The 142,169-nt window shown below is 46.8% G+C and overlaps 4 protein-coding genes and 1 long non-coding RNA gene across 13 annotated transcripts; 2 read left to right on the top strand and 3 right to left on the bottom strand.

The window, feature by feature from the left end:
- Nucleotides 1-6,507: 6,507 nt before the first annotated feature.
- Nucleotides 6,508-15,479, bottom strand: LOC310887511. Of its 5 annotated transcripts, XR_014575737.1 has the most exons (5): nucleotides 8,701-8,731; nucleotides 8,542-8,617; nucleotides 8,184-8,455; nucleotides 7,933-8,056; nucleotides 6,508-7,566 (listed from the first exon to the last, which is right to left on the bottom strand). It is a non-coding gene; the product is annotated as an uncharacterized lncRNA (long non-coding RNA). The 5 variants fall into 5 exon arrangements; XR_014575735.1 differs by lacking the exon at nucleotides 8,184-8,455 and having other exon boundaries at nucleotides 8,701-8,749; XR_014575733.1 differs by lacking the exons at nucleotides 8,184-8,455; nucleotides 8,542-8,617; nucleotides 8,701-8,731 and adding an exon at nucleotides 14,534-15,479.
- A 1,750-nt stretch (nucleotides 15,480-17,229) lies between these two features.
- Nucleotides 17,230-45,970, top strand: CASQ2 (calsequestrin 2). Its single transcript, XM_083813434.1, has 11 exons — nucleotides 17,230-18,139; nucleotides 30,598-30,682; nucleotides 31,399-31,499; nucleotides 33,136-33,247; nucleotides 33,744-33,817; nucleotides 34,915-35,045; nucleotides 38,003-38,048; nucleotides 40,485-40,539; nucleotides 41,059-41,159; nucleotides 41,425-41,499; nucleotides 44,001-45,970. The coding sequence occupies exons 1-11, from the start codon at nucleotides 17,906-17,908 to the stop codon at nucleotides 44,199-44,201; spliced, it is 1,215 nt and encodes a 404-aa protein (XP_083669560.1). The 5' UTR covers nucleotides 17,230-17,905; the 3' UTR covers nucleotides 44,202-45,970.
- An 8,188-nt stretch (nucleotides 45,971-54,158) lies between these two features.
- Nucleotides 54,159-95,954, bottom strand: VANGL1 (VANGL planar cell polarity protein 1). The gene is made up of 8 exons (XM_083813377.1): nucleotides 95,807-95,954; nucleotides 87,853-88,145; nucleotides 86,186-86,312; nucleotides 82,811-83,418; nucleotides 65,968-66,101; nucleotides 62,475-62,607; nucleotides 60,201-60,435; nucleotides 54,159-59,413 (listed from the first exon to the last, which is right to left on the bottom strand). Exons 2-8 carry the CDS (start codon nucleotides 87,933-87,935, stop codon nucleotides 59,153-59,155), a joined length of 1,581 nt encoding a protein of 526 aa, XP_083669503.1. The 5' UTR covers nucleotides 87,936-88,145; nucleotides 95,807-95,954; the 3' UTR covers nucleotides 54,159-59,152.
- Nucleotides 95,955-102,300: 6,346 nt separating this feature from the next.
- CHD1L (chromodomain helicase DNA binding protein 1 like) lies at nucleotides 102,301-125,364 on the bottom strand. Of its 5 annotated transcripts, none has more exons than XM_083813254.1 (23): nucleotides 125,340-125,364; nucleotides 124,064-124,176; nucleotides 123,160-123,266; nucleotides 121,785-121,899; nucleotides 120,280-120,311; nucleotides 118,108-118,189; nucleotides 116,426-116,588; nucleotides 115,942-116,097; nucleotides 114,761-114,853; nucleotides 114,182-114,278; nucleotides 112,668-112,741; nucleotides 111,490-111,600; nucleotides 109,922-110,036; nucleotides 109,328-109,481; nucleotides 108,070-108,235; nucleotides 106,632-106,777; nucleotides 106,106-106,269; nucleotides 105,576-105,784; nucleotides 104,878-104,976; nucleotides 104,067-104,137; nucleotides 103,695-103,809; nucleotides 103,340-103,448; nucleotides 102,301-102,668 (listed from the first exon to the last, which is right to left on the bottom strand). In XM_083813254.1, the coding sequence occupies exons 2-23, from the start codon at nucleotides 124,085-124,087 to the stop codon at nucleotides 102,590-102,592; spliced, it is 2,481 nt and encodes an 826-aa protein (XP_083669380.1). In that variant the 5' UTR covers nucleotides 124,088-124,176; nucleotides 125,340-125,364; the 3' UTR covers nucleotides 102,301-102,589. The 5 variants fall into 5 exon arrangements, with proteins under 5 accessions (XP_083669380.1, XP_083669379.1, XP_083669382.1 ...); XM_083813253.1 differs by lacking the exon at nucleotides 125,340-125,364 and adding an exon at nucleotides 124,912-125,042; XM_083813256.1 differs by lacking the exon at nucleotides 123,160-123,266 and having other exon boundaries at nucleotides 125,340-125,362.
- On the top strand, nucleotides 125,007-141,899 carry LOC310887395 (uncharacterized protein; the record flags this gene model as incomplete). Its single annotated transcript, XM_083813306.1, has 20 exons — nucleotides 125,007-125,273; nucleotides 125,360-125,416; nucleotides 127,151-127,188; nucleotides 128,473-128,613; nucleotides 129,810-129,872; nucleotides 131,030-131,150; nucleotides 131,590-131,682; nucleotides 132,722-132,882; nucleotides 133,951-134,036; nucleotides 134,241-134,324; nucleotides 135,375-135,437; nucleotides 135,577-135,654; nucleotides 135,746-135,834; nucleotides 136,558-136,594; nucleotides 137,446-137,594; nucleotides 138,056-138,118; nucleotides 138,423-138,498; nucleotides 139,105-139,189; nucleotides 139,367-139,454; nucleotides 139,997-141,899. 20 exons carry the CDS (start codon nucleotides 125,007-125,009, stop codon nucleotides 140,105-140,107), a joined length of 1,950 nt encoding a protein of 649 aa, XP_083669432.1. The 3' UTR covers nucleotides 140,108-141,899.
- Nucleotides 141,900-142,169: the final 270 nt, after the last annotated feature.

Here is a 142,169-nt window from a genome sequence, read left to right as displayed (position 1 = left end):
TGCAGTAGGGGCCCTTTCCAGGCAAATTTCTAGTCACTGCTCCAAAGAAGTTTTAGATCATCTCAAAGAAAAGCACTGCAAGTCAATTTTAAACCACAGATACATCTGTTTCCTTTTCTCTAGCCTCGTTCTGAGAAACTCTTTCTGAGCTGCTTCAGATTAAATTCAGCTCACCCAGTCCAAACCACCGGAGACATCCACCACAGCGAGTCTCAGCCTCAAGGGTTACATTTGGCTTGGTTGTAAGGGACTGAGAACAGATCCTTATAACGCAACCGGCCTTGTCAGGGCCTTGTCAAAAACTGTGTTTTCTTGTTTTCTACAGATAGGTGTTGCAGAAAGCAAACAGAGGCGCTGAAAGCAACCCACCCATTGATCTATAGCTATCTGCATTGCTAAGGGCCCTATTTCTGTCACATTCATTTTTCTGTCTTTTCAGTAAACCAGCTACTGCCACGATTCCTTCTCCTTGCAACCTCTGCACACACCCGCCAGAACATTAATCCCTAGAAATCACCTCTTGTGGTTGCTTGATGGATGAATCCAGCAGAGGCACATCCTGCTCATATATCAATAGTGCGGGGTTAGGCCAGGCTCAAGGGGTCTGCTTTGGAGTGAGTGACAAGAGATCAGCCAAAGTGTTCCCTCTATGTATTAGATGGATTCCGTGTGAGAAGAAGAGATGTGTTGATCATGGAAATTTTCTACATCAGGTTAGCCCCCAGCATTGATGAACAGGACCAGGTTGCTTTCAGTTGTTAGGATTCAAGAAAGAAGGGACACAAAGGATCAGTGCTGTACAGTGTTATGATCCCCACACCTTCTTAAATCCCACTCCGGAGAAGAATAAATGATGACTGCTGGAAGGAAGCAACTCCTGTTTGTCTGGAGCATGTACCTGCTTAGCTTGGAGTGCAAGTTGCCAGCCACAGAAGAATTTTATCCAGAAGGAAACAGCTCCACCCGTGTGACTGAAATGAGATGTGAAATGCTTAGAAAGATTTCCAAAGCTTGCATAACTACTGCTTATACTTATCGCTTTATAAATGTATTTATTTGCATTTCAATTGGCACGAGCAGGTCGGATTCAGCTTGTTTGCTGTTTTTGACCACTTATTTTCATTGCCTTATGAATGTATTTATTTGCATTTTTATTGGCATGAGCAGGTCAGATTCAGCTTGTTTGCTGTTTTTGACCCTCTTTATTGTTTCTGTCTCCCTCCATTTGAGATGGTGAGAGTTAGGCACCCTGAGTTAGGCAACCACATACAGGTCAATAAACCCCCTGACTGCTAGGGATTGACAGACACATTTTGTGGGATCAACTGTGCATCACTTCTGAAAATGGTGCAGGGCTGCTAGCAGAGCATTAGAAAACTAGCTTGAAATTACTGGCCAGGACCAGGCCCCATGTTTTGCAAATTCCTCTCTCGCCTCCTCCCCAAGACTGATTCTGTGACTTTGCTGTGTTTATTGCAACCAGAGTGCAATCAGTGCCTGTGGTGAATACTGTCCAACAATGGCTACTCGTGTGCTCCCTGATCAATGGAAAAGAATCGGTGAATCTCATTTCTTTTCTCTCCAAAGATTCCCCTGCCTCCTTTTCAGTCATTACATTTCTGCAAGCTCTTCTCCTCCTTTTTATTTCAGTCCTGGGTGTCCCCTGAGCTCTGTGATTGCATTTAAAACAGACACAACGACATTATGAAGCATTAAACTAATGGCATTCGAGACCATTTTTCTCCCGTAAACCATTACGACGTCCCTGGAACGGCTGGCAGAGGGCTGAGCACCAGCGCTGCCATCGAGGGCTGCATCCCCCTCTGACGCTTGGTGCCCACTGTGGGACTCGAGGTGCCATCTCTCGTGCTGCTCCCGCTGTAACAGTCCCCAAGAAAGCTATTTTGATCTTCAGATGAGTTGTTTGGCATGCCCATAATGACAAATACGTGGATGGGGGGTTAACCATGAATTGCAAAGTACCCATCGATTCCCCAGGGTGGAGAGGAATATATCCTCCTTCACACCCTTTTGATGTATAGTTAATTACACGAATCTGGAACTGTTACCATGTGCAAACACAGTGAAAATTGACTTTCTAAGCCATCCCTGGCCCCTCTGCATATGTCTCTTGCTCTAGCCCAATACTGTGCTCTGTCTGTATGCACACAAATATAATCAGCACTGGTTTAGACTCTGTTTTGATAATCCAGCTTTATAAAATGATAGAGGAATAGAATGGAATGTAGCATCCTTCAGGCCTGATATAGCTTTTTCTTTTTTTTAGAAAAAAAAAAAAAAAGAAAAGAAGAAACTTATTTTATATTGGTTGTTCTTTCTCTTGCCTGAATAAAAGCTTTAGCACAGCTTGAAAGGGTTGCATGTGCTGAAATGTAGCCCAAGGATATGTGTTATTATCCATCCCCTCTTGACCAGCAGGGTCTCGGCTCTCTCTCCCTTTCAGCCTTTTGTTTGAACAGATGGGATTGGGGAACCAAGGGAAAGAAAGGCAGTCTGTTCTCATTAACTCTCCCAGTACACAAACACAAACCTGAGCACAGGGGACCTACGGAACAGGACTGCTTCCACTCCATGCACATCCACCGAGACCATATGTACCCGCACACAAAGGCAGGCAGAAGACCCACATTGAGCCAGCTACAAGGCACTTACCAAGGATGACTCCTCACCAACTAATTAAAAAATAATAATTTTCAAAAGCCCTCACAGGTCATTTCCTTTTCATTCAGCTGCACAATTTAAAAAATAACCTTCAACTGATGCGGTGTTGAGGCTGTTTTAAAAGAGAGTCTGTCATCAAATTAGACTAAAACCTGAGCTGGGAGTCTTTGCTGTGGCCTTGTCTAACGTGAGATCTGTGAAGAAGTTTCAGTCTGAAACTGCTAGATCAGGGATGAGGTTCCTCCAGCCCAGCCTCCCGGCAAGGGCCAAGGCAGCTTCTTCTGGAAAAGATGCTCAGAAACCTGTGGTTGGCCTCAATGGACTAACCTATTCTTTGAGAATGTCTCCTTGAATAATCTGCGGCCAGGTAAGGCTGTAACCCTCGAGGGCAGATTACTTCTGTTTCCATCATGGCCCTTGCATTTTACTCCATATTTACTTAGACAGAGTTTTTGGAGTGCCATTTGAACAATACCTGACTCTTTTGAATTGCGCATGGTTTTAGGCCTTGGGGATCTCATGGGCAGCTCCCGTCTGTGCACGGGTAAACATCTCCTTTCTAGCAAGGCTCAACTCCTCACTTTGGAGAAGACTGTGCAGCTCCAAAGTGAACGTGACCATGCACCAACCCCATGACAATCCCAAAGCCACTTGCTTTGGCCTGGCCTACAAAGATGGAGAGGCGAGGTGGGTTCTCCAGCACCTAATCACACATCATACAACCATCACGAGTCCAGGGCACACACAGATGGCTACCACTGGCACATGGCAACTCATCCAGCTGCCATCCTACAGAAACAGTTTGGGCTCAGACATTGCTCAGTCACCACAGCTCAGGTCCCCACCTGAGCACATGAGGCTCTTCCAGGTACAGAGCTCTTCCTGCTTTGCTTTCCAGGTGGCAACCCTCATCACAGTGTGGAAAGGGTTTTTGGACACCTCCAAGTCGCGTCTCGCCACCTCCTTCTTCCTCTCCAGGTCAGCTCCTGGTTCTCTTTGTGCTCTCCTGCCCTTCCCAGTGCTAACGGGGTCAGGCCTGAAGGGAAAACGTGCCAGGCCTCTGCAGCTGCCTCGCAATGAGTCCCCAGATCAGAAGGACGACAGGCACCTGGCTGCTCTGAAACGACACCGGCTGAAACGAGGAGCCTCAGAAGCCAATTTCCCAAATAGGCTCCTCAGTTACAGTTCCCATCTGATCTTTGTGTTTGATCATATTTCCCTAGGAGCCTTACTATACCCTAACGAACATCATGTCTTTATTTAGCTGTCAGGCAGAAAGGAGGGTGAAGCTGGAGGGTGGCTCTCCTCCAGACACTGCTGCGAGCTGGAGACATCACAGGCTCTTCCCTCAAGTCCACAGGGAAACACTTGTGTGTTATGTTCAGTACCAGGGGGCTGCACACGGAGCTAACAAGCCTTGCAGCAACCCGAGTGTGGTGCAGAAGCCCACAGGAGGGCTGCCAGAGGCAGGTCCACCTGGCTAGCCAAGGGTTGAGCTGGCTGAGCCCCGAGCTTTGCCCATCAGCATGGCACCAGGAAGAGAGAATAGACCTTGCTCTTAAAAACCCTGGTTGGCCAACCAACAAACACAGGCCTCCAGGCTTTCCAAAGCAAAACACTTGGAGTTTGGGCTAGGTAAAAATGATACGGCTCATCAGCTTTTGCTTGTTCCAGCAAGGAACAGCAATACTTTCAGCCAGACCTTTGGAACCAGTTTGCAAGGGAAAGAAATTTACAAACCCTAGCAGTCCATAAAATCAAAACTTAACAGGCAGAAGGTGACTAAGGGTTAGCCGAAGTCCAGGAGTATCGAGCTTCCTTAGCTTGTCTCTGTATTTTTGGCAGAGACTATTCTACCTTTCCCTTCTCTCCAAAGCAGCCTGGAATTTGAATTTTCACATATAATGAAAACACTTTGCAAAAGAAATTGAGTTTCAGCTCAATTAAAATGTTTTGTTTCACCTTAAAAACAAAAGCCTAAGCTGCTTGACAATGAAGTATTGAAATGGAGCATTTCAATAACTCGGAGATGTTCCTGTTTTAAATTACCTGTGTGTGGGGATATGCGGGCGTACAGTCAAAAGCAGCTCACATGCAGCTGCAAGGACAGCGAACAGCATGGCCTGTGAGCCATCCTGCTTTGGGTATGCTATGTCCTAGGAGGGCTGATCAAAATCCTCGTCATGGGTATTTCTGAGACATGCCAAAGCTATAAGATGTGCTTGACAAGTGCAAAGTGATCCTACTCCTGGTGCCCATACTTTTTCCTCAGGCAGCTGCTGCTAGCCACGCTTGGAAACAGCATGCTGAATAAACAGCACTTTGGTCTAATAAAGTTGTCACAAAATTGCATATAATGCTTTGCTCCGTCACGTACAAGAGTCTCTTCCAGACCATCTGTGCCTCAGTACAGGATAGCGCCGTGCTACCTGAGCTTGAGGTGCCACAGGAGGGTTGGGTCTGTGCCAGGCTGTGTCCTGCTGCCACCAGACCACCTCTGCTTGAGCTCCACTGCTTGACACTTGCTTGGGTGCCAGCAGCTGGATGTACCCTGCCAAACACCACTGCTCGTGCCATTTTAGATGCTTGGAACAGAAAATGGACAAATATTTGGGGGACCACCAGTTCCACGGGGCCAGGGAGTGCTCCCATCAGTGTAAATGCACATGTTTACACCAGGCTGAAAAGTTTACAGTGGAGTCCAAGCAGAATGCCCTCACTGCAAATAGTGCCATCCCCATATCACAGAATCACAGCGTCATTGAGGTGGGAGGGCACTTCTGGAGGCCATCTGGCCCAAACCTCCCTGCTCGAGCAGGGACACCCAGAGCAGGTTGCCCAGGGACATGTCCAGGTGGCTTCTGAAGATCTCCAAGGAGGGAGACTCCACTTATTGCAAAGTGAGCTCCAAAGACGATGGATCTGAAGTCCAATACATCTCTACTCACCCACAGGCTGGGGAGATGACATGGAGAGGCTGGAGGCAGAGCTCAATCTGACAGCCCCTAAAAACAGGTGGAGCCACTCAGGAGGCAGAGCTGCTGCAGGCAGAGCACGACTGCCCTCTCTCCTAGCACTCTCACAAGTTTTTCTGGGATCAATAGCCAGGGGTCTCAGTTCAAGTCAAGGGTCAAGTGTTTTCATTAGCTTCAGAAGTTGTGATAACTTCTTTGTGCAACAGAGGCTATTACAGAAACATCTCAGCTGGGCAGGGATGCCTTTAGAGCACTCCTGGCTCTAGTTCTGCATTATTTCCCTTCATCTCCCTGCATAAGTCCCCTCCAAATGAAATGTGGGACCACAACCTTTCTAATCCATCTGTGATGTTTAAACTTGCATCGCAGCTAATACAAACGAGATGGAGAACGCAAGTAACACAGCATATTTTAGTTACCTTTGAAAATTACGCAAGCCCAAAAGCCAAAAGTTCCCTCCATCTGAACTCTGGAGAGCTGGTGATATGGACGGAGACTTGAATCTTGCACCCGTCCGATCCAGGTGCTCCTAAGTGGCAATGCCCTGCTGATGGCAGAGGACGGGCTGGCTGCTGGACTTGAGCTGCTAGCTGCCTACAGGTCCCAGGGCATCAATTCTGCCCAACCTGCCACTCGCTCTGCTGTCACTGAGGTAGCTGATGCTATTTTCACCTTGAATTGATCTTCAGCTCTGCTGCTTGAACCATTTTCTACCCGACCACATGCTCTTGCCTGCAGTTTCATGGAAAACCAGGGCAGACAGCATAGCAATGGCATAGACTGGTGGCACATTGGGGCTTAGGTGCCAAGCCATGAAACACAGGGGAAACCTGGGCAGGTAGAGAGGGCCAGGTGCAGGTGGGCTCCATGTGGCTCCTTGCTCCGGGGCCAACTCTATTTCACCAGCAGCCACAAGAGCTCAGTTTCCCGGCAGCTGGCTCCGTGCATTTGCATTCAAGCCTTGTGTGCGATGTGATTTAGGGTCCTGAAGAAAACCTTGGTCCTTTGGTGTCAGTTGGTGGGTGCATGGGGGGGCTGGTGGGGAGATGGAGCAGCCCATCTTGCAGCCCACAGTGAAACAGGAGGGCTCGGTGGCGGCAGCACCATCGGGAGGAGCCACAGCCCCTCCGTGCTGTCTGGGCTGTTTCCCAGAGGGATCGCAAGGCCGTGCAATCAGGCTCAGCTGGTAATCAGGCAAAGTCAAAACTCGCATAAAGACTAAATTATCCCTTAGTCTTTCCAGCCTAGGGGAAAGGATATTGATAGGGAGGCGAGGATGGCTGTGGGACTGCAGCTGCCACCAGAAGCCCATCCACACAGAGAAGCATCTTTTCCTGCCCCTCACCCAGCTGTCATCCAAATAGCCAGGGCCTGGTCCCCCAAGGGCCCTGCAAACCCAGAGCACCCTGCTCAGCCCCACAGCGGCACCCTGGGGGGCAATAACACCATCCCTGCCTGCCAGCGCTGGAGGAGAGCTGCCTATGGGCCCCGCTGCTTGTTCACTCATATTTGTTTCCATCAGTGCTGGGAGAGCGCACAATAGCCTGTGGCGGGCAGAGGTAAGGGTTCATGTTCAGCCTTGGGAGAAGGGGTTTATCATACCTGTAAACCCACCTAACCTACCTGTTCAAAAACCAGGGTTCTTGGAGTCAGAGATCCCTCGGAGTTACGTAAGTTGCATGTAAGCCCCAAGATTTAAATTAAAAAAAAAATAAAAAATAAAAATAAAATAATTTAATAGTAAAAAATAATTTAATAATAAATCCGGAGGTTCGCGGAGCAGCGCGGAGCAGCGGCACCACCTGGCGGTGCTGGGGGGAGCCGCGGTGCCCTCCGAGCCCGGCAGGGGGATCCCGCGGCCAGCTCCGGGAGGGGGTTTGGTCCCGTCCCTTTGTTCAACGGAGATTTCCTAAGAAAAAAAAAAATAGAGAAAAAATAAAATAAAATAAAATGTGTATTTGTGGTGGCGTTTCTGTGTCAGCTCCCTCTGCCCGGGTAAGTTCTGAACAGGCTGTGTGATGGCATCTGAAATGGGTGAAATGCTGAGGATCTTGGAAAAAAACGTGAAAAAATGTCTGTGGGCTTCGTGAGGAAAGGTGGCAGATGCGGTGTGACTGTCCACAGGCTGCTCTGTGAGCTCAGCCTTTATCTCAGGGGATACAGCCCAACCAAAATACAAATCTCAATTTGTTAGCCCACAAGAAATCACAGTGTATGCACACACTGACCAGGACATCACTTCCTCATGCTCCCCAGAGTGTCCCTCACCACTTACTGTGACAACTGAGTAAGGCAGCAGCTCCCTCTGTCCTGTATTTGTGCAGCGCCTAACACCGTGGATGTCTGCTCTCCGACACGGGCCCATCAGTGCAAGCACAAGGTGCTTGTTTGCTGTCTTCCTATTCAAGGAACAGACCCCATGAGTGACCTTAGGTTATCATCAGGGGGGTCCCCACAGCAGTAACAGCCATCCCTCCCAATGTACAGCTCCAGCTATACAGGAAGCTTCGCTTCGATCTCACCCACCAGCCTCAACGACTCGGTTTGGGCTCATCCTTTCTGATCTCACGCATGCAGCTAAGGATAACCGAGGCAACACTGGCAGGCTGACCACCACGCAGGTGGTGTGGGGTGCTATATCCGACCTCCTAGGTGGCATGAGTGCCACCAGCTCAGTTTGGTGACCCTGTCACCCTCCAGCAGCTGCTCACAGTCTTCTGACTCCAGGCTGAAGCAGAGTCACCCTCGAGCTTTAGAGTTTTGGTCCTAATTTAGGTCGCTGTGAGTGGCCACTGGGTCTGTGAGAAGGTATAACCTTGGTCAGCTACAAAAAAGGCACCCCAAAAGAGACTTTGTTAATTAGAAACCACTGATGTGTGTGCACCTGATAGTTTGTGAGACGCTGTTGATGACTGGACGCATGCTTCTGACCAGCACAGCCTACTCACCACAAGTAGTCACTAACAGAAAAGAGAACACAATCCTGTTGTATTAACTGCACCGTATCATTTGACAAGCTCTGTCTAGGCAAATCTTCAAGGACCTTCAGGAGCTGGGCTCTGATCCAGCAAAACAATGACCCATATGTTTAACTTTTAGCACAAGGGCAGACCTGGCGGGATGCAAAATTAAGCACAGGTCTAAGTGGTTTCACCTGGGTTGAGAGCTGCACAGGCTCCTACTTCAGAGAAGGTCAACACCTTGCAGCAGGGCAGCACCAGCGGGGAGAAGGATGGAGCACTGCTTCCTAACTTTCACTTATGCTAATAAATTCCCCACCTGTGTCCAGTAATTTACAGGCAAAAAGAAAAGCCAACCTACTGTCAGTGGGTAGCTATAGATAGCAGCTGGTCATAGTTCACTGGAGTTCAATCAAGTGAAGTCTCTCTGGGCCTGAGGACCGTGGGCAAACTCACACGCTCCTGTCCCTGGTGTGCAGGCAGAGGTCTCCCTATGTTTATCTGAGACACTATTTAAGTACAGGATAGACATTTTGGATAAAAATTAAAATGTTTCAATTAATATCGGAAGAAATATTCTGACTGTTTTATCTGAAAATTCTGTCAAATCAAAATGAAAATGTAGAATCCTTTCATCACAGAACCTGTGCTTTCCACCTCTGAAGGGTTTTGGCTTGTAATATTTCAATTAGCACTTCAATTAATGTAATTGAGGGTCTGCCTGAGGTGATTCTTAGTTAGCGTCCCCCTTTTTGGCTTGTGCAGTTACCTGGGTTTTGTTGCTGTTGGTACGCTGTAGGGGTAAATGATGCCACTCAGCCACACGCTTCTGTGCATGTTCACAACACACCGAAGTCAAGAGGACTTAAGTCACAAGTATTGGGGGCCTTCAGAAGATTTGACACCTAACAGACACCATTGAATTGAGCCCCATCTTGATTAATTTAGCTGCCTAAATCACTGCTTTATGGGTCTAATCTGGACAAATATTAGTCAGAATGATTTCTGATATATGAGCAACAAAAAAAATTAAAAAGTTTTGTATCTTCATGAGGCCAGCCTTAAATATCTAATTGCCTGGTTAATGCCCCAAAATCTGCTCCCTGCAAATGAAATAGTGGTCCAGAAATGACTGCAACCTGAGACTGGTCTTTAAAAGGGCATAGTGAGTCTACGGGTTTCTCCATGGACAAAATAGTAATATAAGTAGTCCAGAAAACATCACTGTTTTCCTGGCAAGGCGGGCATTTGTATCTTTGTTGAAAGATCCCTGATAGCACGAGTAATAGAAAAGGTTCTAAATCCTCCTTGGAATATTTCCCCCTGTACTAGTTTGAAATGCAGGGAACAAAAAAAAAAAAAAAAAAGAGAGAGAGAGAGAGAAAGAAAAGGATCTTTACCAAGGAAGAAAGGGGACTGGTTATATTTATCGATTGTAATATTTATTGATTTTAAGCTACCTTTGTTTCCTCCTCCTGTCTGGTAAGAACTGCAAGCAAACTGCTGTGCTAGATCACCACAGATCCTCTTTTCACATCTGACATTTGCAGAGCTGCACTAACTATCAGCAGCTCCAGATCAAGTTACTTCGTCATGGCCCTGCATACCCACACCTGCTAATCTGGGCAGCTTTGTAGGAGCTTAGTTGCAGCCTTCAGCATGCAGAATCTGCACGCAGCCACGACGGGTGGACCCAGGGAGAAGTAGCAGAGCGGAGTCTGCAGTTCTTCTTGACATGGTGCATGTGTTATGAGACCAGAGAGGCTGAAGAACCACTGTCAGCGTATAACCTCACTTCTTACCTAAGACCTGTCATATCCTCCAAGGTGACTCGTCGATCAGAGGCTCAACATAAACCAGCAGTGTGCACTTGCAGCCCAGAAAGCCAACCCTATCCTGGGGCCTTGAACTGACATTGAGCTCTCCTTCAGTTTCTCCCTGCTGTTACAGCAGCAGGTGAAAGGAGAGGTGAGTGGAGTCCTGGAGCCATGGGCACCTTGATCTCCCTCCCTTCTGGTGGCTGGCTGGGGGCCTCAGAAATGTTTCTTCCAGATAATTTTCAGTAAGGTAGAGGTAACATCACTTTTCAGCAAGTAGTCCCTAAGGAGTGAGGCAAGGTCTCCAGCTTTTGGCTAACTTTTACCAGGTCATCACATAGTTTGTGATTTTCAGGTCTTTCCTTGGCTCTTGACTGCAGGATTCATGCTATTACTGAAGCACTTACAGCTTCCATTTTTAAACAGAGAAGCTTTACCGTGGAAGCTTTCACCTCTTTTGTGGCCATAAATAAAAGCTTGAACACAGGCACCCAGAAGCTGCTATGCCAGAGAAAAATATCACAAACAAGACACTTCTCAGATCTCCTGGTCTCTAAGCTGACTCAGTGATCTGAGGGATACCTGAGTCTTTATTTCTGAATGCACGGGAATGATGTCCATGGTGGGTTTGATTCAGGCTGCCCCCAACTGCACAAAGTGCATCTAGATAAGAGAGAAGTCACAGCGGAGCAGAAATCCAAGAGCAGCAAACCTTTTTCTGTCCCCTCAGGAAACTCAGGAGCGTGCTAAGCTTGTCCAGCTCATCACCCGAAAGGAATGATGTTCCTGGTGGCACAGTGAGGCCACGCCAGCACTTCCCCAGAGGACGTCATGCTCCTGGGCAGCGTGGGAGGACAGGAGAGAGGGGGAGCTGAGCTGCCACTCGGGCACAACAGGTGTGAATCTGCTGGGCACAGCTCTGTCTGCGGCCGCTAAATTAAACATCCTCGTCACCTCCCATCATCGGGGACATTATTAAACATGCCAGTGTGCTTGCATGGCTGGGAGAAACTCGAGCGGCTCCCCAGATCTGGCCACCCCAGCCCTGCGTGGTGTGGGATCCTCGGTTTAGACCCTAGCCCAGATGGTGGGTGGAACCACCATCAGAGGTGGAACCACCTCTGGTGGTTAATGCATGCACTGGTGTGTGCAGATGGACACGGACATGCAGACAGATGCATCGGGCATGGCCAAAGCAAGGAGGGATCCTACTGATCCCACCACCTCCAGGAAAAAGGCAGGGAACTGATGGAGGTGGCTAGATGGGGCTGTGTTTGCCCTAGGGACTTCCAGAAGGGTTCTTGTATTTTATCAGTAGTCATTAAATAATTACTGTATTAGTAGTAATTGCTTTCTTAGTAGTCATTTCTGGGGTCCCCAGGCCAGAGCTCAGCCAGCACCACTCACACCCCAGCCCTGGAAGACCATCTTAGGGCCACGCTTTCATACAAGGCTTGCTCCTGGAGCACTGGAGCTCAGTGACTCTCATGGGAACATGCCTGGCCATGCTCCTGAACCAGCTCTGCTGAAAACATGGCCAGCAGCAGCTGCAACCCTTTCTCCAGCACAACAAAAATCCTCAGGCGCCTGGAGCTCGCCCAGGCCCCCTGCCTGCTAGCCTCAGTCAGTCTGGTGTCTAAGCACCTCGCAACATCTTGCTTACTTTCCTCAGGCCCTGCTGGGCAGGGCAGCATGAGAAAAGAGAGGGGAGAAAAGAGGCATGGGGGGATTTCTCCAAAGCTCCATAGGAAGCTGTGGCAGTGGAAAACTTGGACATCCACCTCCAACCCACAGCCACCTCCTGAAGCACCTGCCTGTCCCAGGGGCAACTGCTTTAACTCATCACCTGTGACATTATAGCACAGGAAGGTGACATAAAATGGCAGTGACATGCCATGACATTTGTCCTAGGTGAGAGATTTTCATCCTGTGGCATTTGGTTTTTCTGAAGCAGGGTATGTTAGAAGTACCTGGGCAAAATACTGGCCTCTCATCAGTCAGCCTGAAGTTATCGTGCGGCTTTGTGCAGCGAGACCAGCAGGGCTGCAGGGGATGCCTGTCAGATCCCAGCTTGTTGTGACTACCAGCAAGGGGAGGGTTTTACTAACCAGGCTGTTGCAACGTCAAATCTCCTATTTTCAGGTGAAATCAAGCCAGACAGATGCTAGAAAATCTCTTCCAAAGGCATTTTTTGCCCAGACAAGGCTGTGGTGTGTGGGCCTGGGCAGGCACAGCCCACTGGGCCTGCACAACCCCACACAGAGCTCCCCTGTGCCCAGTCCCACTGAGACAACCTCCTGCAGACCGCAGGCAGTGATATCACCCTACCCCATCACTGACACAGTGAATAAGCCTGGGTCTGGCTTCTTTCAGCTACTCTATCCTAGGAGAGAGGCATTTTTGCAGGCAAAAAGGTAGGCAGCAGCGGGACACCAACATGTTGCCCTGTATGCTTACCACCATGACTGAGGCCTGCAGGCAAAGAGATTATGAAATGTATTTTTTATGTATTACTTATGAAGAGTAAGTCATTTCTTCTTCCAGTATTTTTCCTTATGCCATTCATTTTCAGTTGCACTCCTTCCTACCTATTTCCATCCATGCCAATGGACCCATTCCCATTTGGCCCCAGGTGATACCTGAATTAAATCCCTTCTTGCTGTGCACAGTTTGTCAACTCACTAGGAAGCGACTTTCCCAGTCCTTCTGGGACAGTCTCACTTTGGATCAGGACACATTCAAAACTAGTTTCTGACCTCTGCAAGAGACAGATGCCAGCTGTGCTCCCAATGACCAAGAAGTGCAACCACCCCCATAAGGAGACACAGAGCAACTTTGCTGTGGGGACATGTCGTACAACAGAGAAAAGACTTCTTTTGAAATGTCAGTAAATAGAGACCCTAAGTAGCTCAGGGTGAGTCAGCTCATTGACCTTCCCTTTACAATTTCTGCGTAGTTTTGTGAGTGCTTTTTGTCTGTGCTGTATTTTTTTTTCCTCATCAGAAAATGTCAGAGGACAGGAGGGTTTATAGCATCTTCTCATCACTCAGCAGGTCTCAGGACACCTCAGCTAAAACACAGGGAGTGTCACTAGGTGCTGTATGCAAAGATCTCTGGCAGTTTAATAGAGGAACAAGAGGGATCCAGCTTCTGTCTTGTACTTGCCGCCACAGACATCACTGCATCAGCGTACAGGCAGAAAAGCACTGTGAAAGTCTTGTCACCTTTCAGGCCTTCCAACAGGGCTGAAGGGAAGGGAGAGAACTAGGTTTCTCACTCTGCAGAGCTCTCCTTGAGATGCTGGTGATCCTCTCAGTCTCCTTAGAAAGGGTCAGTGCATCTCGGAGGCTCCCATCTTAACGAAAGATACACTCGGCAAATTATTACAAGCTGTGACCTTGCTTGACTAGCTGGTGGCAAAAGTCATATTTTCTGAATACTCTTATCTTGAAAAACATGAGGTCTTAGAGGCTTGCAAAGAGATTAGCTAAAGCAGAACCTTAAATCCTGAAGCCTTGGAAAAAGGCTCACCGAAGCATTTGGATCAGCAGTGTCTAGGGAGCTGCAGAGGGCGATGAAGGTGAGAGCAGCAGCGTGCATGGGGCTGGAGGGGACAGGAGGGAGGAGCAGCAAGCATAGGTCCCTAATTTCTAGTACAAGTTGGAAAAAAAATAATCAAGATTTCTATTTCTTTCTGACTTTCCCCCAGCAGGCACCCTGCATTTCCACAAGCCTGGATAGAAGGGCTGAGACTGTCCTGCTCTGAGCACGTCCATTCTGCTGCTGCTGCTGGCTACTTATCCTGACAGAATTCAGAGGAACAAAGAAAAATCCTACTTTATTGAATGTCAGGGGTGGTTTTTCAACCTAACTCCCTGGAGCTAGGATTTTGTTGACTGAATACACTACAAAGAGCTTAGAATAGTGGATAAAACCACAGCAATATTTTCCCTTAATTCTCCCTTTCTTTGCCTGAAGTTTTGGGGCCAATTCTGCAAACTGTTTGAATAGTGTGGGTACCATCCCAGATGTACAAGTACAGAGCCCTAACATCTCATTTCTCAGAGAGCTTTCAGGTGGACAGCTGTGGGATAGTTACCTGGGGAAGAGCACTGTCACAATTTCTCAGGGCAGGACACAAAACCAGGAGACATGGTAGCAGAACAGCTGAAGTGTTTGGCTGAGGAGTCAGAGTCAGGAGGTTGAGCCTTGCAGTCAACTTTTATCAGAGACTAATGAAGGCCAGCTGTGCCAGGGAATGAGCTATCTGAGCTGGAGGCAGGCGTCCCAGGACACTGTGCTGACTATGTCATTCCCTTGCATGGTACTGGGCACAGAAACAAATATGTTGCACCCATGGGCAGTTAAATGGGATCAGAAAGACCTTACGTTATGCAGAAAGACAGCACAAAGTATTTGCAGTGATCCTGTGAGTGCAAAATCCAAGATTTCACAGAGGGGCTGGTTGTGCCCCTCATCCTCCCCTCCTAGCAGCTCCCCAGCTGCTACTGCTGCTATCCTACAGGGGAGGATCTGGCACACAGAGGAACATTACGTCCAGTAGAAACAGGCCATCTAATAAAACCCAGGTTGTCCAAATCTATAAGGTCTACACCCTGTGCTTTTTCTTTTCTGCCCCAGAATGCCCAGGTACTTAACTTCTGTTTTGAACATCCTAAAACAAGTGAATCTGGAACTGCAGATCTGTATTGGCAGGGCTACCATGAGAACATCTGCTTTGACTAGAGTTCCACTTATCGGAATTAAGAAATTCAGGTGATTGAGACAGTTGTTCAGATTTTTAGGAATTTATCCTAACTGTCTTCACAGGTTCATCCCTTTCCAAGTCAAACACGCAAATTCTGCTTCCTGGGTACAGTGTACAGACATTTAAATCACTTCTGACTTAGCAAACAATGTCCTGAACTTCAAGTGGATGCAGCTACAACTAATAAAAAAAAAATCAACACAGTAAATACCCATTGGATTTAACACTAACAGTCCCACTGAGTATCTGAGCAGAGAGACCAAGAGATGGACTCTCCATTGACCAGGAGGAAGCTGGAGGAAGTGCCTTCAAGGCAGAGGTGAAGACCAACAGTCACAGACCTTTGCTACTTATGCCACAGACAGACAGAATAGATGGGTCTGGGGCTAGCAAGGCAACACTTTTTGTCAATAAAAAAGCCATTTGATCCTTTTTTACAGCAAAAAAGAGGAGAAAATGAAAATTGGATTGCATCTATTTTTAGGCAAATGAAAAAGTTATTCAGCCTAGAGAGAAAGTGTGTCAAAAATAGCCGGAGTTATATGAAAGTGGAGCAATTGCTGTAGATCTACAAAAATAAAAGGAGGGCAAGAGCCTGGGAAATTGATTTTGAAGTAGCTGTGAACATTTCGTTTTTACAGCACTATCTGATGTGTGCCTGCTTTAAAACACACTCTGATGGCAACGGCAGCCTATTCCTGCACCCCAAATGCATGGAGTCCTTCAAAGGCAGCCGAACAATGTGGTGTGGGCCTGATCATCCCACAAGCCTGGTTCCGTGCTTCACAGCCCAAACGTTCAGCAAAAGCCTATCCATTGTCACCCACTGTGACATGAATCTTGCATCTTCCACTAAAAGCAATCAGATTTATTCAGGTTTGTCACATCTCCCTCTGAAAATGACTGTCCCTGAAGAATGGCTCAGTGGGGAGTGAATTTCAGAGGCTGTCTTGCTCCGGATCCTAACTGGATTGCTTAGGTTTCATCATCAGGGCATCAAGTTGCAAACAAATGCTAAACTCCTGAAAAGGCAAGACCAGAAATTAAGAGGTTTTGGAAATACGACAGACTTCAAAACTGTTGCCTGCAGAGTTTCAGTCCATGTGTTGTGGAAGTTGAAAGTGACATCTGTGGGGGACTCATGTTCCTGTGTCACCTAGAAGAGAGGTATAACTGCTAGGTAGCATTCATGTTTTGCCCCAAACAAACTTCAAAATACCCCAGCCATACAGTTAAATGGGACCAGCTGGTCAGGGTTTGAGCTGCCTGCACCAAGGAGGGATGTCATCTCCTCATGGGCGTGGATGGAGCAAGGCCGTAATGGAGCCACACGCAAGGAGAAGGCCTGGTGAGGCCATGTGTCTGCACATCACGTCGGCACGGGGGAGACCCGTGCCCGCTGTCAAACTCTTCTTTGCCAGCTCCTCCGAATACCTTCCCCAGCAGATCAGCGTCACCCCAGTGATGGGGCTGGCCGGCAGCCAGCTGGCCTGCCTCGCTGCCCCTGTCGCTGCCAGTCATGGGGCGGTGGTGACACCCCGCTCAGAGGAGGGGAAGAGGTGAAAGACTGTGCCACCAGATCAGGAACAGGGAAGCAGTCATGTTTTCCCATCTCACTTGCTAGGAAATGCAGCAGAGCTGCGTGGAAAGACCCTCAGGGCCAACAGGCAGGTCCCCAGAGGCTGGAAGGTGATGGTGACATCTGTCCATCACCTTGAGGAAGTCCTTTCCTCCTGCCCCAAGGCACCAGCCTGGGTCTTGCCCTTCATCCCCCTTAGAGTGATCAGGCTTTATCCGCTCGCCAGCAACATCTGGAACTCGGCAGCTGCTGTGGGCAAGGGAGGTGGCAAGGCGAGCTTCCCTCTGCTTTGGGGTTATAGCAATGAGAGTCAGGTCCCAGGGCCGGCAGATCTCTTAGTACCTCACAAGCAAGGGAAGCACTTCAGAAAAGAGCTTGAGTTCCAGCAAGCAGCTTGGGTCCATGCCCCAGGCAGCAGGAGGAAGGAGTCCCACTTAGTGCTCACCTCCTTTGCTGCCAGGGAAATGTGACTTTTCCTCTAGCGGTGCCGATGAACCTCTGAAATGGTTTAATCCGAGCTCTGCTATCCACATCCTAATCACTGCGATGCCCAAGTGGTTACAAAGAGAGACACCCTTGTTGCAAAACGCAGTCGGTGTCTTCTATTTTTGCTAAGCCCTGGTAGGATGGATCGTGCCCCGGCTCTCTGTATAAATGAAGTCCGTCCCTTCCCAAAACCTGCCTGTGTCCTCCCAGCATCGGCATCCTCCACTCCCTCCCGCACTCCCTCTCACTCACTCCCTTGCTCTCAGATGATGCAGAGTGCCAGCAAGTCCCTCAATGGTGTCATATCTGTCCTTTTTATTCATTGCAGGGTTTATTTTTAGCCTGAAACAACTGCTTCCTAAAAATGGAGTTCCTAATGACACGGGAGCCGGACACAGCTATGTAAGGTATCCAGGGCTTGGCCTGACAGCTTCTCCTGTCTGTCTTTGTTGTGAGCCCAGGACAGCAAAGTTTGCTGCTTCCCAACCGCCTTGCAGAGTTTGGACTGAACACTAGGAAGGCAGCAGAAAGAGAAACTCGGTTCAAACTTCCCCTGGAGCCCTCGGCCTCCCTCTCTTTCCAAAGGGAGAAGGAGAGAGACCTTTGCCTGCCCTCCGCTGCACTCCCAGGGCTCCCCCATGAAGGCAACTTGCTGGATTCTGGCAGGCTTTTGCCTGCTTTTCTGCTGCAAGGCAGAAGAGGGACTGAATTTCCCCACCTATGATGGGAAAGACCGAGTGATCGACCTGAACGAGAAGAACTACAAGCAGGCCCTGAAGAAGTATGACATGCTCTGCCTGCTCTTCCACGAGCCCGTGAGCTCCGACAAGGTCTCCCAGAAGCAGTTCCAGATGACGGAGATGGTCCTGGAGGTAAGCGCCGCTGCGTGTCCCCCACAGGTCAATGCCACAGCGCGCTCGGAGCTGTGGAGAGGAGCCATGGGACAGGGCAGTCGGAAGGTCTGGGAGGGGGGGGTCACCCAAAGCTCTGGGTTTGAGTTAGCCCCTGAGCTCTGTGAAGCACAGGAAAAAGCCTCTGTTATGCTCTTCTGAGTTGTTTGCTGGGAAATAGGCTTTCTGGATTGTGTGTCAGAAACCCAGGAAAATAGAGTAACCTTGCAAACCTCAGCAGCATGAACTCAGCCCAGCTGAGCTTTTCCAAATCTCAGCACAGGTCTGGGTACGCAGCAAGAAATGTTTAGGTCCCTTCTCCTTCTATGCAAGCTAGAAATCCCCTTGCTTTCTGGATGCATTCCTGTTTCCTATCCCACCAGGAGCAATCAGCCAAGAAGCCCTACCAAACTGTGCTGCAAGCGGGCGTCCCAGCTCCCCACCTCAAAAGCTCCCCATTGGTGCAGCATTAAATTGCTTTTTGTTTATCCAACACTTGGTTGCCTGCTTGGAATAAGTCTGTAGCTGCTTGTTAATACAGCCATTCACTTCTGTGCTGGAGAAAAAAAAAAGTTGTTAATTCTTTGGTGAAAGAATGATTAATTATCCCCAGTAAAATAAATCACATTAAAAATACAAAATAGATTCATAGCATTCTTTCTTGTAGCGTGGCTGTAATCTAGGGAATTACACAGCAGTAAACCTAGATGGTTAGGTGTTGATTTCCTACCAGGAGCTTAGAAATATTCCCTCAGCTAAAAGGCGCATTTGAGAAGAAAGTGAGAACTGCAGAAGAAACACATAAGCATTGTCAGACCCAGAGAAAAAATGCATTGCTCCCCTGTAATTATAGTAAATGTGAATTAGAAAAGATACCCTATGAGAGCTAGGACCTGAGAAAGTCCGAGGCAAAGTTCAAGGTCTACTGACCTCCTGAGCAAGCTTCACAACAAGAAAGGTTCAGAAACTAACCAGATTTTACTCACCTGTCAGGAAACAGTTACTTGCTCCAGGTGAGTGATCAAATAACACTTGGCAAAGAAAAAATAACCCTGGAACTCCAGCTGAAAAGTTCACGGTTGGTAGTATAATCACATTGTTATTTAATAGGATAGCTATTTCGTGCGAGAGAGATGGCAAGCATTTACTAAGTGCATATTTATAGAAACCTGACAGAAGCAGGTATTGACTGTGCACTGCTGGTTGTACTCCCCGTGACACCTATACCCCAGTTCACAATTGACCATATCAAAGGTGCAATGGCCACAACACAAAATAGCTCTTATTTTGCTGGGTTTGATTCAGCAGTGAATACGTTAACTTAGGACTCTGGTGATTTGGTTTCCAATTGCCTCTCTGCCATGGGCTTCTTATGTGACCTTGGGCAAGAGATCGAGGATTAGATCCGCAGCAGACTTTGCATAATTGTAGTGCTGCTGTCCACTAATGCTCAGCTACGAGCTAACTGTGCCACAGAACACCCTGCACTTGTGGCTTCGACCTCAAAACTTCCCCAGCACTTGCAGTGCTGATTCAGTGCATGTCTCAAAGTTTCAGTTTCCCCTGGACAGGGAACAGCTGCAGCAATCTCATAGCCCACTATGCAGAGAAAATCCAGCATAGGACACAGCCCAGCGAGGTGTTAGTGCTCCCAATTTCTATATTAACTCAACCATGGCAGCAAGCTGGGTTTTAACCTGCTCCCTCTGCTGAGAGCATTCAAAGCCTAACCTCCCTCACCTCAAGCCATAAGTTTTGTGCAGTGGGGATCGCTCTCAATCTCCCCTGCCTGTGGTAGGATGCCTTTCTGGAGCATCTCATGTGTTTTCACCTTACTGTATTGAGGATTTAATGTCTGACTCACAGCAAGATGTGCTGCTTCCACAGCCTGGAAAACTCTAAGTCCTTAGCTTTCCTTCCATAAAATGTCACTGATCTCCACCATTAGGAATAATAGGGAACCTTCATCCAACACACAGCCAGGTGTGGAGCTAGACAAAGATCTGAGTTAGGCGTCTAAGAACTGTTATCTCCTATTGCCTGATGAACACAGGTATGTGTATACATAGGAGAGAATGGACTTCATGGACATAAAGTTTTGAAAACTCCAAAATTGTCCAACCCCTCTGTTTCTCCCACATGCACCTTATAAGAAAATTATAATTCCAAAGACCAAAGGCTTAAAAAAAATATCTTTAATACCAAAGAAGAACAGGAGAGATCCAGTGCCCAGGTCCCTCCACATTTGCTAGGAGAAACTCTCAGATGTTCCCAGATAGTAGACGGCATGGCCTATTGTCAAAGCAAGAAGAATTCCCAGCAGTGCCTGCCAGTTCCTTCACTCCAGACCCAGCCACTGGTTTAGGCTTCAGCACGTGAAAGAAAGCCCCAGCTACAAAGCACCCAAGAAGGGATGGACATAGACAACACCCCCCTTCAATCCAGGAACAAACTGTCCCTTGACCGTGAGCATGGTTTGGTTGAAACACGTGGCTCATGGTCAGCAACAAGGTCTGATGGGGGCTTCTTGCATGCCTGAGGAGCCATTGGGTCCTCTGGTAGCTAACAGGGCTTGAGCTCACATGGCAGCCTTTCCTTATTTCAGGGCACTTTAGTCTCTTCCTTTCCAAGTCCCCGCTCTTCATGAAGCTTGCAATTATTTAATTACGTTAGAGATCTGCACCTCTGTAAAATTTGGCTGGAAGGAGCCAAGAGCTTGAAAAATCATTCAGGAAGGCAAACCAGGAAGGCAGAGAGAAGAGAATCACAAGGGTCTCGTTTCCTTAGGGAAACTGGCTGAAAATCTGACAGCACATGAGTTAAATACATACTTAAGGACTCAATCAAACCTTATCTATGAACAGCAGAATGAGGACAAAGTGATACAGTAGGAAACATTTCCTTGCCATGACAAAAGCCCAGTGTGCAGGACTGAGTGACACTGTCAAAAGGTCTGGGTGCACACCAGATATCCCCAGAAAAGCGATGCCATCGTTACACTGATATTAGAGCAGGACAGCACACAACATCTTCAGCTCCCTGCACGCAGTCATACTGGGATCCATCACTGGATTCCTGCAAAGCCCAGGATCCCTTTCCAGTTTGGAAAGGCCATGAAGATGAAGACCATCAGCTGGCCTGGCAGCTCCTGCTGGGTGTTGCCTGGTGAGGGCAGGGCCTGGGGATAACCAAGCCCCTGTGGGAGCATCACCAGCAGCTTTTTTGGACCATCCTTTGCAAATGGCAGCAGCTCTACAGATGGCAATGCCAGCCCCTCAGGCCCAGGTGGGAAAGCTGGGGCTGTTGGGTTAGTCCATCAGGAAAACAGTCAAAGCAATGGCTGAAGATGCAGCTGCCTACCACTGAGTAGCCAGGGTACAAAAAGGTTGGGGAGGCATTGTAATTGCAGAGATGGATGATACACTAGGGCAGAGATGCATGAGCATGGCTGTTTCACAGCTCAGGCTAAGGGGCTCTTGTTCTCCTTTGCTTTGCTTTCCTTTCCCCTGCCTCACTCCCTGCTCCACTCAGGACAATGCCAGAGGTCAGACCAGGCAGTCCTGAAGCTAGCAGTAGCTGTTCCTACTCCGAGGCAATGTTTCTAAGAGTCCCGCATGCCTGTGGGGTGAGCACAGTGAAGAAGCAGATGACACAGCCAGACACAAAGCTTCATAATGAAGACTTAACAGACAATTAAGAAAGAAAGAAAGAAACAAACAAACAAAACTAATTGTCCTAAAATCTCTCAGCTTTAATGGATGGCAAAAGAGGACAAGAACAAAGCAGTGAAGCTTAGAAATACCTCTTCTGCTATTCTTCTCTGTAGCTCCCCTACCATAATTCCTCCTGTCCCATACCACTACTTCTCAGACCTTCTCCCCTCTCCCTCTCATCTCTGAGCCCTTCCTAAATATTGGCATAGCTTTACTTTCCAGTGGGCCAGCCTCAGTCTCTAGGAGTCGTGTAACAAGTATACTGAGCACCACGGTTTGGGGCTTTCCTTTGGCACATGAGAAGCTCTCTCCAATAACTGAGGTAGTCTTAGGGCATAGCAGGCTGCCTGCAATGCAGGATGCCATCCCCATTACCCTCTCCTCCACTGAAACTTGCTCAGTCCTTGCTCCCCTGGCTCATTTTTCCCTTGTCTTGTGTGTGCATATACACATCCTTTAAGAAAAAAGAAATCAGTCAAGCCCAAATATTTTAGGCCCCTCCTTTGCAACAGTGTCCCTGGGCTGAAATTCCACGGAGAACTGCCCTAGCACAAATCAGTCTGAGACAAGGGGGACGTGGTATTCCCCCATCCAGATCAGCTCTAGCATCTGCCTGACCTCTGGTGATAAATGGCAGAACAAAATTAAAGTCCATAATGTATTTGGCCAATTCTGAACACAAAAAAAAAATCCTCCTGTGAACCCGGTGATATGAGTCCATGAGGTTGCATTGCATCCCTCTCCCAGTGGCCAAGAAGAGTCAGTAGCTACTTGTGTTGTGAGAGGGAAAGATAGATTTTGAGTTCAATAAAAGACCAGGGTTGGAGTGGGTATGAGGTCTAATTCACTTAAATTCACTTTCTCTGAAAATGCTTATGTTCATGAGACAATCAATGCCTCACTACAATTTTCTGGGCTGGTTAGACACCTTACACGGGACATGTTCATTGAGTGCCACAGAGTGCCTGTGTCCCTACAGAGCAAGTCCTCAGTGAGAGGGACGAGGCACACCTGGGTGGAGAAGTACATGCAGCAGCCTACAGCACGAGTACCTTGTACATACCTGTAATAAAAGATGTGCTTTGGTTTCCATAGCTACTAAAGCACTGGTTTCCACTGCAGATAATCTAATGCAAAAAATAAGGCAGGAAGAGAGAGAAAAGGAAAAAGTGTGCATTGATTACTTTGCCCTTTGAGACTATATAAGTAGGTCTCGGTTCATCAGCCGAGAAAGAGCACTGATTTTTAGCAGCAGCACTAGGATGATTTCACTCGCTGACGAGCCGGTCACAAAAGCAAGTTACAGAGAGCTCCCCATTTTGTAGATAGGCACATTGACAGCCAGGGGCAAGGAGGTGACTTGGTCTTTCTGTAAAACAGTGGTAGAAACAATTTTGAAGACTACTTTACCTGTTATTGCCTAGTTTCTTTCCTTGAAGCCCCTCCATCAGTTCCCATCAATGAGTTTGGACTGGCTGTATGAGCAGCTTCTAGCACAAGACCTCACTTCCCCTACCATGCCACTCTTTGGAAGTCACTATTCATAGCCACTCGCGTGATCAGAGCTATACAAATACCACCTGGAGGCATGGCGGACCCCTGTGAGCTTGGGCTTACCTGCTGACACAACACAAAGCCAAGTCTGCTTGGGCTTTGCAGGCTTTCTCAGCCTCAGCGTGAGGATTTCAGCTCGAGAGCCCTGTCCAGCTCGAGAGCAGGCAGCCTCTGCAGGTGCCGTGCAAGTCCTTAAGCCATTTGGAGACTCCTTCCATGTCACCCCTCCATTCAGAAACGCAAGTGCCCAAGAGATGAGGAAAAACTTTGAAAAACCCATCGTCCTAGATCTCAGCCATCCTGCCACACCAGTCAAGTTCCCCCAAAAAAGTGCCTGTGGGGGTTTCCAGTGCACTCCTAATTCCCGGGAGGCAGGATCCCACTCCTGTATAAGATGCCTTTTCCCTATCCTAGTGTATTTTAAGTAGGGACCACAAAAGAACTGGCCTGAGCTCACTTTCACCCACATAGTGGGTGTGTGGTGTTTATTGTCATCATTTATGTTGTCTGCCCCAGACCTTGACATTTCTCAGGAGTCCACCTGTGGCCAGGGCAGCTGGTGCCCTGTGAGGCAGAGCGGGTGCCCTGGTCCACGCTGCGCTAGCTCGCACTGACCTCACTCCACAGCTCGGTCTACCAGTGCCCTTCATCTAAAACCAAGCTAATCAAAGCCTGCAACTGCCCTTCATTCATGCCTGAGGTTCACTGGTGGGGAGAACGGAAAGGAGATAGGATAATTTTCTTTAACCTCCCAAGAGGAAGGAGAGCTATTTAAACACAAAGCCTGAGGACAAATGGGCTATGAATAAACCAAGTCTGGAAACTAGGAAGCTCCTAATCACTAGGGGAAGGAGCCAAGGGGATAACAGCCCTGTGAGTTTTAAGAGGACATTGACCAGTTTATGACAGAGATTGAGTAAGCTGGTCCAAGGTCTGGTGACTAAAGATGTCCTTTCGAGGACTCTGTCCTTAAATGACAGGCACCCAGGCAAGGAATCGGTAGCCTGGAAAAGAATTGACTTAGCAAGGTCCAAGTTCTCCTTTCTTTATTTTCTTTGCACTCTGGGATTTACCTACATAGAAAATCTTGCCCGAGGAAATAGAGCGAGCAGCAGCACCGCAGATCCGAGGCTGTCCCCCCCTGCCCCAGCACCCTGGGACAGCCAGCACAGGCTCTGCTGATGGGGCTCATTCCTGTGCGCTTGCTGGCGCAGGCCAGCTGCAGTACATGATACCTCCTCCTTCTGGGAACTCGGTCCTGCCCTGGCAGCAGCCAGCTAGCAGATCTCTGACACCGGGCAAAGTCCTGAGGAGGGGAAGGGGCTGCGCATTGAGCACGCTTCCCTCCTGCAGCACCCGCTGGAAGGAGCTGGCTGCTGCCCTGCCTATGCTTGATGCATCCACCCTTCAATTTCAAAGCAGCTTCTCTGATAACAAGGCAGCAACCGCCTCACTTCTGTGGCAGACAGCCCCCAGGTCACCCCTCCTGTCTCTGTTTTGCCATGGGGGGCTTGGCGGGGTGGCCCCCAGGCACTGATCCAGGCCCACCAACAGCAAAGCTGGGGTCAGCACATGCACGACCGCACGCCCGCACACCCGGGGCTGTCCTCAGCGTGCAAAGCTGCCCGGCTGAGTCGGCAAAGCACCTGTGAAGTGGTGCCAGCAGTGCTGGCTGGCAGCAGAGGCAGGTGGCCCCTGCCCTGTGGGCGCTCGGTGCCGCCGGCATCGTCCCCGGGTATCTCGGGGGCTGCGCTGCGGCCTACAGCTGGCTAAAATTAGGGATGCCCGGGTGCGGATAAAAATACAGCCCTCGCTATGTGAAACCTTTAGGGAGGCGGCCAAAGAGCACATCATATGCCTGGCCAGGCTGAGTGGCTGTGTGGCAATTAAAGGCCCGGGGCAGCGTTCCTGGAGCGCTACCTGCGAAGCGCTACCTCCCGTGCAGGGCCTCTGCAGGAGTGACCTTTGGGTGATCCATATTTGGGGACTTGCCTTTTAGTTGGAGAAGCAGCAACCCCCTGAGAGGGCCGGTTTGGCAATAAACAGCCTCTGCAGGCTGCCCTGGTGGTGGAAAAGGGCAGGAAGGTGGGACACACTCACTCTCTCCTAGCCCTGCTGCCATCTCCTGCAGCAGCAACTGCTCAGGAGTCTTCTGCCCCTTCTCTTTGACCACCACAATGCCCTGGGACCCATCATTCACCAGCCTGAATTTTGCAGGGACCTGAAACTTAGTTGCTGAGGGATGCAAGGGGATGCTGCACGGGACAGCACAGCATTAGGAAGAAGGGAGATCCCTCTGCTCTCTTTCATAGTGCCCACTGGCTTGCACAACTGGGAAACCAACCATAACATGAAGGTGTGAGTCCTGCATAAGGCTTCCAAGCCACTGGGGACATACCCTAGATTCTTGCCACCTCCTCCTGTTTCTGAAAACAAAAATATTAATGTTTTGAGACATAAAGTCATCAACAGAATCAGCACCAGCATCTTCACATCAACCAGATTCTTCACATCAACATAAACTGCAGCTTTAAAGAAAACAGGGAAGAAAGAGCAGAAAGTGGAAAGGAGGTTGCATTGCTTGAGGGACCTTCATCATCTCCTGTTCCTCTCCTCACTGCATTGCTGGAATTTAGCTCTTCCATCACTGCCAGCTTGGGAAACAAAAATCTCCCCATGCTTAGGAGAAGCTTACTCCTGACAGCTCTCACAGAGACCCAGATCTGTGTGCCTGGGTGGCTGGGGAATGTCAGCCTTGCTGTTTGTGGGAACACCAGACAGGTGCTAGCAAAGTAAGAATGAAAATCCAGGCCAGAAAGACATAATGTCATTCCACAATGAAAAACTGACCGTGCTGGGACACCAGCCCCTTCCACTCCAATTTGTAACCCTCTCTGATGGATTTTTTCTGCCATTTGACAGCAAAACCAACACCAAATGCAAGGTTCAGCACAATCCCTGTTGTCTGCAGCTGAAAGAGGATTGTGGCCAGACAGCCTGTCACATTTATAGTGGTGGCACTTCTACTGCTCTGTAACCAAAGATTTCAGAAGGACACTGTGAGTCTAATTAAATCCCCTGAAAGCTTCCCATCACCATACACCTAAGTTCAGACAGGTATGGCAGGTATGAAGCTGAGATGTTCTGGCAGGGAATTGTTTCTTTACATCCCCGTTATTCAGACTGACAGTACCTGCTGACACTATCCAAGACAAGGGTGGTGCTTGCTTACTTGGTGGTCCTCAAGCATCACTTTGGGCTGGCGCCTCTCAAAGATCCCAAAGAGCCGTGCCGTCCCCTATCCTTACCCAAATGAAAGCTGGCTGTTAGCTGAGGGAAGCAGGTGAAAGGAGGAGTCCTCCCAAACTCACACCACGTGTTCCTGAGGATGCACAGGACACAGCTTGTGATCCCATGGCTAGAAAGCGTGCATTGCACAGGCTTCATGCACATGAGAGAAAGTCTGCAAAATATGTGTGGGTTATGAGCTTACAAGCCCCTGCCGTCTTTGCTGATGCTCTAAGTCAGGTTTACCTGCCCCAAAACTCCTGCTGTACCTCAGGGACTGCATGACCAGTTAGGTCCAGTTCTTCTGGGGCAGTTTCTCCCTTCCACCTCCCCATGCAGCTGTTGGAAGCTACATTACTCGCTATAGAGACCGACACAAAGGCAAGGGCTCTGGCTGGACAAGACTTCAAGCAATATGGATTTAAAAGGAGGAGAAAGAAAAGAAGAAGGAGGAGGAGAGGGAGGAGGAGGTGGTGGTGGAGGAGGAGCTGTGTTCTTACATTACAGCCACCTCCCTCCCACGGTTCCGAGCCAAAAGGATTGTCAAGATTAGAAACATTATCTGCATTCGAATCCCGCTAGCATTATGGAATCAGAAAATACTGTAAGGGGATATATAAATGCTTGATACTGTAATGAGGAGGGGGCAACCAGCCAAGCTGCTGTGCCTCTGGCACGCTCTATATTTTGCTGCCTGATGAGATTCAAATGTAGGTATGAGAATGCGCACACACCTAGGCACTGGTCAGACTTGCCTGCCCCACTGGCAAGCAGCAAGGGCAGGAGCGAGGTCCGGCCCCCACATAGCTGGCACTGGAAAATGCCACCGTAGGCACTGGCACCCTGCAAAGGTCCCTGCCCCCGGGCGCTGCCACAGTGGAAAGAGCTGCAGCAAGTCTCATGTTGCAAAAAGATTTCCCCAGTGCAGGACCCCAGCACTCCACGGATGAGCACAGCCTGTACCGCTTTGCCTCCTTATCTTGTTAGCACAAAAGCCCAAACGAAGGGGGCAGGCTGCCCGCAGAGCTCACAGCTCCCTCCTCGCAGCCACACGTACGCACTGCACACTCTCATCAACACACACACTGTACACACTCTCACCTGTGCACACCCATCTTCTCTTGGGGTGAGCCTCCTCAGAGGGACACCTCCAAACATGCCTACAGGAAAGTCATCCTGTCGTCCACATTTTCTAGACACGTTTCCCCTTCCCAGCAAGCTTGTATGCTCACATACATGCCCCTGAAGAGCCACCTTGCATACGCTGCGTGTTTGCATACGCTGCTCCTGATCAAAGATTCCTCTTTTGCAAACATGTCTCACTCCCCACTCATGCCCGACCACTTGTCTGTAGCAGGTGTTGCAGCCTCACATGATGAAGGCACATATCTGAGCTTCTTCGAACACCCCCAAGAAACTCTAACCACCTCCTGCTTGCAGCAGTCAAGAGCTATCAGGATCAAACTGCATGTACATGACTAACATAGATATAAGTAAGTAGCCATTAAACTTGGAGCTAGATCAAGTGTGTTTAATGACTGGACAGTTTTCTTCCCTTGGTCCTTCTGTATTTTACTTCTGGTCACAGCACGGCCAGAGTCTTAAGCTTTGACTGAGGAATCTCTTGCTGCTCTACACACCTGCTTCAGCACAGAGAGTGACTGACAATGTCCCCTAAAGCTGCTGGCTCCATCCCTTTTTCCAGTAAAGGCACAAATGCACATAAAAGAGAACAAAAAGCAACTTCTCTCACTACTACCTGCTTGCACATGTCTAGAGAGCTCAAGAGAGGTGTCCATCTCTTGCTGCTTTATTGGGTTATCAGCTGCTCTCAGGTGCTCTAACATGGATGGCCGTGGCCTGAGCCAGGAGATGGGGCACCAGAACTGGTCGTACCAATGTTCTGATGCATTACTGATAGACATGTAAATACAGATCAGTGCTCTACCCTACTCAGGCAGCATCCCCTGTAAGCAAGAGCCCTAAACATGCAAGCCTCACTTGTATTTCAAAGCCATAAAACTGCATGTTTCCTCCATAATATGGAGCACACCCTAAAGACAAGAGGCCACATGGCTGCAGGGTGATTAAGGCTGCGGTAATTGCATGTTGCTGTTCCTTGATGAAGATCTGAAAGGAAGATGTGGGTATACACTGCTGCAGGGGACATCCTTTGGAGAAAGAGGCTGTGATAGTTGGTGAAGAATGTCTTTCTGGAGGGCTTTGGAAGAGGCCTGGGGATGTGTATTTGGTGGAAAGGAGAAGACAACCATGTTCTCCAAAATAAAGGTTGCCTCCCTTCACATGAGCAAAGTCCCTGAGCCTAGAGTGCCTGCTGTCTTCCCCAAAATTTTGGTGAAGGGCTGAGCATTGCCAGTGTGGGGAGCTGCCCCGTGGCTTTTGCTCCTTGATGCACTGGATCGCTGCTCGCTCTTGCCACAGCCGGCTGCAGGCAGGGGTTATTTATAGCAGGGGAGCCAAGGGGACACGTGGCCACAGGTGCTGTGGCACCGGCTGACATTCAAACCGGCTTTGAGGCCAGAGGGGGGGTACCAAAACGGCCCCCGGAGGAGGGCAATGATCATAAATCAGCCTGCCACCTCTCTGGGAGCCACTTTTCTGCTGCCCCCTCCAGCTTCCCGTGGCTGAGCAAAGGCAGAGACATCCCAGAGGCTTTCGACCCCTCTTCCCCATCCCCAAATCCAGCATGGTTTTCTGAGGGTGATGGGACAGCAGCATGCTCCCCAAGGCAGGGGACGTAGTGGGAATGGCAAGGAAGGCCATCAGCATCGGAGGCATCCGCAGAGAGGCAGGGGAAGAGGAGGAGGGGGTGTTACAGCTGCTCGGTGGTCTGAGGATGATGTTACCACCCCGGTGGGTGCCTGTGGCAGGGCTAAGGAAGCCATCCGCTTGCTTCCCAGGGCGGCCACATGTCCCAGGAGCCCGGGTGGAATTCGCAGGGTCCTACCGCGGGGCACTCGCAGCGTGTCTCTCCTTTCCTCGGATATCTATTTTCACGAATCAGGCAGGAACTTGATATCGTCGAGAGGCCCCTTCATCAAAAATGATGGGAGCGGGGCAGCAGTTTCCAAAGCTGCGAGGAGACAAACATGAGTGTGGCTGGGATTAGCCTGGTTTCCTAAGGAAACCGGGCAAAAATGGGGACCTGGAACAGGGGGCTGGCTGAAGCCAGGACAGGAGATGTAACTTTTACAGCAGAATGGACTGCGTTGGATGTTAGCTCAGCCATGATGCTTTATTGCTCTGCCGTTACACACTGACTCGCCCACAGATCAACACAAGCCAGAGCATTTAAACACTTCTGGGTTTAGGTTTCCTTTCACGGAGATATCAAGAAAAGCAATATGGGACTGCTGTAGGGAGAAAGGAGACATGGGTATGGCCAAGAGCACCTGGTAGTGCAGCACCACCCTGCTTTTGCAAGGCCAGGGAGCATTTGCCACCAAATCATGCATAATCATTGCAGTGCCCTGGCTCTCAGCACTCCCAGAGTTAAAATAATCTGCAGTGTCCATGTGTCACGGGTGCAGGTCTTTCTCCCAGCCGTGCCCACTGCTTCAGTGTCCCCGATGCAGCTGAGAGTGCTCTCCCAATGCCCAAGTGTGAAAGAGCAGCTGGCAGCACATGGTTTCACCAGCAAGCTCGGCGCTGCGACACAGTGGGAAGAAATCCAACCCGTGTGACCTCCAGGCAGCCTTATCTCAGCAAAGAGGCAGCATGTGATGCATGCCACCCATCGGCACCGCCTGGAAGCAAAATATGGGTCACTTGTGCCTGCTGTGCCACCCTGGCAGGCCACAATGTCCTTTAGCTACCCTCTGGCATTCGTGCTGCTAATGCTGGGCTTTGGTTCCTCCCCCACAGCTGGCAGCTCAGGTCCTGGAGCCCAGGAGCATCGGGTTTGGGATGGTGGACTCCAAGAAGGATGCCAAACTTGCCAAAAAGCTAGGTGAGTCCCATGTTTGATACGTCTGGAACAGCTTGGGAAGAGTGCAAGAGTGATGCCAGCCCGAGAAGCCAGCCCAATCCTTGTCACCAGGATGGAGAGGGTGATGGTGGCAACTGCACACCTGGGGAGGATCAGGTTGGGGGCAAGGTTGAGAAGGTTGAAGTTAAACTAAAGCAGAGAGCTTCTGCCTCTCCAGGAGGCAACAAACTGGCAGCCCTGACTGTTGTACTCCGCCATCACACAGTGCAGGAGCGCAGGGCACCTGATTTTGGAGCCTCCACAGTGATCTGCCATTCAAATCTGCCAGCCTGCCATCCGCAGCTTCTCTACCAAATGCTTCCAACTTTTGCCAAGGCTAGCTAAGCCTCAGAGAGTTTAAAACCCACTTTGGCTTCCTGGTCACTTTTTATGTTCACAGAGCTGAGCCTTCTCTAGGCAGAGAGCACAGCCCACACTAAGATCCATTTTCTATATAGTGACAGGTTGGTCAAATTTGGGGTGGTAGAGCAAGCTCAGGCTGAGGTCTGTCCCTCGTGCCATGACCCACCAGCCAGGAGATTGCCAGGGTTATTTCTGACTGGACCAACTCAGACGACTGGCAACTGCATTTTCCCAGGAGGTGTTGCCAGAGTAACCAGCAAGATGCTCCGTGGTAAAAAGAGTGATGCTTTTAGTGATGTGTTGTCCACATGATGTTTCCTGTCTCCTCCTTTCAGGCTTGGTTGAAGAGGGAAGTCTCTACGTCTTTAAGGAGGAGCGGTTGATTGAATTTGATGGGGAGCTGGCCACAGATGTCTTGGTGGAATTCCTCTTGGATGTAAGCACAGATAAGCTCAGAGCTAGACAAAGCTTCCCAGAGAAGACCTTGAAAATACTCAACTTTGCTAAAAAACAGAGGTTATTTTTATTTGAAACTCCATCCCTGTATGCTGCACACTGGCATACAAATTATATTGTTCGCCAACTTCCTAAATACTTGTCTGACCATGAGTTGCCAGAAAAGCCAATATCTTTATATCCCACCAACCACTTATATCTTAAAGACACTTTGCTCCCTTTCCTGTTTATGGAGTGTTTGATTGCTTGACTAGAGAGCTAGTCCCCCACCCCAGTTAGCAAGCTGGCATGCAAACACTTTGACATTTGCAAAATCCTTCACTCTTTTCTAAGAGCAGAAGATAAGAGTTATTTTCAAAAACCATAAAAGAAGTATAATTCCCATGGAACAACTAAAAACAGCTCAATTCATTGAAAAAAATAAATGTTGCAAACTACTTGCCCATTTCTGGACCCAACCACACAAACAACGCAGCATGCTGCTGCCTCTTCAGCAAGCTTACTCAATTGCACCGCCAAAAACTAGAGAAGAGCAAGGCTGGGGAAGAGAAACAGCTCCCTAGGCCCTCAGCTCCCCTTCAGCAATGCATTTGTGGCCACACGCATTAGACATGATGGGCAAAACACATGCAGGTGGCCTTGGGGACAGAAGTAGGGTCTCTCCCTCCCCACTGATGAGGGGTGCAGTGTAAGGCACTTTGTGAAGCTCTGTTGGCTGTGCTTTGTGGTGTGCTGCTGATAAATCATGTTCTGTGAACAAAAGGGGAGAGCAAGAACTTCTGTTTGTGTGTTTTCCACGCGAGGTAAAACAACTAGAAAAGCAGGGTAATAAAAGCAAATGCATCTGCAGTGCCTGGGCAGCCTGATCTCAAAGGAAAATAAACCCAGTGGTCCTCTACAGGCTTTACCGTGGCCTGCCTGCATGTTTTTCTAGTGAAGCCACACCTGTTAAAACCAGTGTTGCTTGGCAAAAATATGATCTGACCAAATCCTTTTACCAGCAGTGGTTATTTAAGAAACAAAGTTTGGACTAATGATATGGTAGATTGATCTTCCAACTTCCTCATCAAAAGTTTGATGTATCTGGGGCCGAAGCATGGGTTTAACCCACTCTGAATAGGTAGATCAGTATGGAAAATACACTTCCAGTCTTTCCACTGCTCCAAGACATCATTTGGCCACCCTTTAGCATGCCCTTTTTAACGTTTTCCAAAAGCATGTTCTTTGTAATCAGCTCTTCCAACAAATTACACTTAAAAATAAATATATCCATTGTTCAAAGAAGCCCACAGTCCCCATACCAGCCCCTTTCAACTGTTCTCCCTTCCTCTCAGCCTCTCCAAAGCCAGCTGCAACTGCTACCCCTTCTCTCTCATCACAGCAGTCCCTCATCATCTATTTGGGCTACCCTGACCCCTCTCAGCCTCCCTCTTGATGCACCAGCCTGTGCAGTGAACCTACTAAGAGCTCCCTCTGAAGGTGACCTATGTCTCTTGGTTCCTTGCATTAAGGCAAAGAGCACCAAGCAGAGAAACTTGGTGATATCTTTCTTAGTCTGCTAGAGACACAGTGTGCCAGTCACAGGTTGGTGTTATCAAATGCATTTGTCGTGGCAGCTGCTAGAAGACCCCGTGGAGATCATAAACAGCAAGCTGGAGCTTCAGGCCTTTGACCAAATTGATGAAGAAATCAAACTCATTGGCTACTTCAAAGGAGAAGACTCTGAACGTAAGATGCATGTGTCCCTTGAGGGACTTGGAGCCTTGGTGGGGGCGCTGGGGGGTCATTGGTTCCTGCTCATGAACATTAAGGGCAAGAGATGCTGCAGTGCAATAGTTGCTGGAGGATGAGGTACACATTAAGTACCATCTTGAGAAATGTAAAGCAGCAGCAAGCAAGACAACTTTGGGCAGCCTGGCCCCAATGCTGGAGCACCTCCTTGCATTTCCCAGGGTTTTTGTGCTAATTGCAGCCCCTGCTCTGTGTGGCACGCTGGGATCTGTAGCTTTCCTGAGCCCTGTAGGGCTGCACAAAGCGTGTCCCGTTTGCCCCACGTGAAATGGTTCTTGTTTGTAAACCCTGGAAGAGTGGAAGAAACACAGTGCTGTCATCTGCTGTATCTTGTAATAATTTATAATTGCTCTTCCCTTGTGCCTTCTGCGCTGATCAGAGCGAGACCAGCTGTCTATGACATCTTTTCTTCATTCCCCTTTTCTCCTTCCAGATTACAAGGCATTTGAGGAAGCTGCTGAACACTTCCAGCCCTACATCAAATTCTTTGCCACATTTGACAAAGGGGTAAGCATCCACAGACCTCACCACAGGAGCTCACAGCCTCCTTTCTGCACAGCTTAGATCTTTTCAGTTGCAAAGGTCTAGGCTCTGAAGTAAGAAGTTAAGAGTAAGCCTTCCCTAAATCTCTGGGTGTTGTGTTTTGGGTGCACTGGTGCAAAGAATGAGAGAACGTGGTCCTGGGAGTCCTGCTGTAGGATACCCTGCTTGAACAGGGTTGTTGGGCCAGATGACCTCCAGAGGTCCCTTCCAACCTCAGTGTTCTGTGAATTTGTGGACCAAGGGAGCCATCCAGCCATCAGAGCTCAGCTATACCTTCCTCCATCTCTGCAGCTGGCCCCGGCCCTCCCGGGCCATGAGCTGCTGCATCACCTTCACAGTGGGCATGTCACTGCAAGGATGGAGCAAGGCTGGCATGCAGGAATGAGAAGCGGGAGTCCTTTGCTCTGCTCAGGCTCATCTGCTTTTCTGTTTGAGGCTCTCGAATCTCAGACAGATGAGATAGGTGTACTCCTGCTTCATGCTCCTTGTGTTCAACACATAAACAGCAATGAGCTGCTCTGTGGAATAAATGGGAGATGCTCAAATAGGGGTCGTAGAAAAAAATGGAACAGAAGAGGCATAAGGTGCAAACAGATCCTGTGTTTATCACAAAACTCTGCTCTTCCTTTAACTTCCATATCCACCACTTACATGGTGTTTTCCAGAGGCTCAGGATGTTCCCAGACTTAATATCTGGCTCCAGCTCCTTGTTTTGAGCATTCCTGTAACTTGTGGTATTTGTGTCTGCTTTTGGGTTTGGCCCTGTTCCAAGACGAAAGGCCGTTTCTGCAGCATGAAGTCAGGTCCGTAACCAGCTCCATTAGGCTTGTGAGACTTGGACTTTGGCCTTGCTCTGCCCCAGTGCTTGACAATAGCAGTGCAGAAAGCATCAGTGGTTTTTATAGCAAGGAAAGACTCACACACGTTTTGCTGGCCACCCCTAAGAGTGCATGCTATGAGAGAGAAAGCGCCTTGACCTCAGCTCTGCCACCAGCAGAGGCTCTGGGTGGGCCAGGAGGCACCTCAGGCTCACTCACCTGTGGCCATCTGCCCTGCAACAGGTCGCCAAGAAGCTAGGTCTGAAGATGAACGAGGTGGACTTCTACGAACCGTTCATGGACGAGCCTGTTCACATCCCCGATAAGCCTTACACGGAAGAGGAGCTGGTTGAATTCGTGAAGGAGCACAAAAGGTACGTGGTGTACAGGATGCTCCTGGCCACGGGAAGTGGGCAAAGGTGTCCATCATCGCAGGCTTGACCCTCCAGGGCAGCCCTTCTCAGTAAAAATGAGGGTGACTACCACCTTTTGGCTGTTTGCTGACCCATGCTTGAGATTTTGATGGCTCTTTCCACTCCCTGATCCCACATAAACACACGGAGTTAAATACAAGGGCACAGCTATCTCTGAAGCTCTGCATTTTTGCACCCTTAAAAAATACAAGGGACCAGAAAAGAGCTAAAGAAAAACAGGGCCATTGATGCTGCTAGGGCACCACAAGTAGAGAGATTTGTATTCACACACATACACAAGGTTTAGAGACAGGAGCTTGTGTCTTGAATCTGCAACTTGGAGAGAGATCTCTGCTTTTTTTTTTTTTTTTTTTTTTTTTTTAAGGTATGAAGGGGTCCTCTATTTCCCACGTACTCTCAGGTCACTTTGCTGACCTCCTGGACTTCCTGACCTTGGCCTTTCCCATCTTCTTTCCCAAGCTGTTTCTGTCAAGCAGCAGCAGCATCAGGAGGCTGATTAAATGCAGTCAGCTAAATGCTAGCCTAATAAGGCAAGCCCTCCATCAGCACAGAACTGCAGTGAAAACTCCCCATGTCTTACATTTTTTGAGATGCTATGTTGCACTCGGTAAGAGCCATTTATTTTGTCAGTGCCAAGGCTCAGAAGGGGATTTAAAGGAATCTCAAGGAATTGGATGCCTGCTCTGGTTAGAATACTTTGATTACCTGTGCAAAATGCTGGGGGTGGACCAGCATTTTGGGGAACCCCCCCCCCATTTTGGTGTAGCAACATGGGGCTGAATTCTGCTTCCTGAAATCACCTAAAATGCATTTACTCTGATCTCTTTAGCACAGGGGACTAACTGGTGTAAATCTGGAGTAACTCCACTGACATCAGCATATATTGGCGTGCTCAAAGTCCTTTGCTCCAAGCTTCCTTCCTCCAAGACCTTCCCCCCTAAAATGGCTAGGGAAAGCATCTGAAAAGCCATGTACAAGTACATTACTGTGCATTCATTCAACATAATCTCTAGTTTCTGACAAAGAGCAATGAGGATGTTTTCTGGGTCAAAAATTTTATCCTTGACCTTGTGCTTAGTGGCTATTTCTTTGATTTTTGTCATTTTTTTAACCTCATTTCTACTTTGATGCTGAAAGTATCCAGTTGTAATGTGGTCCACTGGTGAACTATGCATTGCATCATACAAATATTCCTCTTTGTTCAGTTTATGCCTGCCACCTGATAATTTCTCTGTATGCCTGCTAGCTCTTGTGCTATGAGGAACAATGACTAGCCATTCCCTGTTTCAATTCTTTTTATCATTCCTGACATTTTTTACACCCCTGCCAAACCCCTCTTCAGTCACATATTTTTCAACACAAAAAGGTCTCATCCGGTTACTCTCTGTGAAACAGCGGCCATTCCATACCTTTGTTTACCACTGCCATGTTTCCACGTACCTGTTTTAGTTGTCCCATAAGATTTTCATGATGAGATGATCCGAAACACAAATGAATTCAGCGTGGGGGGTGCACAGTGGAGTTGTCCATTGCCATAACAATACAATGTGTTTTGCTCTTCAGCCATTTCCTAACCATTTGCAAACTTCTTTTTGTCTTTTGCCTTTGGAGCTGCTGCGTTCTCAGTTTGTGACACCTGGGCCTCTTCGCTGAGAGGCAATAATTGATGATAACCAGTTTAGAGCCCGTTGCTGCACCTGTACAATCAGGGTTGTTTTTCTGCAAGTGCGTTACTTCCTATATGTCTATCCATCATGCAGACACTCGAGTCTCAGGAGACGCCTCTGTGACTCCTCACCGTCAGGCTTGGTGTTGGCCGTCTGAGTAATTGGATATGATAAGCAAATGCTGTCATCTTCCTATTTCCCAGCTTTTTCAGATTATGTAAAAATATGTTATGCATATGATCATGTCAAAGCATATGCTGTGAATCTTAATTGGCTCCTCAGAGCCCTTAGGAACCTTTAAAAATGTGAATCTCCACTGCTCTGGTAGTGAGGCAAACCAAAGCGACAGGTTACACATCTCCTTAAGGCCACCTCATCCTGGCCATATGCTGCCACTCCCTTTACCAATTTGTCCTAGGCCCTCATCGACTGACACTTCTCTTTGCAGCAACTCTTGGGGCTGGTCTGCCACAAAGAGCTGCCGTGCTGGGGGAACCTCCCTGGACACTGATGCCACAGTCAGCAGAGCTGCAAAAGGTCACTTGTGCTGTCTGCTATGGGCTTGTGTCCCTTGGGTGCTCACCTCTCAACCTGCCAGGCTTTCTGACAGGCTTCCTGCTTTGGATGTGTCCAAAAATATTTACTATTCCTTTTTTTCACCCTGTTTGAACTACTTCTTAAAAAAATTCCTTTGGTTGGTCTTGCGATTTAAATGTTCGTTCCATTGGTTATTATGATATAATTCTTCTTGCCAGAGGTTATTTTTTGCTTCAGCAGAGTCTGGGGAGACTTTTATGGTGGAATTAAGCTGGGGTGGAACTGACAGAAAAAGGGAACAAGGCCCCATAGGAAAACAAGAGTGTGAACAGCCCAGGGACTGCAAAACAAAAGTGAATGGGCCAGCTCACGCTCTCAGCATGGACAGAACAATCTGCCATGTGTGGCACTGATTCCCTAGCATGTCCCAGCACAGAGAGGCGTCTCATCTTCCCGAGCACAAATAACGTCTGCACTGACTCCAGAGGGGCAAGGGCAGGGTTTTATCACCATGCATGAAAGCAGAAGTTGACCCTCTCTGCCCCCAGGTTCACGTTCAAAATGTGGTGGCTTACAGTTCTGACTCCAGCCACTGATCAAATGTGCCATGGTGACCTCGACCTTGACACCAGCATTGTTGTTGTGTGACAGTGCTGGATGTGTCCTCAAAGAGCCTTTTTGTCCTCTTTTCAGAGCCACCTTGCGGAAGTTGCGTCCAGAAGACATGTTTGAGACGTGGGTAAGCACATGTGGGTGGGGAGCCTTGCATCCCCTGCTAGCTTCCAGAAAGAAACAAACCCATTCTGGCTACTGAACCAATTCGCCAAAGACCCGGCCTCTGGCTGAGCAAAATAAATAAATAAATAAATAAAACGGAAAAAAAAAAAAAAAAACCACAACAGCAACAAAAAGTTTCTCAGTATCATAAATAATTAATTCCCAAGAACCAACTATTCTCCCCCAGAAATGGAAGACCAGAAGCTAGTCTCAGTTAAGTAACTACTCCAGCCGCCCCAAAAGGTATCTGTTTTTGATTATCTCTGTAGCAACCATGGAATAGAGATGCAGAGCACCCTTGAGAAGGATTATCTAATGGGTGTCAGTGATGGTGGTGGAGCGACCAGGGTGGCCTTCTCACTGGGGGAGTTACGGAGATTATACCGAATGGATGACTCATGGAAGTTGTGCTGGAGCAGCTGTACAATTCAAAACACAATCGAGGGCAGGCAATTCAGCTAATTATATAGATTGCAGAGCAAATCATCTGTTGATTGCTCTTCTCACAGTGTGAGAAAGCTGCAAGTCAGCAGTCATGAAGAACTAACTAGCAGTTTTGAAAAGATAGCATGCACAGGTCTCTCCTGGTCTGCAAAGTAGGGGAGGAAGGATAGGGTCAAAATTAAAGAAAAATTGTGTATTACAAATTATTCCTTTGCTGTGAATGAATAAGATGTTAATAGCCATTTAGGGAACTTTAAGTGCCAGCTGAACACTGGGAAAAAAAAGCTGAGCAGGTGCCTTATAGATGTTAGAGTAGTTGCAGTCATTCCTCCAAAAATCTCAGTACAGCAGTTTTAACAGCATTCGATATACAACATGAAATGCCGTGGGACTCAGAAGCACCAAAAACCCTGGGAATCTTTAATACAACAAGGCAAGAGGTAATAAAACTGTATTAGGAGTTATGAGTCACTAAGGCGTGATAGGTTTTTATTTGTTTTGAAATACAGATTCTGTGTAGAATATGGCTTCCTAGATCCATTGAAGTCCCTCAAAGTTATTTTCGTGGGCTTCAGTGGGACCCAAATTTCACAGGCAGTGATTTTAATTTCATACTGAATACATTCTAAAATAACCTCCAGAGAAGTATGAATTGTCAGTGGTAGGATATTTGCTTGAAAAACAGCATAGGAATACAGAGCTCGCCTCTGCTACAAGCAGGAGACCTGCATCGACACCATGACAGGCTGGGTTCTGGTCTTGATGCAAGTTCAGAGTGGCTTCACTGGAGTTACTCCAGTTTTATTTGCTGCATTGGAGGTCAGAATATAGATATATTAGATAACAATATATATACTTTTATATATATATATAGGTTTTATATATATTTGTATTTTTCTGTCTGACACTGCTGCTGGCAAATATGGAGAAAAAACAATGTTATAGATTTTGCCAGCTGTAAGTGGTCTGAATCCCAAAGTAAATCTGCCCAGAATGCTCCTGTGAAAATATATTCCCCAAAGACACCAGCAAAGGCCCAACACCTGCTATTGTTTTTAAAGATAATGTTTTCCACTTAATCTTTCAGGTTTTTTTTTTTCCTTTCAGTTTTTGATGGTGGCTTTGTCACCTCTGGGCTCAGAATGGAAAAGAAATTAGCATTTAGATGGGAATTTCTTCTCGCATTAAAACCAATTGAAATGGAAACCAGGACCAGCAGCGGGTGAGGAACGTGAAGCCGTTCCGTGCGAGATGACATTCATAGCAGGCGGATGATGAAGCAGCTGGCAGATCGATTGGCCTTTGCCAATATCATTAACCATTGCTCACGTGTCTCATGGAGAGAAGCAGCCTCCCAGGCTGTCATTTCTATTCCCAACTCATTTTAGCCTCAAATTGAGCCTCCCACTCAATGCCCTTCGCTGTTCAGAGACCCTCACATAAAGCAGAGACCCTTCCCTACAAAAGCAATGCCAAATAAGCCACCTCACCTCCCAAAATAGGAGGGAACCTCCTTCATTGGCCCTGAAGGAGGATGTTTGGGGGCTGAGCGTGATAGGGGAGATATTTGTAGTCCCAGAAGCAGTTGCAAATTGACAAGGTTAGGTGACTTTGCGCATGGTGGGTGAGCCACTATTCCCATGCTACTGGGTTCTCAACATTCTCTGCAAGCAAGGTTTTGCCCCACACCATCAGAAGCTCTCTTGCTTTTGCCATCACAGTGCCCACCTCATTTTTAGTCACAGGACATCAGCAATGCTACCCAAATAACCTGGTTCAGTGCCTGCTGCTTCCACAACCCAGCCTCACCTCGGCTCCCATTTCTGGTGTCTCAGTGGGGCCTCCTTTTGCGACTGTCCTGTGTATTCAAAGGTATCCCACCACTCCTCGTCTCCAGAAACCACGCTGTCCTCTCTCTCTGGACCACCAATAAGAATATTTTTGTTGTTTGCAGGAGGATGACATGGAAGGAATCCATATCGTGGCCTTCGCTGAAGAAGATGACCCAGGTAGGGGGCCATTTTCCTCCTCGCATGACTCCCACAACTCCCACAACCAGCAAGGAAGCAGAGGCCCGGGCACCGAGATCTGTCCCTAACTCTGAGTCTGTCTTGCTGTGTGAATTGGGAATGTGCTGAGGGCTGTTTTTGTCACATGCACGCAGGAAACCCGTGGGCACTGGTTCCTGAAAAGCCGTGGAATCGGTGATTTTCAATGCCATCAGCATGCCGAAAAGCTTCAGCCTCTCAGGAGCTCAGCTCCTCCCTTGCCACAAGAAAACAGTGACAATGTTCCACTCTGTGGAGGGATTATGAGGCTTAATTCATGTGTAACTAATTTCAATACCCGAGGAGGATGCTCCAAATTAAAAGCCTTATTATCAGAAGAAAAGGCAGGGAGACAGCGTTTTAATGAGAATTATAAACAACTCCTGCATTCACAGAGGGTGAGGGAAGTCAAAAAACACACAAGCAAAAGTAGCTGGGTGTTTGTGGGAGAGGGCTGTAGAGGTTCTTCTGTCATTTCAGATGGCTTTGAGTTCCTGGAAATCCTGAAGCAGGTTGCCAGGGACAACACCGATAATCCCGACCTGAGCATTGTGTGGATTGACCCCGACGACTTTCCTCTGGTGAGTGGCAGGGGCTGGTTTCCTTCCTTGGTTTGGTGCCTGGATGTGTGCACACACACAGGAGCACAGGAATCGCCCCAGCCCATGCACAGGCTGCAAAGGAAGGGACACAGGACTAGGGGCTATCACTGGGAGCTACTCATTTGGGTGGCCTCTCTTCCCTCCTGCCTCCATGTGTGGTCCCCTCCCCACGGGCTGTCCACCTGAATTTAGACAAAGGGGTATTGCAAAGGTCCTGGTTGAGTTTTGTTTCTCGCTCCCGCAGCTGATCACTTATTGGGAGAAGACCTTCAAGATTGACCTGTTCAGGCCACAGATCGGCGTGGTGAACGTCACAGACGTGAGTAGCATGTGTCCGAAAATCCAGCAATCCCAAGATTAGAGTGCTCAAAATGATGGGGCCCAAGGCAGAAAACAGATCTGCTGGCATCAGTAGGATTTCTATCAAGTGCAAGGAGACCAGGCTTTTTCCCTGAGGAAGAAGCATCAGGACCTCCTCATCCCCATGTTCAAGTGGAGTTCTAACACCTCCAACGTTGGGGTTTCAGTCTGAGCATATTTCTGCTGCTGAGTTGCACACAACACACTTCTGCCAAGGACAAGACCATCCCTGTGATCTGAGCTTCAGGGCTTTGCCAGGTTTCACTTTCAAGGTCTCACGTTTCTACCCTGTCCTGCAGCATGCGCATTTGTCCATGCATCTTTGTCCATGCTGCTCTGACTGAACCTGGCTGGGTTTGTGGAGGAAAAGCTGTGCTCAGGACAGAGAAATGGGGAAAAAAGGAGGGTGTTTTTGCAGCAGAAGCAGAAAAGCACAGCTTGTGTGTAGGAGGGAAAGATGGTCCCCAGCAGATGACAGGGAGCAACCTCACAGATCAAAAATGAATAAATAAATGCACAGCTGTGATGAGAATATGACATAATCTGGTAAATGAGGGATCCTGCTGGGGTGAAGAGGGTGTACTAGGGTTTGTCCAGGCCATCCTCCGCCTCAGCCACCACTGTGCAAGAGGTGCTGGAGGGTCAGGGTTGGGAGGAGGAGACATGTCCACCTACCCATCTACCTTGAAGCTAGAGAGCTCTGGGTCTGATGTCAGGTTGCTTGTGCACAGTGGTAGGGAAGGCAAAGTGATGGGGTTATAAAGAAAGCAAAGACCCTGGATTTTGCCCATCCTGTTGAAGGGAATGAGAAGGAGGTGCTCATGTTGGTTTAGGAGCTACAGATTAGGTGCAGTGCTGGCTGGATGTGCCCTGTGTTTTAGAGCAGCATCTGTCAGATGATTGGGCAGACAAAGAAAAAGGAAGAGAGCCAAGGTAGCATCTGTCACCTACCATCATGAGATAGAGGAACAGACAAGCCAGAAATAGAGCCCAAGCCTTCCATTTTTTCCCTATATTACTAGCCCATGATATATCTTTTTGCTGTATTTACTGCAGTTGGCTGTGTTTAAGTCACGTCAAAGTGACATTAAACAGCTATCAATGGAAATTCGTGGAAGCAGGACTGTCAGCAGCAAGAGAATCATTTACAAAGCAGTAATAGGCAGGAACATATGCCTTATTATCTGACAGCCACTAAGAGACCTGTAGAAACTCATACTTTATCTAGATTTGATATAGTAAATGTTTCAGATTGTTGATTACAGTATTTGCAGGTTTTACTTCTTTCCTCTTAAGTCTGTTTTCTATTCCTCAAGAGAGAGATTTAAGAAAGTTCTAGGTTGGCTGGTGATATCTAAAACAAACATTGAGCTCATTTCGCTATTTCAGTGTTACATCACTGCTTTCAGTGGAGTTACACAGGTACAAAGTGAGGCTTACACAGCAGAGAACAAATAAACACTCCTGTTGGCTTCAGTGGACATAACCCCTGTGACCCCATCACTTCTCTAAAAACCTGCCAATGCAAACAGCAGAGCTCCCAGAGGCCCCCACTGGCCCCATCGCATTGTTGTGGCTCAGGACTAGTGCCATGACATGCTGCAGAACATTGCTGCTCTTTTTGCAGAGGATCTTCTCTAGATGCAATGTGCCCACTCCCCTCCAGTTTGTCTGAAGCTGTCCCTTTTTGCCACAGGAACTGTCCTGGGGTCAGGGACAAGGTCATTTGCATGAAGTAAGAGCTGCTTGCTCAGTTTAAGGAGGGAAATATTGTAGAAGAAATACGGCATAAGAAAGCCCCCAGCATATGAAAAGCTCTTGCTTCTGCAACATCAAACGCTGAACGAGGTAACCTGACAGCACCTCTGTGAAATAGGAGGCTGATCCTGTTTTGCAGAGAGGGGACAGTGAAGGGAAAAGGGCTTACTCGGGTGTTTGCCCAAGGAACCTGTAGCAAAGCAGAGGGAAAATCTTTCATTTCCGGGTCTCAGAGATAATCTAAGCTGTGCTTCCTGTCCCTGGCTAATAGCTGCAATTAGGCAGCACATTCTTACTGCATTTCAGATGTGTTGTTACTGAACCCCACCCTTTACCCCTCCAGTTTATGGAAGTAATGCAGACAGCTGGAGAGAAAGAGCAGGCGGGACCCATAGTCCATGTAAAGACCCATAGTCCAGCTCTTGCTGACAGATGTAAGCAGTGCAGGAGTAGGAACAGGAATCTAACATGGGGCGAACAGCACCACACACTCCTGTAGACCCATCAAGCAGTCCCACTGCTCGCAATCAGATGCAATGTCACGTCGTGGGGGAGTGGTAATTTTGGCAGAGAGATATTGTGGCTGGTCCTGCCCACAGGCAGTAGGGAGGGAGCTAATGCCACCACCATCCCTGCATCCTAGCCGGTGCCCAGCTCTTATCACCACAACAGCAATCTGATCTGAATCTGATCTCTTTGCAGGCTGACAGCGTCTGGATGGAGATCAGAGATGATGATGATCTGCCCTCAGCCGAGGAGCTGGAGGACTGGATAGAAGACGTGCTTTCTGGGAAGATAAATACTGAAGACGACGATGATGATGATGACGACGATGATGACGACGACGATGATGACGATGACGATGATGATGATGATGATGACGACGACGATGACGACGACTAATTGTGACTCTGTACAGTTTGACTTGTGGGGGCCGAGAGGCCTCCCCCCGCGGCAGGTCCCTCCATTGGAAGACCTGTGTTTGAGCGTCAGCAAGCACCGCCTGCTCCTCCTTTCCCCCCTGCCCCGCTCTCCCCGCCCTTGCTGGGACCCCCGGCCTGATTCTCAGCGGTGCTGAGCCAGCAGAACTGCCCCCGCAGCGGGTGGCACCGGCAGGCACCCAGCACCGCTGTAAATCATGCCTCCTTAGGAAGGACAATAGGAATCTGCAGGGAACCTGCCCCAGTGCCCAGTGCAGGAGGAAAGCGCCCGCCTGCTCGCTGCCAGAGGGACACAGGGAGCCAATTTGCATTTTCCGTGCTCATTGGCCCTGCATGCACATGCAAAGACCAAGTCTCACTCCAAGACATAGGGAAGGTCACTGTAAAGTTTAGCCCTTTTATTAAACAAAATGCCCTTTGCAGCTACTCTGCCAAGACCACCGACTCTTGCAAGTTCTGCTGCACGAAACCATAGCTACTCATTAACATGCTAGGAGCAGCAAAAAGGTTTGGGAGGGGAGGAAGGTTTTAGGGACGCTAGTTAATTTTCAGAGTCCATAAAACAACAGGATACTCATATCAAGCAAAAGGTAGGGCAGGTGGTGTGATACAGGACATCACAGCTTGGAGGTTCTTGAATTCGGAAGTTTTTGAATGCTGGAAAGGCTGATTCAGGCCTGAACCCAAACTCTGGAGGCTGAACACCACAGCACTGAACCAAACCATTGGTTCTAAAACTCAAAGAAACACCAGAGCAGACCCCAGGCCAGTTACAAACTTCTTCAGCCAAGTCTGTGCTGGGGCTACCTTCCCTTTCAGGTGAGCTTCAGCTGGATTAAAGGTGGTTCACGAGATAGCATACTCCTGCCCATGGAAACATTCTGAGGGGCTCACCCTGAAGCCCCCTATTCCCCATGACCTTCCAAGCTTTATCTGACTTTTAACTTAAATTCCACATAGCATCTTTTCCCATGACCAAGCTGCTAGGAGGGAACATATCCATCCAACCACATTAGATGCTGGATAAAGTGATTTGGGCTATGAGCAGTGAAAGCATTCGAGCTGTTTGGCCTTAACATATTCACTTGCAAAGTCGCTCCCTGCTTAGAGGCTGAGATGTCCCATGGTAGCCTGTGAGAAGCTCTTTTTACTGCAGACTGAGGAGATCAAGGCGTCATTTCAAAGCCAACGGTGTCACATCATACAAAGCTACTCAGTCCTAGCCAGTGCAGCTCCATCCATGTGCAGGTCACTTCAACAGTTAGGTCTCCCTGCTTTCCCATGCCAGCAGATTTCAATTGTCTTAGCTTATTAGGTTTGACAATAGTGCAATGAATGGAGAGCTTGGAGACAGCTTTATCTTTATAAATACATTTATAAATATATTTTCCAGTCATTCAGACTCGTTAGCAAAGATAGGGTACACATGTCCTCTCTTGAAACAGACAAAAAACATTGTTCTGGTCTTTCTTTTACTGACTCATGTCAGAGATAAGTGATGTTAGTGGAAATTACAGCGCAAGGGGCAGGAGAATCAGAGCTCACTATATGAATGCGAATTAGCCTGATGAGAAACAAGGTTTACACACCATATATTTCCTTTACTGGATGAACTGCAAAGCAAGATTTTACAGATTTCTTTTTTTTCCTGCCTGTTGGTCAGTCTCTTTGTCTCTCTCTTTCTCTCTATACATGAGCTGAAATAGAAATTGGAAATTACTGGTATAAAAAGGCTGAAGTACTGATATACTTCTACATGTGCCATGTCCCATTGGTGGAAGGTGCCAGCATGAACACGCAGCTATATATCTGTGTATCTCTATGCATATGAATGAATACTGTGCTGACGTGGTAGATGACTGTAGGTTGTGCTACCTCCTCATTGAAGATCAAACAGTCAAACAGAGCACTTCTGAGGCACAATCTGCTAGACTAATAGACAGGACAGCAAAGCCCCAGGTCAGCTATTATATGTTTGCCCTTTCTTGCTTCTTTATGATGCATAAACACTGCCTGGAAGCCTCAAGCCAAGTGTGTTTGGGGAAACCATGGGGGTGTTCACACTGGCATTGAGAACAACTCGGGCCCATCCCAGAGGACTTGGTGGATGGAGACTTTTGGAAGGCTTGAAATGCAGTGTGCTTTCATGTTCCCTCCTCCATGCACCAGCCTTCTGCTCTTCCCTTTAAATAATTTCAACCAGGGGTTTGCTGGAGAACCCCAGCTTAGAGAGAGAGGGAGCAAGCTGGACTCAAGACTCCTTCATGCACATAGGTAAGAAACAAGAACAGGCTAAACTGGCAGTTTAGTAGTCTCTTAGTCTGTGATTAAGGGACAAATGCTGCTTATGTTGCTCACCTAAGTACATGCTTATCTTTACCCTGGGGCTATTCTCAGGAGTAAAGTGTGCAAGATTTTATCCTGCACATAGTAACTTCTTTAGCAGCCTACAAAGGCCCTGCAGCACCAGGTCAGTCATTGCAAAGTCCCATTACTGTCTATAAACATGAAGAATAATGAAGAATTACTCTATTGCCTTTCCCAAATGGCACTGTCCCTGGGCATCCCAATTGCCTGTGTACTTTCCATACAGTACCTCTCCTCCCACACAGGATATCCTTCTAGTCTGATATGCCCTGTGCGCATCTGATGCTCTGAGGACATAACTTAGAAGATACAGACCCTGCAAATAGCACTGCAGATGTGTTCAGGTGCACAGGTGTTTCACAGGCACACATATGTTTCAGTGTATCAAGCAACAGAGCTTTGGGGAAAAAAATAAATTAGTTGTGCTTAGGCTTATAAAGATGCTAGAAAGTCTGAGCTCATACTGCACCTGATGGCCTGGTGTTGGTGATTTATGGAAAATTTCCCTTGAGTTATGAGAGAAAGGGCTGCCACTCATATGGCTGCCGCTCTTGATGGGGCCCTATTTCTCTCTTCCATTCGTCCCGTTACAGTTTCTTCTAGTTCTCTTTGCCCACAAAGAGGATCATTTTATCTTCATCTTCTACTTACACAGCCAGAAGTGCCCAGTCCTCTTGACCGCCTTCTTTTGGGATAAACCCATAAAAAGTTAAAAGGTGTTGCAGAAGAGGAAGCATTGCAGCAGTGAAGAACGGCAGGCAGCAAAGTCTCTCCCCTTTGCCCCTAGCACCCACGTTTGCAGTGACTGAACCACTGAACAAGGCAAGGCCCCTCACAAAGGAAATGGCAACTTGAATTTGAATGCCTTCCTTGCAGGGACAGGTAAGATACCCAAGTGTTGTGGGTTATGTCTGATGAGGTGGGGGCAGCTCTGCACAAAACCACTAAAATATTTTAGTTTCCCAATATATGACCAGTGAAAACAGCTTGCTGGTCCATACTGGCACCAGCAGACCTCGGCCTCCTCCATCTTACAATGGCTACACCCAGAGCACTGGGAGGTACTGGTGGGTGATGGCTTTTTCGCTCACAGCTGGAGACCAGGCTGACTTGGTCCTTAGGATGTGCAGAATGGCTCACGTGAAACGAGAGTCCCTCCCTCATCCCAGCGAAAAAGCTCCTTTGCTGTTGAACACATGGCAAATTCAGGAGTGGGGAGGTCCTGGGCTGTTCTGACAAAAGCACACACAACTGGCACGTCAATAGCAAAGGCCAGTACATTTGGATGAGGAACCAGCAAAAAAATCACCTTCTTTATTTAAAAAAAAAGTGTGTTTGTGCACGTGGGCAGCACTGAGTGTTTCCACAGGCAAGTCTGTTAAGACTTTCCCTGTCTTAACAAACAGTTCTTAATTGTTATTTAAAAAAAAAATCTTAAAAAAAAATCTTAAGCTTTAGTTAGATATTTATACTAAATGGATCTTATTATGTACAATGAAATACACCCGCATCCAACTGAGACTGCTTCAGGCTGATCAGTCACTTCCAAGTACCCAAACCCTTGCCTTACCAGCCCCCATGATGGTGAGGACCCTTCCCAAGAAACACATGGCAAGAACGTGAATTTGTATGCTACCTCCTCAGACGTGGGAGGGTGCTGGGTGTGCTGTACCACTGGACCATGAACCATCACCACCCGTGAACCATCAAGGAATAATGGCTTTAAAGTAAAAAAGGGTAGATTTAAATTAGTTATAGTGAAGAAAATCTTCACAATGGGGGTGGTGAGGCACTGGAACAGGTTGACCAGAGAAGCTGTGGACACCCTGTCCCTGGAAGTGTTTAAGGCCAGGTTGGATGGGGCTTTGAGCAACCTGGTGTAGTGGAATGTGTCCCTGCACATGGCAGAGGGACATAGATGATCTTTAAGGTCCCTTACAACAACCCAAACTATTCTGTAATTCCATGATTCTGTGATCATGACCCCATGCTACCCAGGGGAGGCCTAGGGTGCTCCTCAACCAGACCCCCTGGGCCTTGCTGGCCAAGCCTGGTAAGAGGGGACACGACAAGGCCCTGCTCCAGCCCTCCCTGAGCCATGCTGGCTGCAGTGACACAACTGTGAGCACTGAACAGCTTCAAGGTGTCCCTCCGCTCCTCAGCTGCTCAGTTCTTGTCCTTTCATTGTCACTCCTCTGCTAAACAAGGTCTGAGCTATTAACAATCAAGGGAGAGGGCAGCCTAACAAGAAACACAGACTAGAGCTGTGGTGCAGAAGCACAGAGGAGAAAGCTTCTGCCTTTGCAGCAGACATGAGGACACTGTTGGAGAGACTCTGTGAGCCAGAACTTGCTCTGAGCCAGTGTCAGCCCATGGGGAAACAGCTCCAGAAGGAGAGGACAAGGGAGGCACACTGGAAGTCACAGGCTGCTTCATATTCTAGAGGTCAGCGGTTTTGCTGGTGTTTCTGAGAATAGGGGTGGTGAGTCTCCTGTGCTGTCAAACCAGACCTCTTGGCTGTTTCCTGTCCCTGAACAGGTGGGTACCAGCTGCTTCTCCGTGTCTGTCCACACACCCTATCTAAGAAATGATTCAGGGATTCACTACCACGGCCAAACAAAAAAACACTGGCTTTTATTCCCAGGGATACAATTAATTAGACAGGAACGTATCACTTCCTGGCTGCCAAAGTCTTGCAGTCCTGTGAAAATGGGGTAGGTTTACATCTGGATCTCTCTCTGCCCCAGCAAAGCTTTGGCTTTGAGGAAGCCCCACGCAGCCAGTCAGACACTGATGCCTGGATATGGGGGGCCGAAGAGGGACAACAGACAACAAAGCACCAAGGCCCTCAGACGCAAAGCAAGCTGCATCCTGGTGTAGTGCCTAGCCACTTCTACACCTCGGGCACATCTGCACCATGCAGAACAATGCCACCTGCTAGACAATGGAAGTGACCGAGCTCAGCAGGAAGGGTAATTAACCCCAATTATGAGGCTGCATGAGCAAGACTGAGTCCCATCTGAGACCCAAGACTTGTGTGGCACCCACTGTGCTACAGCTTCTTCCGCCCATGATCCAATTCCCTACCCTTGGTACCACTGACATCCAGCCCTCCTGGCCCAGCCCTGATCCAGGAAAATGTTCTCTGCCAGGTCTAAAAAGTGCTAAACTCTTAAAAAATAATAAAACAAATGAAAAAAAATTACTCTGATACTCCAGCTGAGAACCAGGCGAGCAGCAAAGCTTTGCACACAAGAAATAAGCCTCAAGGGTTAAACAAATTGGACTTCACTCCAGGGATTATCCCATAGTTCAGCAGCAGCTGGAAAGACAACTACCTGCCCGAGAAGACCATCAGCTGTCCTGACTGTGCCCTTTGTCGGCTGTGGGTGGCAAATGACTCGAATGGCCATAGGCAACTTCCTCTACTTGTGCTCGGAGGAGAACTTACCTGAATCGGGTCCCTCCATCAGTAACACAGGTAAAGATTAAATGATGCTTGACCAGTGAGATTGGCCTGGTGTTGGATTTTGCTCTCAAATTCAATCCAATGTGTCAAAGTCCCACTCCTGCTAGTGACAAAGGAAAAGAGGTTACTGAGTGACAAAAGTAACTAAAAGTTTGAAGAACGTTTTAGTCTCCACAAAATGAAATCACTGAAGGAAATTGCAAAGCTTCCCACAGCCTAGTTACTGAATTACTAAACCAGTTTCTCTCAAACACTTACAAAGCAAAACTATAATCAAGCGTAGGATCTGGTATTATGAGTACTCAAGAATGAGCTTTTACAAAATAGAAGCTAAAAGATTTACAGATCTGTTTCACATCTGTGGCGCAGATATAATCAGCTCCTTCTTGTTCCCTCTTTTAAAGCATGCCCACAGCATCTGACTTGTGCTGAAGGGAGGTCCAAAGAGCTAAGAAATTCTGAGCATCTCTTAACACTTCCACAGAGGCTGAATTGAATGCATTTTATCAAGAACTCCCTTCTCTCCGCTTGTATGAAGCTATTATTCATATTATGGTTTTGAGTATTAAAAAGAAGAAGGAAAAATAAAAAGGAAAACCAAGACTGTAGAAGTCCAAGCATTTGGAAGCCTGATTTTCACCTTTGGAAAACCAGACATAAAATGTTGCAATTTACAGAGTAGTTTTATGCCTAGAGCAATCTATGGTGTCTCTGTTTTTAAAATCATACCTTCATGTTCCTAAGGATGCTGGAGGGAAGAAACACACCCTGTTCTCCAAGGTCTCTTCTACCAACTTCGCACTGCCTCCTGCTTGCCTCATTGTTTCTCTTGAGGTTTTGCTCCTTCCTCCATATTTTGATCCACAAACAAGGTGGCCACGCTAAGCCATCCTAAATGCACTTAAACAAGTTATCTCCCTTCTTGCTGTGCTAAAGCATATAGAGTGCTGCCCACACAGAGCCCGAAGACGATTGTTCCCTTTGTCTTGGCCGTGGCCCCACCGGCAAAGAGCCATTCTGCTCCTCCTGTGGGCAGGACTCATGGGCTCTGGGAGGCAGGCAGGTGGCAGCATGGCTTCCCCAGGCTATTTGCATCAGCTGAGCTGGGACCAGAGCAAGCCAAGTCATACACAGAAGTGATCTTCTTCACCCTGTTCATCTCTCCAGATTTTGAGGGGGAAGGAAGATCAGCTCTATGTTTTGGAGGTGGATGGCAGTCTTGGAGTGGGCTCCAACTTGACCCCAGACCACTGTATAAATTGCTGTGAAAAAAGAAACTTTCTCCAAGTGCATTTTGGAGGGGCACAGGGAGATGGGGAAGAAACTGGGAAACAGTTTTCTTTCTGCTTGAGGTACTCTCCATTTTACTAACAACACGCAAGCTGACAGCAGGGCTGTAAAACTTGTTGGAGCATTTCAAAGCAGCCAGGGTAACCTGGCTGATAATGATTTATGCATATGCAGTCACCACACTGAACTATCCCTACCTCCGTCTGCAAACACGTTCACAGCGTTCACTGCTCCCTCTTCTCTCAGCACCAACTGGCTCAGCAGCGCATGGATGCTCACATGAAAAGGGAACGGACACCTCTGCCCCTGTGGATTAACTGTCAGTACCGGAAAGGACTGTAACCTTAGCCCATCACCTTCCCGGTCCAACATAAACGCAGGAGCAGTGTTGAAAGACAAATCAAAGCGTTCAGCTTGGACAACTCCCAGCTTGCCTTCCTTTCCTGCCCACTGTTGTGACACACGGCATCCTGCTCAGAGATCCCCTTCCCCTCCCACCACCCCGGCGCCCCTGGCTTGCTGCAAGCTCTTGCCCTGGTCGCCCTCACTTTCAATCCTTCCCTTCGCCTCCCAGGAGTTCAGATCTGGGTCTGGGACTGCAGAGCTGATGCACAGCACTGGTAGAAGCTGTTTTGAGGTTTGAAGTCCTGCTCACCTCCGCAGCTAGATGTTTCATCAAACTATTTACTTAGCTAATACGATTGCATGTTGAGGCATTGCTAGTGCCTCACGCAAGACTCTGGAGCCAGATAAGTGACAAATCGCTTTCTTAACCCATTTGTTATACCCAGACTGTACACAGCCCCTTTGCCCCGTCCCTTTCCACCAAATTCTCCAAAGCTGATGTTCCTTCACCATCTGTAAATGTGAGGCCCAGTCCCATCGCCTACCGTGGTCAGTAGACCTTATTACGTACTAGGCCAAGCTTTGGATACCAGCCCTGCTCAGCATCAAAGACTTTACCCCAGTAGTCGTTGCCATGCTGTCTCAGGTAGGCAAAGCCTTCTGCTCTTAGGGCCAGGAAGAGGGCTGCAGAGGAGGCTTCTCCTTCCCAAGTGACCCCAGTCTGGCATTTCCCTCAAGGGCAAGGTGCTTACCTTGTGTTCAGCAAACCCCGTTCTTTCAAGCATTGTTTACTAGTCGGTGCCTCCTTCCCCATCTTGTCAGAGGTTTGGGTGGGTAAATACTTGCCCTACTATTGCACCCAAGACTCCCTCACACCTCAAAGACCCTTGCAACTCCAGCAAGAGATTTGGCCAAACCAAAACAGCTCCCTCAGCTCTAATTTCTGCTGAGCTACACACCACAGCCCCTTATGATTCAGATTCCTGAGCTCTGGGTGAAAGCCAAGGGAACTGGTCCCTCTAGCAAAGCCTGTTCCTTCCTTCAGCTTCCACAGGCCACGGTAGGAGAGAAAGCACAACCAACAGCAGCAACCGGCTGTTGGTTTGGTATCAGCACTGAGCCGCAAATTAAACCGAGCCCGCTGAACTCGTATGCAAAGACAAAATTTTCAAGGCTAAGTGTCGAGGATGAGGCTGGCGAGGTGATTATCTCATTTGTGCCAAATTCCTGGTTCTTACGCTTTCCTGAGACGCACCTACTGATGGATCCCATCATGTCATTACCAACACAGCTCCAGCCCGACAGACCAGGTCTGCCTCCAAGGGGCAGGAGGGGACCAGCCATGGCTGCACACCCACTGTAGGCACCCGAGGGTGGTAGCGGTGTAATTCCCCCCTTTCTCTGCCCATCTCTGGGAGCCGCACCACAGGAGGCCCAGGACAGGACACCAGTGCTGGGCACTGCCAGGATAAAGGGACAGGGATCAAAAGTGAAGAGATCACAGGAGGGCAGGAGGCAGGACTGAGCACACCCCCATCCCACCCTTCCTGCTTCCTCCCGGGCTTTGGTTTGCCGCTGTGTAGCCCAAATACACTCATCTCCCTTCCGAGCAGAAAATTACCCATTTGGATGTTTCTCTCCAGCAGTGTTTATACACATACTGCTTATCTCAACAACTGCTGGGATGTTTTTCACCACCCTGCAGCATCCTGTGGATTTTTCCAGCAGACCATGGCATGGAGAAGACCTGTTTTGCGGTGCACAGCACTGAGACCAGGTACCCCCCATGGAAATGTGCTGTCCTGAAGAGCAGGTTACCAAAGACCTCCAAGGGAAGGCTGCTACCACGCCAAGCTTCCTCGGGCACAGTCTTTCAGAGCTCTTGGCACTTGGGTTATGGAAACTGGAGGTGGGGACAGCCGCACCCATGCGTGCTTTTGGGGCGAGAAGCCCGACAGTCGTTTTAAACAGAGCACAGGCTGACATCCACCGAAACAAGGAGCGCTGCTGGCTCTGCTTCACCACTCCTCCACCCCACTGGGCCCAAATAAGGAGTTCAGGCACGAATCCCACACTTGGTAATTTGTGTGCAAACCAGCAAAGAATACAGCAGGCAGAAAAACCTGTTCCAGCCCCAGTCCCCCCCACCACACACACCCTCACCAGCTGTATTTACTCTCCATCATTTGAGATTTCAGGTGTTCAAAGCAGTCACCTACTGGTCCTATTTTGAGAGTGATAAATGAGTTTGCATTTTATTGCGGCAGGGCAGATCAGAAGGGTCTAGGAGGAGGGTGACAAAAGACAGCCTCAAAAAGGTAAAACCACATGTTTGTGGGGCCCCTCCCGGGCGCAGCTAAGGAATGCTTGGAGGCCAGAACTACCACCTCTTTTTTTTTTTTTTCCTTTTGGTCTGAAAGGATGAGAGGAAGGAGTGGGACAATCAAATCTGGTTTCAGTTTATTTCCAGAATTTTACTGTACAAAATATGCAAAGTGTAAAACAGTTTTATGTTTCAGTTTAAAAACAACAAAAACCCATCCAGCTATAACTTAAGAGAACCCAGCTTGGAACAGAACGACTTACTAGGCTAGACCCACAGTGCATTAATGTCACAGACACCAGGAATTTGCTTAAGTTCACAATTAGAAAAGAACAGAAAGACCATGTACCAACGCAGTTAAAGTCACATGTGCAAAGAGGAGGAAAAAAAGAAAAAAAAATGCTGGTTAGTGTCTATTAATTAGAAAACCTCGGCAAAACCCATCTTACTATACACAGTTTGTGTAGAAAAAGAGTATTACACAGTGATCCAAAAAGGGCGCGGGAAGAGAGTCGGTTTACCCCCCTCTTCCCCAAGACACGATAATGCTGAATCAAAGAAACAGGCACAGAAGAGTGTAAGATCCCTTCACAGTTGGGTCCGTGCGGGCGCTGAGCCCCAGCATCCCCGTGTGCAGGCAGGGGATGCTCCCAAGCCCCTTCGGCGCTGGTGCAAGGTGCCCACGGAAGCAGCCGTGGGGAAGGATTGCCCCTCTCGCAGAGCACACCCACAGCGGGGCTGCATTGCGGTACGAGGACGAACCCACAGCCTCTCGGAGGGAAGCAGACAGGCAGCTAAAAGCGCTGGTGCTGGAGGGACCCGGTGCAGGAGAAACCCACCGAGATCCACGCCAGCCCCAGGGTAGTCAGAAGCAGCAACTTTTGGTCACCATCTATCTGAGGCGGCAGCCTGAACGCAGAAGGATGCATATTCCTGTAGGAGACTTCAAGGCTCAAAGCCCTTTCTTTTAGGAGAACAGGATTTTTTTTATCCTTTTTTTTTTTTTTTTTAAAAAAACAGTTTGATCCCAAGAGTGCTTCCTTCTTCACACAATTTAAACACTGAACCACCGAGCCTAGCTTGAGGCTTTAGACATGTATAATGCATACACCTATAAGGGAAAAAGCCACATAGACACACAAGCTGAATGAGAAAACAGACATCTGTACAAATGTCTCATGAAACTCTCACATGGCAGGGCAGAGCTAAGCACAACTGAACAGCAGAGCCTGGGACCAGACTACAGCATTTTTCCAAAAGACTGCAAGATTTTTGATTTACCATTAGAAAAGGGTAGATTTACAAGTTTTTGTAAGCAAGATGAAATTGGCCTGAGTAGGTTTCCACATTTAGCATAGTATAGATCTTTCCACTTCCCTCAGTAACGAATGTTGGAACAAGCACATCTCAAGCAAGACTTTTACAAGGTACTTAACTCATGGCCAGTTTTAGAAACTGCTTCTCCGCAGCTTTTGGCACGCTTGGGAACAGCCGATTCCCTAGGCTTTGTGTGGAGCATCCCAAAGGAAAAGGGGAAAGGCTCCTTGAGGGTTGGGATTTGTTCAGAACTCCCCCAAACTTGTGTCTACTGATGAGATGTCCCCAGGCTCCAAACCATAGCCCAGCACTTCCCACCCCACCTGGCATTTGTTCTTCCTCAACAGGTAGCTCAGAAGAACGCTGCTGGCAGGACGGAGTGACCAAAGCTGCCGGCAGGAAGACTTCAGAGGCAGCAGAACGCCAGAGGCTGAAATTGCATCTGCCTCTCTCTCCAAGACCCCTCTCAAAGAGGAATGGAGCTGGAGACCTGGGGCAGCCCCACAGACCCTACACAAGGATAGGTGCAGGCACGAGGCAACGAGGAGCGAACAGATGTGCCTACAACCTTCACCCAGGACGGACAGGGTATTAAGGGTCTAACATCCATCCCCACAATCCTAGAAGCTGCAAGAAATCCTAATTTTTCACTCTTTATCCATGAAAGAGAGAGTCAGCCTTTGTGGAAACCTACAGCCATTTCCATCTGCTCTGAGGCAGCGGAATGTCTTAGTTGCATCTGATTTTTGGAAGATCTCAGCACGGTTTTGGATTTAGGCTGTAACAAATCTGAGCCTTTAAACTGTCTGAGCAGCATTCTCAAGAGTCACAGGAAAAACAACACGGAAGAGAGGAGCGGAGCAACACCTCTCCTGGCTAGGCAACACGGCACCTTATTGAATGGTGTGCCCGTCAGTGAAAGATGTCCAGCTTAAGGTTCTTCTCCATCAACTTCACCACAAACGGGGTCTCACAAACGACCTGATTTCTAAAAATCAATTCCCAGTCAGATACAAGCGTACAGGCTGGGACAGAGGAGGGAGAAGGACGTGCAAGGAGATGGTGCAGGATAGGAGAGGCGTTCAGAGGGAAACAGCCTGCGTTTGGCTGGCAAACCCCACAGGCCTTATTTACGCTCAGCTCTTGGCAAGCTCTACAGAAGTAAGGACTGCAGGATTTGGATCAGAGCTTCGTTCCCTGTGACTCGATTCTTACTCATTAGCTGACTATAAACAGAGTTAAACAAACCAGTCTGCTCTCACCGCTCAGTATTTTTATACAGAGCCTGAGTTCCTGCAGACTTCACAGATCCATCTGTGGATCTCAAAGCACTTCACGACGAGTTGAGTTTAGCCTCACAACATCCCAGTGAGGTAGGTATGATCATGGTCCCTTGATTTTGCATGGGGAAGGGAAATAAGCCCCCAGACAGAAATCCAAAGAAATAAAATATTAAAAAATGTTGGGAATACCCAGGAGTCCAGATTCCTTGTAGCACGTCCTCACCCCCTAACAGGCTGCAATTCTAGAGCAAGCAGACCGTTTGAGAGGTGAAGTTCCCTCCTTCTGATTTTAATCAGCTAAAGCATTCACACCGACACCAGGAAGAATGTTTAATGCAAGAGCTGGCCCCTGCTGACAGAGTCCTTTGCAGTGACAGACAGAGAAGGCAGCACCGAACCGCAGCGTGCAGAGCGAGCACACACTGCTTCCGTCTGGTTCTCCGTGCGCTTAAGGATTCAATGCAATTAAGGATTAAGACACGAGTTTCCTGAGCAGATACCGTCAGACAACCCCCTCGCGGGGGAGGGAAAAGGGGTGGTGGAGGAAATCCTGGGAAAGGAAAGTTTTACAGAGAATTGCCTGAATCGAGGTGCTCCCATTTTCACGGCACGCCCAAGCCCCCAGCACAGTGGTTCTTGTTCTGGCTGCGTGCAGACGAGCCAATTCAGCCACAGGCAGTAGCCTGAACACAAGCAGAAGTGCACCACAGTCTCCCAGGCTACTCCCAGTCTCTCCCACCCTGCCTGGTTATGCACATCTTAAAAGCCAGATACATACATCTTTAGGAGAGCTATATGTGAGATACTATATGCCCCCTCCCCCTTTTGAAAGTGATGCACCCTCGCAGTGAAAGGCACTGGTTTTGTACCTCGCTGACATGGGGGCCCTTTGCATTAAGACATCTACATGGAAGGTAGGTCAGCTCCTGCTAGATACAGATATTTGCATGGCAAAAGGCTGGGCAGGGTGAACTGAGCATTTTTGCACTCACACAGGTGAATCCATCACCACAGGGCTGGGAGGCTCTAGGAGGGACCTGGCTGAAGGGCAATGCTTTATGCCAGCAATCAGACGCTGGCTTAAGCTCATCTTTAAGAGGAAAACTTTCAAAACCCCATAAAACTCAAATGACAAAAGTCACACAGAAAAGCTGCACTGATGGGCAAAGAAGGCTTTCGAAACAAAACTGCAATTTTAGGAGCTACAAGTCTCACAAAAGCAGAGAAACAGCAGGCTGTCCCGCTACTAAGGAGAGACCCCCACGGCAGAGAAAGGCCAAGAAAGGTAGGCAGGTTTTCAACATTCAGACAGAGTTTGGTATTTTTCAGCTACAGCTGAAGGTGGGGAAAGAAGGACATGTTGCAGCGTTTGTAGATCGCAGCAGCTCTTCAGAGCAAGGGGAGTCGGCAGAGGCCAGCCCTTCCCTGGCTCCCCTCCTCGAGGAGGGAAGTGCTTTTGCCTGTCTGTCCTCCAGACGCACTTGAAGCCCCTGGAGAGCAAGGGACACATTACTGTGCACGCTCTCCTTCCCCTCCAAGGGGCTGCCAGGCGTAGGGGGGTCTGTGATGTGTCTGAGAAGGAGCTGGCTACTTACCTACTCTGCCCCGGTGCAAACGCGCAACCCCTGCAGGTGTGAGAGGAAAAAGCGGTAAGGCAGACCCCGAGGGGACCGTGACTGGAGAAACACGTTTGGAAAGGCAGGCAAAAAGGGACAGAAATGGGGAGCCTTGGGAGGGCCTGACAAAGGAGGGGGTAAGCAGGAGGGATGGAGCAGCTGAGAGAGAGAAAAAGGGAGCTGTGTCATGCAGACCAATTTCACTAACAAGCACCGCTAAAATTTTTTTTTTGAAGAGCTGCAAGATAGGCTGATCCAGTTCGAGACAAGCAACTTCACAGAGACTGAGAAACAGGCAGCAAAACCATCCCACTATGCTCACACAGGTCCAGCACTGATAAGAGGGCACATGGAGAATAGGAGGAAAAAAACCAGAAGTTTGTCTTAAGGTTATGTGGCTGACAGAATAAAAACCTCTCACACCCAGTCTTTGATACCCTCTCCTTCCTAAGTGAAAAGGAACTGCAAATACCACCTGCACAAGCAGACCTCTATGGTGGAGAGGCGAGCAGCGTATTCTCAGAAATAGCTACAGGTAGCAGAGACACAGGAGCACGCACGCGCACACGGTGTAAGGCAGCATTCCAACAAAAATACAGACGTTGCAATTGTGCAGAGAAAGAGAGCGTGAGATTTACAACATGCCTGGAAAGGGGGGAAAGAAATAAAAAAATCTGTTCTGTCTCCAAGGCTGAGCTAACCGAGCCAAGTCACCCTGTTGCCTCTTAAGATATTTCTTTCTAGATAAGATATCCCAGCTCCCCCCACCCCTTTCCAAATAAAGTGCAGATGGTCAAATATTACTGGTCCATCATCTGCCAGTTTCAGTCAGCATTGGGGAAATTAAACCCAAAAGCACAATATTGAAAAAAAAATCCCCAAACAACCCACCCTCGAAATCCCTTAGACTGAAGTCTCGGACTGTAAGCGAAGGACAAATTTATGAGACTTAGGGTCTATGAACTCTTCTGAGAGTTTGATGAAGGGGATTTTCTTCACATTAGCAACAAGGCTGAAGTCCAAGCACTTGAGGACAAAAACAATCCCGTCTTGCAACCCGCTTGTGACCGCCTCCTCGCTAACGAGCGTCCACTGCTTGGAGAACCAGCGATCCCTGTCGTACTGGAGGGTTGGGCCAGGGCTGAGGTAACGCTCCAGGAATGCCTAGCAAGAAAACGAACACATTAGCACCAGGGGAACAGCAGCCCCATGACTCGGTCTGCTTCGACACTCTCTTTCAGTCGCTATATACAGCTCTGTGAGCTGCAGCTTGCAATGCTGGAAGTTATTTCAGCTCCTGCGCTTCAGGAGCATCCTGCTTTTCTGCCCTTGGGGTGCGTTCTGCAGGATGGTGGCTGTTTTCAGGAGGGGGAGGCAGAGGGAGGGAGGCAGGACACTGTGGGATCGCGTGACCTGTTTTCCTCATCATTCAGTCTCTTCCTGCATCTGCAGTTCAACAGTCAGTCAGGGCATGAAGCAACAAACGGACATCTGACCAGGCAGGCCACGAGTTAGAAGCATTGTCAGACAGAGATTTAGGCTATAATTAGAACCAATCCAAAATGCAGCACTGTGGAGGAGACCCCCCCAAAAAGTGCTTTTCATGTCGCCAGCTCCATCACAATGCCACCATAAGCCACCTGGGAAAACTGTCCCTGACTCAGGGCCACTGTCTTGGACACTTCCTTGATACTCCACTGCTGAACAGGATATCAGAACAAACAGCTAATTATCTCACAGGCACTTGCAGCTAAGAAGAGACAGAAGGTGCTTCATAGGAAACACCCCTTCCCTTTAAGACCTGATGCAATCTACAGCGTGCTGATTGTATCACTGACAGCAACCATAAAAATCTCCACTCACTTTCCCCAACAACTCCCTGCTCTGTGTGCACACAAACGAGCTGTACCTTTATCCCTCCGTCCTGCACCAGCATTAAAAAACTCGTTACCTTTGGTGTCATGTTATTGGTGATGCAGAAGGACAGGTGTTGCAAGATGCTCTCCATGCTGTGGTACTGCTGCTGGCGGGTGGTGCGAAGGTACTTCTGCAGAGCTCTTGCCATGGAGGGGAAGATTGCCTGGGCTGCTTCTCGGGGGTCCATCATCTCTCCTGGAGCCTTCTGCTGTTCCTCTGCCTGGAGGCGTTTGATATGAGTGAAAGCCTCCTCTACTGCAACCACAAGCCTGCAGAAAGAAAATCAGGACAGCAAAAGTCACAAGAGGAGAGGTAGGATGGGTCTGTGGTTAAGGCAGAGCCTGGGAGTCATGATTTACAAGCTCCTATTCCCATGTCTACCACTGACTCACTGTCTGCCATCGGACAAGTTACATAAAATTGTCTCTGCTGACAATCTGTGAGGTAGACAGCAGCTTTCCTTTCCTTGCTCAAGCCATCCAGAAACTGAGGGTCATAAACCAGGATTAAGACCTTAAAAGCCTGAGTGTTGTACTTGGTTCTGCCAACACAGCATAAACATCAGTTGCACGAACTGAACAAGACACAGCTGCCCTCGCGTTTAACGCGCATCTTTGAAAGCAGCAGTTCCAGCATACAGTGCAGCAGCTTGAAGTCAGGAAGAGGCTGGCCATAAACTAGCATGACCCAGGACACAGAGTGCTCTAAGACTCTCCCTGCGCTCACAAGCTGTGGTCTGCTCTGATTTACACCAACTGGTACAGTCCTCGTGCTTCTGGGTGACTGCCCTGCAACTCTCCATTGAACGCTAATGAGATCCCCATTTCACTGCTAACACTGCAGCCAAAGACATCTTCTACAAGCCATTCCTGTCTTGGTACAGGTGAGCAAACACCAAGACTGCACCAGAAAAAGGCAAACATGCCGAACAACGCTTGCAAGTTAGCCCAATACAATTTAACAAGCGAGGGACTACACTGCAGTCAATGAGGAAAAAGGAACAATAATGGAAAAGCCACCCAACAAAACTCTTCTGCCTCTCTAGACAGCACTTGTTTCACACTGGATTTCCACTCAAGTCACCAATCACTGTCTACAATGCCCCCAGTACCCAATGCATCTTAAAGATGGGAGAAGCTGCCTCATGACAAGCAAAGGTACAGAATGATGCATTCGGACCACATGTGAAGAACACCATGAGAAACCCTGACCCCTACAAATTTCAATTTTATTTGGGGGAAACTGGAAATCAGTTTCTAATCTCCCTATGTCCTTTTGTTGCAGCTCTGACCTTCCTTCTTTGAAACATCTGGCCTTCTAGTGACTGATGGCTTTCCTCTGACTAAGCAGCTGCTCAAACCAAACTCATCAAGCAAGAGGGATGTGCCCAAGTTAGGACACTACACTGCACGGTAAGGAAAATTTAAGTTCCTACCACTCCAAGACTGGAAGAGAGCCTAACAGACAGCGGCTAAGGAGCACAGGTCAGACCAAATCAGGCTATGGGGACACACTGTGCCAGCACTTTCCCAACAGAATATAAACAAACTGCCAAAAGAAAACACAAAACAAGCCAGCTCCTTCCAGTTCCTGCACGTTCCTTCCAAACACAGCTCAGTTCAGGGGGGCCTGCCTGTAAGCAACTTCCCTCGAACCATTAGGTGTGTTAACTACAAACTGTCATCAAGCTCCTGAAAAAAAAGAGGCACAAACCATCTGTGGTCACCTCACCAAAGCGTTAACTCTGCAGCCTAAGTGTGACTGACAGAAAACATTATTTCCAAAATCAAACACAGCCAGTTCTGGTCATGTCTTTCCCTCCCCCCCCCCGCTCATTTAAAAAGGGCAGCCAAACCGCCTCTTTTCGTTGCCTGTAAGCACAAATATTCTTTCTTCCCCTATGAAGAGGCAAAACCAAGTCTGTCCCTGGATTACTTGAGCTGAGATGACAAGCCTAAGCATGGGGGAAATAATGGGACTTCCTACAGCAAGTAACTATGGATTTGTCAAGCACTGGACTGTTCCCTAATCCGTGACATTGCATTAGCTTATCTGGCATAATATACACGAGCTCTGCTTATGTATTTTCTTCAGATAACTCTAGTTGCAAGCTGTCACTGTCCCTTGTGCATCTGGGTTTCATATGCTTGTGTTCTGCAACAGATTTACAGCCAGCCCCAGCCCTTAATCAAAAACTCCCTCCCTCTCAGCAGGCTCAGCCAGCCCAACACAACCAGGCCTCTAATGAACGGTTCAGGCACAGGCTGAGCAGCACCCACAAACAATCCTGGGGAAGGAACAGCTTTACCTCGCCCGACGTTTTTTAACTCGACGCTCGTGGTCGGCCTCTTCGTAGTAGAGCTCGTTGTGGCTGGAGTCTCTGCGACGGGCAGCGGCTGCGATCATGGCACGGGACTGCCCCGAGGCGTTGTTACCTGGGCCTTCCGCAGGGGAGGACAAGCGAAAAAGAGACAAGAAAGCGGGCATTACTGTCACAGAAGGCAGCTGGGAAAGACCAGCACCCCACAGCATCTGCCACAGGTGGTCTGGAGCTCCGGCCTGCCCCAACACTGTCATCCCAGACAAAGGCTATAAACCCTTCCCCTGCCCTCACGAGCCCTGGCAGAAACCCCGTTGGACAGCATAGGCTTGGAGAGGAGCTTTCCTCCCTGCTCCAAGCACGGCAATGGAGAGGGGTGTTAGTTGGGATGACGGGTCTCACACAAGGGCAGAGGTAAGATGCACATGCCAAGGATGCCACTTACCATCCATTATATATGTTTTCAGTTTGACAGCAAGGGCAGCTGGAACACACCACATTTCAGCAACAAGACAGTGTGAGAGCACAAGAAGCAGGGAGTTGGAAAGAGGAGAAAGACAAACACAAGAACGTCAAGAGACATGGAGATGAATGAACGAAAACCAAACTCCAGGCAGTTACACATGGGGAAGAAAAACAGGATGCAGAAGCAGCAGGATCACCTTTAGACAAAGCACAGAGTTTTTCAGGACAGATATGTCAGAGCAGCAGGCCTGCAACAGGTTAGGCTGAGGTCTATGAGCACAACAGCTCCTCAAGGCGCTCAGAGCAGCACCTGCCATCAGAGCTTCTGTTGCTGTTAACAGATCTTGCACAGTTACAGGAACATAGAAGCTACAAGCTGGGCTCTGCTACACCCCAAGAAATGACAGAGCTGTCTCTACAGGACCTTAACTAGTGACCCTAAAATGCAGTAAAGGCCTAAGAAGCTCTCAGCTCTGGCTGTTTGGGCAGAGAGGAGATAGAAAGGGAGAAAATGATGCCTCTGAAGGGTCTAGCAACCCTTCTGTGCAACAGAGGGGAAAAAGGGAAGCCTAAGACTGCCTCCAAACTATCAAGAGCTGCTTTTTCAACTGCTCTGAGAGCCCATTATTACCTGGCAGTGGTTAAGGCCAATCAATTGCACAGACACGCTTAAAATTATTCTGGTCATGCAAGTGCAGCTTTACATTTTTTTTTCCCTAAAAAGCACAAACCACTTTCCAAGAAAGAAGCCTGAACTTCAGTAGTGGGAAGGACAAGCATTCAAACAGATGGCTTCTTAAGAATCTAAACACTTTAGACTTTGCTTGACAGCCTTGAAATGGAGGATACAACTCGAGGCAGACACCAGCTCCCAAATTTGGGTTAGAATTATTATATGTTTCATTGACTATGCCTGGTGATGGAAATTCAGGTTTTGAAGGTGAGCCTCCCCACTCTGTATAAGAGAGATTACAGCAAGATGATTTTCCTTCCTGGCTCCTACAACATCAAATACAAAAGCTGCCAACAAATTAAGCTCCTTTAATAGCGCTACTGTCTTCACACAGAAGGTGTAAAAGACTGTCAGGATGCCAAGCAAAGCTGCAGCCAGAACTACCCTACACTCTTCTTTGCAAAGCGGATGGGAATCCTTTAAAGAATATGCCTCTAAGCCTGAGATTTCCACGTCTGCAAAGGCAGAAAGGTTGCACAAGGAACAGCCCAGGGATCTTGTACTGCACCAGAATGAAAAGCACAAGCTTTCAGGTCCTGGCAGGCTCATGAGCTTGACACTGAAGAGGCCTGGCCAGCCATGTCTGGAGCTTGCTGCTAGTTCCTTCTCTTCCAACAGATTCTGTGAGTTAACATCTCCTAAACTACTGATGCTACTGGACTGGCAGTTTTTCCTCAAGGCTTGGGATGTCCCAGAGAAGCTGCCGCAGGAACAGACACCCTGCCACCTCTCGAAGAGATGCTGCAATGCAGGAGAAGAGAAGCAAGCTGGTAACCAGAACAGCATGTCCTGCAGCCTGGTTTGAATGGTGTGCAGACACCTTGGGATCTGGCAGCCCTCACTTTCCTCACATGGGGCCTCGCTAATAACAAGCAACTGGAATGCAAGGTTTCATTTTTAGAAAAATGCAGAGCAAGTCGGTTTACTTCCCCTTTCCAACTCAACTTGTTCTTTCCCACCTGCCAGCTTCTTCACTCCAGGCATCAGAGGAGACACAGAAAGCCCAACCCTCTCCCACTCTACTGCTTCCCTTCACCATTCACCTGCCAGAAATGGGAGATCTCATTGTAAGGATCTAAACCTGCAATTCATTTTATGGACTCTGGAGTGCTGCAACGGGCTTGTGGAAACACTGAGAATAATGCTTTTGAAAATTCTAGAGATACTAAATCAAAAACAAAATGCACAGCGCACTGAAGCCTTGTTGAGGCAAAGGAAAAACCCCAAGACATGTGATTCTGTGTGACAGATATTCTACATATTTTAGTCGCCACATGCCAGATACAGAGCCACCTTGCCCAGCTAAGTCCCTTCAGTCCATCCCGTTCTAAAAACCTTTCAATACTAATTTATTCTGTGCAGAACTGCTGCACAAGATGTGTCTTACCACATCTTGTCACAGGGCTTCAGCCACACTTCACTGCAAAAGCTGCCCTATGCAACTTCAGCTCTTCCATCAAAGGAATCTGCACTTCTACGGAGGCTGTGATGGTCGGGCACACCCTGCTTATCAAGACTAGCTTTTACTGATAGAGTTCCAGATTGTCAAATAATTAAGTCCAGTTTTCACTGCTTTGAGTGTCCGCATGGATCCACTCAGCCATCCTCCCACACACATCCCTACAGCCCAAGAGCTTGCACCAGGTTTGCAGAACAGCAACGGGGATAGTTATCAGTCTCGGGGATAGTTATCAGTCTCGGCATTTCCCTGTGAACTGCTCAGCATCACGATGACTCGGAAGCACGGCCAAGCATAAGCCAAGCATAGCTAATTTACTGCTAAGGCTGCAAGCCTGACGAGCATTTCTTTCACTGTCAACTGCTGCTTACATAGTTGCTTCTTCCCGCTTTGGTATGAGCCTCCTTAACTTTCCTGAATGCTGCCTGTAGCAGCCGTGCAGTAAACGACTGGGGAACTGATCTAGGTTAAAAGTTGTGTTTATTGTACTAGCACAACCAAGGAGATGACCCAAGGGTGACAAGAAGCAGAGGCTGCCCAAAACAAGCAGCGGTGCTGAAAAGCGCTGTCAAGCCACACAATAATTAAGCCTGACCCAGAACTTGGCTCTTTTCACCTGGCAAAGACAAAAGCCTTATTGTGGGCTAAACACATCTGTAAAGTCATCTGGAACCAGCAAGCTCAGCACTGTTAGGAGAGCTTCCAGCAAAAGACAGGGATTTGGCAAAGCAGGAAGGTGAGAATGTGTGCATAACAAAGCGCATGGCCAGCCTAGCCCTTCCCCATCCCACCCATTTTCAGAGACTACATTTCACCTCACCTACCATCAACATTGTAGACTTTCAGGCCAGCCATGTGCTTGGCTGCACGGGATTTGGAGGCTGTTAACAACGCTGGGTTGTAGACAGGGAAATCTCTGTAGTAATTTTCCAGAACCACCAGTGCAGCTCGCTGGATGCTAGGGGGAAAAAAGAAAAAAAAAAAAAGAAATAAACTCCTCAAATGTAACAAGGTCTTTTATTTCCTTTTGAAAAAAAAGTTTTATGGAAGAAGAAATACCCATGTTATTTGGAACAAGATTGTCACACCCACGGAATTGTGCAACACACAGAGTATTAGATACTGAGGCTCTCTCTAGGACCTAAAATTTCATCTGAGATGCAAGCAATGCCTCTCCCCTCCCCTAAATATGAGGATTATAGCCCTGAACAAGGACAGGGCTTAAAGGGAAGCATCGGGCTGCCTGCAGCATGGCAAAACACAGAGCAGGAGCACTGTAGCTGGCTGGCCCAGATGGAGGGGCCAGCTCCGTATGGATGCTTTTCCCTTTGAGTCATTTCCAGCCGCACCTTGCAGCTCCTCAGATCTCCTCCATCCAAGCTCTGACAAGAGCCCAATCTTTCCAGCTTTCGCAGCAAGATAAGATCGCTGCCTGAGGAGTACAGCTGCCCGAGAATGAATTATCCCACTATTGCCTGTTAAATCCCTGGCAAGGCTCAGCATCAGGAACAGATTCCCCCCCCCCCCTTGGAAGGGACACCTCTGCATAAAAGGATGACAGAAAGAAGCAAAACAGAAGGCACACCACCAGCAGCAAAGGCCTAACCCAGAGGTATTTTCCTTTGCAAAATCGCAGAGATCACCTACTCATGGACCTGGAGTTTGCCAAGCACCCGCATTTAATTTCATTTTGAACCCACAGAAACTATAAGGGAACTTGCCAACGTATTTGTTGCCAGTTAATTGTGAAGTTCACACTTACCAACAAAGACTGTCATAAGGAAAGCAACCCGGTATTCTCACACATGTTACAACATAGGAAAAAAACAGGAGGAGGATGGTAACGTGGGAAAAGAGGCATGAACAAATTAAGACCTAAATTCAATTCTCAGCGCTACCACTGATTCAACGCATGCTCCCGGAGGAGCAATTTAATTTTCCCGTGCCTTGTGCTAATATTAACTTCTGCATCACACCCCAGTAATTTAAACATACACACACCCTCTGCCATCCTCACTCTGTAGGTGCCCCTCTCCCATCGATCAGTGAATGAAGTCTAGATGCCAACCCAACTACGAGATTCTGGGAAAGAAGAACAAATCCAGACTTGTTCACTGTGTACCTTCATCATCCACTGTTACGGTACAGTGTCATTTATTTCATTAGCTGTGTACCTTTAAGATGATGAATTGAGCTTTTAAAGCAAATTCCATCTCTAGGACAGTTTTTTTTGGGGTGTGTGTGTCTGTTGCATCCAACTACAGCACCTTAAAGGAGCTTTATTTTCCAGGTGCCAGTCCTAAATATCATCTCATATCAGGCTTGTTAAAAGCTATTCCATTCAAGCGCTCGGCTACTGATATGTAGTAAAAAGCCACTGTTTAATCAAGGAAATAATCTTCCTTTAACAAAGAACTACAGACTGACAACCCCCACCCACAGCCAGTTTATTTCCCTCTGCCAAGCTTCTGATTTCTACTGTGGATTTGTTGCAGCTCAAAAACAAAGTTTCATAAAAGAAGTCATGTGTCAGCGGCATATATCCCCCCTTCTGACCGCATCCAAACATGACTGAGTTTTTCCATGCCCGCTTCCCAGGAAGAAAGGTAAAACTTAATGGAGATTTGTCTGGAAATAAAACATTTGGAAAAGTATGACCAACTAGGAACAAAAAGATAAACCGTGAAAACGGTTAAACTCTGCTAGCACACTGCACTCATTTCAGGCAGCACTGGGACTTCAGTCACAGCAGTGGAAAGTGTTTGGGAGGTGGTGCTCTGGCCGACTAGCTCTACTGGGACACGGCACAATGCAGCACAGGAGAGAATGATGTACCTTAATTCGTACTCATTCTCCCTGGACCCCACGGTGAACGTTATCACCAGGATGCCAGCCTTCCCCACCCACCTCACCACTGCTTCCCCTCCCTCCCTACCTCACCGCTTCAGTGGCACACACGTGTGCACCCAACACCCAAACACAATCAAGCTTTCACGTTGCAAAAAGCAGCTGTTGTTGCCCTGAAAATTAAAGCCCTGTTATTTTATACTCATGCAAACCCAGTGCAGGCTCAGTCCCACGTACACGATATGCCACCCACACGGAGGGGCTGCTCTCCAGAGAGAAATGTAATTGAACATCCTGGTTTCCCAAATTTGTACCAGCCTGTCTCCGGCTCCCATGCAGCCCATCACTGGCACACCAGGTTAGGAGGCCAGCTGGACTGCGACTCCTCAAGCTCTCTTTTAAAGAGGAATTAAAGAGAAGATGCCGCGGACGAGAAAATTAGAAGGGTGACCATAATTAGCGAGGGCAGGGCTGAATCAGAGCCTTCTGGGCTGCGTTGCTCAACCTTTTCGCCCACGTGAAGGGGAAGCCTCACCCTGCAGAGCCCTGCTCCACGTGGGAGCTGCGAAGCAGCAAGGACCCCAGAAGGGACAGGGATGCCCCCAGCACAGTGGAGGTGGACCAAGGGTGCGTGACAATGGGCATGCTGGGGGCACAGAGGGGTAAGGAAGCCCGTAGCCTCCTGACAAATTCATCTCTTTGGGACTTTCTGTAGCAGAGCAGACCCCTCGCTGCCTTAGCAAACAAGGTGAAGCTGCTGCAGCGAGCCTCCTCCCCACCCACGCCAGCTCTGCCTGGGATGGAAACTGGCAGCCCTCCCGCAGCCCGCACTTGGAGGCTTTTTCCCCTGCAGAAGTGCCTCGGGAGGAGCTCAGCACCACGTCCGTTCACTGCAGCCATGCCCCCTGCGCTTCAGCAAATTCGGACTTCCCGTGCACGCACAGATTCAAAAGAATGGGGAGGGGCAGGAGGAAGAGGAACAGAAAGTTTCAATACTGCACCATCTGTACAGAGACGGGCAGAGCAAGGGCCCTCCTTATGTCCTGCAAAGGCAGCCCGGTATATTTTAGGAATAGCTACAAAATACAAGAACACACACAAGTGTATCAGGACTTGAAAAGCATTTTCATGCAACAATTCAGACTCTGAAAACCCGTGAGGTGACAAAGGACCTCTTGCACAGGCCAGCAGCAGAACAATTTTCCTTGTAGGCAGTTATCAGTGAAGTCCTACATTTTGTTGGTTTGCATTTTGTGCAGTTTGAGGTTGTTTATTATTATTATTCTCCTGAAGAAGGCCATGTCGCAGCATGCTGCCAGCAGGGAAAGCAAACAAGTAGATCCAGCAGCAGCGTAGCGTACCTCGGCGGCATTTGGCAGCAGAGTCCTTAGCAAACAGCAATGAATTCACTTCTGCTGGGTCTCCAAGGAAGTGGAGGAGGGGACTGGGACACAAAGGCAGCAACAACTGCCAGTGTTTTCCCCTGTCAAAAGATAAGTCAGGAACAATTCTGCTTGCATACTTGTTGCTACGTGTGATTTTAGTTTTTGAGGTCTCACGATACTCTGTGGCTCAGGGGGCATTTTGGCTTTGTATTTGCCTTCTGTGACATTGCTACACTAATACCGAAACTGGCTTTTTTAGAGGATTTCCACGAAAACAAGCCACCGGCACACTGGTGCAAAGCATAAGGAAAGCAGCCTGTTTGTATAATCAAAGCACCGGCTTTGGGACCTGCTGCTTTCCACAAATACAGCTTTGAGTCTCCTGAAGTGGTGGGAAAAAGACATTAAGAAGTGGAGAGGAGGAAAAATAAAACAGATTGAAATCACACCTTATACCCAAAGCTGCCATCTGACATGCTAAGGCCAAACCCAGCAGGCTGCAGCAGCTGTCTTTCACATGGTTTTAGCAGCTTCGTGCTTCGCTTGCTGAGCTAGAAATGCAGCCTGCCGTGACACTGCTACCACACGGAAGGCAGAGGAGCGCCTCGTGCTCTTGCAACAGATTCAGACCCAAACACACACCCAGAAAGAGCTACGATGTTTGCTACCAGGGCACCTGCTTCCTTACCTTGCTATGGAGGCAAATCCCACAGCTCCAAGGTTTAGGGTGAGCCAAGCATCCAAAACCCACAGGGAGAGTCAGAGAGGGCTGAGGGCAGAGCAAGCCCAGGGTTATTTCACCAACTGGTTCCCAACACACACTCATCTCCTCCAAACAACATTTTTTAAGTGCTGCAAAACAGACACAGCATCAAAACAAGCCAGAAGTCTCTGGGCATGCTGAATACTTGCCGCAGCCAGTTGGGAAGCTTTGGCACCTCGAAGAGAAGCTGAGCAAGAATTGCACAAGGCAATCCTCCAGGCAGCGCCAGCTTTGCCTTGCAGGCTGGCTCCAGCCTACAGCTGCACCGAGCTCCTCTACTGCAGGAGATGCTCAGGTCTCAGGCTCAGAAAGCTCAGAAAACTTCTGCACCATCCCCAAACCACCTGATAGTCCCACCTCTGTCCCACAAGATCCTCTGGGCGGGGGGGGGGGGGGGGTGGAGGTTGGCATTTTTTGCTGCCTTGCCCAACCTTGAAACAAGGCTCCCCGGAGGACCAAGGCCATGCAGAAGGGGCTCTGCAGCAGTGCTTGAGCTCCATTTTGTCCTCTCCAGGAATCGGGGACTGAGCCAGAGCGAGATCTCAGCAGAGACAAGGAACTCCTAAAGCAGCCGTGGTTGAACAAGCTGGGCAGAAAAATGCCTTTTGATCACCGTAACTACAAATGGCATCTCGGCTCGGTACAGTCAGGAGAACAAGACCACAGCCCCTAGGAAAAGGAAAACCACATTTTCTTGTCAGGCAACCACAACTGAAGCCTCCACTCGGCTCAGGCAGGCAGGCGCAGTTCCTGCCCTCCCTAAAGCAGGCACCGGGCTACCAGGACGCGGCGGGTTTGTTTTAGATACCCGGCGTGTGGTCGGGCCGGGAGGAGAACCTGCAAGATCAAGCCTCTGCAGGGCAGGGCACGAAACCCCAGGGCAGGAGGTCTCCCCTTTTCGGCCCTGAATGTCCCACATTCAACACAAATACGCCACACGTTTCCTGAGGCAAAACAGAGTTGTTGACACGAGCTCAGAAACACAGCAGTTTGTTGCTGGTGAAGCAGGGACCTTAATGTACAGATTTTCTTAATGAGAGGGGGGAAAGCAGGTTGTTTGTAATTTCTTTTTATTTTTCCTTTAGCAGCAGCGTAGCCAAAACCCTCCAAAGGTTGAAAGAAAAGGACCTGCAAGTCTACTACAAACACTGCCTTGATGCTCTAATCTTTTTATTTGGAAGAGAAGCCGTGAGCATGGAAACGGGAGTTTTTAAAGCAGAGGATTTTACAGCAGGGAATGACAAAAAAAATTAGAAATAAGAGTCCACTCCTTTAAATGATATGACCCAAACAAGCTACTTATTTAATACCTCCCTAAAGAGCCCTATAAAAGTATTCCCAGGCCGGCACTAAGGAGATGCTGCTACAGAAGTACAGAGTGCTAAGTTTTAGCGAGCAGCTATAAAAACCCAGTAAACCCACAGGCATGCTCCCATTGCAAATTCTCCTTCTCAGAGACTTTCTAGCCTGATACTTTGCAAGTTAACTGGTCTTTAGAGAACCAGCACACAGGACAACCATTTTTCCCCAGTCACCTTTAGAGGTAAACTTCAAATTTAGATCAATGCTTTCCCTACAGCTGCATCTCCCTAGCTTCCAGTGACAGCTGAAGGGGGAAGTTAGTGTAATTAGAAAAAAAACAACAAATTACTAGTGATAAGGCATAGCAAGGAGGAGGAAGAGCAGAAACCTCCTCGCAGAGGTCTCAGAGCTCAGGCTGGGTTTCAAATGGTTCCTTAGACGCTGACAGCCACGTGAAGTGCCCAAACAGCTCTCAAACCACACGCATCCCTTCCCCTTTGATGAGATACAGCACATTCAAACAGATGAAGGTGCTGCCTTCACATCTCAGGCCCAGCCCGATGCCCCCAGAAGCTGGCAGCAGCTGAATCGGATCCCGAGAGCAGCAGCAGCTGGATCAACCCCCTAGCTGAGAACTGCTTTTTTTTCCAAGCACGCTGCCAGCGTAGCAGGCACGCTGCCTCCACGCGTGGTTTTGCAGAGCGGTGGGGTGTCCTCAAGGGAGCTAGTGAGAATACTAACTTGCTTATTTAGGGGAAAACGGAAAACAACTGCCGGCTGCTCACAACTGAAGCAAAACCAAAGCCGTGAAAGACTTCTTTTATCTATTGAGCAATTTGGCAGGTTGGGAAGGAGGGCAGGGAGAAAGGAGCACAGAAAGGACAACTTAAATGAAAAGATGACTGGAGAAAGCTGCTGCTGAGCTGTCCCTACAAACCTGCACAGCATCGCGGAGATGGGTTAGGGTATTAGATAGATACAGGTGCTGAAAGACCATAGGCAAATTGGTTTCCCCAGGAACCTGCGGTGTTGCAGCCCCAGCAGGCTCTGCCTGTCCATACCCAACTCTACGTAGGCTTGTGACTGATGTCAGGACACTGAAGTTGATCGAATGGTTTCTATAAAACTGTCACCGCCACTAGAAGATACAATCCTGCCTCTTCCCCTCTGCCCCATGTCACACACCTTTCCTCTGCCACCACAAGCCTTGGTGCACCTGCAGCACCAGAAGGACAGTTAAAAAGACCACAGGAATTGAGCTGGACTAAATAATCAATGGAGACACATACACACACAGACACAAACTACAGAATTATATAAATAATATAAATACCAGCTCTGCCATTCAGATCCTGGTGCAACGAGGGGCAGGGTGAGGGAGTCACACAGTTGACAGGACAGTTTCTTCCAGCAGCATCAGTTTAAGCAGTGATTTCAAACTATGATCAAGCGTTTATCTAACTGAGGGGTGAAGTGTGAAGTGTGTTCTTCGATGTTCATAAGCACAGAACACAGAGGTACCAGTACCTAACTCCATTTGCATGAGCTTCTCGATTGTGCTTTTATCTCAGAAAATACTAGCAGAAATTTATCAAAAGACAGACAAACAAAAACCCAACTACATTTGAAAACAACCCTCAGATTTTTAAACCATACTTAGCTCATGTGCAATTTTTGAACAATTTTTTTATTTTTATTTATTTTTTTTTTTTTACATTTGGTCCTCTTCCTTTCTCCTCCTTCCCCTTCACACCCATCAGGGTATGCTAGATAACAAATAGCATCAGCTCTTGAGCTGATAGCTCATCTTTGCAAAACATACATAAAGTATTTGAGAGAGGTTTGACCTCTTAAAAGTGTCTACACACCTGAAGTTATACTTAGCATTTAAAGAGTTTTGAACAGGTCTTAAGATACAGGAGGGACATGATCCTGACCCCCAGCTGTTCTTGTTTGTTTTAAAAAAAATCAACTCAAGTGGAGTGTTACCTTTTGAACACAGAAGTTGAGAGCAATACCAAGAACTCACCCTGCATCAAAGACTGACACAGGCACCGTGTGCAGAGTGCCCCACTCCTGAAGCACCCAGACACCTTGCAGCACCTGGCACCCAGCACCCTGATTACTGCTTCCAGTGCCTGGGACTGGTGTATCTGTGGCAGCAATGTGTTTCTTCTCCCTATCACGCATGTAAACCATGCCTCTGATTAGCCTGAGCTTCTAAAAAAAAGTAAATATGCTGGAACTGTCAGGCACAGCAAGAAGTTTGTAACAGCCCACATTTTCAGAAGATAATTTAAAGCCTGAGCATGCGACATAAAAGGGGAGCGTCTTCAGACATCTTGCGGATATTACTGAGGAATTCTGCAAGTTACATTAATAGTTGCAAAGTAACTAAGCTTTTTGTTTTGTTTTTTAAATGAAAGCTAAGCAATGCAACTTTACTTCCAAGGAAGCAACAGAAAGGGAACATTCAAAGCTTCTTGCTGGCAGCAAAACTCCAATGTGGTAATGGGACCTTACATTCAGACGATGCTGCAATAAAAAAGCAGTACTCAGCTCTTGCTCCAGTGGCAGCTTGGCAGGGTACTCTCTTAGGAAAGAGGATCACCTCTTACTCCACCCCCAGCAGGGGACAGGATTAATATGGCCAGAGTGAAGTTTGTTATTTGTGTCAACACAGCAGCTTTAACTTCTTCTAGGATTTCTCTCACACAATCTCAGAGCTGTTCCAAGAAACTACTGGCTGAAGTGGGCAGCCAGGTGGAATTACACAAGCAAGATAATTCAAGCTACGTTTTAAGCCTAGCACAAACACAAATATATACAGGTTTAGTTAACCTGGTTCCTGAAACCAACTCGTTTGGGACAGTTTGCTGAAGGAAGCTGCTATACCCGCACTGAGACGTCACCACTCCCTTTGTCCACGCATGGTGCACCCATCCAGATACCTGTCCTGATGAGGCTCAGCATTATTTCCATGTGGGTCTGCACAGGCACTACCAGACCCTTGCACATGGAGGAGCATCAGCTCACCCAGACTGCAGCCCAGCCCTCTCCTGCACAGCATCCCACCCGCTGCTGACTTTTCCCAAGCCAAAGCACCACAGTCTAAAGCCAGCGCCCAGCTACCTTGCAAACACTGCTGAGGCTGTGTGGATATGATCCACACTTCCAAGCTAATCTTCTCCAATCCAGTCCCAAAAGGATGCAGATTACCCTTTATTGGGACTTAGGGAACACAAAGCAGAGTCAGCAGCCTTCATGCCTCAGAAGTCCTTCCTTCTATGACAGAAGCCTGTTTTGCTGTCTGCCAGAATAGCTCCCTCAAAAACTTCAACTGAAATCCCCACTTGAGCTGAACTGCACAAGGGGAGTTTAAGCACAGAGGTACATTTACGTGGGTGCATGCTGGAGGAAGAAATTAATTCATGAGTGCAAATACTGCCCTCAGTTTTGTGTCAAAGAATTTCTTTTATTACCACCCAGCTCCCTAGTAACTCCTCCTTATTCCTTCAGAGTAGGTAGCTTCCAGTTTTCTTAAACATCATTTGGGCTGTGCTGTATGAGAACTGTAAATTCTCAATTTCTTCCACTTTTAACAAAAACTAAGCCTCCTCCTTTCCCCCAAAGGGCACACAGCTCACTCCTTTGCAGAATATTTTTATTTCATCATTCACCACAAGAAATGGATGTTAAAGGTTGAGGGGGTGGATTTTTTTTTTCTTTTCTCCAGCATCTGAAGATAAAAGCATCTTCACGGCCACAAAATTTGTTCAGCAGCTTAGGGAGACCATCTGTCTCCGTGGGCGGTACACGCAGGCGAGTTGGAGGGCACAGACAGCAGGGAAGAGAAATTACACGGCAAACCCTTTAAGTACAGGGTAGGCTGGGGTGCCTGCTGTACTTCTGGGCACTGCTGACTTCGAAAGACAAACCAACAAGAAGAAAAACCCCTGCAGATGAAAACAAAGACATTTCCTCCACACCATCTCCCTCAGAAGCTGCCGAGCAGCTCCCTGTGAGAGAGCAAGCGATACTGTACTAGCCAAGGGGATTAATAATTGACCGCGGGCCCTTCACGTACAAGTACGCCTGTAAACTTTTAAAGTATTAAGCATTCCAAAAATGTGAGAGCGCTCGGGGGTATAACAATCACCCTGTGCTACTACTAGTCACTGCGGCTTGGTGCTTTCACAGGGGAACACAAGCGCTACCTGGGCCGCGGCCTACCAGGCCGACTCCACGCTCCTCTGATAGAAAAACACAGCAGGGGTTGTGAGCACACGTGGGGGTGTAAATACAGCCTTGAAAAGCACAGCCCATGAGTTTGTGAGAGTTCGTGTTTATATCGTTATTTTATTGGCATGCCTGGGGCTCGTGAAATGTAATTCTGTAGGACCGCAGCAGCCCACAGGAGGTTCCCCGCTGGCACGGAGGAGAGATGCACAAAAAAAGGGAGCAATGCAGCCCAGATCAAACAACGCAGGAGAGAGGGGAGGCAAGATGACCGTGGGCACTTCAGTCCCTCGAGCTCTGGCGTCTTTATCAAAATGAAGAACAGTTCTGTGTGTAAAGCCACGCATTAAAGCCTTCTGGAAATTGTACGCAGAAAGACAAGAAGCTAAAAAAAACATGCTCCTTTCAAGGAAAAACAGAGCCCTACCAGGCTTCACCACACCAGACATTCCCAGATGCGTGGTACACCCAGTCAGATATGTTGTGCATGCAGTCAGATACCGATGGTCCATCCTAGCCTTTCACCCTCCTCCTAATGAGAAGCATCTGGCACTCCCGGAGCCCGCTGTTCACTACTGTCACAAATAAACATCCTCTTAATGAGGTGTTGCTCTGACCCAAGTAAGAAGTCCTAGCTGGTCTTTGCTGACAACATGCCCCCCTCGTAAAACAGAGCAAGGCACCACTGCCATAACTCATCTCAAGCATCAAAGGAGACTTCTCCCTGCTCTGCAGGGAGCAGAATGTGGTTCTGCAGAGGCTGCTGGAAAATTAACTTTGTTCTGCAATTTCACAGCAAAACTCACTTCTGCAATTCCACTGGCACCCTCACAGCAACCAGGCGAGCCGCTCTCTGCAAGGCAGCAGATGGCAGGTGGCAGAGGTATGGCCTGTGACTAAGAATGACTGAAAATAAAGTTGGAGGTCTTTTCCCATTAAGTCATTACCAGCCCAGCCCCAAGTTGGAGCTACCCTCCTTCAGATGGGGCATCTGAAGGGTGCTAATGCTCAACTACACGTCATACAACTGCAGACAGTTCTGCAAGCCCATCAAAGTGAGCGTGGAGAAGCAGCCCAGCCATAGAAAAGATGGGTTGCAAAAAGGTGGCTGTAAACACCCAGTTACGTGAAGTGCTGCTGGAGAGACATTAGCTTGGAGGTTACAAGTCTGACACCTCTCAGCGCTAAAAAAAAGGTGCTCTGGAGCACACAGCTCAGTTTCTTCAGGAGCTTCGCACTTGCAGATGCAATTAACACCCATTTAGCCAGCTATCACAGAACTTCTTGGGAGGAGAGAGTACTTAGTGCCAGTGCTCATCAAGTTTGGTGAAAGGATGGGGAGGGAAACTCGAACAAATGCTCATCAGGGTGCTTTGTATGGATTTCAGGGCTGAGAAAATGCATTCAGGAAGGAGGCTAATTTCACACAGGCTCTGGCGACAGAACTGCTCTGCAAAGCAGCTTGTTTGTGGAACATGATGTTGTAGGAAGCTCTTGTAATCAAGGCAGCAGGACAGTTAATAAGATGTTTTACTACAGAACAAGGTAAAAACCCATCAGCTCAATCTCTTTCATCACTAGCGTTTATCACTGTGAAAGATGGCGATGGCTGAAGAAATGCCACGGAGAAAAGAGGGTCAGTCAGAGTAATTCCTCTGGTCCCTGGGAAGGCAGACCTGCAAGCGGGGCAGAAGGGAGGAGTGTGCAAGCCCAGACAGCATCCAGCAGAATTTATCAGGGCAGATACAGCACTGCACCGATGTACACAGATGAGTGTTCTGCAGTCACACTTGACCACCCAATTGGAAACAGAAATAGCCCGCAAGTGCATGGCATCAGTCACAGTGGGAATAACCAATTTAATTAGATGCACATTATGAAGTTCCTTCACCAGAACGCAGCATGGTTTCAGCAGTTCTTGCCTTAGGCAAGACGTGCGGCTTCCTAAACCCATGGTTAAGCCGATACATTTCACCATGCTGGAAAACAGAAACAAAAGGCGTCATATGCTATGGAAGCTTTCCTTTGGGGGGGGGGGGGGGGGGGGGGGCATGGAGATTTTAAGACAGCAAAGTCAAGAGAGAATTGTTGACAGAACTCCAGGCAGGAGCTCTCCGTACAGTTCAAATCTTGACCAAGTGTTATTAATTGGAAAAATTTCACCCTTAATAAGGGTGCAACATCTGAGCAACACCTAGTTGTTGCAAAATCAGATGTGCAAGGCATAGAAAAGCAGTCTGCAGTATGGAGAAGCTTCTTCCCAGTCCTTAGCCCTCTAATTACTCTCTTATTAGGGAGCATGACCCTGGTGGCACCAAGGGGCACGCGCAAGAGACTGCTTATCAGATTAAATCAGTAAACACTGGCAGCCTAGAGATCAGTTTTACAAGCAGTAGGTTCAACATATACAAGACTGCCAACCCAAAGCAGTTGGATCAAAAGAGGCATCATCTTCCACCACACCATTCTGTTTCAGCTTTGTTTTGTGTTAAAGGTAAGGATTCAAGCACCACCTAAGAAACATGCTCTGCTGCTCCAGGTCAGCCAAGAGACAGGCTCCCCTTCCAAAACACTTTCATGCATCTTCTTTGTTTTGTGAGCATGTACAAGCCACAAGATTCCTCAAGAAGATATGGCTAACTCCTGCAGGGAAGGTACAGGCTCTTCGGAGACATACACCTGCTTTGAGGAAGCAGCCGCTGCCTTGCTGGATTTTAAACCACGGTTCAGCAAAACACCTATCCAAATACAGATGGAAAACACAGGGAAGGGCAACACTCTAACAGACTTTTTCCATATGGAGCTACTATTTCTCAGTACCAAACTTGTCTTGATTAGATGGACAAAGAACACTCATCTCAACAGCCTGCAGAAGCTGTATCCTGACTCCAAAGCTGTACAGTGGCCTCCCAGCTGGCTTCCCAACCCACCAGTTCCAAACGACAAGCTTACACGAGGAAGGACAAAAAAAAAAAAGCAGACTGGAGCTCTCAGTAGTTCCTACAGACACATGAACTGCCACAGCTGTGCTTCTCATGTTCCTACTGCAGAGATGAGAAAAAGGGAGGAGAAAGACCCACTCATAGCCATTTCTAACCTCAGAAAGCCATGCTTGCGCTATAGCCCAACACACAATCAATGCATAAGATCAGTAATTACCATGTGTGTTTGAAGCCATTCATTTTCCTGAGCTGTCTAGACTAGCAAAGCTCTAGGCTGGGGCAAGAATACTCACTGGAGAGGAAGGGAGTAAGTCCAGCACCCTCACTACAGAAGAGGAGGGCTTTCTCCAGCAACATCCTTCCTAGATTATTTCTGAACCATCCAGAAGGAACAGAACTTTGGCTTACAGCTGCCATCAATGTCCCTATCTGTCAGGCTGCAAATCCAAGCCTCAGCTTACAAAGCGATGAGCCTTTCAACAGAAAAGTTATCTCCTGTCACTCTTCCCCACCTTTGTTCCCCTTTGTTCTTGCTTTCAAAAGTCTCGCCAGCATCCCCACCCAACCTCTCTTGCATTTTTCCCAGGCTTTACTTCCCTGCCTCTGCTCTCCTCCCTGCTCTTTGCCCATAGGTACCCCTGTAAAGCATTCCCCTGCCTGGCAGGGCAGCTCCTCCTGCCAGGAGCAGCAGAGCAGTCAGTAAGCCGAGACTTGGCACCACGTTCATGGGGACTCCACTTTAATTTTTACCTCCCCCTGCCAAACTCTGAGTCACTGCCAAAGGGAACGCGCATTTTGGCAGTCGAGCCTCCCAAAAGAAAAGTTAGAACCAAAGTGCTGGGGGTGGGACCAAGCCAGGCTATTAATAGGTTAATTATAATATGAATTTGGGGAACTGCTCCCAAATACGCTTACTCTCCTGGGCCCAGGGTTCTCAAGGATGGTGTGGAATATCAAACTCAGCATATTCAGCTTCTTGGCTCCACTTGGAGCCAGGAAGGATGGAAAATCCCATCTACCCTACCTCGCAAAAACATGGTCTTCCGAAAGGGTGTCTGAGATGTTGATTTCTTCCCTTCTCCCCCACAGAGTTTCTTTTCCTCACACTTAAATAGCAGTTCCCTGTCTCATCAGAGAAGACCCAGAATTTGAGCTTGCACCTGCGATTAAAAAGATGGACACTTTTGCTATGGAAAAGATCCAGAGCTACTTCAAGAAGGAACACCACACAAAGTTAGATGTCCCAAGAGCCTTCTCAACACCAGCCCCTTGGGAGCCTCTTTTGGATGGTTAAGGCAGGCAGACTCCATGGGGAAGCAGGGACCAAAACTTTCAGACCTTTGGGAGCACAAAGACGATGAAAGGTCAGGCTGAGGCAACAAGGTTTTGATTTCAGGAGGCAGCCAGATTTTTATACCTGTTGAAACATGCTTCCTCCTTCCAGGTGGTAGCCCACAACCTATCTATGACACCTTCAAAAGGGCTGGGGTGAGGCAAACATGCACGGTGGTAAACGGAAAGAGCCCACGGGCAGCAACAAGCATTATACACATACTCTGTCATAGCTATGACCCTCTCTCCAGCATGCTCACAAGGCTTCTTCTTCTCCAGTCTTCCTGAAGAACTCTCACCGTCTTTGCACATCCCCACATTCCTCCATCGGACCTCCTGTTCCAGCCCAGCGCCCCTGCCAGAGGCAGAAGGCAGCCCTCCGTGAGATTTCACGTACAATCATGCCAGCACCTTCACGGACACTTTGCAAGATTACATAGCAAGGGTATTCAAGATGCCAAATTTCTCACACTTTGCACCTTGCAGTCCCAAACCTTTAGAAGATGGAGATATGAACTACACTCATTTCTTATAGTGATTACCAGATTGGGATCACATTCAGCATCAAGACCAGCAGCCCCTGCCACTTGTACACAAATAACTCTGTTGCTTTCAGCAAAAGGCAGAGAGACGGAAGAAGAACATGTTCCTTCACTGGGAGACGCTTGGCCTCCAGTCAGACCTGCACGGATCTACCTTTACTTCAGCAAAGATGTAAAGACAACACAGACATGTTATACAGCTGCCAGAAACTAAGGAAAAAGCAACACTACTTCACCATTATTAGACATGCTTGACAAGACTCTCCTGTAACACAAGATGCTGAAGCATCTACATTCTGCGTGGTTTGGATTCAATATGCCAAACAAAATTGCAATCAGCTTGCCAACAAATGAACAGTTATTAATTTTTCATGCATCTCAGATTTCACCCTAGGTTTTACAAGTCCTTGCTGCCCTCACAATCACCCAAGGCATTCCAAAGCCTTGCTGCAAAGAGAAAGCCTGAGAGAACATTGTTTCTAACACACGTGCTATTAAGTATTTAGGTCTTGATTCTCAAGCAGATTTGTCTCCGATGGCAAGATTACTTGCATGGTTAAAGACAGACATGTAGACTTTGGCACAAGTAGGATCTTAATTCCTCTGAACACGAACCCACAGCCTACCACCAAGCAACCATCAAACCCTCTCAAACCAAGCATGCACTTGTGTGTACATACGGGTACATAAATACAAATACTGAATTTTCTGGGCTGAATTCACCCATGTGAGAACTGCCCTGGCACACCCCAAAGCACACAACTGTAGCACAAGGGGGATCTTTGGTAGCTCTCTCCACCTCTCTAGCCCGAAAGGCTCCCCTGGGTCTGTCAGTTACCACAGACGAATTTCTAAGTTTAAAAAGAAAAAAAGTAATCTCCACTGTGTTTTTTAAAACCTCCAAAGGTGACCTTTTTGTAAGTCAGCTGGAGAGCTTCCATTACAGAAAAGGGGCTCTGCTTCACATTTTGCTGAGAAGGAAGATACAGCAGAGTCCAGACCTGGTTCATTCACGAGATCACAGGTTCTCCCATTAAGCCAGGATCAGCATCCAGGAGTCAACTTCCAGACTTGAGCTTCAACCACTAAATCTGCTTCAAAGCAATTCCATTGCTAAGCTAATGGCTGCAGGAGACTGTTCCTACATCCACTTAAACAAGCAGACACTAATCTCTCCATCTGCAATAAATATGCATGCCGCAGGGGTCTGGACAGGATAAGTGGAACAGATGCTTGAGTGCACATACAGTCTGCGGAATCATCTTCAGAGCTCAGCTGCTGGCTTCACAGGGCACAGGAACTGAGAGATTTTTAGACATCCTCACAGGACACCGGAACCAAGGAGACTGAGACACCTGTCCTTTCTTGCACCTCTGCTGAGGGAAGCATTAATCCCAGTGGGAAGGCTGAGGCAGGCATGCATCAGACCTACAGATATTGCACATCTCCCAAACAATCCCAACATCTGACCCAGCAGACTGATCAACACCAATGACAAAAAGAGCAGGTACCATCATGACATAGAACCAACCCAGGAGAAGTACAGCACCACCAAAAAGACAAAAAAACAGCTTGCACCTACGTGTGCCCCAGTACCCATTAAAAATATTGTTCTTATGAGCCCAAACTCATGGGAGTTTGGCCACATTAAGGCAACTGCTTCAGAAGGAGTTTCCCCAGAGCCAACACAAAAATTCAGTCAACTCCCAATCTTAGAAAAAAGGAAAAAAGAGTCCCTGGTCACTGAAAGCATCCCACGGTGCAGCTATCTGTCTACACCCTTCAAGGCATCTCCCACCTGTCACAAAATCAGGTGTCAGAGCTCAAACACCTGAATGCAAGCATTTCAACCAGCTGTCAATGGCTCACACAGGAGCTTGAGTGACAGTGCTCAATTTGACTCAAGGGATGTTTATTCAGGTTCCCTCCAAGGCTCTTGGCTGCACAGGGCAATGAGGACACAGATGTTTTCTGCATTTTAGCACATTAAGTTGCTGAATGCTTCTCACACAGGACCACTTCCCTTCAGCCCCTGCCACGTGAACGCAAGGGACTGGTTTGCCAGTCAGGAGGCTCTGAAGAGCAATGTCCTGCAGGGTGCTCTCAAAACGACCCTCAGCCCGCACAACCAAAAAGCACAAACCAGCCTCAGCCACACAAGGAAGCCTCTCCCCTTTCCTCCAGTGGAAGGTTCAGAAACCTCTGGGGGAGGATTCAGAAACCAGAGGTACCACACAAACAAAAGCAATTGGCGCTTTGTGCTGTGGCACAGCCACATTTATCTGCACCGCTGTACTTCAGCGGCTTGTACCTACCTCAAGTGCCCCAAGCTGTAGTATCGCGACTCTCCATCTGTTGACCGAACTACCTTGACAGTGAACATAGGCTGCAGCTGCCGTAGCTCCAGCAGCACGATGGCCAAGTAGTGAATGAAGAGCAGAGCATCCACCAGGGACACCGCATACTGCACTATTCCTTGGTAGTTGGTGTCCTTTGAGTCCAAGATGCGAACGCCATAAAAAAGCCAGTAGGAAAACACAAACAGGAAGATGAGGACCAACAAGAGGGCCCGAAACACAAACACCCTCGGTAGGTCTGCCTTGGGCTGGCGGAAGAACAGAGCCCAGGTCCCAATCAGAAGAATGAGGAGTTTAAACGCCACAGAGATGAACAGTCCCTCACAGACAGTACCACACGGCTCCAGATCATCCCGCCACAGGACCTGGGGTAACAGAATGAAGGCGATGGGGGTAAGGAAGACGAGGAGTCCGAGAACAGCTGCCACTGTTAAACCCAGGTAACGTTTGCAGTCCAACCCAACGCTGTCCTCCAGATCCTTACTGATCCTGGCTATGTCCTCCTGGGAAATGCTGTGCTCAGAGGTGCCTGTGATTGCTGTTGTGGTCTCACCCCAGTTGTCATCCTAAAGGAGAAAGAGAAACAAAAACATCAGTGAAACAATCAAGGTTATTTCTTCCAGGTCCTTTTCTTTTATTATTTGGCCTGGAAAAGGATTGCTACAGGAAACTTCAGTCTGCTAAGAAAAATCGACACCTTCGATATATTGAATAACCAATCCTGAAAATTAGCAAAGTTTTGGAAACAACAGCAGTTTGTCTAAAACACTGACTATAAATGCTAAACGTTAAAGACCTGTAAATATAGAGCAGGTAGCTCAACTTCCTATACCACTCGGTGTACCCCAGAGGCAGTTCTTCCGGCACACTTAACAAGCAATATGACATAACTCTTGGAAACTGCAGTAACCATCAAGTCCTACGTGCAAGACAAGGACTAGCACTTTTCCCACAAATTTTGTGGTTCAAGTGCATCACAGAATCACCTGGAAGGGAAAGTTTCATTTCAGGTCAGCTGTAGTCATTACACAATCAAAAGCATGTTCACGCATTGTTTTTCCATCAGTAAGAGGAGCAACTGCATTTCCAGCAAGTTCCTCTACCTTTTTCTTTTTGTTTTTTTCCTCCTCTACAGTAGCACTGCTCTCAGTAGCTGGCATATTCTAATAAAAGCTTAGTTAAACCAAAAAAATTATAGGTGGTCAACAAGGATATTTGCAGGTATAGTGCTTTAAATTTGAGGATCCTAGACTACCAATATAGTCAAGCTTCAGATTACATCTTGTCTTCCGAAAGCCTCATTTCTTCCCTAGCTTATTTCAGAGGACTTTGGCGAGCTAGGACTGCCACCCACACCATCATGCCTCCAATTGCTCCTTCCTGCTGCTGGCATGACCAAGGAGTTACGCTGACACGTATGGATTTGATTCACAGTTGCTGCTGAAGTGACTCGGGCAGGAGAAGACTCCTGTTACCTCATACAAAAACCAAAGAGCAGCAATGCCTGTGTTTTGTTGCCTGGCACCTGACACCTTTGTAGCTGCAAGGCTCATTCAGAAATCCACGTTTTGCTTTTCCTTTCACCCTCCTGAGTCTGTCTTTCTGCAGCCTGTGTCATTAATAGGATTTACACCTTCTCCCAGACTTTGGCAGCTACGTATGCTGATCTAAGCACTTTGTTTTAAAGAAATAGGCATCGTTTTAAGCATGAGACATGATACCTATAGACAGAAGAGTGCTGTAGGTGTGCACAACTGCGGGGCTTCCTACATATCAGAGCACTTTTAAACCACTATTCACCTCTTTAAAAGAGGTGCAGGAGAGTCTTCAAGAATCCTTGGGAGAGCAGTGGACAGAGGCAGCAACACTACTACGAACAACTCCAGTGATTTACCTCCTGATGCTCTTCGTAACACCAACACCTCCCTGCCTACTGCGGCAGGGCTTTGAGGCAGACCAACCACAGTCAGGAACTTGAATTTATCCGAGTTTTGAGTTGTTTCTCATCAAAACAAAAAGGGATATCTGCATTTCAAGATGTCTTGAAAGGGAGCATAATCATATCACATCTTCCTTTTTGCCAGTGTCTCCAGTAAAGCAATCTAAGCATTTCAAGTATTTTACGCTTATGTATGAAATAGTTCTGCGTAATTTCCCCCATTTGATTGACAAGAAACTGCACAACAGAGAATGGATTGAAAAATGACAGCAGCTCAAGGCTACAGCCCTAAAGAAAACAGGCAACCTCAGTCCCAGTCTACCACTTAAGAAAGCTCCTCCCATATTAAGTGGTACAAGCAGAAAAATCATGCATTTACAAGTCTAAATCTCAAGTGGTACAAAGTTGCTGAATGCAACCCAGGACACGCAGGAGAAAACTCTTGTTCATGTATCAACTTATTTTTGTTTGACTTTTAACTGCACTGAGGAGGTCTGCGTGAAAACAAGGGCATAAAAATTCACCTGTACATTTATATGTATTCAAAGTAATAGCTCTTGAAAACAAACACTTGGTTACAAAATACTAAGTGGATGTACAGGGAGTAAGCCTACTTGCACCTACACAAATACTGTTTTAAGTACTACCATACATAATTGGGGTGGAAACTGGGCATCGATATTACTTTTTCTTATTATTATTATTTTTTAAGTAGAGGTGAAGCCCCACAGCCAAAAATTAACATACCAGAAGTCCAACCCAGGAGCCAATGAAACATCCTGCACTCTTTGTTTTGCAGCATCAGTGCTTATTTTAAAATGAGAATGCACCTTCACATGAACTGCTACAGCAGAGATTACTGGATCCATCCTAGATGCAATTACACCCAGCATTTTTCCATTCTTTATTTAATCCAGCATTAATATACCGGCTTCACTGAGTTTTGGGCTTTTTCTCCCCTTCCCAGCTATGTCGTGTTACCTTTACATTTCTTGCCTCTCCTCCCCAGTGGGATCCTGGCACTAACATTTTACACTATTACCCCAAGCAAATCCCATCTAAGGACAAAAGAGTACATATAGGTGAAAGGATTGACCTGAATAATGCACAGTGAGGTGATGGAAACACACGTTTCTATAGACCTTAGCAGATGACACTTTTTGGAGACAGAGGTAAATTAGTGCCCCAGGGGTAAGTCACGTCAGCACTGGTGCTGTCAAAAACAATGCCTTCAGAAAGACAAAACTGATCGAGACCTCAGCTTAACATGTGAATAAATGCTAGCCACAGGTCATGGCAGCATACTAACAGCACGTGAGCAACACATTCTACCCCCTACTCATTTGCTCTGTTCCAGAAACCAGACTCCAGGAGTACCTTCACGCCCTCCTTACCTGGCCCTCCTCTGTCCGAGAGGCATCATTCCCCAGCAGCGGCTCTGCAGGAGGTGCCTGGATAGTGACGGACTTCTCGGACCGACTGCCGTCTTTGCTTCGTGGCGATTTGTGCCTGTCACGACTCCTTTTCCAAACAAGAGGAGAAGAAAGTTACCAGAGAGCACGGCCTGGAATTACAACACCTTGTACTTGCAGCAGGTGCCCTAAGCATTAGGTTATAGTTCCTGCTTGCTCATCTCTTGATCAACATTGATTTCATTTGTTACAGAACAAGCTTCCAAACAGGCAGAAAGTGACCTTGCCCAGAGCAGCCTACAGCCCGGAGGCTGGGACAGTTTAACTTCTCAGACAGCCTTAGTTCCTGCAATGTGGAGTCTTGTCAGCTAAGACCTTCTTAACACTGTAGGACAACTGGTGAAGTTTGTTTCCACTGGTCAGCAGCCCCCAGCTAGCCTCTTACAAAGAATATCAAGGGTAGCATGGCAGTGCTTACTGTCAGAATACCCTTGTAAACCTCACAGCTTCTCATTTAAGAATATCTCAAGATAAGCCCCACCTATCTGCTCACCAATATTTCCCCTTCCCTTCCTACCTGGAGAGGAAAGCAGCCTTTGCACCTGAGACCCTCACTGCGCTGGCTTAAAGCTCAGAAGCATCCAGGGTCCCAGCTCTTGCCATTGCATCTCTTTTGGGATTACCAGAGCCTAAAGGTTGCATGGGATGAGACTTTTTCCTGTTTGCAGCACGAGGCTCTGGGATTTTGTATGTTCTTTTGGGAACTTCGAAGGCATCTTTCCACATTGTATTCTAAACTACAAAGGACAATCCGCACTGGGGGGTTGGGGGTGTTGAAGGAGAAGGGAGGAAAGGCAAATGAAATGTTTTACTCAAGAAACAGACTGCAAGCAAAGAGACTATTTCGTGGAAGAATTCTTTTTCCAACCACACAGGATAATTGCTTCTGAAATGCAAAGTTATTTTGGACCAGCTCAGTTGTAAATTATAAAGACTGTAAATAGCACAAGCTTTGCATTTAAAACTAACGATGATGAAAAAAAACAGTTTCCAAGTAATCAGATGTTTTAGAGCAAGATGGTTTTTGATGCCACTGAGCTACCAGGACAGAAGGAGGACTTGCTATTCAAGTTCAGAAAAGCCTGACTTCTAATCCAATCAATGCTGATAGAGGACTTGCTGTAGACTCAAGTACCACTCAAATTCTATTAAAAAACACCACCAACAAAGAGTAGCCAGGAGGATGGTGGGAAGAGAAAGGCAGCCTTGTTGTTACACAATAAAGAAATAGCATTAAAATAGAAAACAAGTGGCAATATCACTCTAGGAAGTCTGACACATCTCTCCAGAGACTCTACTTATCCCTCACACTTTAAGAGCAGAATTAAGTGATCTTTTCCTTCTGCTAGTGCTTCCCCAGCGTTGCTGGCCATACATGACCCCAGCGTGCAGGCAATAGTTTGGATGTCATTAAGCTAGTGGCATAACTGCTTCCTATCCTGTCACCTGGTTCCCCTTGAGGACTCTCCACATGCATCTCCTCTGGAGCTGTAGCCTCAGTGATTTCATACTGACTTATATTTCCGCTCCCCCCCCAGTACACATCCTAGCTTAGAGCAGCAAGTAATTAAAGATAAGCATTTCCTTACCCTTGTCTGTGGGCTTTTTTGGAGTGACCTGAGTAGTGGGAGTATCCCGAATACGTTGATTCTGTATCCATTGCAGCAGACATTGGGGTCTGCACGGACGGCAGCACAGATTTTACTTAGAGACGAGTTCCTGGTGCTCCTGAGGTGGAGTCCGTGATAAAAGTGCTTTCCTGGGTACTCTTTGCTTCCCAGTCATCAGTGAGGCCTGGTCCCTGGGGACTTGAGTGCGCTTCCCTTACAAGGAATCCATCCAGATGGGCAGGAGGGAGGGTGCTCTGCTCCTCACGGTCAGCCTACGGAAAGACAAACAGGCATGGAAATTCATGCTAAGCAAAGCAAAACAGTATTCCTGCTGTGCTAATTCCCTCACCCTCTTCCACTCAGCCACATGTCCCCAGCTCACCACACTGTGCCCAGTTCACAAGCTCATCCTGGCCGATCTCTCTCTTTTTGGTCTGGAGAAACACACACATTAGCAGATCTTTAAACAAACTGATAACATAGCTCTGTTTTGCAAAGTCCAGCCCATTCATCCAAAAATCTGCAAGAAACACCATCAGTCACTTGATAAAGACAGTGCCTCGGAGAAGGCTCAGCAGCCTAGATGTAGAAATTCACCCCTTGTGAATTGCTTGGGAAAAAAAAAAAAAGGCTCAATTTCCACACCTCCTTTCTTCTCACTCCATTAACGCAGATCCCAACCACCACCAGATTCAGAATGACAGCTCTTCCTGGGGGAAGGGGTGGGTGACTACCCTAGCAGAAACGCTGAAAACGACCAGACCACCGTGTCTGAACCTGCTTTGTTTTCATAACTGCAAGGTGTGCCCGTTTTACAAGCATCAGTTACTCTACAATCGATGGCACTGCAAACGCCTCCCTTTCTTTGCAACCTCCGCCTCCAAGAGCTAATTTGGGCTTTGAAGAATTGAATTTTATTAGAAGTTGGATCTATATATACACACGTACTAACAGCACTGGTGAAAACTGATTAGAGATCCAGTCTGGCTTATATGGGCCAACATTTCTTGCAGCATGCTTGCAGCTGGAACAAAAGCTTAAGTCCCACCTGCAAAAGGCTGAAGAAACGGTCGTGCTTTTTGGGTCAAGAACAGGGTGGCATCAGAACAGCTCCCAGGAGTCACACGCCTGCTTTCCAACCCCATACCTTGCACATGGTTTCTCAAATTCCTGCCCATTCCTGCCCAGCCCGCTGCTGCCTCCAGCCAACGCCAGCGGAACGGAGGGCTACAGCCACGCAGTAGCCTCAGAGCAGGCAAAAGACTGATTTACATTAAATTAAATCCCTCCGCTATATTCTGCTCACAGCACTTTTCAAAGCTGTTAGCAATAAAACAGTCAACCACTGCTTTCCACCCTCTTCCTTCCCCAGCAGAGAGGGACAACAGCAGCAGTCGGGCTTTGCACTTGGCCAGCTATCCTGTCCAGCCCTAGGATTCCTCCACTAACACCTCCAGAAAAGCTCACAAGCGAGCAGAGAGCAGCCCTCTACCACACACAAACCCTGCCAAAGAATGAGGTCTCATCCCCACGGGGTTCCTTGGCTCACGCTGGGATCAGGAACGACCCAAAGCAGCGTCCCCTCTGCATCACGGGCTGCAGGTATTGGCCCAACTCCTGGGCTTGCCAGGGCTCTCAGAGAGAAGGTGTGGGGGGGACCTTTCATGTACACGAATTCCCAGGCTGTAAGGGAATATTGTGCCTCAATAAAACTCCTTAAAGGCAGCACAGAATCCAGGGAGGACAAATAAGGATGGAAACATAAGGCCCGGATTTGGAAGGGGGGAACGAGGACGAATTTAGACTCTATAGGCAAAGGAAACATAAAGCCAAGGCACAGTTTGAAACATCACATCATTACTGTAACAGGAACAAAAATCCCCGAGCCAGGGACACATGATGCAACACATCAACTCCCCAGATTTGCACACAGCCTGTAGCTCATGGCTCCAGCAACAGGCTGGGACTCAGAAAGGCTGATTTTTTACCTCCATCCTGCTAGACAGCCTCGGCCAAACCTCCTCCACCATGCCCAGCCTTCAAAAAGCACTGTGATACTGACAGAGGAGATGGCACTAGAGCAGCTTGCGAGCATGACAAACCAGGAATGCCCTCCCAAATACACAAGGTGTTAACAGGCATTACGGGATTAACCCACTTACTGCTCGTGGCATTACCAGAGTCTCTCTGAGAGCAACCACTGCCTTCACAAACGTGCACCACTGCGATACAGGAATGGGAAAAACAAGGAGAGCTGTTGGTGCACATCGTTAAGGGTTACTCACTCTCCCCAGGCTTTATGTTGGTGTGGGTGGCCCGTCTACCTGCAAATACTTCCACGCGCTTTGCATTCAGACGATTCCCACAGCCTCCAGGAGAGGTGGGTTGAGGAAACCGAGGCGTGAAGGGGCACACTGCTCACCCAGGGCTGCACAGCAATAACAGGGAAACTCGTGCGGAAAGCTTCAACTCCCAGCCTTTTCCTCTGATCACTTTGTTTTTTCCCCCCAGCTCCCAGACAGAAGATCAGAGCTGAGACACAGATCAGGAGCACTGCTCCTCTCCCACCCCCAGCAGCACAGGGGCACTCTTCTCTGGAGACACCAGAGAATACTTCAGCAGGCAGAAACTGCTGTGAAAAAAAATGCACAGGCTTCCCAGGCAGGAACCACAAGCAAGCAGCTCCCATTTGGCAGCAGGCGAAGCAAGGCAGCGCTGGGCACCAGGCACGGAAAGCAGACTCACAGCAAGACAGGAAGGTCGGGGCAGGCTGGATCACGCCAACTTTCATTTTCTGCGTAAACACGAGCAACGGTTTTGACATAGCTCTGTGAAAAGTCAACAACAAGGCCCCCAAAAAAACGTTAAGCCTCCTGGACGGCGGTCAAAAGCAACGTGATGAACTCGGGAACTCTGCACCACCTCCTGGCCCCGCTACAGGACACGCTGGTGGCTAAGTAAATCTTCCCACCAAGGCAGTTATGGAGTTGCTGGGAATAAAACACATCTGCCCAATCTGAGCAGGATGAAGCAAAGGAACCAAGGAAGGAGGAGCACAGTCTGCAGAGAGAATGGTCCAGGCATGCTCCCTGTAGCCAAACCAAGCAGGGTCTATGTCATAGCAGGAAGGGAAATAGCCTTACCCCAGAAAGCCTTCTGAAACTGCTGGGGGAAGGAGGTAGGGAGGGGACAGAAGACGAACAGCATGATAAATTGCATCTCCGTGTTGGAGCTCTCTCAATGCCAGAGCCAGAAACCAGCCCTGGATTAGCCACCACCCCAGCAGCACCCACTGCTGAAGCCTGAGCAAAGCTAAAGAAGGCAAGCTGGCACGTGCCTTGGAGGTAGCACGACCATATCCAAACCGAGCACAGCCTGTAAACACCTCCACTGCTGAGCTACAAATAATCACCTTTCTTACCCTACCCCTCTGGGCAGGGACAACTGCACTGCCTAAAGCAGCAGCCCCATCGTTTGGGGCCTCATCCCTCCACAAACAAGTGTGAGTTGAGAGCCCCATTTAGTTAATGCAAACAGCTTCACAAAAGATCATTACATCTCACAGAAGGCATGGTCTGTTTGTTTGCAGAGCTTCTGGTCCTGCATGAAAGCGAGCTCCTCCTTGAGGGCAGGGTTGCAATATACTTGGGTTTTGGGGGGGAAGCCACTGTGAGTAGCTTCCACCTCCACACCATGGTGCATTCCTCTCCGTGTGTCAACACAACCTTCAGAGAGCAAACAGCACCACTGGAGGAGAGGGGAAAAAAAATAATCTGCATCTCCCCCTTGCCGCACTTTTGTCCTGGATCCTTTCCACGATCCGTTTCACATCACAGCCCCAAACTGCGAAACCCACACCATGGTGAAGAGAAGTCCTCTTCCACTCAAACCACCGCGCTGTGCAACCGCACGCTGAGCCCTTCGCTCCCCGAAGGGCTGAGACGCTCGCTTTGCCTTCCCCTCATTGATAGACAAAGGAAGGATGCTGCGGACCTCATCCTACTGTGAACCACTAAATGGGAAACAATGCTAAAGAGGCCCCAGAGGAAATCCGGGGACCCTAGTCTGGCAAGACAGATGGCCGCATCCTGCATGGCAGCGAAGAAATGTAGTTACCCCTGAACACTGTAGAGATCACTGTAATTACAGTTCCTACACAGCTACACAACACATTGTAACTCCCTCTTTTCATACGCTCATAAATCTCCCCCAAAAGTTCCTTTGAATTGCTGTTTTCCACGCTGGGAGCCCCATCCCGCTTCCAATGAAGTTCGCCTTGTGATCATCTTCAAGGCAGTGCAGCTTGGCTCCCGGCCCAAGGGAAATTTAAAAAGAGCAAGTTACATCTTTAAATCAAAGAGGGCAAACGCAAACAAGAGCGCTCTTTTACATCCCAGGCTTTCCCAATGGGTTTCCCCCCTGTGAAGCCAAGGCAAACAATTCCTCATCAGCTCCGCTTTGAAAACCTTCCCCGTGCAGCTTCATTCCTACCCAGTGTAGGACTTGCAATCGATTACGGTCTGTTTAGCAGTGGATTCACAAAGTTACGTGTGTCTGGAAGTGCCATCTGGAGCACAAGCAGCCACAAGTGTCCATGAGCGTGTGCGCACATTGGATTCAGCATGCTGCTGGCCCCACTCCTTAAGCAGCACCAGCTGTCCACAGGGTACAAGGGATGCCCGCTAGTGATTCCACCGAAAACTTCTTCTATGAAGCATCTAAACATCTATGAAACATCTTCTATGAAACTTCTAAAACTTCTAATGAAACAAAAAGCTTCGCAAATTAAACACGTTGAACCCCACGAACTATGCTAAGGGGTGGCGTGAGGGTTCAGGAATAAAAATAATTTTTAAAAAAACTGCTAAACACTGAGGAAACATTCCAATGGTGGCGTTGACTCGCCCGCATGGCACAGCTGTGGCATTTTCTTATTATTCACTTCAGAAAAATGAGAAATTACGTCACTTGCTACATTCAACAGCATACATAGAAAGACCTATTAGCGATTCCACAGGAACCTTTTGCTTTTGAATTTCCTGAGCGGGCCCAGATCCAGCAACTTGATTTGTAAGCACAGGAGTTCACCTGCAGTGATCTACTTGCGGAGCCAAGGCTTTCAGTTTTAACTGCCAACGAGCTCTCAAAAAAAGTGTTTTTTTTTTTGGAAAACGTGTTTTTCCAAAAGCTTTTTATTTATTTTTGCATGTCATTAAGTCAGGTTCATTTTGGCCTTGAAATAAGTAAACCGGGACCTTTACTCTATGTCAGTGGTTCTTGATTTGCAAGCCCCACATCCTAAAAAGAAATGTTTCGCAGTCAGCAAATTCAAGCCCTCCAGCAATACACTCTCTTTTCTTCACTGCTTCTCGCAGGCTTCTTAGAAACAGTTCACAGACCCCCGGGAATTTCCAGCCCCTCGGCTGAAAACCATCAGTCCACGACACGGATACTTCAGAAAGAACAGTCACCGCTTACTGAAGCAATCCACCTGCACGTTTAATCATGACGTGCCATAGCGCAGGTCTGAAAATTGAGCGAGGCTGTCTCGGCCGACGACAAAAGCCACCCGAGCAAGCGGTGCTTCTGACCAGCAATCCCCAGCCTCCTCGCTACGCAGCTGATCCGTGACTTGGGAAGGTCTCTGCACGGGACCCATCAGTCAAGCACTTCCCAGGAGGACGTCCTTTGCCCGCTCCAAGAACCACATCTGCGCTGTCCAAGTTTGTGAAGCTCAACCGGCGCTCGAGTCACCATCAATCATGCAAATTATACCTTAGTTGCCAATCTGTCGGAGTGGTGAAAGCTTGCGCTTCCTCGCTCATACATCTCCCATGCTGCTAGACCTTCAAACGCACCTCTCAATCCCACAGCCGTGCAACGTGGTAGAAAATATTGTTGCCTCACCCTCGTTACTCCAGAGCACCTGAGACTGTGCTTAGGAACAGTTTTCAATACTGATGTTCAAAGCCCTACAGCCTTGCCGGAGCAAAGAGGGCAAGATCTGCCCTGGAGCTATTGCTTCAGACTCTGCCTATCCAAGCTGACAGTACCCATACCTTATTTTCAAAGTTTATTTTTAGCCATAGCAGTTAGATATTGAGATAACGTTAAAGGTTACGAATTACAAAAGGTTTCCCTAGTGAAAGTGCTCTCCTTTAGGAGACTGCATGCTTTCCTACGTTTTCTATTTGAAAATAAAAAAATAAGTCTACAGACCCTGAGCAACCCCGCAGCACGCTACACAGCTGGACTCCACATGACAGAGTCTGTCTCTGATGCCTCCATCTGCCCAATCCTCGATATCTGACTTGGCAAGAAGGAAGGGCAAGGGCATGATCCCCAGGGAAATCGCCAGGTTTTGAATTCAACCTAAATCAGGTAGTTCTGAGATAAAGGCTAATGATAAATTAAAAAGTCCTAAGACAGTTTTCGAAACAGTTCGTTTCACTCCTGCTGCCAAATTCCCCGGTGTCAGTACCAGACGTGGAGGAGCATGGCACTCCTCGTGCCTTTACAATTACAGTTTCCCCCTGGCAGAGCCAGACATCACAGTTCTCTGCTCAATCCTGTCCCTCAAGTCCCTTCTCAGCACCTCAGTAACAGCAAAAATATGTTTCTGACACTATTCTCAGCTCTGGTTGTCAGAGGCATGGGTGGAAGGCAGGCTACCAGAACAGTACGACATGTAGTTTTGCTAGGACAACTGCAGACACGTTGGTAGTGTTTCCCCAGAACAGTACCCTGGTCTCCTCATGGTGGTAAGCCCTCCCTAGGTGCATATGTCCGTAATGCATCAAAGGCCACCACGAATACCGCTATCGCTCACCAAAACCAAGAGGACACCAGCAGCCACAAGGAATCCTGTATTTGGGTGAGCATCACCAGGCACAGCTCAGGCATCTGCTCTCCTCCCAGGCCGCCGGCCAGCGACCACGGGCCGTTAGCTCTTTGCCTGGGTGGCTCCCAGGCAGGCTGGAAACCCTTCCAACACCTCGGCTCACAGGGAGAGCTCTTCGGGGAGGCTTTCTGCAAGACTCACTTGTTAATTTTCAAAAATAAATGGTCAAGTGAGGTGCTGGCAGAGCCAATGCCGGTCTCGGAGTTGCAGCCAGCTGCAAAGCCAAACCCCGGAGGGGGACGAGAGCCAAGCACGCTCACAGCCGAGCTGTCCGAAGGCTACGCAGCCCCAGCGCTGCTGGAGCTCCCTTCCCTGCGGTGCCTCTCCTCTGAGCTGGGACACTCCAGCAGCGGGCTTACGTGTGACACAGCGTGAGCTCCGCAACACCCCGATTTGCTCCTCTGGGCAGTGTCGCTTCACGCATGAACTCCCTAGAGCTGCAAAGACTTCGGGGCGAGGCGCGACGACAGACCCAGGGCTGAGGAAAGCCCCGCTGTGGCAGCAGGAGGGTTGCCAGGTCTGCTTCCCCCGCCTGGAAGCACTGCCACAGAGCCACCCGCGCTCTGCGAGCGGAGAACTCAGCCTCTGCGCTAAGAAAGCCTGCTCCCAGCCCGGATAACCCTGCTCACAGCCCGGATAACCCTGCTCACAGCCCGGATAACCCTGCTCACAGCCCGGATAACCCTGCTCACAGCCCGGATAAGCGCCCAAACCGGGACAGGACGGGCTTCCAGGGGCTGTGCCGAGCGTGCCCTTACGGGACCAGCGGCTGCGGCTTTGCCCTCTGCCGGGCGCGCTCAGACCCGCAGCCGGGCAGCGCCGGGAGGGGCGGCAGCCACCTCCCGCAGCCATCTCCTCCTGCACCCCCTGCGCCCACCTCCTCCAGCCCTGGTCCTGCAGCCCTCGTCCCCATCCGCAGCACAGCAGCCACCTCTCAGCCCTGCACGCCCACGATTTTTGGGCCCACCCTGCCGGGCTATGAGCCCCCCCGCCTCCTTCCCGACAGACGGACACACGGACGGACAGACCGACCTGCCTCCCCCATGCCCGCTCAGCCGGACCCAGCCCCGGCCCTCCGCCGCCTTCCCCCGGCGGCGGCCGCCGTTCGCCGCCGCTTTCCGCTTCCTGTGCCCGGCACCGCCCCGCAGCCCCGCCCCGGGCCGGCCCCGAGCCCTCCTCATCCCTTAATAACAATTAATTCTGTCAGCTAGCTGGTGGGGGGGGGGCGTGAGGGAACCCCCCAGATCCCAGCTTTGAGTTACTGAGGTACAGCCCGCTCCACAAAGGGGACAAACACAGAGGGCACTGAATTCCTCCTGTCAGACAGCTCCTGCGTTGCCTTCGTGTGGCCTCTGTAGCTTACATCTTTTATTTTTCCCTTCCAATTTCCCTTTTTTCCAAAATAATGCGCTAACTTTGCTTGTGGTACCCGTCCCCTACTCACCATCTGCACAACATTACGTGATTTCACCATTTCAGTCAGGCAGGAGTTAGAAGAACCGTTCCCATATCGCTCCAGTTTGGCAGCTCCATTGCCTCCTGCTCCGCACGGCGTACATCTTACCCACCCCGTGCCTGGCTGGAAGAGGCCGGTCTCAAGTGATAGGCTCCATCTCACGTTGTACACCAACATGTGCCTAAACTTGCCCACGGCCCTGGCACTCCGCTGCATTCCAGACAGTCGCCCTGCCCTGGAAAGTGTTCGACATCGAGCTGAGAGCATCACCGGGTGCTCGTGGCTCCCAGCTGCCAAACCTTCACTACAGGGCAGCTTGGTTTCCTGCTCAGAGCAGGGGAACATGACAAAAGGCAACAGGCTACAGCTTATTCAACCCATGCATCTGGGACAGGGGAGAGACTCAGGGCATGGTTTTACTGGTGTAGCGTGGGGAGGACAAGGGGGGATGCTGCCCTCTCCGACAGGCTACAGGAACTCGGGGAGTAAAACTTCAACAGAGAAGGGGACTTTTTCAGAAGTCTTTAACTGGACTTCTTTGGACCAAGAACCTCCTCTGTGCAGTCCCTATTTCTTCTCCTATTATGCTACCCCAGCAACTGCTCAAGATTTTCTCAGTAGACACAGACAAGAAAAGGCTTGTGTACTGCACAGCCAGTAAGAGACTGGGAAGACTGAAAGATTCCTGAATACTAGTTTCGTGGTTCAGAGCAGCAGGACTCATTGCAGTACACGGAGGAAAGGAGATCCGTATGAGATCTCAGCTGGGGATACATCTAGGCCCTGTCCAGACCCAGGTGGCACAGATATGGTTAGACCCAGCAGCAAGCCCTCTGCCACCTGACTGTGTCAAGCTGTTAAACAAAGCACTGGCAAAGAAAGGATACACTGAAGACAGGCTCAGAGGCAGATACTGAGGTGCTGTTACATGCTTATCTTTCATCATCTGTTTAAACCACTCAGACATGAGGAAACTTTTGGCGTGAGTCAACCTACTTGTGCGGTAGGGTCATAGTTTAGAAATCTGTAAAGTGCTAAGCTATGTCAGCGTAGCATATCACTACTGAATAGGCAGGATTAGAGGTGTTTGTTGTTATTTTCTTGATTGTTTGTTTTAAGAATACCCAGAGCAGATCGTAGATTCACAGGAGAATGATTTAAGTTGGAATGGACTTTTGGAGACCATCTGGTCCAGTGTCCTCATTCAGAACAGGTCAACTGGAGCAGGTTGTACTAAGCCATGTTTTGAGTATCTCCAAGGAGTCCACAGCCTCCCTGTGCAACGTATTCCAGGGTTTGAACAGTAAAACGTATAACGAATGAAATGAACTAGTAAAAACGTTTTCTTATGTTTAAATGGAATTCCATGTATTTCAGTCTGTGACTGTTCCTTCTTTTCCTTTCACTGGGTTCTGCTGAGAAGAAACTGGATCCACCTTCTTTATTCGCATCAAATATTTATACACATCAATACACATTTATATGCATCGATTCCCCTCTGAAACCTCTCTTTTCAAGGCTGGAAAATCCCAGCTCTCAGCCTCTCCTGGTATGTCAGATGCTCCGATCCTTTAATTATTTTAGTGGACCTAGGCCAGACTCACTCCAGTACATCCATATCAAACAAATGTGGTCTTTGGTCCAGGGCGTACACTGTCTGCATGCAATGCAAGAAACCAGCACTGTTTAGTTCCCATCTGTTCTGACCTTTTCACATTCCTGCTGGCATAGTGGCCAGGGAATGTTTTAGGAAGGATCTGCATGTGGTCAAGTGCATGGACTCGCACTGCTTTGAGGAATGTTTATAGATGCATACACAGAACAAGCAGATACAGAGTTAAGACACTCACATGAAGCCAGGCCCACACTTGGCCTGTTTCATGATGTGGCACACAGATGAAGGATATGATCTCAGATTTTTCATCCCTTTCTGCAGCTGGCTTCCATGAGATCACAAACACCTCTTGATTTGCTCCAAATTTGCCTCTCTTCCGCCATTAAAAAAAAAAAAAATCCTTATCACATGAAAGCCAGTGCTACAACCTAAAGTTCACTGAAGTAGGGGAAGAAGGATAGTAGCCTTTTATTTACTTCAGTAAATAAATAATTGCTCAGGAAAAACTGACACTTTTTCAGGTCTTCAAGAAGCAGCTACTGGCTTCCTTAACAGTCATTTCAATTATTTTTCCAACAGAAACATGACTAATGTTCTCATTTCATGTAGATCCTTGAGGGGACTGTTTCTATCCATAACTTTGAAGAGACACTCAGAAAAATGCCAGGAAGTACAAGCAAGAACATTCTGTTTGAAACATGAGGATCCAGATGATTTTTGTCCTCATCAAGTTTTCAGATTGTTCTATATCTCTTTCCATAAATGCAGTTATCATCTGACCAAGGCTAAGATGGGTGGATGACAGAGTCCAACATGTAAAACACATTGACTTAATCACGCAGGGAACTCAAAATGGTATAGAGACCTGCTTGTTTAGAGGAAATACTCATTTGTAATTCTACTAATCCTGCTACTGCATTCCTCAGGCTTGTATTTTTCACTCTGAAAAGCATGTGTCAAACGGAAGACCAGGGAGAGATGTATTTTTGGTCACATTCATGTGGAACACAAGCGATCTTGGATCTGCTACAGGAGGCACTTTCTGGAATGTGGACGTTATCCCTTTTTATAACAAATCCCTTAGTGTTTTGAATCATTCTGTCTTACATTTTGATTTGCTGTGCACAGTTCATGACCAGCCAGCTATCCAATCAAATTAGCTTAATAAACATCCACACTCTCTTCTAAAAGCATCCATTGTAAAGCAGTGGGAGTTTTTACACAACTTTAAGCATTAGGTTATGTTCTTAAGTCATATCTTTCCTCAAAGTTTGCTTTCATTTTTTCTTTCACAACCTTCAGTTTCACTTATTTTCAAATAAGTCCAACTATTTATCCTACTATTTTTCTACTAATCATTTTTGTGAGCCAAATTCTGCCTTGTTTGGAGACACATGCAATACTTTTGTTAAGATATCTATAGCAGCTTCTGCCTCAATTTTCTGTCACCTTGGAAACTAGCCTTTCTTTTTCCTTTCCCAAAATCCAAACTCCACTTTCCCCAGGACACAGAGAGGTATTCAGTGACAAAATCACAGATCTACACCTGTGCATAAAACCTGATTTGTTTCTGCAGCTTCTTACTGCTTACTGAGCAAGATGAAAAGATCATTCTTAAGTTATAGGCCCTAGCTTCATCACCTAAACCAGAATTTGTCTGCACAATGCTTTGAGATTCAAAGGCAATGCTTTGTCTCCAATAAGAAACATAGAATCATAGAATATCCGAGTTGGAAGGGACCCACAAGGATCATCGAGTCCAATTCCTGGGTCCCCAAAGGATCACCCAAAAAAAACCAACCAAACAAAGCAGATCATGTGTTTGAGAGAACAAGCATGGGCTGAGCCAGCACAAGCACAAACATTAATATATGAGTTATTGCTCACTTTTATATGGCATCAGCTGAAGCCTCCAGCATGGGATGGAAAGTTTTTTCACTGAGAGACTGGATGGCCCTTTCACAGGTCCTTTCTGATGAAACTTCTCATATAGCCAGTTTGAACTGTGCATGATCTCACTCTGTGCCACTGACCTCAATCAAGCAGCTTACATCTGAAGTTTAGGTAAATGTGCAATGACAGATGTGTACAAGGAGCCGCATTACATCTCTCAGTGTTGTAGAAAATCTTATTTAGAGGAAAAGGAAAGCCAGAAAGACATGACTACAAAAGAACACCTTCCTTCCCTTTTGGGGTAGTTGCTATTTAAAAAGGGAAAATGTGTAGTACTGCACAGCTGAAGAAACAGCATGACACAATTATTTTGCATAGCAACTTGCATAAAAGCTACTGAGCCCTTTATGGAATTAATTATCCAAAAGATGCGATTTCTGCCCAAATAAAGAGAAATGGTGGAGGGTAGCAAACACTACGAAAACTTCACTTGGCGGAGATCCTGCAAAAATCAGTTCAGGATTCAGTTGACATCTCACTTCTATTTCAAGGCAGATAGTGGCAAGACTTTCCTTTGGATTCAGTAGACTGACAGAATATTGTTCAAAAATGAAAAAAAAACACACTCTAGAAGCATAACCTAAGCAAATTTAAAAGGGAAAAAAATAAGGTAGATTTCATCTGTACGGGCAAAGTGGAGTAGAAGCAAAAAAAAAAAAAAGAGAACATCTTTTGCCTGACTTGCCCCTAATTTAGAGAGCTAGAGTCTACTGTGTACCATGACCTTTCCTCTGCATGTGCCAGGAAACTTGCAGCCCTCTGTGGACCTTATCTTAGAGGGTAAGGGACTGTAACAGGCCAGTAATCCATCCCCCCTGTCCATTACAACTCTAGTCTGATGTGGCAGTGCGGCACACAGGACAGGGGCAGGGCTCTATCCTCTCCCAGAAACAAAGGAAAGCCCAAGGCCTCAAATAGGAATACCTAAAAAAAAAAAAAAAAAAAGTGGTGGCAAACTCAGCACTTACAAAGAAACTTCATTATATTCTGGGGACCTCAGCCATGAGCTGAATTTTCTCCACTGCAAGTGCATAGTGGCCAGAGAATTTGTAGATGGGCCGGGATTTGGCCACAGGTGTGTGTGTGTGGCTGAGAAACAAGTCTTCACACCAGGACAATTGGGAATTAAGCCTTTTATAGAAGGGCAATAAAGGAAAAGAAGAGGTGAAGGATCAGAGCCTCGAGTCTTCAGACTGAAAGTACATGTTAACCGTTCAGTGAAGCTGACAAAGAGAAGCATAACTGATCCTTTAATTCTGGCAAAAAGGTAATATTTTTCCAGGCTGGAGATCGCTGCCCTACTCTCTGAAAAGAGGATGAAGAGCAACATGTGCTGCTGCTGCTGCTGCTGCTTAACAGTGCCACCAGCCGGCCAGCTGGAAGAGTGCCAGTTCACCTAAGGAGGAAAACAAGGTAATGTACAGCTACTCATCACCTTTCACCCCAGAAAGTCTTCACAGTCAGACTGATGCTGCAAGCCCTTTGCCAAATCCACAGGGGTTACTCCTCTGAGAAGCTGAAAGGTCTTACCCACAGAGGGGCAACGCAGCACTAGCTTACAAAAGCTTCAGCAGGGTTAAAGGAGATAATGAATCAGTTGGGGTTTTCTAGTAGAGCTAAGAGAGAATGAGAGATTATCCAATTCAGAAAGGCTTCTAGTGTGGAGCATGCCAGTCAGCATGATGATCTGTATCAAAAATCAGGCGTGATAATATTAAAGTAACGAGACAGTGGTACAGAGGCAGTGAAAATTCAGCAAATGAAAAGCGTGTTGGCAATTGGCTATTTAAAGACATACTTTCCAACACTTGTGGGGTTATTTCCTTTTGGAAGCTCAACTTACTGATGAATCAAGTTTGGCACCTCCCTGTCTCTCTTTTTCCTTCTGGTCAAAACACTAGGAGAGCTACTGTTACCTGGCTGTACCCTATATGCTAAAGCCAATATTACCAACAACACAAAACCCAGGAAAGTTCTGTTGCAATAGAATAAAACCAACGTCAAAAACTTTGCATTAAGATTTCTTTAAATTGAATCAAAGGGTCATGGAACCTTTCAAACAGCTTTTTGGGCTGCGTTAAGGAACTGGTTTTGCCCAACAGCTGCAACAGTCAAAGAACTGCATAATGAAAAAGTAGTTGTGGGAGGAAGAAGGGTGTCATTTATAAAACCCTTCTCAAGTTTTGGCAGCCTTGCATGCCTTTGACAAGATTTCTGGTCAAGATTCTGCTAGACTGTAAGCACATCATTATATGGCTAAATTAATGCAAAATTAAATGCAAATTAATTGGGCTTCTGGGGAACTGGAACGGTATAAACAGTTTATACTATGCAGGTGTCATGTGGCGTTGTTAATACTGACAACTTCTTTACATTGAGACATTTATGTGTGCATGTACACTGTCCCAGGAAATCATTAAAAGCTGACTGAACAAAGGTATAGTACGATAGGAGATGAAATCTGAAAGGGAGAAAAGAAATGATTAAGGGATATTATTCCAAGTCATAGCAAGAACTTTAATGTAAGGGATAACGACTGACCACTGATGAAAATTTAATTTTCCATCTCCAAAACAGATTTAGGATTGAGCCAACATCCTCATCCAAACACTCTCTGAACTAGTCTGATTCCACTCCAGAGCCACTGACAGTAAGTGTTCTGACCAGTAAAATAAGAGAGAGACGGAGACAAGTAACGACTGCATAAGCCATGTTTCTGAAGTGGATGCATACATGATGTTAAAAAGATCCTTGTTTTTTGTGCACATTTCTCAATAAAATTATTGCCTCGTCATGGCTTTGAGACTATTGTTGAAGATGAAGATGGTTGTGAAGCAGAGGAAAACCCTTTATTCCTAGGGAAGTAGTATCTAATAAAAAGCGTCAAGGAAATGCTGTGGAATGCCAGACATGTCCACCAAGAGATTCACCAAGCGAAAAGGCAGAATGCCCTGTATACTATTGTTTTTCTGTCAGATTTTCGATTTCACAGTATTGCTGACAGTGGCACTATAGAAATGCATGTCTTCCCAGAGAAGTGACAAAACAGAACCTCCTTGTAACTGTCTGATTCCTTTGCTGGAAGGTGAAAGCAGTGAGCTATTTTGTTACGAGAGCTTGTCCCAACACACACCAGCTCCCAAGTTTCACCGAGGAAGCAAGTGATAACTTGCTTGGAACATGTAACGTTTTTTTTTCCCCCCACATCCTTAGTTTTTCTACTTTGAGTCACTTCTGTTATTCTAAAGTTTCAGTCATCTCTTCCATGGATGTGGCATATAGAGTTACATTGATGGCTGCCAACAGAATATGAGCATCTGTTTCCAGAAAGTTCTGTCAGACATACTGAATCACACTGATCGATCACTACCACCTAAGATAGTAAGTCCTTACTGTGTAGTGAGTACCTGAATGACAGCAAAGTCAGATAAAACAAGTTTTTATCTGGACTGTGGCACCTATTCCTTGCCCCCCCAAGATATTTAGGGGGTCATTCCAATATTAGATTTTGAACCAAATAAAGCACACTCCAAAAGGATACATGAGAGTGGGGATACCCCGTGCTGCCAAATATTTCCGGATGAGGCGCTCGGTACCATACCAGTTGAAACCTCTTGTCGCATACCCAATACGTGGAAGATGTACTGTTGCTGAGGAGTGAAGAGAGGGCACACTCTTTAGGACAAGATACACTCACAGAAAGCAGTCTAGATAAAGAGTTCAAGCTGCCCAACAAGAATAGAAGGCATATTTTGGAATACAACATATACATGGAAATCTCACTTTTACTTCACTTCACAAAAAAGTAACACAGGAGAGGTGGAAATTGGTCATCTTCTCTAGGTGCAATCACACGTGTAAATGAGGATTCACTATTCTACCACACAAACACTTACCATTCCTTTTCTTAGCTGCAAAATAAATCTTCTTCAGGCCCTTTTCCAGAGCAGACAGCTTAACACCAGACAAGTTGTTGGATCGATCTCGGTGCTGAGCTACAATCAAGGCCAACTAAGGAGAAAATACGCAAAAACTGAAATGGAGTCTATATGCAGTTGTACAAGATAAAGTGATAGCTGCTGGGAAGCTGCATTATTAATTATTAGCTTTCATAAACTAAAAAAATTCTCATCTTCTCTAATGTTTAACTGCCACTAAGCCATGTTCAGTATTCAGTGCCACTATTATTGAGAAAAAGACACAAGTTCATTACACACAGCTTCAAAAACACAGGCAGAGCAACACAAAAAGGAGCTTCTCATTCTCACCAAGTCTTGTCCTTTTTTCCTGGATTTTTTATCATCAATGGAGAATAACAAGGTTCCTCCTAACTGCAGGTCTGTCCAGAAAAAACAAGAAAAAAAATCAGCCCTGAAAAGTCAATGGTAAGTGAACGCAGCAGACATTTCACTGTCATGTCCTATATTACTCTTCTTTCCTTTATCTCCTCATGATGGTTTCAGCAGTCAGTCAGTCATTTTAAGTGCCCACAGAAGCAAGACAGATATTACCTGCCCCGACACACACAGACACACTCCCCACTCGAAGACCACAAATGGAAAGACAAACACTGGAACAAGAATAAAGCATCTACCAGGAAATTATAAAAAACAACAGATCCCCCTACAGCAAGATGTGCATTCTTCACCAGCTGCAGGTAGCTCAAAACTGCTAATACATGCTCAGGAGAAGATTAATGTTCAGAGGGAACAAAAGGCCCCACTGGATACTGACTGAGATGGCTTTCATCCTACTTAAAAGCATTTTGACAGAAGACATAAGGCTCTGCCTCATATTGTAAAAAACATCCTCTGGATAATGAACAAGTTGTTTAGTGATTCTGGTTTTCTGATAATTTGCCGAATGGATCAGAATGACCAACTCCTATGCAGAGTTCTCATGCTCCCAAGACAAGTCAAAACACCCTCTGTGTTACTACTTTCAGAGATAGGGATGTAAATATCTAGAAAAAGAGGAAAAAATATGACTGTCAAGGTATTCAGTCTCCTCACTCTTGCAACATCAGTGGGATTTAAACTCATAAGTATCTTGGCCTAAGGTCATGTTTTAATCTCTTACCTTTCATCTTTCCTGCCATCTCATATACTTTTCTTGGCTGATCAGAACGAGTCTCCAGAGCTGTAAACAAACCACCCCTTCCCCAGCGGCCGGAGTCATCTAGAATGCAATGACAAGTTAGGCTCCTTTTAGAAACTGAAGCTAAGACCACCCTTGCAGGAAAGGGACCTACTCTGGCCAAATGCAATGAATGACCATCAAAAACAGGTATGGGAACCACACGTGAACAGAAGTCACACGTGAATAGAGCACAAAGGACCATCCTAGAGAATAAACCTTAAGCATTGAGGAAAAACAAACTTATCACAGTTCCCTGAAAAACTTTGCAGGAGTAATTCCTTCTTACTGCCCACTACAGATGCTTAACCAAGCAATGATCATGGTAGCGGGCATACAGAACTGTCAGTACCCTCATAACAGATGCATGCTCTCCCTGGATACGTCCCCAGACTGGTGCCTTGGGCTTCCCACAAATAGATGTTTGTCATTTGTGGGCTTTTATTTTCACTTGGCATTTCCACTTTAAACATGAGTTTTTGTGCTAATTTTAACAGAAGCCAAAGCAGCTTATCTTGTTCTGCTATAGCCCTGGTCAGAGAGCAGCTCCGATACTGATTCAGGAGGAACTCTAACCTGATTTTTTCCTCAGCTTTAGTATTAACAGAGGTCCTGTGCATTTCTATTGTCATAAGTCCCACCTAGGCAGTGGACAATGATGGCATCCTCCTCTTCTGCTTTGGGGTGGGTGACATCTCCCATGACATACTTGATACAGTTTAGGTCCACATCTTTGTAATCTAAATCTACATTCAGCCCAGACTCTCCTTCTTCAGACTCTTCTTCAGAATCACTTTCCTCCGAAGGGAGACAGGAAGACGTGTAATGATTTGACTCCCACCAGGCCATCCTATAACAAAACAAGAGAAGATGATGTTCAGTGAAAAAAAAAACAAAGGCAGGTGGCCAACACCTTGTTTTAAAAGATTGCAGCCAAACACAGGAGACACCAACGAGTATTCCCTCTGCTGCCCTCCTCTATTTTAGACAGGAAGCAAGATTACCCTCTCATGAGGGTGGTCTGCATCCATTTTGTCATCATCTCCTTCCCTTATTCTCAGCCCCACCTGCCAGAGTGGATGCAGAGCGTGATTTTGTTTTGGTCAATCAGATACACTTTTCCAGAGCATAGACACCAGTTTAAAAGTAGCTGATGCAGTGCAAGCCATACTTTTTCATGTGTTCTGCCTCTGCTTTTGCCTTCCTCCTTTCCTCCATAAGCCTTGCTCTCTTTGCTGCTGCTTCTTGGCGCTTCTTCCTCCTAGCCTCCAGCTCCTCCGTGCTCAACAAGTGTTTCCTCCTGGTTGACTGTTCCCGGAGGCCTGAGAGAAGGGCCTGGAGAAAGGAAGTATCACAGAAACAAAATGCTCATCTCAAACTGATGTCTGGTACCCACCTTAGGCTACACACTCCTTTCCCACTTGTCTACCTGCCCACAGGTCTTAACCATCAAATCCCAGCAGTCACGTAAATATATGGTTTTGTGACCTAAATTTATATTAGTGCCCTGCACCTTATATTTTGGATGTGTCTTCCTAATCGATGAATCGCCCAACCTTCCAATTCAAGAACTTTACTACACTGGAATCCAAATCTTTTAACATGTTTTCTGCAAGCTGTAGATAAGGAGTTGAAACCGCCAGCCTCATTTTCCACAATCAGGAGCATCATATGCCTCGTCATGTCTTTTGCCTTACGTTTGTTTTGTTCCGGAGAGCTCTCCCCTCCATAGTGGTCTCTTCGGTCAAGGCTTTCTGAAGATCCAAAAGCTGATCGAATGCTTTTTTGTCTTCTCTGCTGGGTTCTTTTGAATAATCTTTGCCTTCATATACATACATGTGATCTTTAAAAATAATGAAAAAACGTAAAAAGGAACTGAAAGCCACTAACATCTAAATACTAACATTTAATAAGTGAGATCAAAAGAAAACAGGCTTCTCTGTGACACTATTCTACCCTCAGCAGAAAAAGACATTTACTGTCATCATTACTTTTTTTGTATAGTCAGTGTCAGCATCATGTTGAATCAAGACTCGCTTCCTCAGACAAAAGCTTTCCAGTTAACTCATTTTTTCCTATTTCAGCCAATTAACTGTTTAAAGTCATTGCTCCATCACTGTTCTCTTTGGTCATTCCACCTCTACCAGCAGTGAATCTGTTTAGCTTTGCAACTCATGTAAATGGACTGCAAACTTTTTCTTTAGAGTTTGCAAACAAAATAAAAGCACAGAACTGCCAATCCAGAGTTACTTACTACTCATTGGGTGAGCTGTTTTCCCAGTAACTATTACACAGTGTGGTACCACTGCTCTTCTTTAAGTACCAACAGAAAATATCACTCTTAGCTAACTCTTAGCAAAGAATTGCTTTTTGCTGGCAAATGCTGCAGAATGGACAATACCTATCCTGCAGGCCCTTATTTCTGCTTTGGTCACAGATCTGTGCTACCGTGTACTCAAAACAAAGTCAGTCCGTCTCATTATGACACAAGAGGGAAAGTATCCTTACAATTTACTCTCATGTAATATGGGGTTATGGAGAAGTAATCACAATTATGTGACATTTGGATTGGAAGGTAGAGTACTAAAGACAAAATAGGTTTGTCCTAGTTGTTTAGACTCCATGGCTCTGTATTTCTTATCTCATATTTTGGAACTCTTTAAGGTCATTTTAACTTGTGATTTTCATGGCCAGTAATCTTTTGTACAGAGACAACTATGAAACACCTGCTATATGGTCTTTCCTTAAGTTACTGTTTTGTCTCTAAAACTGTAATTCTGTCATAATGGCTCTCTGGGGGAACAGCAGCAGCTGTAATTTGAATACTTTCCCTTTTCTGAGATCTCAAAATAACTGAAGCATGTAAAGGAATTCAGCCCGCCCTGCCACCAAACTGGGTAAAGTATTGTAACCATTATCTTACAGATAGGCAAACAAGAACACAACACGAAAAAGACAAATAAAGGCTCAGAAATAAAGACCATGGATAGGCCACAAAAAAAATCCAAGTCACTTTTTTAATTACAAGTCCACTTCTTTCCTCGTTACCTCAAAAGTGCAACCCCAGCCTAGGAAGTGTTCTCTGCTAGCACTCAAGTGTCACTCATTACACAGGTATTTAGATTCTTAACTTACTTTCTGTATCCTCCTCTTCATTCTCTTCCTCGCGTGGCAGGACAACATCCATTATCCACTTCCCTCCTTTTGTCTCTCCAAGGATGTTTTCTAGCTCCACATCTTGAACAGTACTCCCTTCAGAGGACAGCAATTTATCCAAGCCAAATTTCAGGATTTCACTCAGCTTTAACAAAGAGAAGGGAAGTCCATTATTAAAATATCCTAATTCCATGCCAATCCCAGTGTCTTGAGCTTCTTAGACATAAATACAAAAGCTGTAAGAGTGGAAAAATCTAATTCTTTGTGTTACCTGTCCAAATACTTTTGCTTTAACATGCTTAGTTCTCCCAACACCTGATGAGACAGGCCCCTATAGCATATCTCCCTCAAACATTCTCATCCAGACTTGAAAGGTCATTTTTCTCCACAGGCTAAATAACAAAACAGCATTATACTGATGGCATTCAAGCAGCTTTTCTCACAGCCAGAAGGTCCAGGCCTGTTGGCTGTTGGGAGGGGAAGAAAAAAATAAGTTTATAACCTACAAAAATTAATGGAGAGAAAAATATCAGCATGGAATTTCCTATGGGCTCAGTTCCACTTCTCCCGTGGAAACTGTAATTGCTGAGATACATGTTGATGGAGGGGTAGAGGGTGGCAGGGGGAAAGGATACACTAATTCCAAACCTTTTCTAGGTTAAGCTGCATACAGGGGAATACATTCCCCCCAGTTTCACTTTGCTTGATGTTTTCAACCCAAGTTCTCAGCCAAAACCTCAGCTTTCAGGTCAGAAATATAAATCATGCCCTGACTCCTGAGATATTTTATTTGCCAGGAGGTCAACAGAAGGTCGAGCAAGTTTCAGACTAGCAACCAAAAGCTGACAAAGTGCTTATCATCAGCTCTGTTTTTGAGAGAAAAGCAACAGAGATGGATACGTTCCTAGAAACAATGAGTCAGCTTCCACTTTAAACCTGTTGTAATTAAAAATATACAAGTAGTACAAGAGAGGTTCTGCCTTCCCCTCTTCACCAAGAAAACACACACCTTTTACACAATGGATGCACCTCAAAATTCTAAGAACTGTCTTCAAATTTCAAATCACATCTGGACCTAGAATATAGATTTGGTTTCTAGGACACATCTGTCATGTCAACACAAATCTCTCTCAAAATATAAATGTTTTAATAGGTTCATATCATACAAAAATCAAGAAACACTCTGGCATTTCCAGACGTTACTGGAGTCAAACTGAGGGTTATAGTTCTATTTTACCTGTAACTCTGCTGCTCCCTGAGGGTTGGGTACTCCCAGAGCAAACTGGCCTCCTTCTACAATGGCATTTGTCAGCCGAAGCTTGGAAGCAGCTCTTCGGTAGATTATTTCTTCAATTGTATCTCGCCCAATCAAGCGGATAATTTTTACAGGCCTTCAAAAGTTCAAGAAAATTCTTATTATTTTCTTTTTTTGGGGTGCACTAAAGCTGTTAAGCTCTTTCCTTGCACAGAACACTATCCCCTAACCCAATCTTACAACAACAAAACAAAAAGGCAAGAGCAAAATGAACAAAGGCAGTCAGAAGAAATTTAACGCTGAAACAACTACTTCTTGACACAAGACCAATGCTCACTGCAGCAGTGCAGGAAATCCTCCACATTCCCTCAAATATGTCAAATCTACAAAGCTCGCACCCTAGACACATGACAAGGACAAGACTGCATGAAAAAACAAAGACATAAATATCTTCTCTGCTCTTTCTTTGACATTCAATCTATTGTACTTTAACCCTCAGTTGCTTATGGATAGGGAAAGAATTACTGAAAGACCGAGAGATTCAGCAACCAAACAAGAAGTAGCAACATTTCTCACTTGTGCTGCCCAATCCGGTGAGCTCTTGCTATTGCTTGCAAGTCGTTTTGTGGGTTAAAATCACTGTCAGTAAAAATAACTGTATCTGCTGCTGTCAGGTTCATGCCAACTCCACCTATGAACAAAGAAGATCACAAAATATGTCACCAGCAGAAAATAAAGGTGCAGCTGGAGAATTTATGCTATGCAAGGTTCTGTCAGATCTGATCAACTACATCAAATTCGATCCATCTCTCAACCCCAAGCCTGACTCTCACAATGATCCAAAGAGATGGATAAACATAGTATTTCTATACTTACCTGTGATTCCAGCTTTCTGAAACAGCCCAGAAAGGAGTTGTACTGTGCATTGTAAAGGGGAAAAGAAGAAAGGAGGAGGAGAGGAGGAGGAGAAGAGGAGAAGAGAGGACGCAAGTGAACCAATGCAAAGGGATTGGTTGTTAAGACTAATGATCACAGACATTATTCAGCTGGCAGGAAGACTAATGAAGCGAGGACTGCCTTCACTGAGGCTACAAAAGACTGCCCAAGTCATGATTTGGCTGCAGCATAGAGGCAACTGGCAAAACTGACAGCTGAAACAGTGAAAAACACCATGCCCAACTACACAATAACCAGAGCCTAGGTGTTTACATGACTTAAAAAGTTTCTGAGGTTAGAGTTTGGGCTCTCATGGAATGAAAGGAAAAAAATACATTTTTGTTTGTTTGTTTGTTTTTTAATATCTGACAGCATACTATAGCTAAAGAGGGGAAACCTGCTGAAGTACGTTCCTTCCTGCTCATGCCAAGCGATTCACAATAATCAGAATATCCCTGCAAGTGGAGAGAGTTGTGCACCTGAAAATCTCTGCCCTTAACATAACAAGGATGGAAATACTGCTAGCACAGCTGTTTCCAGCTGGATACAAGATGCCCTGCCCATAGCACCGTGCAGGAAAAAGTAACTTAACCTAGACTGAGTTTGACTTTCGAGATCAAGCAGTGTTGATCCTCTCTCTGGATGAGAGTGCTTGTCTGAATAGATACAGGGAAGTCTGAAACTGTGTAGACGTAGAAGATCCAGATCTGCCGGAAGAACTGAGAAGGGAAGAAGCACAGATGGCAGTCCCATGGTGTTCTCTGCAGTCTCTGGATGGTAAGAGGCTCTCACTTGAGCCTGTCTGACAGCTAGAGTGCACATCCATGTTCAGGAAACCCAAGAAGCAATTCCACCAGCTTACCTAAAGGAAGTCTATTCCTGCCTAAAGTCTGGCGCTTGCAGAAATAAAATGCTGGTGAGATTCCTTAAGCTTAACCTGGCACAGGGACAGGCATAGGGCTTAGAATAAAAAAGTAACTCAAATGGCTGCAACATGAAAAGTATCTTGGCATCAGCTGCTGAAAGGAAAACACAGAAACCAGATGTCCTAGGTGAGAAAACCCAAGTTCAGGATGTGTCAAGTCTCCCTCAAAAATCCCCCATACGAACAGCGTCTGCAGGACTCAGAACACCCTGAATTCTTGCCAGAGAGAACAAAAGAAGAGTGCAGGAACAAGGCAGGGGTTCTCTCTTACTTACTTACTTACCTGCTCTGGTGCTCAGCAGGAAGACAAAGATGGGCTGCTGACCGAAGTTCTTAATGGCAAGGTGTCTCTCTTCACCCCTGACAGACCCGTCCAGCCGCTCGTAGCTGTAGCCTATCCAAACAAACAAAAAATTATGTTTCTGAAATTCTGTCTATGCTCCCACTTGCTTACCTCATTCTCCATAGGCTCACTGACTTCTTACGCCAAATCCTCCTGCCTTGATTTGAATTTTATCCGCTTCAACCCCTTTGTTCTTTTCCAGTTAAACCTTGTATAAACTGAAGTAGTAACCCTAACTTCCAGATTCAGCTAAATTACTCTTTGTCAACAGTCAATCTGAAGCAGAAATTCTTAGCATTTAATTTACTGTGTGGAAACTAGATGGGGAAATTGAAAGGCAAACTAAAAGAACATTATCACAAAGTCCCATTTCAGACTATGCTGTGCTGGCTGCTGGCCCCACAATACAGGCCAACAACCATCAGATCTTCCTTATACAAACTCCCTCCTGCCTTCAGTGTGTGCTTTCCTGTGAGCAAGCAGCACGGGATATGGCCTTAGACTTGGCTTTTTATTGCATTATTAGTTGTCCAAAACCATAAACACCAAACAAAAGGCTCTTTCATGGGAAATCCTAAGTAGGCATGGAGCCATGTGGATTGAAACAAAAGAAAATGTCCCAACAACACTTTGGTAACCTTGCCAAAGCAGGCGTGTTGGGGCCCCACTGCCAACAACTGTTTTAATCAAAAACTAATTTCCTGGTATGAATGTGGCACAATTTGTGTTCAGTACTGGACAAACTGAACCGAGAGTTACTGCCTTTAGTGTAAATACTTCACGATTCAGGTATATAACTGAAGATAGGTATGTAATGAAACTTTGATACCCTGCCATCTGTTAGCTCCATTTTATCAAGGAACCAAAGCTGAAGCTACTTTGAAGAACAACACTGAAGTGCAAGTTCATTACAGGCAGGCAGCACAGCAAAGAGAGAAACTCAACTCCTTCCAACTCACAAACAACTGTGCGGATACAACTTAGGATATCTACTAAGACGCAATAAATACCCATCACAGTCTCTTCTCCACCCCAGGCAGATCAGCCCAAACAGAGGAACAGTATACGGCAGAGATCATTCAGATAAGCCCTCTGCTGCCAAAGTGCACAGACCATACCTCTATAATCCATGTAGTCTTGCAGAATGTCAAGCAGTTGAGTCATCTGAGAAAACAGCAAGACACGATGGCCACTGGAAGAAAAATGTGGGACATCACAGGCCTCAACACACTGCGACAGCATTTCACGGAGCAGCAGAGCAGTTAAAACAGCTTAATCAGCCACTGTTCCACAGCAAGGGCTTGCCACAACTGCACACCAAGGCTCACAGAGTCACTGCCAACTCCCTCACCACATTTTCAGCCCCACATCCAGATGTAACCAGTCAGCCTCACTTGCCATCATCAGCTGCCATGTGTAGAGTGTGGAGTCACAGACTGGTAACAAGGCTCTGGCACAGCACTGCTGCTGGCTGAATACACCCTGGTGAGGGCCCAAAGAACCCTGTCTAAAAGGATCCTCAGCTTCAACATAAGCTCTTCCTCACGACATGACCCGCCACACCACACAGTTCTCAAATGACATACCACAAACTATCTTACACACTGGGAAAATATAGTATCAGCATCTCTGGGACAGCACAGCAAACAACCCTCAAAGATTATACACAACTGCAGACAGCATTTAAGTGGGAAATCAATTTTCCTCTCCTCCAGCTCCGAGCCTCAGACAGTGTTAAGAGTGCTCTGTTTAAATCAGGCTTCAGTCAAAGAGAACACAGACATTATCAAGTCCAGAAGTCACACAGGGCTGTCTGTGTGGCCAAAGGAGAGACACATCCACTCACAGCACGCTGTACAGCAGGAGGATGAAGTCCTCCACTACCACATCAGAACATCCTAAGGTCTGTTGAAGCTCTGTGCTTTGGGAAGTAGTCAGAGGGGAACTGCAGCCCAAATATGAGAGCAGGTAGAATTTGTGTATCATGCAGGAGGCACCAATTCGCAGACTGCACAAGAACACAAATTGTGGTTTGATTTGCCTCCCATCTGAGGGCTGGAGGGAAATACCCAATGTCTTTGGGTTCCAGGTTCTGAAGTCACCAGAGCTAAAGATCAGAAGTTCTGAATACTGTTCTCAAAGCTGAAATTTCAGCTTATTCTTCGATTTTAGTCCAGACAAATTTTCTTTTCATGCTCACTATGCATTCTGCCTCCTGGGCTAAAAGAGGCATGGTAGTGCAAAGGAACTGAACTGATGATGCATCGGAAGCTACTCTCAGGAAACTCAATCAAACCAGATATGCTGAAAACCACGTCAGATGTATATTCTCTCAGGTTCCCAGGATAAATTTGGCATTACATGAGAACATGAGAGAGAGACAGTTAAATGTTTCGAGAAATGTTTAAAGGGTAGATACAAAAATCTTTGAGATTCCTCTACAGTCTGTAATGCAGCTCCTTGTAAAGAAATGACTTCCTTGTGGTACTCAGCAGCATGCATTAAATAGGGCAGTGCTTGTGATGTGGTGAATAGTCTGCACAATATATGGCTACCTAAAGCAGTTCTTCTTCATTTACCTTTTCTCCCTATGTCAATCCCACCTTATCTTCCTCACCCCAGCATGACATACCCAGCATACAAGAAGGAAAGGAGTTTATCCAACAAACACAGCTTGCCACTGGCTTCAACAATATGGTCTCCAATCTCAAAGGGCTCTGGCTCAACACCTGGAACAGAACGGAGTTTCAGAGGTAGACCTAATACCCTATGAGTATCAACTCAGTGGTCAAGCTCTAAGTGTCTGCACTGCCAACTACTGCCAAGCAGACCCCCAGGATGTTTGTTTGAAAAGTGAGTGGTCTTTGTCTATAAAGAATGCCCTTGTTACTTTAGGAAGTACTTGATAAAATTAAATATGATTTCATTGTTTAGGTGAGAGAGGACACAAGAAATCAAGTGGAGAGCTAAAGTAAAAAACCAAAGCTTTACAGGCCCCTACTTTATTCCTCATCACTGATGAGCTATCATATGTTGGAACTGGTCACAAACTCACAGCTGGTTCTGATCCAAGTACAACGTTGTTTACTACTTCCTTCTTCTCAGCATTACATTGCCAAGCAATTATAGAAAATCAATGTGTACACAAAAAAAAAAAAAAGAGAGAGAGAAGAATTTCTTTCTATTTCAAAAGAGAGGAGTGTTTTCTTACCATTGAAAAGATATGGGTGGGCAACACACTTCCGAAGCTGACTTAGGACATTCTGAAGTGTTACTTTCTTTCCTGTTTCACTTTCAAATGCATCTGGAACAAAGAGCACAGAAAAAAGAATAGAGCAGAAAAGCTCACCTTCACCATTGTGTGACTGAGAACACCCGAACACTGCTCTACACTGCTTCAGCACTGGAGTAACACTTTGTGCATAACTTTTGCATCTGGATTTCCATCTCAAGATTAACATACCTGTTTTCATAAGCCAAATAAAATTTCCCTCACTTTCTCTTTTTTTTTGAGCAAGCCTTTAGAAATAAGACCCTGATGAAAACTACTCCACCTTGTCAAAATCCCTGGAACTTTCTGGACTCCCTGGAAAGTGTCAGTGATGTTGTTCTAAGCGTACATTACAGATATAGAAATAGTGAAAGTAATTTGGTGCAGTTCATCTGAATTTTCCAACAACAACAAAAAAGTAATACAGCACAGTAAAGACTTCCAGGAAGTTAATAGGGAATGTATTTTTTGAGGGGAAAACAAAGAGATATGCACATAGGCTGACTTTAGAAGAAGAAGACTCAGCTTGCATGGTGGTGTTTATGCAAAGCATGGTGGCTCCTTGAAGCACCAGGCATTAGCCCTAGAAGAACAAAGGCTCTCCATCCTACCAGTTATATTTTCCATACAGCACAAAGGCACTAGCAAACCATATGATGTATTATGCATTGATGGAAGATGAGGATTTCAGAGAGAAGCAAATACTTTAGCTCTCATACCTCAGATTACTTTGTTACAGCTAGTTTGTATACCAAGTACCAAGGAGAGAGCTGTTATGGTAAGGGTCTGTAGCTGCAGCATCTATATCGTCCCGTGGTTTCCTAAGACACTCAAATCTACATCCAGTAGTTTTCAGTATGCCATACAGCATCTGTATTACTACTGGAAAATTTGTAGAGATCCACAGATCTAAAATGTCCTACATGACCTTTTTGTTTGAACACAAAAACAAGGGACAGGAACAGGATTACCTGGAGATAAGATTTTTAGTTACAGGCTGACCCTCCCTAGTCCTGCCAAAAACCATCTCTAGATCCATATGTCTCTTATTTCATGGTTTTAACTTGTGATGAATCAAACAGCCCCCAAATCAACTGACAGGGTACAAAACCCTCACTTACCTAGATCTTTCATCAAAATAGCTTTGTAGTACTTCCTCTGCAGAGCTGACATGCCATGGTACAGAACCACTTCGACCTTTTTCGGAAGCTCTGCAGCCACCTCAGACTTGACTCTTCGAAGCAAAAATGGCTGCAGAAGATTGTGCAATTCTTTGGCTATTCAGAATCAGGGAAAAAGGAGATTACTGAATTAAGCATAAGTAACTTATGCAGCACCTTCAGCAATTATACTTCCAAAATAAATGTACAAAGGAACCTTACATGTATTAATGAAATGGTTCAAGCCCGATTTCACAGACGAAGCAAAAGACAGCTGCACACCTGAAGTACTTAAGAGCTACATTAAGACAAGTAATCATTACTTTTAGTGGCTTCATTTTAAAACTAGCATTAAAAAATGCAAATAAAGGGGACACAACATGCCTGCCTCCCAGTCAAGATAATGGCTGGTTCTGATTCAAGTACAGCGTTGCTCATTAATTACCTGTCTCACTCTCCTTTTCAATTGCCTGGTAATACTCCACAAATGCTTTCACTTGTTCCCTAGGAAAAATGTCAGGTTCAATAAGGCTGAGTAAGGAGTACAGTTCTTGGAGGCTGTTCTGGATTGGTGTGCCTGTGAGTAGCACGCTGAAGCCTACTGAGAACTGAAAGAACGAACAGCAAAACAAAATGATTAGGAGAGGGTATCTGAAAATGAAAAGTTACTTAATGTACAACTCCACCCACACCACTTTTATGCTTAACCTCAAGATGAGAGGTGGCACATAAATGCCTGTAGAATGCTGCAAACTTCTGCCAAACCCATCCAACATATGGTATGGTGTGAGAGTCAAACAGCTCCACCAAACTGAGCAGGATAGCATCAATGCAAGGAAAATGGCATAGCAAAACAAGAACAAAGTGCAAAAGCGACATCATTAAAATTCCCACATCCGTGCTTCCTACAGTCAAATACTGCATACTCACTGTTAAGTAATTAGAGATGACTAGAAAATGCTGCCAGAATAGGGCAGTGAAATGAAACTGCAAAAGATCACACCCATTTGTATTTTCTGACTAACTCTGACAATCAGTGCCATTATCTGATCCATGCTGCTTACGGTAACCTGTGTAAAGGTACTTGGGGAATACGGTTGCCTTTGAAAGAATGCAAGTCTTTTCTCAAGTTTAGTAATATTATATTTAGCTATACTATATTTATTATATTTAATATTTAATATAGTTATATTTATAATACTATATATTATTATATATTTGTTTATTATATATAAACACACATAATATATATTATTATATAATACATAATATATATTATATAATATATGTAATATATATTATATTAAATATATTTCTATTCTATTTATTATATTTAATATTATATTTAGTAATATTATAAATACTAATGTATTTAGTAATACATTAGGAGAGGTAAAGTGAATTACTTCTATTTCTTTTCAACTGTCCTGAAATACAGCCATCTTGGAAAATATATTCAGAAGATAAGACTTTCAAGAATGTAATTTAAAAAATATTCATAAAAGTATTGTATTTCGTTGTTGCTGCTGCCAGTCCAGACGTAATGTCCATGCTTCACTGCCATGACAAGAATCCTTCACACAGACATTCATTTCATTCATGAGAAAGCAGGGATGCTTTCTTACCTGGGACAGCCCAAGGGAAGTTAGAGCAATTCTACTAATTTCAATAAACAATGGTGGCTCTATTAAGTGAGACAATGGAAGTCAACAGTTCATAACTCAGGGTCCTACCAACTAGACAAGGTTGGAGATAGCCTCTTTGTCACTTCATACCGTCCTACGTCCTACATCAGTCAGACTTCTATTGCTTCAGTAGCATAGCTGTGGTTCAGTGCTACAGGTAGTTTCTTTACATTTTGTGGTCTCTCAGATTGCTCCAACTTGTCAAGCACAGACACGAACCACAATAAGAGACAAGCTCCAAACACTGCCCATGTCCACACAAGGCCAACACGATAGGCTCTTGTCTATCTGCCACTAAATATGGGAATCTCTTCACCAGTTCTCATGGAAAATGGTTGTGGCCCAGAGCTTAATAAAATACACAGAGGAACAAATGGAGAATATGTATCCTATTGTGAAGAGAAAAATCTTCAGATGCTAAAAGATGGATGAGTTATTTTACCTCAGAAAGTGTCTTGTAAAGCAGAGAGCTCTGATTTTTCAGTCTGTGAGCTTCATCTACAACCAAGGCAGCCCAGTTAAAACTGTGAACAAACAAAGCAGCATCTTCAGTTAGGTGCAGACAAATCATTGTCAGTGCAAAAAGACTGAAATAAGTGGTGCCTCTACTTGGCTGAACTCAAGATGCTCTCACACCATGAACCACGTGCAAGAATCACAAGAGGGGTGGGAGGGTGGAAGGAATTCACAGCTTTTCAAGAGCCAACACAGCTTCTTAGCTACAGCCTGGATGAGTTTTTCTGAAATCATAACTAGAGTAAGTTCACTCGAATTTGTTGTTTCTCTCTCCACCCTCCATTTCTGTGGGAAAAATGACATACGCTACAAGTGCATCAAACATTCAAGATTTATCACGTGGAAAAAGACATAAAACTAGGCCTCTGCACCTGTGCAAAAGAAAGCAGCAATGGTAGGCTAGTGATGGCAGAGGCATTACAAACCTTTTGCAAATCACCCAAGCCAGGCACTTCAGTTTAATCTGGGCTTGATACAGGCACATGCAGAGTCTCATTGTCCAGGCTGCAGAATCACTGGCAACCTAGTAGATCCACTGGGCTTGATACAAGCTCCAGATCTTTTCAGCTCATTCCTGCTTATCACTAGAGTTACAACTTCCACATCACAGAATAACTTCCACGCAGTCAGATCTGGCTGACGGGTATGCAGGGGAGGGAAAGCATGACCATCCAGCTCTTCTTACCCACACCCCTCTCTTCCCAATGGAATACAAGGGTTGGCATCACATAGATCTATATTCTCCCCATAGCTCTTCTTTCCCCTTGATTCTTCTTTTTGCTATTTAAGAGTGGATCTCCACTGCTAGGACGGTCAAATGTCCCTGCAGGCTCAGCAACTGAAGTGCAGAGGGGACGCTGCAGTGTGAAACATGGCAGAAATTCAGGTGCAGAGTCTGATCCCTCCGTCCATTACATTACAGTAGGGCTTTTGCTCCACTTATTTTTATCGTTACACTGCTTGTAAGGAGCGGTGATTGTGGGGTGTAACTTTGACCCACCTTTACAATGCGTTCCAAGACCTACACAGGACAAGGCACAACTTATTAGCAGCTACCTTTTTCAGAAGGAATAATAGAAGGGAAAAATTGTTGAGTGACACAGCTTTGACATTATGTGCTAGCCTTGGAACCTGTAAATTGCACTGGAGCTGGTACTAGGGCTAGTCCCTTGCTCTCCCTGTCTACTACACATTAGGGCTACGATGTAAAATAAATAGAATTATATGCAGCAGCACAGGACATGACATGGAACTATAAGGACACCATGCCCATGGCTACCTTTCATATGGCCTGGCTTCTACCATGTGTTCACCCAACACAACCTCCTGTTTCCAGCAATGGCCAAGGCAGGTGCTTTGCAGAAAAACAACAGGGTGCCCCCCTGTGGGCCTGGCTACTGCTAAGATCCAAAACGGTGTTGTGGGGACTGCTGGATTTCTGCTCCTACAAAGATCCTGAGCTATTGATGGTATCTGCCCCCAGCATTTGTCACAGCACTTAACACTATCACAAGGCATTTGTGCCATTACTAAAAAAATATGAAGATTCCTCCCCATTTCATGTGTCTGTAAAATCCTGCATGACCGTGACAGTACTTCCTGCAGGCTGAATTTAAGCTGTATAATGAGTCTTGCTAGAAAGCACAATGCTCCGTAAGCCCTCCACAGCTCTGACTGGTGGCAAGAGGCAATAAATTTCAGGATATGGTATTAGCACAAGTACCATGGTATAACGCAGGTCAATTTAAGTAAATTTTCATCTAATACCTTTATAATCTGGAGCTTTTGAAGATCGCGTCTGTTCTAAACGCCTATCTTCTGGACTGATATTTAATATCCTGCTATAAGCTGCTATATATCATGTTATTCTGAGTTAACTGGCTTGAGAATTGTCCTTGGCAGAAGTTCAGATACATCTTAACTGACATTAAGGATCCTTCACTGAAACGTGGTACAGCCAAAGCTCTAATCATAACTAAAGAGCATCTTTGGATCTTGTGGTACAAGCGTAGGATCTTGCACACAAATAAACATACGCTTCAGAAATGTCTGACAGACTTGCAGAATGAAATTTGAAAAAAATTAAAACCAGACTCACAGTTTGAGAAATGCTGCATCTTTCAGACAAATCTGCAATGAAAGGAAATGAATCGTTACTTATGGCTTAAGTTAACACATCAGTTACAACAGATCATCTTTTATGTCTACTTGTAAACTATGGCGAAATACAGCAGAGTGGAATGAAGTCAGTTACTACTTAAGGAAAGTAACATGACAGCTATTGTAACCACAAGCTGTTGTGACCCTACATTTTAATGCTTCTCTGGCAAAGCATCAGCAGTAAAATCTCAGAGAATTAATGGAAATTTACAGGTGTCATAAACATTCTTCAAGTCTGTAAAGTTTGTTCATATCCTTCTCACTCTGTAAGAAACACCACACACCTTCAGCATTACAATCTTTCTAAGCAAAAACATGCTTCAGAGGATTAATCTGACCTGCTAATATCCTTAAATGCTCACATCGTTTGCCCAACTTCAGATTCAAAGAGGAAGAGAAATCGTGTCACTTCAGAGAGATCTTTTAAAAGCTCATAATTTTATCATTAGAACAACAGAGATGAGAAAAACACTAGCTAAGAGAATATCTCCATACAGTTGATCACTTTGTCAGGCTTGGTTCAGTAAATGCACCTCCACCTATCACATTCAGGACAAGGTTTATCACTGCACTCCTGCTTGTGTAGTGTGAAAACAGATGCAGGCTGAGAGAGATCAGCACAGGTCACAGCTCCCAGAGGAAGAAAATGGTAAAATACTTGGAGAGGGAAAGTGAGAAGGCAAAGGGAAAAGGAGATCAGAGGGGAAAAGGAATCTGTAAGATGCTTTTTCACTTAATTTCAAATTGGTTGTTGTGTTTGTTAAGAGACTGTTAAAGTAAAATTGAAGTACTGATATGAAGTAACACCTGAGTGGGACTGATTCATCAGAGAAAAAATAGGCTTTTTACTCTGCTTCACACAACTGAGCACCAGGCCATGCAGAGTCTAAAGCAGCAAACAAGGAAGCAACCCTACTGGGTCAGTCTAGAGCAGGACAGGACCTTCACCAGAGAGTCCTGACCAGATTCAGCCCAAAGTCCCGTCAATTGTAATAGAAACCTCATAATTTTACAGTCCAAGAATGAGAGTTTTATCTGAGTAGGGCATGTTGAAGAGGATACAAACACAGGCAAGCTCTTTCAAAGTGTTCCTGTGTTGCCTGATTAATAGAATCTTAATAAATATCACACGTGTACGTTTCTATTAAATACTGAAGGTCTGTAAGGAAACATAGAAAGGCAATGCAGCTGCCACATAGCAATAGTTAAGGGTGTTTCTGTTTTCTTTACTCAAGTTGTGATACAGCCAGGGTTAAATTAGATTATCTTAGGGACATGAAAACTGCAGCAACTTATCTAAGTGGAGGAAGTGGGTTACAGAGTAGAGAATCACTGAGGAAGATCAGAGATGAGTACAGAGAACAAGAGCTGAGCTGTACAACGGAATGAAAAAGGCAAGGAAAAATCTGAGCCCTCCTTTCAAGCGACAAAGGCACTGTATACCTCGTATGTTGTTAAGAGCGCATGGAAGTGAGATTGCTCTTTCAGATTCTGCTGCAGCTTGGGTCGTTCTTCCTTGTTGCCTACATATGTCACAAAGGAGAGACCTGGAGCAAACCTGTTGTCAAGAAAAAGATAGCAAAAAAAAAGTGAGACAAGATCATTCTTTCATGTTTAAGATCCTGGACCCCATTGTCAAACTTGGATAGCACAGAGATAATGAGAACCTCCTGTCCAAACACCTTACCCTCCTGTGATACTTGGCTGGATCTCAGCTCTTGAATCTAACCCCTTCCTGATTAACTTGAATCTCAGCTTGGAACCTCAGCTGCTGGTTCTGGTTTGGAGAAGTTCCATATAAACTGCTTTCTCCTAGGTCTCAAAGTTCAGCACAGACGATGGAAAACCAGTCTCATGGTCCATCTGCTATTCTGAACTCAAAAAACTTGTGAGAAGCAGGTGAATGAACGCAGTTTCTCCAGCTGGAACCAAATAATTGACCCACAGGCAGTTAAAACAAAAGTAAAAAATGTCTGCGGCAACTATTTCCAAGCTAGGGCCTCAAAAAATCTATCCCTCATAGAGAAATAGAAGATAAAACCAATTCTATGGAAGATGAGTTGGGACTGTAAAATTCTTCCTCACTTAATCCCACCACTAATACCAGCCTAGTGTTCCTCCTGGATAGCTGTTCACTGTTGACGTACACCACATTAAGCTTTTCCCCAACTATTCCAACTGCAAGTCTACCCAAATCAAGCCAGCTCACTTCAAAATTTAACCTCAATGAGTTCGGATTCTGACACAGCATTTCTCAACAACCATGCAGAAATGCATCTGTTCTAATCTTTAACTTTCAGCAACTCTTCTTAAAAGCAATGTTAAGGCTCCAGCTTAAAATATACAGATTCTGGGCATAGCAAATGTGCTATCAGCCCAGACACTGTACCTCAGTGAAGATGGGTTACATGCACAGATGTAATATATTTTAGATGTATGTGTGAGCATGCCAAGAAACACACTATTCAGCATGGGTCTTACCTTTCATCATACAGAATCCTGGCTGTCTTCAGCAGATTTTGTCTAAGAGAGGCTGAGCATGGGGGATTGGGTTAGAAAACAAAAAACAAGCAGCTAGTGGGGGCATTTGTACTGAAAGTCATCCAATGCTTTAAGACGGATGAATTCATGTATATCACAGCACCATAAGGGCAATGCATCAAATACAAGTGGTGTTTGCATTGATTTATTGTTTTGGTAGCTTCCCTTAAAACTTTTATTCCTTTTGAAAGGAAGGAAATTCTTAGACTGAACATATTTGAAGAGTCTTTGTAACTTTTCAAGCAAGAATATGAGTGGGTCAACTGCTGAAACTTACCTCTCCAGTTCTTCCTTCCAGTTGCTCAGAACAGACAAAGGACACAGTATCAGAAATCTCTCTTTGTTCGTTACTTTTTTGGTCAAGTAAAGAAGTAGAGAAATAGTCTAGAAGGCAAGGGAAATGATTTTTTTTTTTTTGCTAAAAAGAAAATGTGTGAACGTGCATAAACTGTCCTTCTTGAACGTTGTAGCCGATTCCTACAGGGTCTCTAGCACAAAGCAGGCCTAAGAGAATACCAAGCGAGACCCAGCATCAATGCCATAAAAGCTTAGGGCCTAAAACATGACCTCAATATCTGGAACCCTTTTTCCAAAGACCTTTCTCCCACAGCCACAGAGAAGATCTACTATACATCACTTTCTAAAACTACCAGTTTGTTATTTAAAACTCATTGAACACCATCAGCAGAACCAAAGCACAAACATTCATTCTCTGACAAAACTGAATCCCATTAAAAAACTTATTTAAAAAAAAAAGCATAAGAAAAAAAAAACAAAAATACTCTGAAAAATTTGTCTGTACTCAACTTTAATCCACACGTTGAGAAATTCAAAAATCATCTTGCTGCAGGTGCATCAAAACTACATCATTGCCTCCATACTGACTGTGTATTACCTGTTAATTCCACACACACTATGAATTATGCATTCATATGTCTGTGTAAAATGATCACTCATCTTTCTACAACCCTCCCCAAAGATTTTTTTTTGGAATGTTACTCAGGTCCTAATAGGGGTTTTAAGTGATTCCAGAACAAAAGAAAGAGCTCTGTCTTTTGTGAAAGGACTTTAGGATGTGGCTGCTTAACTGACCAATCATTAGGTGCTTCTCTTCATCATGCAGAAACACTGAGCTAAAAAGTTGGGCAGACCTAATTTTTCAGAAGAAGAAGGCGACATACCTGACAAGTCTTCCCGAGACCCATCTCATCGCCAAGGATACAGCCATGCTGGACCTTGTAACACTGCACCAGCCAGTTTACACCTTCTATTTGATACGGACGAAGCTTAATGCCTGGGAATAAAAGCAATTTGTTAAAGTTACATAGCCATCCAATACACTGTCACAGCTTGAAGCCACCAGAAACAGGTCCTGCACAGACCGGACCTTCTGCCAACCAACTGCCTTATAGGAAAGTCACACAAATTTTTATCAGGAGCTGTTTTACCCTGCAGAGTAGCAGACACACTGGTGTCACAACAAATTCATTCATTTCAACCATATTCAGGAACTTGTATGCATAAAAATGCCCTAAAGTCATTACAAAGGCCTGTACAAGGAATGCGATCTGATAATTAAGCTGCCACTCTGCATGCCTGAAGGATAGCTTCACTTTCACCTCCAGCCACTTTTTTAAAATATGCAAATGCATATTCAAAACCCTCTTTAAGCTACTAGTTTGGAAATATTTGTAACAAACTACTATAGTATAATCGCATTTCAACAAGATGCTTTCCAGCTCGACAGATCCCAAGTGTAGATGGCTGCAGCTAGCACCATTGCAGAGCAAGCCTTATTACTGGGCACGGTGTATCAAAACAAACACAAAACGAGTCAAATTGGAATCTTCAAGATCTTTTTTTATACCTGGACTTAAGTACTGAGATTGATGATGCTGCACCACAGCTTTACCCCGAGGGTAATGTAAGAGTAGGGCGAGTGCACAGGGGCAGGAATAACTCACAAGCCCTCAGGGAACAGAAAACCCCACCGGCAGACGAATGCCGGCACCGAGCCCCCCGCACTGACCTGTGAGACCCCACCGATAAACCTCCTCCTCCTCCACGCCGGGCCCTGCCGCCCGCTCCCCGTCAGGGCGCCGAGGCGCCGGGCAGAACCGCGACATGGCGGCACCCCGCAGGCGGGGCGAGCCCCCGGGGGGCCGGCTGCGGGCGGGACGAGACCCGAGCACCGCCCCGCCGCCTTACCGGGGAGCCGGCTGCCGGAGAAGGGCCGCGATGGCGCTGCTGCCGCTGCTGTTGCTGCCCCTCACGGCGCTGCCCGCCGCCGTGTACCTGTGCTGCGTACGGCGGCACACGGGCATCGCCGCCGCCGTGGTGCAGCGCCGGGAGCCGGGCCGGCCGGCAGCCCGCAGCCCTCCGCGGGACACCGTGAGCAGCGGGGGTGTGGGGAGAGCAGGGGCGGGTGGGCGGCGGGGAGCGGGTCCCGGAGCTCACCTCTCGCCTCCTCTCCGCAGTGGGCCCCCCGGCTGTGCGGCTTCTGGCTGCGCCTCTTCAGCCATGCGGTCAACACGGTGAGTCGGGGCGCGGGCACGGCCGGCGGGGCACAAAATGTCCGCCGCCGCCGGGGGAGCCGTCAGGAGGCGGCGGCTGCCCCCGGGGCCGGGGGTCTGTCACCGGGTGGGGTAGCAGGGCTGTAACAGCACGGGGAAGCCCGAGGAGGTCGTGGTGTAAGGACAGAGACGTGCTTTGTAAGGGATTCCTTATAGGAACGTTTTCTCCGCGTGTTTTGGGGTGCCGTGTGTCCCTTAGTTGTGGTGGGATGCTGCGGGCGCGGAGCTGCTCTCTGAAGTGAAGGCTCTTCGCCGCCTTCACGCCCTCCGTTCAAGTGCCCAAAACAGAGAGCAGCCACAGTGTAGATTTCCCTCAGACATAAAGGAATTCAGGTCCTTCAGCCCCTCTGAGCGTGGCTTTCACGAGGAGGCTGCGGACAGCTGTTGTAAACAGCGCTCCTATTTTCCCGGGTGCTGGCATGCCCTCCAGCCTGTGGGTTTGTTTCTGCCCTGGCAGTTGTGCAGGAGGAGGCGGAGGAGGGCTCTGGAGCAGGTGCGAGTGCCGCCAGGCAGTACATTCACGAGGGGAAATATCTCCTTCCCTCTGCAGGGACCAGTGACCAGTTGTCCTCTCTGGGACGGCTGGGTTTGGCTGTCCCTGCCGCTGCTCAGCCTTTCGCTTTGAGGCGGTGTTGAGGTTATAGGCAGAAGTCCTGTTTCAGTAGCGTGACTTGTTCCAGAGCTTGGCAGCTGGTTGGGCCTGGAGTGAAAGATAGCAGGGGGCTGCGACATAGTTGCTGAGAGGATGGCGAGCTTATCTCATGAGCAGTTTGTTCCAGGATACGCTAACCAGAACATCTTCTGATCTTTTGCTTTGTGGCTGCATCTGCTGTGCAACCCTGGGCTCGTTTCCTTTCCTGACATACACCCCTTGGAGGGGGGGACATACATTCCCAATCTCATCATACAGGTGCTTACTGTCGCAGATTACAGTGGATGCAGGTTAGGAGCGATGCCTTTCCAAAAAGAGACTGTAATTTTTATGCAATTTGTGAAGCAACATGTCACTTCATGGATATAGGAATGTGAACCTTGCTTCAGACTTGCACTGAGTACTGGAGCCACGCTCCTTTCATGTGTTTTGGAAGTCCATTCTTGAGCTATTAAGGCATGCTAAAACAAGGCTGATAACCCTGGGACTGTTGGCATTGCTATATTGGGAAGTGAGATATTCAGAGAGTGTTTTCAGCTGCCTGCTACCATGGAGTCTCTACATTTCTCACGCTTTTCCAATTTGACTCTGTTTACTGCAGGAGCTGACTGAGTGTCTTCTACAGGGCAGCTGAGTACATACGGTGACAGGAAAGATGCTGACAAGGGGAATAAATGAAATAATAATAAGCTTCTGCCCTATCTACTATTTGTATGCCCAGAGCATGAAGAAAGTAACCGTTGGGAGCTATATAGGTGCCTCTCAACAGTGCTGCAGCCTGCAGGTGCAGGCTTTCTGGGGCTGAGCTGGGGAAGGACAAATGCATGTCCCTGCAGGAGAGCAGGAAAATACAGTCCTTATGATTCTATGAGTGTGAGAGGAGGACGGAAAGCATTTCGGAACAAGTTTATGGCCCGAAATACAAGTGCATGCTCTAGGGTGTTCTGCAGCAATTGTGAGCACATTCAGCATTCGTTGTCTTGTGGGGAAGATCCTCAGGTCAAAGTTGTGGCCAACCAATGTTTCTGCTTACGTTCTTCTAGGCTTTTGGACAGTTCTTGTTACTGCCATTGTTAGTAAGGTAAGTGGGGAGTTTTATCTCCTACCATGCTTCTCTTTGTTTCTTTCTCTCTCTTTTTTTTTTTTTTAAGGTGCTTGCATTGCATATGTATTACATACCTGTATTACAGGTTACCTGAGATTACCTTTTCAAACAGAGAAGTAGCATAATTTGAGTGAAGAGTGAGAAAGATTATTTCATAGAAGTGGTTTATGAGATTTTTTTTTTTTTAACTACTCTAGTTTGGGTGACCTTCTACGTGAAGAAATTATCCCTTTTTCACACTCAGGCAGGTGCGCAGAAACTGAATTCACCAGATTGTCTCTTTGCCTTCCTAAGTTCTTGCTAAAGAGCAGTCTTTCTTTCAAAGCTTGTGGTTTTGCAAATCTGAAGTGTGAACCACCAGCAGTGGGAAAATAATAATAGCAGGAAAATGAAGCCGAACATGAAGTTCCGCATTTTTAATATGTTCTTTTTAAAGACATTCATTGGTTTTGAGTAACCTTTTCTTCTTTCCTCTCACTTATGTTTTTATTTAGAAACCGTGCTTGCAAGTGCACGTTGCACTATAAGCCAGTAGTCAGGAAGCTCACGTTCTCCCTTGGCTTACATCTATAATTTGCTAGGTCATCTGTGCAGATCCCAGGACATGGAGAAATGTGTTGAACGCACTTGGTACTCCCTGAGTTTTTACTTTGGGTATGCACTTTTTAAGTAAAGCAAACCCAGACGAGCTTTACTGCTGTTATACAGTAGATCATTCCTTGATATCTGTGACATGGTCTGGGTTTCTATGCTTCACTCACATGTACTCCAAACCCTGAACTCATGCTGATTCAATCCCTGTCACATTTGGTTGCAAACGAGCTATGTTGAGGCAGGTCACGGAAAAGTCTGAAGAGGTGCTGGTTTTACCAGGGATAGTGCTTGAGTGTATGGTGCAGACTGCCTTCTTGTCTTCCTTTTTCTCTCTGTTTCTGTCTTTTTTGGTCTGCGGGTGATGTATCTAATTAGAGCAAATGGGAAAACTTTCACTGTTTCTTTCCCAGCCTGGGTTTATGGAGGCTGGCTGGCCTTATGTCAAGAGGTAGGAGGCTCTATTAAGCAAGCAGAATAGATTTGGTGCTGTCTTCAGCAAGGGTTTAGAAAGGTGTGAAAGATTATCTTGTAACTGTTGCAACTCCCTGCTGTGGGAGCAGACTGCTACAACAAAATGTTCTTGGGTAAAGTTCACTTTGAACAGTCTGGAAAAATTAGTCATGGTGGAGCTTGCAAACTCTAGCAGTAGCTCTCTCTCTCTTTCAGGATGCACAACTTGTCTCTAATGCGTTCTCTTGACATTTGTGAAGATCCCACGTTTATCCCGGAGGTTGCTGCGGAGGTTACAGAAGACAAGTCTGAGGCTAAAAGCACTTCGGATATTATGAAACAGCTGATAGATGCAAGGTGAGTAGGTGATGTTTAAGAGTGGAGTGGAAGAACACACATGTTGTCATTATATTAGCCAGAAACTGTCAGTAATCTGGACTAAAAATTCTTTCCATGTCACGGTACTTTACAAAACAAATAGTGCTGCCAGCCACCTCTTCGTTTGTAACTTACAAATCACCAGTAGTTGCATTCAATGTGAAGCTTCTGCTAGCTTCAGGAAGCCTGCTTGCACTATTAGAGTAGATATACTTAGTGGTTGGCCAGTCAATGCATACATCCCGTAGGTGAATTTGCAGGTGTGCTGTTTCTTGCCTGCAAGGAATCTCAAATAGAAAACAGCAGTTGCTGGGAGGAGAAAAGAAACACAGGGTACAAAGCAAACAACCCGCAAGAAATTAGTCTTTGTTACTTAGGCTGCGTCAAGAAAGCCTGTTTAGCTTCTTCATTGTGGCCTGTACTTGATTAAATCTCACCAGATTAGGGATGAAATGTTACTGAGGCTCACGTGTCACACTGAGGTCTGATGCTGAGACGGGGGCAGCTGAACGGCTATGAATGCTCTCCCCGTCTGGTTTTGTTCTTAGCTGTGGGCCTGTCTAGAAGTTACTGAAGATGTCTATGAGCTGTGCTTCACCAGCATCTCAGAGAGTAGATTCTCTATATATTTGAGCTTTTAGTAACACTAAGCTTGCTTCCCACTTGAGTTCTTAAGCTAGAGCATGGAATAACATTCAGCGCCTTCACTTTAGAGGGAGGAAAGTATTTTCTGCAGGCATTAGTCAGGCTGAGTGCAGCCTTCTGATTCTTGTGTCCCAGGCTGTACTAGTGATACACTGAGTGCTACAGGGCAGATTACTTGAACCTTGCCTCTTCCCTACATAGCACATTATGGATCCTTACGCTGCAAATGTAAACCTGGAATAAATTTTGAACAATTTAGCGACTGCTTTATTGCAGTAGAAATATGAAACAACTAGAACACGTCAGCAAAACTGACCCCTTATTTCTGTGGCACCCTTAATGGACTTACCGCCCTGCATATGTGCAAGGAGTCTGACAGAGTGTGAGCTAAAATCCTTAGGCGAGCAGTCCTGATGATGCCCTGTAAGTGGGCAATTCCCATCCTGTGTTGGACTGATGCTGGATTCTGCAGTTTAAAACAGAGGTGGCTTTGCCAGTTCACAGTTGCCCTTTCAATCCTTTCTTTGCAGGTCTGATTCTGCCAGCAAAGGGTTTAGCTTCAAAGGGATCAAAGACTACCTGGACTGCTACAGGTAGGTGAAATTACGGTCTGGGAACAACTGTCTCACGTGTTCCTCTGCCATGGGCTGCTGCTGCACCACGAGCTCGCAGGCATCTCCCTGTTAGAATTGTCCTTGAGGTACTTCTGTTTAGCATCATCCTTTCCGGTCCTTTCCCTCTAATAGAATAACAAAGGAAAGCCAACTGGGAGAGCTGGCACAACTCTTACCAGCTCTGCAAGGATATTTAAATACTGTTTGTCTTGGCTTATTGTTGGTCTCCTCTGGGAGAGATTTCTACACACTTTGTTTGCCCAAACAAGTGAGTGAGAAGGTGAGAAAGGTTCGTATGGATGATGCAAGCTGCACATACTGTGGGTCTCTGAAGAACACCTTGATTCCCCAACTGCTTGTGTTCCTGTGAGCAGTTTGGCTGTGTTCTCCCAGTCCTTGTGTCCAGCTTGGGAGCAGCTGGAAGCACATCCTTGACTCTGAGGTTCCGTGAGCTGTTGGCTGCTCAGTAACTCCTGGTTGCCTTTGGGACGTGTGCCAGATCTGAAGTGCTCAGATAAATCCTGCTGCACTCCTGGCACGTGTTCCTCAGGGGCCACCCCTGCCAGTGGGCTGTGGCCTTGGAGCAAATGGCTGACGCTGCAGTCTGGTGTTACAGCTGAATGCTGACTGTGAGGCTTCAGTGTCAGCCAGAGACAGATCTGTTCATGGGCTAACATAGCCAGGAGGGAGGGAAGGCCTCTTTGTTAAAGGTGGGTTATGACGGTGCTGCTCCGAGACCCCTCTCTGTAGTGGGAAGCCTGTATAAAACGGGCTGTCCTCTTGTTTAAGCTCATGGTACTGGCAGTTTCGTAACCTTGGGCTTTGAAGAGCTTGAAGGCTCTCCATAAAGTCCTTCCCTGCTTATCTGGTGTTTCAAGAACATCTGAGCAAGTCTACCAGCTCCTGCCCCTACTCTGAGGGTGGGAGGGGTGTTGTGGAGGAAGTTCTCCTCTTGGGGAAGGGTGTCTCCTCTTGTGTTGGTGTCAACTGTGTTGAAATCATCACCACACACAGATTATTATCTAGTTACTGGTTACAGCTGTGACAGGTGCCGTCTTGCTACCTGAGAGACAAACTCTGTGTGTGGGTGTGGTGTGGGGGGCCTTGTAATGAAGATCCCAACTTCTGTCCTGTAGGAGTGGGAAGCTGACGCCATCTCAGGTGGCAAAGAACATCATTGCCACGCTGGAGGACTGCGACAAATCCACGCCCCCACTCAGAGCGATAGTGCAATGGGACCGGGAACAAATAATGCTGGTAATGTGCCGCTCTGGTAGCAAAGGGGCCTCTGCCACCCCAAGAGTGGTAGCATCCATTAGAAAGGGCAGAGGCTCTTCTTCTGATATGTTGCACAGAAAAAATATGTTTTTTGCTTCTTCCTTGTGTTGAGGACTAAAAAAAGTTTGCTTCCCTTCCTGCAAAGCGAGTTAGCATTAAGGCAATCTGTTTTCTACTGGGCTACTATTTTTAAACCGGGATTCATGTGCTTATGTGGCATAGATGCTTCTAAGCAGTAAATGCTTACCCCATCAGCAAACAGTGGAAGAAAAAAGAAACCTTTATCATTTGGCTTGCAAGCAGCCTGACAAAGCCATTTGCAGTATCTGTTCTGATACTGGTAATGACTTTCAGTTCAACTCTCTCTGCCTACCTATCTAACATACAACTTTTTTAATTTTTTTTCCCTGCTGTGTAGATGGCTGAGGCCTCCACTGCTCGTTACAGGAATAAATGTACCCTGTCTCATCTAGATGGCATCCCAGTGTGCCTGAAAGAAGAGTTCAAAGTGGTGAGTTTCCTTGTCTAGCTGTCAGTTCATGCTGCAAGTAGTCAACCGGGACAACTTGCTGCAAGGAGGTTTTAAGGCCAACTCCTCAGCATAAGCCTGTGAATTCTTTTGTAATAAGAGGCAGTATACGGGTTTGTAATGAGTAGGATTAACAAATTTTGCTAGTTGATGATAGATCTCAGTTATGACAGATGTTTTCCGTATCTTGTACTGATCTCTTCAATCCACAGGGAGCAGAGGGTTGGGGTGGGAAACAGTCCCTCTGCTGACAAGATGAGAATATATAAAAACACCTGTAGCAGTGGGCGTAACTGCCTGGATTTCTCAGTCACTCCCTCTGCTCTGCTGGCAAAGGATCCCTCTCTCCTTACCTTTAAGGACATACATGTATCAGAAATATGAAAGTTACTCTGAAAGTCCTCACCCACAGTGGGGTTGTGCTTACCGCTTAGCAGCAGTTACTACTAAATACGCCTGGAGGTGCCATCAAGCTGTCATGGACTCTGGAAGGACCTACCCATAGGGTGGGAGTCCTGTTTACGTACATCACTATGTAAGTGTGAAGAGTACTTAGCACACCCTGAAAATGAATTCAGCTGGTATTTTGGCATCCATGTAATGTTGGTTCCTTGCTTCAAAGCACTGCAGATTTAAAATGCTGCAGCTCCTTGTATAGAATGTAGGAAAAAGAGCTCCTGTGTGCTCTGGGGCCGAGGTGACTTGGTTCTGCAGCCTCTGGGCCTAGCAACTGCATTGCTATAGAGAGGCAGACTTTCTGGACATCTATGTGTTTCTGCTCCTCATGGTATTAGCAAGACTCCTTTGCATGTGAGAGGAAGCCAATAGTGAAGGGTTAAGTATCCCTCTTGACAGGAACAACACAGGAAAAGATGAAGAGCGAGACTTCCTAGCTCTTACTTCAGTGGGTCCTGATGTCTGAGAACTGTTGTGGGGGTGAAGTGTGCATGTGAAGCATGCACGCATGCCTGCCTGCCATACCAAGGTTTTAGGATGAGTAATAAGGTGTCTTCTTGCTAAGGTACCTTACCATCACCGAGTAGGAACAGTGTTTCTCGGGACTGAGCCTGAAACAGAAGATGCTACTGTGGCCAAGAAGCTGAGAGAGGCTGGAGCTGTCATTATTGGGGTTTCAAACATGCATGAACTAGGGACTGGAACGACTGGATGCAACCCTAATAGGTAAAATTCCCTTCCCTCTCTCTACCTCTCTCCTCAGACCTAAAAGTCTGCCCAGAACTGACAGGGAAGGGTACAAAAACAGGGCAGACGTGTAAGAATAAAACTGACTGAAACACCCAGTGCAGGGAGAACCCTGTGGGTATGAAAACAGTAGATGTTGGAAGCCTGAAGGCTTCCAAAGGAAAGAGGAAACCAAAGGTAAGAGAGGATTCAAATCGTGTCTGCTGAGTAAAGAGCTCTTTCCAAGGCCTTGTATGTGTGGAGGTGTAAATGTTTACAGGATGAGCAGTAGACAAAAGCAGTGACATAAAACAACTAAATAGCAATCTAATGAGCAGTCACAAAAATGGCTAATGGCCAAGAATAAGGAGAAAAGGTACAATCAGCTCAGGAGAACATAGCTTTTTTATTTCCTAGCTAAAACAAGCTCACTATAATTTACTTTTGTGAATTTTCCAGCTATAGCAAGCTGAGAACTGCTGTGTTAGAGCAGTGGTTCTCATAGCCTTGATAAGCTCCACACTTGATTACATGTGCAGCTGGATGGAACTGGGGCTCCCCCACAGCTACAACAAAATTCACGGGCATTGTGTGTGGGCTGCAACACCAGCTGGATGCCCTCCCACCTGGCAGGTCTCTTTGAGGACCAGGGACAGACTGGAGAGTTTGGAATAAAAGGCAAAGCTGGGGGTTTTGACTCGCTTCTGGTTCTTTAAGAACTGATGGGCAGTGACTGCTCTTTCTTTTGGAATCTTTCTTTTGGAAGTGTAATGCACTACAGTATGCGGTAATGGCACGGTGCAATCACAACCAGAAGAACTGGAACAGCATCCTTCCTATTGCTTTGAGTTTCTTTCTTTTGGATAGGCTGCTAATGATAACGAGATTGGACTCTGAGCAAAAAGTCTTATTTCAGTCTTTTTTTTCAGGGATGTAGCACTATCTGGGGTGGACTGGTGTCTCTTTAGTAAGAGATTTGAATCCCTGTGCTGTTTCTAGATCTTTTCCTACCCTTTAACACACTCAGGCCTTCCTAGGAAAAGTTTCAACACTGTTTGTCTACCTCAGGTACCACAAGATCCCTAGGAATCCCTACAAGCCCAACCACTTCACAGGTGGGAGCTCCAGTGGGTCAGCAGCAGCTGTAGCAGCAGGTAGGTGGTCGTAAACTGAGCTTGGGGGTGGTGGGAGGTAAGTCCTGAGCCTCAGGCACTCAGAGTTCATGAAGGGTTTAGGAGCTGGAGGGAATTCATGGCTGAACAGAGAGCTCTCTGTGCTGTCTTGGCTACAGCTGCTGGTAGAATGGACAGGGCAACACAATGTCTCTCTGATCAGAGCCCTGTGTGTGTATTTTGTAGGTCTCTGCCCAGTGGGTATTGGCACAGATGGAGGCGGCTCTGTGAGGATTCCTGCTTCGTTCTGTGGTGTGGTGGGGCTGAAAGGTAGTGCCCTTTAATCTGTGTGTGTATGTCGTCTTTACTGCGTCAGATAGGATGCCACAAACAAGTCAGGCACAATCCATTAATTCCTGCCATGTAAAACTCAACCGGAGAAGCTCTGGAGCGTAACACCCTGAGAGTCACACAGGTTGGAATGGCAGAGTGGAAGTATTCTCAGTACTGACCATTGAAGAGATGTTCAGAAAAAAATAGCTTCTGTGTGTGATTCAAATGCTAAACAAAACTCGCATGCTGCTTTTCTTTCTACCCACTTATCCTTCTTCTGTCTTCCTCCTCTGCTGGGAGGTGTTCGTGATGTAGCTGGGTATCTGTAGTGAGCTAGTGAAAGCAGCTTCACCCAAGATGGATTCCCGTTACCTTGATTATATGGAAGGGTTGATGCTGCTCCGATTTGTATCTGGTAAGTTAGACCTGGTAATGGGCTTGTATCAAAGCAGCACGTAGCCATTCCCCTTATCTCAGAGGTACAAGAAGTAGGAATGCAGATTTTGAGGTAAGAATTAATGTAATCAAGGGGAATGTGCAGAGGACATAAACAATGCCCTGTGCATTTCTTACGGTATGGAAGGTGGTGAGGCAGGCAAATCCATCGCCACCTGGAAGAGATGCCAGCTTTTGGGAAGGGTTTAGCATTCTGAAAGATCTCAGCTGCTTCATCTGACCAGGTACTCAACCGTTACCCCGGTTTTCCGTCCTTCACACACAGTCAACTTAATCTTGGTTCAGCTGAGGAAGATGACGATGGCTGTGTAACTGGTCAGAAAGTTGACAAGAACGCTTGTAGACGACAGCTGGTATTAGGTGTGAAGTGATTGAGATCTTCCAGAGCGTGGCATCTCCTTCTCTTGATAATCTTGCTCCTGAAGAACAGGGTATTGAAAGATTGGTGACTAGGCTGTGAAACAGCTGGCATAAAAGTTGTTGGCAGGGGTGTGTTCCTTACTGTCTCAGTCGGGTGGGGCAGAGCTCTCAGATTCAGATATTCCCAGTGACTGCTCGTGTCTAGCTAACTGCCCATTTCTTGTTCTCCAGGTACCTTTGGGCGGATCAGCTGTCATGGCAGCTACCCACTCTCCTACTCCACAGTCAGCGTAGGTAAGAGGACTTGTGCCCCCCTTCAGGGACCTCGCTGTGTTGTTGTTGCTGAGGAGGCAGTCTGGGCCTACGTAAGACCTTGGGAGGAGGTTCCTATTTATTCCCCGTCGTGTTTTTGTAACTGATTTCTCTTTTAAAGGCCCTATCTGTACCTCAGTGGCAGATGCAGCCATTGTTTACAGTATTCTTGCTGAACCGGATCCACTCTATCCATACGGTAGGTGAGCATTCTCCTCCCTGAACCCAGGTGCTCTGCCGTCCTGCAGGCATCCTAGATAAAAGGAGGAACTCTTGCTTGCTCCCTGCAGGACTAAAGCAACCCAAAGCAACCCTGTCAGATATGTGTGCTCCTGACCTGAAAGGCTTAAAACTGGGAGTGGACTGGACATTTTTTAAGGTACCTATTCTGTCTCTTTCTTCCTGATGCTTTGCAAAATGAAATTTTGAAGGAATTCAGTGCATTCAGTGTTCTCTTACCTTTCCTCATGTGAACTTCTTGTATTTAGCCCTATAATTGGAGGGGAATATGGCTTAGGTGAAAACACCCTCTGGGATAACTTTTTCCTAAGGCAACCTTTCGAATAAAAGTCTGTTGGAGGTATGAGGAAAGGTAATGACTACAGTTCATGGCCATATGCTTCCTCATGCTGCTGTTTCTATTGAAAGTGATGCTTCTGAATTGTTTCCAAAAGGGAATTCATTTAAAAACAAATGAGGAAAATTACCATATCCATTTGGTGACAGTGGTGTAGCTGTGGTATTTTGTCATCCCAATGTAGAAACTGGGCTTGCAAGCTAATGCCACTTGGCAACCATAATGCAGCTCCATGAATGTGCCCAAGATTTCTTCCCTAGAGGAAAACAAGGATGGCTTTGCCCCAGTGTGGAGGAGGAACATCTTCTCCTCTAGAAAAGAAGACCTTTCCTTTTCCTTAGGGGTACGCCTTGCAAGCTGTCCTCTTGGAGCAGGTAGCCTAAGGCAGTTCTGGATGGCTGTGTTTCCTTACCGTTAGAGGCAGGAGCAGGGAAAGCTCCACGAGGACCAAATGCCTGTGAGTGCTCACCAACGAGAAGAGGGAGGTTACTCAAGTCTGCTCAGTTCTTTCCTCTTGTTTTCTAGGCATGTGATGCAGAAGTCCTGACCATCTGTGAGAAAGGTAAAGAGCAAAAGTCTCTTAATCTGCATAAAGTTGTGTGTTCCCTCTGTGGAGGCATTAAAGAGATCTGTCCTGAAATTTTTAAAGGCAGATGTTTTGAGAGGTCTGACTGTACAGACAGTGGTAGCTTTGTATTAGGGAAGCCCCCCTGACTGCCGAGGGTTGAAAAGCTCAACAGTTGTAGGCTTGTCAGGTTACAATGGAAGAATGCAGTTCAGTGTGCTAAGCCTCTGTCTCTGTATAAAGGAAGATCCTCTGCTCAGTAATAGTTACTCTGCATGCTTTCATGGTAAAAGACTTTTAAGGGAGGGACTTGTTTCACAAAGTTATATTCAGTGGGAAAGACAGGGCTAGGATTTTATGATGTATCCAGTCCTCTAGTATTTCCTTGAAATCAGCCAAATGGTGCCTTTAGGGTGGCTTTGTTAGATTGCAGACTGAGCAAAATTGAACTTGGTGATGTGGGGGAAACAGATGACAATGTCTGTCATAATAGCTAGCCTCCTGTGCATTGGAGCTGAGATAGTTCACAGAAGTGTTATCAGTCCCTCTTTACTGTCTGGGTTAATTGCAGGCTAAAGGGAGGAGAGGAACTTGCCAAAAATGTAGTTGGCAAGTTAGGAACCTATCTACAAACCCCTACCTCTGCTCCCTTGGAGCACTGAGACCTAATTAGGGCTAAGACTTACCTGTGAGAACCAGCCGCAGCAATCTGTGTGCAGCATGATGCACTGAAGATGCTTGCCTTGTAATGGCCAGCGGGGTCTCTGACTTCTCAAGGGGGAGCAGATTCTCATCCCTTCTGTGAAGTCTAAAGAATGTTGTTTGTGCTTCACCTGTTCTGTACTCAGCTGTGGAGTACCTGCAGAGTTTGGGAGCCAGCGTGGTTGAAGTGTCTCTTCCAGAGATGGAGGAAGTGAAAATAGCACATGTGATCTGCATTCTGAGTGAGATGAGGGACATGCTGCAACCTGACTTCAACAAACATTTCCAGGAAATGGTAAGTAGCAGCAGCTTGGATCAATGGCAGTAGTTATCATGGCTGATGCAGAACAAGGGTCTTATGGCAGTGAGAAACATGGGGCTCTCCTGCTTTTTCTATGACAATCCACCTGTTAGATGACTGCTGATACAGGAGAGTAGACCTGGAAGAAAACTCCTGGGCTATCACACTCAGTTTCTTGCTGTTGTTGACTAAACACGTCTGAGGCCCCTCAAGCTGTTATGCCCACAGTAAAACTCTTCCTGTCACCATGGAAGACTATTAAAGCATGCAGAGATCTGAACTGCAGTTCCTAGGAAGACACTTAAGCTTGATGGCAGGCTGATTAGGGTGGGAAAGGTGGGTAGAAAAGAGGGAGTCTGGAAGGTTCTATCTTTCTTTGTACTTGCCTAAGGCAAGAAAATGTGATTAGCAAGCCTGTTGTAAGGAGAGCCAATGACTGATGTTTTCTCTTTCAGAATTTGGAGACGCGGGCTACCCTAGCCTTGGCTTCCCAGTTTACAGCTCTGGATTATATTACGGTGAGGAACATACTGTGGTGCAGATTGAAGGGGAGGCACCTAGTGAAATTGCAAAGGTGGGGTAGATAGTTTTCTTAACCTCCCCATGCAAGTGGAAAGATACCAGCCAGCTGTACTTCTCTGCAGTGAAAACATGCAAAGTGATGGGGCACTTGGATTGGCATACTGCATGTTGATTCCAAAATGCAGGAAGGAGGTTCTCTTTTGCAAAGGCGTGGGCTCTGATGGGCAGAGGCAGTCATCATCAAACTTCAGCCTCATGAACCAAGAGAGCCTGGTCAGACAGTAGTCTCTCTGCTTGCAGGCAAATCGACAGAGAACTCGCAGCATGAGGTTTTTGCGAGAGATCTTCACCACTGTGAACTGCATCGTTACACCAGGTATTGGAAACCTTGACCAAAGAGCTGCTCCCTGACCGTTGTGGTACATTTTGAGAACAGTTGCTCCATTAACTCTTCCTTCCCAGTTTTAAGAGTGTGACTTTTGTGCAGAGACTTAACTCTGCCTCAGGCCTCCACAAGAACACGGGGCCTGGTTGGAATGACTGCTGTGCGTTTCTATACTTGCTGCCTGTATCCAAGGCAGTCAGAAAACTCCCTTTTGGTAGTTGAAAATGAGGTGCAGAACCAGCAGAGTTGCACAGGAGGGACTAGACATCTACTTATTTATGAAGAAATAGAAAACTGACTGCTCAGTTCATAAATCCCAATGATTTGATTGTGTTCTGGGGGAGGGAGTTTGCATTACTAATCTAGATCAAACATGGCTTTGAGGAACTGAGCTATTCCCACAGCATGCCCACAGCTATTGCCCGCAGCGTGACTCTTCCTTTGCTCTTTGAGCACTGGATCAGGCTGCCTAGAAAGGCTGTGGAATCTCCATCCTCAGGTGTGATCCTGGGCAGCTTGCTCTAGCTGAGCTGGAGTTGGACAAGAGGCCCTCCAGAGATCCCTTCCAACCTCAACCATTCTGTGATTCCTCCTCAGCTGTTGCTTCCACTGCCCCGAGAATCCACGAATCTGACCTCTTGACTGGCAGCAATGACACTTCATTCATAGTTCAGTCCATGAGGTAAGAAGAGTTACTGTTTGCACTATGAAAATGGAAATTTGTGAACAGCTGGAGACTGGGCGCACTAACTTGCGGAGGTCAGGCTGTAGAGCAGGACAGATCAATCCTCACTCCCCCGCAAAGGGCAACTTTGCTGCTGTCCCAAGGCAGGAATGTTGATGACGGCTTCTCTCCCAGGTTCATGCAGCTTGCTAACTTGACTGGGATTCCAGGCCTCGTGGTCCCCGTTGGTTATTCTACTGCTGGGCTTCCTATCAGTCTCCAGGTAAGTGTTGGCTCTTTGTGAATGCTGTGACACAAAATCTCCAGGTGGCTCTGTCCTGAACCACTACAACCAGGTTCATCCTGTTCCACACAGCACAACCGAGGAGTCGCCAGGTACTAGGAAGGAATTTTTAACTTCTGGGTGAGGAAGAGTTAACTCACTCACCTCAGAGTGTAACTCACTTCTGAATGCCAGATGGATTCTTTGGGGTTCTGGACACAGACTTCTCTTTTTCCCTGTCCACTTGTATCCGTACCCATTATTTATCACTGCTTTCCTCTCTTTTCCTCTCAGTTCTGTGATTTAAATCCTTTCTTGCTCTTCTCCCTTTTAAAACGGGTCTCGTGTAAATGAAAAGTTCCATACATCTTAATTAAGTCACTGAGCTGCCTTTTTCCCAAATACAGTGATGCCATATTTGCTGGGGTAAAAGTGAGAAACGTGTCCTTTTGGTACTGTTGGGAATAATTTTAGCCATGTTTTCCTGGGCTTTCAATCACTGTGTGTGATGATGCTACTCTTCTGTCTCTCTCTTCTTCCAGGTCATGGGAAAATGGTGGGATGAAGCTGTTCTTCTGAGGATCGGCCTGAAGCTAGAGCAGTTTCGTAACCAGACCAAGAAACCATCCATTTACTATGACATCCTCGCATGATGGGGTGACCGAGATGGGGAATAAGTCTTTACCCCCCCCACCCCTTCCTGCCCCTGTAGTTTGACCTGGCCAAGTACTAGAGTGGACTTGTTTTCAGCGTTCATCTGAATGAGGTTTAGTGGCAGGCTCATCTGAGGAATGGGGAGAAACACTGATTGGAGCAGGCACTGAAGCTGAGTAGACAACAGTTCTGCTCCCTGTTCAGCACTGGATGGTCTAGTTTATACTGGGGAGACAAACTGTGCTCGCTAGTTCCTCCCTGTGTTTTTGCCAACAGGGGAAGTTACAAATGTCTTCTGCAACTTCTTTTCATGTCAGGGACCTACGTAAAGATGGAGGACAGCTGCAGCTACAGGAGTGCGTGTGAGCAGGTGATGGTGCTATGTATGGAAAGCCACAACCTCTAGGCCTCACTGAACGCCTCCTGCTCCAGGATATAACAAAAGCGGTGTTTTAAGAAGGAGAAGCAGCTTCCCTTAAGACATAACGCTAAGCTCCTTTGGAATGAGGAAGATCTTAACACACCTGCAGTTAGGAAGAGTGGGTTAAGCCCCTTATTTAAGCTAGCCCCTTAGAGCAGAAAAGAAGGCACTGCGAACAGCGTAAGGTCAGTCTGTTCTGCAGAGTACACTCACTGCATGAGCAATCCCACCTACCTTCAACCTGAAGTGCAAAGGGAGGAAAAAGCAGAGCATGAAAACTCATTATATCTGCCCTGAAGCCCTGGTTCAGGATTCTGCCATCCTCTTGCACTGTTGACAAACGTATCTATTCCCCAAGCTAAGACTTGGAGAGCCTCTTCTCTCCCACTGGTTACTTAAGCGTAAGCCTACTACCATACAGGTGTCCCACTGGAAAAAGCTACCCAGGAATGCTGTGAAACAGCTATCTGAGAGAGGAGCTGAGAGGGTGAAATGTAAGTGGTACTAAAAGCAGAGGTGCTACTGAGCTACTGTGAGAGTAGATCACTGTTCAGTACTCTGGGCACAGGAAAGGTGTTGCACAAAGCCACATGCAGCACGGAGCCTGCTCTAGGTAAGAAACCAACCCATCTTATCTCAAACTGTACTTCCAGAAATGAGATAGAAAAAAGATGAGAATGTATGACATCACAGCAGGAAAAGCTGGAGAAGGCTCTGCTTATCCAAGATTTGTCCCAAAAGCCACAGTACAGTTGCACTGAAAGTCCCAAGTACCCGTGTCCTGCTTATACCACCGTGGCCACATCAAAGAGAAGACCTACGAGTAACTAAAGCTAAACATTTAGGTTAATTTTGGAATACCTTAGGGTTAATGCTCAGCAGCATCTCCTGTTGTCAACCTCATCAAGTCTCAGAGAAGAAAAACGCCTATGCTTGCGATCAGGTTCTGGGAGAAGCTCTTACAGACAGGAACAGAAAAGCAGTATAGTCTTAGCTTGGAAGGGAAGAAGGAACCAGAAGTAGTTGCAGTTTCTCCCAACCTCAGTACAGTTGTTTTTTAATTAATATATATATATATCCACTCTTTAAACAGAGCTAGCACTTTACTAATGGCTAAAGGTTCCAGTCAGATAACACCTGAATGGAGGAATGTTGCATAACCTTAAGTACTTGAGTCAAAGCAGCAAGATCAGCTGTTAGCAGCACCCACAGTTAAATTAATGATATGGTTGATAATTTTGTCTTCAACTCCTTTGTGATACTACTACAAATGTTATTAGAGTCTACTGTAGTTCAACTTTATGAAGAACAGTGTTTAAAAGAAAAATATTTCCTCTACTATTAATAACTTATTAAAAATGCTCAAAATACCTGAGAGTGAAACACTGCTGAAATGCATTGTGTGGCAATAGGGGATTTGATAAGTGTCTGACAAGAAGAAATTTCTTCCAGGAACATTGAAGGAAATGCCTGAATCTTCCCTAATTTAGCGCAGTTACTCAAGGGCAAGCAGATGGTGGTAAAAAGTGATCAATTACAATCCTGCTAAATTAAACTATTTCAAATCCCTTTCTAAATGATATACTACCTTAAAATTAAAATTCCAAGATTTAGTTCATTTTCTGGGAGGAATGAGGAAG

This window comes from Anser anser (assembly GCF_964211835.1).
Source record: "Anser anser genome assembly, chromosome: 1".
Lineage (NCBI taxonomy): Eukaryota > Metazoa > Chordata > Aves > Anseriformes > Anatidae > Anser > Anser anser.
Note: the sequence above shows the minus strand (reverse complement) of the source record. Positions and strands in the feature narration are given on the sequence as shown.

Coding starts and splice junctions, on each gene's coding strand:
- VANGL1 (XM_083813377.1), bottom strand. CDS start 87,935: ATGTCTGCTGCAATGGATACAGAATCAACGTATTCGGGATACTCCCAC. Junction 83,419..86,185: donor CTCGGACAGAGGAGGGCCAG/GTAAGGAGGGCG, acceptor TTTCTCCTTTAG/GATGACAACTGGGGTGAGAC. Junction 60,436..62,474: donor GTTAAAAAACGTCGGGCGAG/GTAAAGCTGTTC, acceptor TTCTTTCTGCAG/GCTTGTGGTTGCAGTAGAGG.
- CHD1L (XM_083813253.1), bottom strand. CDS start 125,008: ATGTCGCGGTTCTGCCCGGCGCCTCGGCGCCCTGACGGGGAGCGGGCG. Junction 120,312..121,784: donor CGCTCTTAACAACATACGAG/GTATACAGTGCC, acceptor CTTTCATTGCAG/ATTTGTCTGAAAGATGCAGC. Junction 105,785..106,105: donor GAGGCAGAACACATGAAAAA/GTATGGCTTGCA, acceptor GTTTTGTTATAG/GATGGCCTGGTGGGAGTCAA.
- CASQ2 (XM_083813434.1), top strand. CDS start 17,906: ATGAAGGCAACTTGCTGGATTCTGGCAGGCTTTTGCCTGCTTTTCTGC. Junction 30,683..31,398: donor CAAACTTGCCAAAAAGCTAG/GTGAGTCCCATG, acceptor TCCTCCTTTCAG/GCTTGGTTGAAGAGGGAAGT. Junction 33,248..33,743: donor CAAAGGAGAAGACTCTGAAC/GTAAGATGCATG, acceptor TTCTCCTTCCAG/ATTACAAGGCATTTGAGGAA.